Consider the following 144,179-nt stretch of genomic DNA (forward strand, 5'->3'; position numbering starts at 1 on the left):
CCCATCTCATATTTATAGGTTTTTTTTGAGCTAAGTTAGACTTTTTCTTTTGAAAAAAGTAATCATAATATTTTATAGTGAATTTATTTTATTTCTAACCCCTCCTGGTTAAATTTACATTTGAATAAACTTCTGTACAAAGAACTCTCCAACGCAGTACACGAGTAGAAGTTTCAGACACTATAATTTGAGTTAAATAGATATTGTGGTATAGCAGAAACTTCCCAGACACCTCAAATACGTGATGTTGGCATGCATGTGCATTTATAACTGAACTGGGCTGGTCCACTGAGTACTAGCTAAAAGAACAACAACAGTGACAAGAACATACTTCCTTACTTGAAGATTATTTAATCTTTATAATAAATGACTTTAAAATTTGAAGTTTTCATTGATACTTTTAGCCAGGGTTGGATGGGGCCATTGGCTAGAGGAACAGAAGAGAAAACAAGTTTTTTGATTTTATGCCTTTCTTCTACTCTGAAGGTTGACTTCTTGCCTTAAATATCAGATTTCTCTCTACCATATTTCCATTCCACATTTTCAATTGGATATGAAAGTCTAACATAAACTAGAACTTCACTCCTAATGGAGAAGTCTTCCTGTCTTCTTCAATTACTGTCTTCCCATATGTAATAATAATTAGGTCAAGTTTCTTCCATAGACAAATATGTTGCTAAGCTATACAATAGAAAATGGTTACTAGATTTTTTGCCATGATATAATAAATAAGATAAGTTGACCGAATAAAAGAATCAAGTCAGCCATTAATAAGCTTTTGAAAAATTGGTTTAGCTTTTGATTTATTTAATTAGGTCTTAATATCTGATAGTATAAAGGTCTCATCTAGTGGTAGCTTTCCACATTTTCTCTCTCCTAAACCCTAGATTTTCAATCTTGTAATTCCTCTTTCACAAGTCCACTTCTTTGGAATCCTCAATATAGCTCTTTAGGTAGCTCCTAATAATTTATTGAAGTAGCTACATGAAATGAAAACTCTTTGCTATTCCTAATTCAGGAACTCAAGTTCCAAGTGATAAAATTAGTCCTGGAACCGAAAATGACATAAGGGAATATGTGCATTCTTTTTGTGTTTTTAGGCCTGAGAGAAAATCAGTGGTAGGAGTGTGGGGCTATAGAAAACAAGGGAGGTGTTATAAGTAGGGAGGAACCAGGGAAACTGTAGACCTCTTAGTGATCAGAGTAAGTAAGTAGGCATGGTGTGTTAAAGAAGTTATTAATATCTGCATTCTAAACAACAGCTGAATATCATTGGAATAGATAAGATTAGATACCTTTGGAAATGACCTAGGACAACCATAGTTGAGAAAAAAGTAATTAGGCCAATATTTAAAAACAAAAACAGAATTAAAATGGTTAAGTTGATTTAGCTGATTGTACTTAGGGACTTTTTTCTTCCTTTAGCACCTTTTTAAATCACTGTATTTCAAAATTTTAAGTAGAAAATACCTAGTTAGGTCCAATTTTTAAATTTAAAATCATATTTTCAAGAAATAAGTTAAGTAGACTAGTTTAGTGAATTTAGGTGAGAAAATAGAACATTAGAGAAATAAGAAACTTTCTAGAATTGTCCTAAAAAAACAGAGTTCCAAATAATTTCTGTATACAATCCACTCTCAGGCAAGTGGACCATAACAGTCTATACTTTTTATGTCTGAGTGGGTTGTGATTAGAGCCTTCCTTCCAAAGAAGCTATTATAAGGGGCTGGGTCAAGGGGAATAACTTTACTGTGAGGAATCTTGACCAACACTACCCCAGTCAGGTGATGAAGGTCAATATCAACAGTAATAATTCATATTGATAGCATATACCCTTGATACAATGTGATGAGAATAGCACTTTACCGCAGTGGTCTGCCACCCCTAAACCCATAATCCAGTTGTAATCATGAGAAAAACATCAGAGACATTCCAGTTGAGGGACATTCCACTAGATGCCTTAGCAGTACTCCTCAAAACATCAACTCAAGCTCATTGGAATCAAAGAAAGCCTGAGAAACTGTTGTAGACAGGAAGAGCAGAAGATGACAAGACAACTGAATGCAATGTACTAGCCTGAATGGAGTTTGGGGGCAGAGAAAAGAGCATTAGATAAAAACTAAGGAAATCTGAATAAAGTATGGACTTTAGTTAAAAATAATATATCAATATTGGTTCATGAATCAGGAATGTATTATACTACTATAAGATGTTAATAACATGGGAAACCAGGCACTGGGTATATCAGGACATTTTGTACTCTCTTCAAAATGTTTCTGTAAATCTAAAGCTATTTTAAAATAAATGTTTACTTTAAAAAAGAAAAACAAACAGCAGGCCTCTTTTTTGGAGCTGTATACATCAGAGCAGTACACGGGAGTATGATATTGGAGGTATGAATCTCTGGAACAGCTTACTACAGACTTGTGGGTCTTCTCTGGAAATCTTTAAAGGCAAGTTGAGCCATCTTGTCTCTCGGAGTTGTCTAGGTCTACTACAGTTTCTTAAAATTGGTAGATTAGAATCAATAAATTATGGTCCCCTCTGGTTCCATTGTTTTATGAGTCTATTATTTATTTATAACATTGGATATCAGTTACCTATGGGTAAATCTAATTTCCATTTTTATTAGCCTCCTCACAGAGGCTGAATTTCTTTCAGACTTGGGTTGACACTTATGTTTGCATGATAGAAGTATAAAAAAGCATTATTCCTATTTAGGTATATCAAATGCTTTGCTTTCTCCAATAATGCAAGGAGACAGGCTTGTTTGTCATGGGTTTCTTCCAAATAATTTTATAATGACTGTTTGTAGCACTTAGTTATATTCCAGGTGCTGGCAAATTAACACTAAGACTTCTACAAAGTGCTTGTGACTCTTCTCTAAAATATACAGATGCACCAAAATGATGGCAGAATCTTACATGTTTATTTTTCTAAAAATATTCCTCCCCCCATGATTGTATGAGAGTCCTAGTGCTTATCTACACTTATCTCTAATATAACATTCTTTTGTTTAAATCTCTAAACAAAATTAGAAAAGTGGAAGTGAAATCACATATCTCTTTTGAAACCATAAATAAAAGTCTAAACCCAGGCTATAAAAACAACAAGACGGATTTTTTTTTTTTTTTTTTTTTTTTGGTATCTGGGACTATACATTTTCTCCTCAAACCCCTGTACCTATTAATTACTCAAAAACTCTGTGTGTGTGTCCGTCTTTAAACAAAACCATAATTAGGCTGCATTATCTATACTTCATTCAAGCAAAAACCCAAAGTCCTTTCAGGCAAACTGCTGCTGAGGAAGGTCATGTTTCATACGTTCATTATAGTGTAGAATATGCTTTGAATGCTTAATAGCTTTGGTTAATAAGATCAGTATAATTCACACAAGGAGCAAGTAGATGAACCATGTAAAGATTTGGCTAACTGAGGTAGACTGGAGGTCCCCATGGTCCCCATATTTCTTCCACTGTTTTCTCTGTCCACTGTTAAATTTCTTTTCTTAGTAGACTGGCCAGGCTGCATTGCGAGGCCATAAATGAGTCCCTTCCTTGCCCTTGAACTTGTTAAGCTCTCCAGCTTCTACTATGTCTGGCAGGCAGCCCCACATCCTTATGACTTTCTGCAAGAAACAGAACCTCTTGATAACTAACACACTGCCTTGTCATCTACTGTTAAGCAAGCTCACTTCTGAGCTAATGACTTGAGACTTCTCTTTCTATTTCCCTTTTGATAAAGTTTTCAGACCATAGTAAGTAACAAAGAAGAAGATGAGGGGAAAGAGGAAAGTGAGGGGAAGAGAGACAGAGAGAGGGAGAGGAGAAATACTATAAATGCAGACTAGTACCTAATTATAATTCAAGACACCGGCAATTTAATAAAAACAACTCCTCCAGAATGCAGCCATAAGGAAAGAGTTTCCACAATCTGTTCATCTGCATAATTAGTGATTGAGGACCTGGGAACAGTTGGAACATTGCTGAGGAAGGCCCAGGTCACATTATTGATAACATAAATAACAAAGATACAGATTTCCCCAAACTACAAACATCAGAATGTAACTAACAACAACCTAATAGGAGCATAGAAAACAAACAGAAAGCAGATAAACTCTGGAGCCGGGCAGGCAGAAGCCTGGAGTCAGGCACATCATTCATCAGCCTAAATACCCTCAGGTTTCTTAGAGTCACCTAAAAATACAAAAACAGGAAATCCCCCTCAGTGGTGCTATCTGCAAGGATGTGTGACTACGGCTGTGAGTTTGCACATTCTCTGAGTCAGACACATAGTCTTTATGCTGTTACACATGGGGACATAATTCATTTTGAAAAAAAAATTTGCATTGCTAAACTTGGTTATTTAATGACACAGTGGGGACCTGGCAAATGAGTGCTGGGGACATGGTCTGCTTTTCAGAATCATGATGATTTCTATATATGATTCTATATATATTCAATCCCTTTAAAAGTTAGTGAATGTCTCAGCTCCATTATAAAACTCTATGCATTCTTATTGCCAATTTGAGAAGGGCTATACAATCATGAGATTCCTAAGTGTCTTTTTACCTTCTCATTTTGTAGCTCCTGCCACAGGGCTGAGAAGATAGTATGCTGAGTAGGTATTATGGACAAGCTGACTAACACGAATTAAACAAAAATAAGAGGAAGTTAAAAAACACTTAAAATTCTACTGCCCAAATACTGTCACTGTTTTGCAAATCTGGGGTATGAACTTTTATGCAGATGAAGATACAATTACCAAATAATTGTTTTCAAACTTGGTATCAGCTACATCAAAGTTGTGGACCCACAGACTGGGCAAGACCTAAGAGTTTTAGATAAATCAGTCTAAGGTATGTGTACACGTATAAACTGTCAACCCTTGCAAATTTGAACCTTTTGTGTCTTCTCTTGTGTGAGAACTCTTTAACTGTGTGAACAAAGAACTGTATTTGGGGCCAAACAGTGTGGGTGACAGCAAGGGACAAGGAAAGAATCTCTACTGCACATACCTCCGTCACGCACCACTGTAAATATGTGAATAGTTTCAACTTTTCACAATAGAAAGAAAAACAGTAATACTTTCTAAAAGTATATGTGGCTTTGTGCTTTAAGGCTTTAAAACCACACACATACCTGCGGTTTTGAAATATCCTTAAGACAGCAGAGGGGACAATCCTGTCTGACTAGGTGAATGAGATGAAAGGAAAACCCATCCTGAAAGTAGGAAATTAACCTGTTCAGGTAGAGTTGTCATAATTGTACATGGTCTTGGGATCGAAGGCCTCTAAAGCCTAAATCTACCATTACTCAACAGTTGGAAAAGTAGTAAGGGGAACTTGCACTTTTAAAATTAAGTGTATTGGGGCACCTGGGTGTTTCAGTTAGTTAAGCATCCAGCTCTTGATTTCTGCTCAAGTGATGATCTCACAGTCTTGAGATTAAGCCCCATGTGGCGCTCAGTGCTAGGTGCAGAATCTGCTTAAGATTCTCTCTCTCCCTCTGCCATTCCCCTGTTCACTCCCTCTTACTTTCTCTCTCTCTCAAAAAAAAAAAAATAATTAAAATCAAAAACTAAAAATTAAGTGTATCATTCACACATGAAACCCATCAATTTTATTAGTTTATTCAGCAAATATTTACTGAGCACCTCTTAAGTGCCAGATACTCCTCTGAAGTTACCAATAAACAATGGAGGCAAAAATGTCTCTGCCTTGATCAAACTAAAGTCCCTGTCAATAAACACATAGGCAGTTACGCCCTTCACCTTGCATTCCTAAAGAAGCTTTTTGTATCTCCAATATGGCCCCCATGATTTGAAAATCATACCTCCCCTGGAAAGATGCATTAAGTTGCTGACTGGTCTAGCATGGCTGGCAAAACCTATTGAAAAATATTATTGTTGGTGGTAGGAAGTGAAGTGTAGGAAGCCTCAAAAGAACAGGGCATCAAAAAGCTTAGCCTTTTTATAACCATAGACTGTGGGATAAAGCTAGATGCCATGCATAACTGCCAATCACATCTATTATAGAATAATTTGGAATGTCTTTGCACTATGTTCCTAGGTCATGGACGATGACTTAAAGTAGAGGCTCCCTGACTTTTGGACTTCATATATTGGCAAAATTAAAATATAACAACAAAAGCAAAGAATGAGAACTGCCATGGGGGTGCCAACTTTTAATTTCAGGACACTAAAAGACTTTTAAATATTGTATAAAGTAGAAAAAAACAAAATTAAATCGAGTCATTTCGAAGAAAGTACAGGTGGTCTTTATACCAATATCCATTAGCTTTTGTATCGGGTAGGCTAAATTATGCTGTAGTAACAAATAAGTCCCCTACCCCGCCCCCAATGTCAGCCACTAGAAACGAAATGCTCCATATTTTCATGGGTTAGCAGGAGTGGTCGTCCCTTAGAGATCAAGATTGACGAAGCAGCCACCTCCAATGTGGCTGACTGCTGGGACAGAAAGGAAAGATAGCTCCGGGCACTCTAGCATCATGGGCAACAAATGCTCTGGGAGTATCACACAGACAGCACTTCTCTTACAACTCATTGGCCAGAACTAGACACGTGGCCAGGTGAGCTGGCAGTATCTAACAGGCACCCTGTATTTGATGAGCAATGCTGATGAGCACTACAGCTCATCATGATCTTATTTTCTCATTTCAGTATGGATTCATGAAAACTTGGTCACTTAATTTGAGAACAACCGATGGGGGAGATGGATGAGTGAGGGAGCGAAGAAGGGAAGGGATGCAGACGGGAAATGAGAGGAGAGGAGGGAGAAAGAAAGAGAAGCATTTATAGCCCAAATAAAATTATTTCGGGAATTTGGCACTTTCTTGGGGGTATGAGCAAATTATTACCTGCCTTCCCACAATAAAGTGATGGCTAGTGAGCTTAGCTGAGCTCTGCCCCTGTGCCCAAAGGTGAACAACCCTGAGAACCCAGATCCCAGGAGCAACAGTGCAAAGGAAGGGCACTGAAACTCAAAGCCCGTCCCAGTAGCAAAGGCTCTTGTTCTTGAGATGAAAGACAATTTGCTTTAGCTGTCAACAACGTCATGCTTTATAACTCATTCTTAATCCACCCCCTCAAGGATGACTTTTTCAATGTTAACTCTGTGCCCAAACATCTGAACAGGTCTGAGTCAGCCCAGCAAAACCAACAACACCATGTTGACCCTAAAGGTTGCATAAGAAATGAAAAGAAGCTTAGTTTCCTGTGCTGTGTGCTCATTCGGTCACAGTTGTTTTGCTCTAGTTTGTTGCTTTTACCATTGTTAATACATGTGGCAAAACCAACCCTCAAAATGAAGTTAAATCTCTTTGCTCAGCCATTCTATTGAGCTACAAGGCAGGGAAGTCTTATGCTGTTTTATGGAAATTCTGATTTTCAAAGTAATAAACAAATCTCAAAGGAACCAGAAAGGAACGATTGGACCCATGCCACACACTCTGTGTGGGCTCAAGAAACTGTATTTGATGATGGCAAATTTCCTTTTCAAAAACACCCTCAAACAAAGCTTAAGTTCCAGAAATGTTTTCTGGGCCAGACTTGTAGTAAATTTTCCTTGGAGGCCCTACTGCCATATGAAGGACAAATGGAACTAAGATAGACTTGGTACTCAAATGAGGGATGAGGGAATTCAAACAAATATGCACTGCAACTAGATTTAAGCCTTTGATTCTATAATTCAAATAAATAATAGTCAATTTAGTTGGTGGAGAAAGGCCAGTGCTGCCATTTAATAAAACATATATTGTGTAAGATAAATGAACTTTCTTAAAATTCATGATAAAATTCTGTCAGAATGATACAAAATGAAATGCAAGTCTCTCTCTTTCCTCACTTATCCAAACGACTCCTAAGTTCTTCTTCATAAATATAAAGTGAATGGTCTTTAATGTATTCTTCAGAAAAACTGTAATGCCTCTATTAGTGTGTATATTCATGTATGTTTTCCATCTACCCAAATGGGATCTACTATATGTTCAGGCTGTTAGCATCATTCAGGCACAGCTTCTGTAGATTTCTTTTCTGTGTTGGAACTTCAACAATATCAGTCACCTTTCCCTTTGAATTCATTGAGAAAGTGCTCATTTAGATACCCAAGCATTTCATATAGTACTTTGCACTGAAAAACAAACAAACAAACAATCCCCCCAAACCTCCTACATTTATATATTTCAGAATTAAATATTAGCTATGAATAAGTGGGGCTGTCATCTGCTGCTGAAATAAATAACTTATGTACTAAATAAATGTTTTGAATAATAAACTTGGCTTTGTGATTGGCCCAAATGGCTATCTGTCTGATGCCCCACTCTTCACGGAACGGAAATCCCAAAGCATGTTTATCCTATTCATAGCTTCCTTGGATACTTGGCGGAGGAAATTAAATTGAAAGCTTGGAAGTCGGAAGAGGCCTCCTCATCAGATTTTTCTGAACTTCATTCAGAATGAGAAAGAGTATCATGGTCGGAAGAGCCCCTGTGCAGCAGTCCTTTTGGCGAACCTGAGGCAGAGTATGAGAATGCATATAGCCAAAGAGGAATGATTAAACAGAGATGGGTTAATGAGAAATAGTTATTTATTGAGGACCTACTTGTCAGATACTATAGCTTCTTAAACTTTCTCCACTAATAAATGTCCCTGGGAAATAGTCTTCCATCCAAGATAGATGAGAGATAGATGATATATAGATAGGTAGATAGATACAGATGGAAAAATAGATATAGATAGATGATAGATAGATACATACATATGGAAAGATAGACATAGATAGATAGATAGATAGATAGATAGATAGATAGATATAGATAGAAAGATAGATAGATCACTATTTCACAGGAAAGAAAAGTCATTCATGCAAGTCACGCATTCAGCAATAGATTGGGCAGAGATTCAAATGTAAGTCTCTGACTACAAAGACAATCTTCTTCTCACTGTACCGCAAACCCTTTTCAAAAATTATCTATTCACTAAAATATGTGCCAGGCCCAGATGACTTTACAGCTGAATTCTATCTAACTTGCAGTGAACAGATAATCCTTATGTTATTCAAAAAATTTCTGACCATAGCAAAAGATGGAAAGCTTCCCAATTCAATTTACGAAGCTAGCATAACCTTACTTCCCAGTCCTGATGAAGATAAGAATGGAAAGAAAACTATAAAATATTTCACTCCTAAACATGGATGCAATACAATCACTAAATCTGATGTACAGATCATCAAGTTAAATCTAGGTACACATTTAAAAATATAACCCTATGACTAAGCTGACTATATTGCAGGAATTCAGGGATAGTTCAACATTAAAAAATATGGCAACATAACTTACTAAATGTACAGGATAAATTAAAAGCATAATATAAATACATTTATTGGTGCTGAGAAACACCTTTCAAAAATAGTTGCCCTTTTAAATTTAGAAATAAATATTCCAGCTTAAAAACAAAAGAGAGTATAATAGAACTGCAAAGACTTCATTTTAGCAGCATAGCAAACATCACACTAAAAAGGAAACCAGTGATGGTAATTTAAATAATGTTGTTTGAGGGATTCTAAGATAATAAAACAGTAAGATAAGTCATGTGAACAGTGGGAAGAAAGAGACAAGAGTATAGTATGCATGTGATATGATTGGATACCTGGTAACTCAAAATACTGAGAGAAGCTAATAATATTAAGAAGAGATTTAATAATGTTATTGGATAAAAAAGGAACAAATCAAAGGGCATATTGTGTCTCAGTATTTTGGGAAAAACATTTTATTAAAAACTATTCCTTTCATACCAACATAGAAATTTAATGAATTCTGATCAAAAGTTCATTAGGTTATTTATCTCAGAACTAGACAAAGTGATTCAGAGGTTCATTTGGAAAATAAATGTATAATTGCCTAGAAATTTATGAAAAATAAGAATAAGGGGAGCAGGGAAACTTTCTATAACAGGCACTAAAACTTTTTAGAATGTAAGATTCCAGAGCGAAGGCTTCCTGTCTGTTTTTTCCCAGGACCCACACATTGCCAGGAGCATAGTGTACGCAGAATAATTATCAATTTAATATGTAAATGAAGTTAGCGAATGTGATCAAAAGATGAAATTCCAACCCCATGAGTAAGCAGGTAAATCAATGAGAGGGAAGGGAGTAAAAAGTTAATTTAAGTATATTTTATTACATGGTAAATGGCTTTTCAATTCGTGGGGGAAAGACTCAGTTCATGATCAATCACTTTAAGAATGTTGGCTCTCCTAGAAGAAAATAAAGTTAGATCCCTACATCATCCCAAAATAAAAAACAAATGCCCAATAAATAAAGGATTTAAACATAATGTAAATGTTTTAGCCATGCATTCTCTATACTTTAAGTTATATTAGACATCCCTGACTGTCACCTGCTTGGATCTCTCAGTCCCCAGCTTCCCTGGGCCCAGTGGGACTTCCTCATCCAGATTAAACTTGGCTCGCTTCACCCTCTCTTCACCACCCAACACCTGCTCTTTCTGGTGTATGTGACTATTCTCTAGATCCCCACTCCAATGGGATGAAATGTTCTTAGAAGGAATTTGTTTTCCAGATGTGTCTTCATGGCTGTATTATTTGTGTCCTGATTTGGTCAGTGAGATTTGACAGAATAATAAATGCAAACAAATTAGTGGAATTATAACATTAAGTTTCCATTGTATAATTGTGTTCTGAAATCATCTGTGCCTAGCAAGTGATTAGAAGAGGCAAAAAACAAAACAAACCCCAAAACATAACAACACACAATTTCTATTTACAAGATATTGCAAACAATGCAGTTAGGTAAACTTAAAGCGACCAGAGAGTTTGTTAATTAGTCATCAAAAAGGAACAGAAAATAAGATAAAAAGATTTGCCATCCAATTTTAAAAACAAAGAAACAAAAATCATTTAAAAAAAAAGATAAATAAATAAAAGGGCACCTGGTGGCTCAGTTGGCTGAGCACCTGACTCTTGATTTCAACTCAGGTCATAATCATGAGATCAAGCCCCAAGTTAAGTTCCATGCTGAGCATGAAGTCTGCTGATTCTTTCACTCTTTCTCTCTCTCTGTCCCTCTCCCTGGGTCATACTCTCTGTCTCTCTCAAATAAATAAAAATAAATTTTAAAAACCCCAAAAACAAAAATCAAAAGATCAATGTCAAAGGTCCCATGGACTTGCGGGAATATTCTGGTGATTTTTGATACAACTGAGAACCATTCCAGTCTTTTCCTTCTCTGGGTCCAGGGAATGTGAAACAAACCTAAAGACTGAGGTTTTTTATTGTTGTTGTTCTTTTATTGTGAGAAAATTCTTAACTGTAAGACTGAGGGAATGTTTGACCACTCTCTACTTCCCACAATGAAATGTCTTACATGTTAAGAATCTCATGTAAACAGAAAGAGGAAATAAGATATCAGAGTGCCTTCACCAGATCCTGGGCTCCACTCACCTTTCCTGAAAGGTAACTGAATACAGTAAATTGAGCATGGATGTCAATGCCATACAGTCCTGAGTTCAAACACTTGTTTCACCTTTTGTGGAAATGTGTTATTTATGTAGGGCCTCAGTTTTCTTACCTTTCAAACAAAGATACAAAATAACCATCTCACTCCTGAAGAAAGTATTCAAGACAGAACCGCTCATTCCTGTTCCCTTCCCACCCTTCCCAACAGCATTTTTCAAAGGGGAGGGAGCATTTTCAAGACTTCAATCTCTAATAGAGAGAAAATGCATATCCAATTTGCTATTAGATAAGGCTCGTTCAAAATAAATGTCCAAGGCATTTGTAAGCACCAATTTCTTCAGAAGACATGAATCCCAACAATAGCATATTGATTTTATTCTGTATCAGCTCTCTGCAGATTCAAACATTTGTTTTAGTGTGGGACAAGATTTTTGGCATCAGTTTAGTAAAATGTTGGGTTCTTAGTTTGCATAACTGTTGCGCCTGTCATGAGCAGACACAAAGCCTTGGCTCATTTTGCTGTCCTCTCTTCACTTCCGGGCAAGACTGTTTCTCTCATCCATCTGCAGTCCTGGGCAGGCTTCATAAGTCTCACCAAAGCCCAGAGATCTGTGCCACAGACTGCAAAAGAATCCATGGTTAAGTGGTCCTCCCTGCTTGAGCATTTGAGAATTAATTTGAGAATGAAACCATGTTCACCATCCTTATACAAAAAAAGTATTCATCACTTCCACCACAATTGCACCTCTTCCTGGATTAAATGAGTATGGATATTCTGGAGACTTTCCTGGATGTCCCCAGAGATGACTTCTATATGTGGTATTAATGGCGATTACCCACTTGTTTTTCTCTTTTAAAACCAGCTTCTACTTTATTAGGTATGCAAAAATATTTTTCAGATGAAATTCCATTCAGTGAAGTTTTTGTATGAGATAACATCATGTAGCCTTTTACTTAGCAAAGGGTTAGATTGTTTTTTCTTTCTTAGTAGCATTAGAAAAGAAAGAATTAGCAGGAATAGTGTATGTCACAGTCATTAATGCATTTTATATAATGGCCAAGAAATATAATGACTTTTATAATAACCTAACATTTTCACATATACCACTTCATCATTTTAATTTATTCTCCCAGTAGGTATTTGCTGTATAGACTCTTGTGTTTCAAACACCGTGGTAGTTTCTGGGGATAAAATGATAAAACAGAGCCCCTGTTTTCAAAGGAATAACAGCATGGCCAGTAACTGCAATGGCAGTCAGAACAAGGTGCTTTGGCGGCAACCAGAATGGACACTTAACCCAGTCCTGGGAGGGAAAGGGGCTAATTCCTTCCTATTTACTCCTCAAAAATGAATTGGATGGAGTGAATTCTTTCTTGAAGATAACTTTTAAGTGGAAACCACAAAAATAAGTGAGAAGAAGCATTCCACTCAGAAGGCATATTTTTTTCTCCATTTTCAAGAATAGAGTAGCACGCCAGATCAAGAAAACCAGTTAATAGCTGATGAGTTTTTAAGTATTCACCATGGAAAAAGTATTATGTTAAGCACCATGTATGGAACATCTCATGCATTTTATTTTACAACAAATCTATGAGGTAGGTTCTCCTGCCTTTATTTACACATGAGCAAACTGAGACTTAGTTTTTATAACTTGTCCCACCAACTCACGGCCAGAAATAGTGAAGCTGGGAGTCAAATTCAGCCTCTGCTTTGATCCATTAAGCTGTTTCCAAATACTGCTTCCAAATATCCATTTAACCTGAGTAGGCTTTGTTTTTGGAGACTATATCTAAAACTTATACACTATTCCATCTTACTTTATTATTTTTAAAAGTTTTTATCTCACCCAATTTTAAAGGAGAGGCATCATCTTAAAAGGCAAGCTATATATACAGTTTGACCCAAAATGAATACTTTTTCATTGTTGCCCAAAACAGGAACAGTCATCTTGTCATAATCCAAAGCCAGAGGTAGAAAACTGGGCTTTCTGAAGATCATATTCAGGTTTCATTTCCTCCTGTCTCCTTCCCACACCCCCCACCCCCGACAGGAGAGGGGACGGAATGGAGAGTGGTTTAGTGGATATATCCCCATATCCCACATACATGTTCACACAATCCTCTCTCTGCGGCCCTGATTGGTCATTACATGATAAAAACACTATAGTTTATAGCAAATCTGGTATAATTGGCCTGGAAGACATGATTCTGAGCTTTGGAGGGGGAGAAACAAGGGATTAAATCTTTGTTCTATCCCTTAATCACTTTATGGCCGTGGTAATTTATAAAACCCCTCTGAGTCTTGTCTCTCTTGCCTGCAAAGTGAAGCTGAAAGTTCTGAAGGCTGTTAGATGGAACATTTGTGTGATGTATGGCCCTGGCACATAGCAAGTACTGGGCTAAGATAAGAGTTATTATAATTAGGAAGTTTACAGTTCTACCTTTTGGTGAAAAGTAACAATCAAGACACTTTCCACATGCACGTTTTAAAAGCTAACATCTTCATGTCCTCTCTATAACATTCCTGTTTGTACTGATAATTTTCAAATGAAAAATATTTATGGTCTTCTCCTCTTAGCTTTGTTCTTTGAACTGAATCAATTTCCATGTGCTGTTCACAAAGGACACACAATTAATGTGTGATGTTAATATCAGAACTTAAAGTCAGACTCACAGAATGGAGGGCTAACTGAGTCAAGGGCCCAGGAAAGCTCAAAAAATGGTTCATGTAATGGAGGAACAGCTACTCCTTCTTATTTGCCTCATTCAGGGGATGAATTGCTCCTTCTCTTGCTCTTTATCCCCCACATCCTAAACAGATTTCCTGAAAGACCTTCTGGTTAAGTTCTCATCCCCTTGGCAAGGCAACTTGTCTGCTGAGCCAGTCAGCTGTCTCATTGAGATTCACTGCCAGGTGGACAGCTTTGATGGCAAGGAGGTGGCGTTCCGCCCAGTTAAGCAGCTTTCAAGCCTCAAGCCATAAAGATGAGCTCCTGGCCCTCCTTCCGCCAGGAGGATACTGCAGACATATTGCCTGCCCTTGGAAGTATGGCTTTCCTGCGGTGCAAATTATTGAGCTGCGCAGAGCACCTTACTTACTGCTCTCTCCTCAGAGCACTTGAGACACAGACTCTGTCCAGTTTCTGTGTCAGCTTTTCTTCATCAAAGGTGCTGTTCAAGTAATTAGCTGGAGTTTGAAGCAAGCAGTAAGTTAGAGAGATATGTGGTTTTTCTCAGTCCATGCCGATCTTTCTGTTCACCAGGGGGAAAAAATCCTGTGCTTCAGCACAGGAAATGTAGGAAATAAAAGATCCTATGTTTCGGAATGAAACTTTCTCTGTTCGGTAGGCCCTACATAACTCTCAAGTTAAATAATCTCATAGCGATTATACCCTTGAACCACAATGTGATGCTTTCTAGCCCATTTTCTAGGTGTGAACATAGGCTATATATATATATATATTAATGTTATATATATATTTTATATTTTTATGTTGTGTTATATGTTTATAATGTTTATATATAGGCTATAGGTTTATATATATAAACTCTTACAATGGAAACAGGATCTTTTAAGTATGTTTCCTTCCCAATGATTTAGTATGTGTCCATTAGGAAAAACCAGATAAGAGGATACACCCATTAGACCGTCACTCAGGGAAAACCACAAAGGAAGAACCTGTTTCCATGACTTACCACAAAGAACTCACAGTTGGAGATTCTTTAGGACTCGTTTGCAGTCGGCCATGTGGCTGTTCTCACCATCTCCCCGTCACAAGAGAGGTGGAGGCCTCTTACCGTTTGTAAGCGAGGAAAGTTTTCAAGGAAACTTCAGGCCCTGCTGTGTTTATGCAGGAGTTTGGTGAGGGCCGTGTACCAAAGTCTGACATCCACCTGGAAAATCTGAAAGGCAAGGGTGAGTCATCCAGCTGTTCAGCTAGGGAAGCAAAATGAATTGTTGCCACATTGGGGTCAGCTGCACTCCTGGAGTGTGTAAAGCTAAAATGTGCGTGAATATGTTCTGTGAGGGATTAAGCCACACGTGTCCAGGAGGACAACCTAGAAAAGGCATAGGACCCTGATTGAGACCATATATGTGGAGGATCATGGGCAAAGCCAGGGGTGTCAGAGCTGGAGGAAAAGAGGCTGGCTGTATGATGGATGTGTGATCAAAACTGGGCTCTGGAAAGAAACAAGACACACCAGTGCCTGACAGTCAGTGAGTCTGCACCTCCCAGAAATGGGGAGGCCAGCTTATGAAAGCACCAGTCAAATAAGCATGTTTCCGCCCTTCTTTTCCATCTTCCTTGAGCTTTGTACCTTTTGGAAACCTCCTCTGGGTTAGCAAGATGGGGAAGAAAGGGCAGAAGTCAAAAGTGAGGAAAGAAGCAAGACGGGCTTCTTTCCAACACCCGCAATGTTGGTTGTAGGCAGCTTACCTACGGTGGTTCTTAGTAGTCTAGCTACATGAAGATAATGAAGTCTTATGTTTAAGACTGAAGTATTGATTAGCATATATGATGAGATCTTGTTTTTGAGTAAACACTGTATTGCAGTCTAAAGTCACCATAAGATTTTGTCCCCATAGCAACCAACAATATGGTGGCCTTCCATGGGCAAGGAAAGAACTTGAATAAACATTAAAAGACAGTAAGAGACATAAAAATAAAACAGTCACACAATCTCTGTCAAACTACTGAACTCTGCTGCTGTGGCTCAAAAAGGAGCCATTGACAAAACATAAATGAACAGGGCTGGCTGTTCCCACCAAACTTTATTTAAAATATAAGCTGACATAGCCCATAGACTATAGTTTGCCAATCCTTGTTCTGCCTCATCATTTTTAATGGCTGCATAGAGTTCCATTCTGCAATTTTCACCAAATCCAATTTAAGCATTACAGTGTTGTTGGACATCCAGGTTGTTTCTCAATCCTGCTATTAAACATGATACTTGGATGTCTTTGTATATAAAACTTTATGCCCATCTTAATTACTTACATGGTCTGTTCCTAAAGTACAATTCTGGGGTCAGATTTCATTTTAAAGGATTTTGAACAAAACTACCACATGGCCCTCGGGAAAAGTGGTACCTGTTTCCACACTTACCAGGGCGTGTGAGAGTGCCCATTTCCCTACAACAGACATGGCAAATGTGGACCCCTTTGCATCCATGCCCCAGAAATTTAAAACATAAGAAAATGAATACCTGACATGGCTTATGAGTTGCAGTCTTTGGTTCAGAAGACAGCGAGGCCCACCTCTTTTTATTGTATGACGCCACTCTTTTCTTGTTTTTTGTTTTTTATTTAAACATGATGCTACTTCTAAGACATACAGGAGAACAGATTATTACTCACCTCTGAATTCTCTGGCTACTGTGTGGCATCATATTTTCTGGCTTTTGTTTCCATGGGCCGCCATGATTACAAGCAGAGGGAACCAGTGAACCAAACCGAGAGTGGGCACGCACGGTAAATGCTAACCCTACTGTAACCTTGTAGCACAGTGTGACCCTGGGCACGGCCCTGAACCGCAGCTGTGTGACAGCTTCTCTGCAGAATAGTGTGACAGTGCCCTCCAGGAAGGAGGCCTAGGCTAAATGATTACACTCATCCCTACAAATACCCAGTGTTGGCAAACAGAATTCTCTGACCCCATAGCAGGGAAGGAGGGGCACCAACCCTTCTTTTAGAGATCACTGGCTACCGATTTATTTGAAAGAATCAATACAATGGAATCTACAGAGTCAACACAGTTGCTCAATCTGTCCATGAACTAAGCAAACCTTCCCACATCTTGCCAGCCAATCGATATCATGGCTTGTCATTCTTTCCCCTTTAAGGCCCCAGGAAAACATGCACAGGGAACATATGAAAGAGTTGCCACAGGCATTGACACCCTGTCCCCACAATTATCAAACCATCTCTCTTCATTTTGCTTGCTGTTTCTTGCCCTTCCTTTGTTCTCTGAGAGCCATTTGGCTCCTTGCCCGGCTTCTCAAGGGCCCCTCTGGCACCTCTTGTTCTAATATTTCAATACAGCTTTATGGCTTGAATCCTCTTTCCCAAGTTTGATAGTCTCACTTAGGTCCCATCCACTGTAATCTCCCAAGGGCTCTGGGGTGCAGTTATCCTCTTTGCTCCATATCCTCACTGAGAGGCCATCCATGGCTGTGCGTAGCATCAAACAGTCATCTTCAAAGATGACACCATGCCTCAGGGTTAACTCCTTTAAAAACATTTTTTAAGGAAATGTTTATAATGTTTGGAATAAACCGAGGCAGGTTAACTACAAAGTAGTTTAAACCACTACAGTCTATAACCAGTGATGTAATTATTTCTCATTTTTCATGGGGTGTCTTCAGAGCCACTCTAGTCCACAGCTTTGTTCTGCCCTAACCCTAATTCTGGAAGACCACCAGCATGAATTATTTCAATAACTTCTTACCTGAATTGATTTCATCCATACTTCTTCATGTCTCAATCATATCTATATGTATACACATCTATATCTTTATATATTTGATACATCAGATTTATTTTATTAAAGCATGAACTATTATCTCATTTCCTTCCTGTAAAACCCATCACTTACACTTAAAAAAAATTCCACCCCCTGGAGCATAATGTGCAAAACTCCTCAAACATACAGCCCCCCAAAATATTCCTACACTCACACACACAAAATTCACAAATAGGGGCACCTGGATGGCTCAGTCAGTGGAGTGTCCCACTCTTTTTTTTTAATGTTTATTTATTTTTGAGATCGAGAGAGAAAGAGTGTGAGTGGGGGAGATGCAGAGAGAGAGGGAGACAGAGAATCCTAAGCAGACTCCAGGCTCTGAGCTGTCAGCAGTGAGCCTGATGTGGGGCTCGAACCCACAAGCCGTGGGATCATGACCTGAGCCAAAGGCGGGCACTTAACCAGTTGAGCCACCCAGGCACCCCTGGAGTGTCCCACTCTTGATCTTTGGTCTTAATCTCAGGATTGTGAGTTCAAGCCCCACATTGGGCATGATGCCTACTTAAAATTTTTTTTTCACAAATAGCTAATAAGTTCATGACAACTTGTTCAGCACCTTTAGTCATCAAGATATGCAAATTAAAATCCACTGAGATTCAACTACCCAGCTAATAGAATGACTAAAATGAAAACGATTGGGGCACCTGGGTGGTGCGGTGGGTTAAGTGTCTGACTTTGGCTTAGGTCATGATCTTGTGGTTAGTGGGTTGTAGTCCAACGTTGGGCTCTGTGCTGACAGCTTGGAGCCTGAAGCCTGCTTTGGATTCTGTGTCTCCTTCTCTCTCTGTCCATCCCCCAGTCATGCTCTCTCTTGCTCTCAAAAATAAACATTAAACATTTTTAAAATAAATAAACATTTAAAAAATTTAAAAACATATTAAATGAAAAAAATGGAAAGCTATGTGACCACAGGCTGCTGTTCTATCTCTCTCACCTACCACCTCTCCTCATAAATCCTAACTCCAAACTAGACCACTCACACTTCTCTGAAGAGCCCTCACCCTTCTGCTTCTCTATGTTGCCTGTGTTCCCCCTGAAATTCCCTGGTGGTAGGCTGAACAGTCTCCCTGTCACCTCATGACGTCCACATCCTAACCCTCAGAACCTGTGAGTGTTACATTATATGACAAAGGGGAATTAAAGTGGACTTTAAACTAAGGAGATTATACCAGATTATCCAGAGGGGCCTTTAAATGTGGAAGAGAGAAGCAGGAGAGGAGGTCAGAGAGATGTGACAGGAATTCCATACACTATTGCTGCTTTGAAGATGGAAGAAGAGGTCAAGTCAAGAAAATGGGCAGACTCTAGAAGCTGGAGGAGACAAGGAAACCCATGTTCCCCTAGAGACTTTAGAAAGTAGCCCAGCTCACACCTTGATTTTAGCCTTGAGGAACTTCTGATACTCAGAACAGCTAGAAAATGTATTAGTTATTTTAAGCTACAAAGTTTGTGGTAATTCATTATAGCAACAACAGAACATTAATGCAGCCGTCTTAAACATTACTGCTCATTGAAATACTTTTAAGAAAGGTCAATGTAGCCAGATTTGACCCCGCAGCTCTCTGAAACTCCGTGGTGATTATTTATCTCTCTCTCATGGCACGTAACATATTTTGCTTGGCAGTCCTTTTCCTTCCCATTTAATCAATCACTTTATACTGTCCATTTTTACTAGACATATTTATGGTACTCACCCTGCTAGAGTCCTTTGGTCCTGGTGCCCATGCTCTGCACCATCTGACGACCTCCCTTCCCCCAAGCAGCTAGAGACGTCATCTCACATAGAGAGCCATTCTCAAGGCTGGCTGGGGCTGGCCTTGTGTGAAGAGATGAAGTGAACTCATCAGTCAGCTCCCCTGGGGAAATGTGATGGTCAGCATCTATTGAAAAAGTTCATCAGGCCTTAGAGGATTAGGGTTAGGACAGCCATTCTGTATAATGAGGCAGAGTTAATGAGGGAACTGGCCAGGCAGGAGGGGAAACTGTGGTATAAATGAAGGGAGATAGGAAGTCCATGAGATGAAAGAGAAGAGAGGGAGGGATGGGGCAATCAGCGAGGGAGAGAAAGTTCTTGTTTTCTAGTTTTGTGAGGAATAAAGTATTCTCTCTTCTTTACCTCTCTCTCTCTCCTCTCTTCATGCCAGCAAGCATGTCAAATAGCACCTGCCACATGGTTCGCTCTTGCTGGAGAGATTTCCACTCTCTCGTATGAGCCAAACATGGTCCCTCCAGATCCAGCTTTTCACCCTAGTCATCTCTTGCCTGAGCTTTTTCAACAATCTCCCATCTCATTTTTATGGTCTTGCCTTCTTCCAATTTATAGTCACTTCTGCCAAGCTGTGTTTCTAAAGTGTGAATCAAAATGTCTCCTTTTCCTGCCTAAAATCTTCCAGTGTCTGCCTACTGTCTTCAGGGGTAACTCCAACCTCCTTGGCAAAGCCTAAGGGGGCACGTTGCTGTCTGACCTTGATTTCATCTGTCTCCTCACTCGTCTTGCTTATCTTCTTCCTTCCATTCTCTGCACCCTTCACCACCAAAACACACAGTTCCTAACTTCTAGTTTTAGCCTAGAATGTTGAATCCGTGCTGTGTATTAAAGCAACTGGTGGAATGCTTTTAAAATATATAATGTTCAGGGGAGAGAGAGTATATGGAAACTCTCTGTAATATCTGCCCAATTTTACTGTAACCTTAGAATTATTTTGAAACATAAAATATAGTAAATGTAGACAGACACCACCATGGATTTTTAGGGTGGGATGGCTGATGAGTCTGTTGCACATTCAGAGATAGGACCCCCATTTGGTCTTTGCTGACCACTCACCATTCCCTCTGAGACACAGGGCACTTCCATACTTCTATGTTGTTATGTCTGGACTGTTATTTCTGGGCAGCCATTATTCAGCCCTCAAGATTTACTTCAGATGTCACTCTACTGTGAAACTCTCCCCAATTTTCCAGATGGAACAAATCATTTTTTCCACACTGGCCCCATATTTCATTGGACATACCTCTACAGTGGCATTTATCACAGAGTAAAATAACTTTTCTCTGTGCATCTGTCTCATATATACCCCATGCTTTCCACATATTTACATCCTCCACTGTTGAAGCTAAATGCCAGACACACTGTGGACCTTGTAATGTTCAATAGATGAATATACATGATTTATTTTATGAATAATGAAGTTATTGCATGGCTAATAGCTTATATCTATTGAGCATTCACTGTGTTGACCCTGTTCTAAGAGCTCTAAAGGTACTCTCTATTTTAATACTTACAAGTTGAAATAAGAACGTTTATTTATCATTTTGCCCAAAAGTTAAGTAACTTGTGTGCCACACAGATGGTTTCCAACCAGTGTGGCCTAGACCCAGCAACCACTAATTTTTGCAGAATCCTATATAATAGTGAAATCTTTGGAGTCTCTGCTATGAGGATGCCTTTATTCACTCCAAAGTATTTTTTTTCCCATTTTAAATTTGTAGTATTCAAAACTGTCACATATTGTCATATCTGTATGAGAGGTTGTTTTCATCAAAGAATGTAATAAATAACATGCTAAAATTCACCCATAAGCATGAGATGGCTGTGGAAACCAGAGGGCTTAAGTTCAAGTCTTAGTTCTATTATTTAGTGACTATGCAACCCTGAGCAAGTCATTTAACCTCTCTTTGCCTCAGTTCTTCTCCTTAAAGCAAGGAAATTAATAGTACCTACCTGCTATATTATGGATGTCTGTATCCCGCCTCCCTCCAAATTCATGTATTGGAATCCTAAACACCCAATGTGATGGTATTTGGAGACAGAGCCGCCTTTGAGGAGTGATTAGGTGATGAACAGGGAGGCCTCATAAATGAGATGAGTGGTTTTATGCAAAGAGTCCACAGAGCTCCCTAGCCCCTTCCACTCAAGACACAGCAAGAAGGTGCTGACAATGAACAGGAAGAGGGCCTTCACCTGGACCTGACCATGCTGGAACTTTGATCTTGGCCTTCCCAGTCTCCAGAACTGTGAGAAATACATTTTTATTGTTTGTAAGTGACTTAGTCTATAGTTTATTGTTATAAGCAGTCTGAATAGACACTACTTCATTACTATGAAGATTAAATATGTAAAGTAGTCTATGTGCTTGGCATATCGAAAGTGTTATGGAAAAGTACATAAATAGTGTCTGTATGTGCTTTATCTAACCAAATCTAATTGGAGCTGGCTTCAGCCATAACAAGAAAGGCCCAAATCATTCAGAAAGGGGCCTCAGAAACTTGATCTTCAGGAAGTCTTTAGGTTATAACACTTGCGTGAAGAACAAAGTACATGTATTCCATAATTTCTGATGATTCTTGACCATTTTCTTTTATTGAAAATCTACAGCACAAACAATGTCACTTTTTCTGGTCTGCCTCCTGAGAATCAACTTTGAATGTATTGGTCAGAAACTTAAGATTTATGGTAAATTTATATAATTGCTATCATTTGTAGTCTCTTGACTACCTCAGCAGGAGGTAGACTCTACATCAAGGGCAGTTGCAACCAAACCTTCTCCAGGAGACAGGCCAGGTTCCAGCTGTACCCACTCTGGAGTGGCCTCCAAGCTTCTGGCACTTGGTGAGGATCACAGCAGAACTTTTTCAGAAAACTCTTGTCACCCAAGTTTGTGCCAAAAGTGCAGGACCAAGCAGGACCAGGCGTCCACCACAAAGACTGGGAGATGGAAAGGGCCCCAAGAGATCAGTCAGAAAGACTAGGACCCTCTCTTAAGTGCCAAGGTAGATGACTTAATTCAACATAAAGCAAGAACAGAAAGTTGCCAGACATCTCAGAAGATCCATAAAATGCTAGTCAACAAATATTTATTGAGCACCTACACTGAACCCCAAGCTTTCTTCCAGCCTGCCCCTTTATTCTACTCTCCACTACCTACTGATATAATTTAAATAGCTGCATATTCTCAACAGGTGGCCCCTAGTCACATCTCCCAGAAATGTTTGGTTTGGTTTCTAGAGTGTTTCTGAAAAGAAAGAAAGAAAGAAAGAAAGAAAGAAAGAAAGAAAGAAAGAAAGAAAGAAAGAAAGAAAGAAAGAAAGAAAGAAAGAAAGAAAGAAAGAAAGAAAGAAAGAAAGAAGGAGGAGGAGAAGAAGAAGAAGAGGAGGAGGAGGAGGAGAAGGAGGAGGAGGAGAAGGAGGAGAAAGAATTGATTTCAAAATTTTAAAAGGGGATATGTTAAATAAAATTTATATATTTCTGGTTTTTCTTGAAAAATCAGGGGATCTGGTGAACCTGGACCCACCATTCTGTATGACAACAATTAGCATCTGCTGGGTGGAATCTGCCCCTTCACACAGGACAGAAATAGGTTTACTCTGGAACCAACCCCACCCCATGTTCTACTCTGTAGGTATTTGAGATTGCAGCTTCTGAGATTTCACACAAAGCCATTTATAAAATACCAAGTACCCAGTGATTGTTCAATTTTTATCTGAAGTTTTAAGGAAGGAATTTACTATCATGTCAGATTAAGTGATGAATCAGTATGTGATAAAAGGAGTTCTGATTTTGAACAGTACAATAGTAATTTTGTACATGTCTAGTATATATATATGGGTTTACCTTTGTCCCCATTCCATGAACAAGGACACAGATTAATATAGTGGAGAAAGAATGTACTTTGGGGTCAGCCAAAGTGGATTAGAATACTGGCACTCCCTCTCTTAGCAGTATAACTGGAGAACTCTCTCCGAGTCTCTGCTTTCTCTTTTATACAATAGAGATCATTAAATCAGCCTCACAGGAACGTTGTGAGGTTTAAATTAATACTTTTGTGCTTTGCTCATACTGCTGCTTTAGCCTGGAAATTTCTCAGCAGTCCACCCTTTGTCAAGCTGACAAACTTCTCTTATGGATCAAGACCCAGAGAAAAATACCATTTATTCTCCCAAGTTTTCCAACCCTCACTGCCCTCATGTTCTCCCACTTCCCCAGGGAAAAATGAACTCTTAGACTTTTGGGTTCCTATACTTCTTCTGTAACAACATGTTGCAATATGTGTATTTTTTGCTCATATACCTTTTCTACCAAACCGGAAGCATTCTATGTATAACACCTATTCTATATGTGTTTATGATAAATACATAATAAATCTGCCTTTATTTTTTCTTACTGTTTGGTTCACAGTCAATCTTAATAACAACCATAATAATAATAATAATAATAATAATAATAATTTTTATTAGCTCAATTACTTTGAACAGAGGCATACACAATTGTATTTACCCAAACTGTCTATTAAAATATCCAAAATGATCTTATACAGAAGAAATTTTCTACCAAAGCAGTTTTATTAAGATAGAAAAAAGGGCACCTCCGTGGCTCAGTCAGTTGAGCATCCGACTTCAGCGCAGGTCATGATCTCATGGCAAGTGAGGTTGAGCCCCACATCGGGCTCTGTGCTGACAGCTTGGAGTCCGGAGCCTGCTTCAGATTCTGTCTCTGTCTCTCTGTCTCTCTCACAAATATAAAAAAAATTTTTTTTAATTTTTAAAAAGATAGAAAAAAATAGTCCCAGTAACAAACAAATGCCATGGGTATGTTTAATTTTCATGCCCCTCAAAGAAGCTGATCTAGACGGTCAGAGGGAAACATGGTAACCTCTTTCTCTCAGGATTTGTGTATAATTTAGACCCATTTTTTTTGGATTGTAGGTTTTTATCAAAGTCTAGATTGTAAGCTCCCTGAGGGCAAGGCTTTTTATCTATTTTGTTTATTAATATGTTATCAATCCTTGGACCAAAGTCTGCTAAATTAGAGATATTTAACAAATATTTTCTAAGTAAACATATGAATATATCTGGAATGCACTGGAATATTAAGCATTTGGTAGGAAGTTACAACACTCTGCATGCCAGTGTGAGGGTCCATTGACCTCATTTATTTCATAATTCCCTTATGAGGTTGGTATCATCATCGTTATCATTATCATCATCATCATCATCATCACTTGACTCCAAAGTCTTTTTTTAAATTGTTTAGAAGTGTTTATTAATTTTTGAGACAGAGAGAGAGAGAGAGTCAGAGAGAGAGGGAGACACAAAATCTGAAGCAGGCTCTAGGCTCTAAGCTGTCAGCACAGAACCCAGTGTGGGGCTCGAATTCATGAACTATGAAATCATGACCCGAGCCAAAAGTCAGACACTTAACCAACTGATCCACCCAGGTGCCCCTGACTCCCAAGTCTTTGCTCTCTCTCCACTCCACCACCATGCCTATTCTTGTACCCAATAATGAAAGGACAAACATGTATAAATACACTCTTCAGCTACTGAAGGCAAAGGAAGGTCATGGGCATTTTTCCTCTTCTGTGGATGCTTCCTCATATTAGGCAGTATTAGTGGGCATGGTCTACTTACACAAGTGTAGGGGCTGCTGTGATCTTCTTGGCTAATAGGACAAGCACTTCTCAGCTAGTCCTGATCTGGCTCCCTGACAAGTTGAATATAATTCCGTAATAACACTCAGAGTTTTTAAGTTATATCTTAACTTGCAAACTTAATTTTCTTTGGTTCTAAATGCCCCTCACTGGAGTCAGTCATTTTTGAAAAAGGAGTATTCCAGTTTGCCTACAAAAGTCCTGATTTTCATTTCTAGTACTGATGTCACTGTTGCTACGGTTTCCCTTCATTCAAAATCCACAGGGATGTCAGTAGGAAGATTGGAGACCAATCAGATGGGATAGCACTTGGAGCCCTAAACATTGGCCCAATTGCTTCTTTGTAGAGTATTATTTGCAACTGCTGTAGTAACAAAAACAAAAATGATCACCATCTCAACAATTTTATGTATAAACAGAATCTGTTGGTGCAGAAAATAATGTGATTAAGTCCAGGAGAAATTGATCCATTGGGCATGCAACAGAATTCTATCTTTGAATCTCCTTCTTCTCAAATTCCCTTTCTTATTACCATCTTAGAACTGGATAATTTGGACCACGTAGGGGTGATCATTTCACTGTCTTTGCTGGACCCAGGCCCCAGCCTTAGCTAGTTCAGAACAATATTTTCTTTGCCCTAATTATAGATGAATTAGATCTAAAACATTATGTTTCCTTCTTGTATTATAGTTGCAAGGTGATAGTCAACACAATGACCAGGTAACTAGGAAACAGTTTTACTCTTGATGACTGTTGCACTTTTTGTGTTCTTCTGGTTCTCTTATTAGGAATAATGAAGATTCTTTGCAAGTTTTATTGACCTTTTCCTGCCCTTTGAGTCCACAAACAGGAATCAGTTTGAACTAAATTGCAGAGACGGGGATTATATTCTTGGCTATTCCTTTGCACAGCATCTGCATTATAATAACACTGATGTGAAAATATGACTTTGTGCTGTCTCTCACTGGATCAGATTATTTCTGCTGAGATAAACATGGGTATAGTCTGCCATCATATCTTTTTAAGTTTTACCCAAACTATTTGATGTCATTTTGAATGAGTTGAATGCATAATCTATATATGTAAAGAAGGCAAAAAAAAATCTTAGTCTTTCTATCATCTAAGGCTGCATAAAAAGATCTCTTCCAAATCTTGGTGGCACAAGCACCAATCATTTCAGTAATCAGTTCTCAATATCAGTAATGCAGGACACTGCAGGGATGGTTTGTCTCTGAGCCACAATGTCAGAGCCTCAACTGGGGATGATTTAAACACCTAAGGACTGTTACAGTTGCTTCCAAGATGGCTCCTTCATCCTCCTGTGTGGCATGTTGGTGAGTGTGGCTGTATGGCTGAGCTCAGCTAGGACTGTAGGTTCCAGTACCTACAGACACCTTCTGCAGCATGGTGGCTCAGGGAACCCTTCTTCCGTGGCATCCAGTGTTCCAGCATAAAAGGTAAAAGCTGCTAACTAGGTGGTCTTTGTTTGGGTTCCCCTCAGAAGTTGTCTAGTGTCCCTTTGGCTGTCTTCTATTGAGAGAAGCAGTCACATGTCTACCAGCAAGATAGATTGCACTTGTCAATAAGAGGACAGTTAAAGAGTTGGCAACCATGTTTTAAAAACACTACACCCATGTATATTGTGGAATTTAAAAACTTTTTATTTTTATAAACTAGGCCACTGTGAGAAAGAAAATTCCATATCAATTTTTCTAAAACACAGTGAGCATTTTGGTAGAAATTCTTGCATTTAACTATACTGTAGCTCATAATCTGATGCAACATATTACCACATTCAGATGCATAGGAGTAATTTTAAATTAGGTTCTTTTAGATGGCACGCTAGAAGAGTCATATGGATTGAACTAGACATTCTTTTTAAAAAAACATTTAATGTTTATTTTTGAGACAGAGAGATGGGGGGGTTGAGGGCAGAGAGAGAGAGAGGGAGACACAGAATCCTGAGCAGGCTCCAGGCTCTGAGCTGTCAATACAAACCCCAATGAAGGGCTCAAACATAGGAACCATGAAATCATGACCTGAACCAAAATTGTATGCTTAACTAGCTGAGCCACCCAGGGACCCCAAACTAGACATTCTTCAAGTGGCTTATTGGCACTTTTTTAATGGCCATGGTGGACATTTAACTATAGTTGATTGGACATTTTTCTAGAAAATTTAATATATTTATACTGTAACATGTCAACTTCACTTCTAGAAAAAGAAAAGGAAATAAAGGATTTAAGATTTAGCTATAAATATTTTCATCATAGTTATTTGTATAATATTTAAAATTTGGTAAAAACTAATGTATGACAAAAGACTTTAAGATGTTTATAGTATTTCTGTGAAATAGATAGTCACTGTGAACTAGTGACATGGGAAAATATTCATATTATGCTTCTTAGTACTTAAAAGATTATAAAAGGGAAAATACAAAATAATCCTAATTGTATAAAATATATGTTGATCTATATAAAAATAAAAACTTATACCCAAAACATTGACAGAGATGATACCTTAGGTCTGGAGTTTTATGTAATTTCATTTACAATGCTGTGCTTTTTTGTATTTTCAAAAAAAATTTTAAATAATTATGTTTTTATATATTACTCTTTCATTTTATAGAAAATATAAAACTGTTGTACTTTTTAAAATATACAAATTGAATAAATAAGTCAGATCATCTATAATATCACCCTGAATTATTACATAATTTTTAGATTTTTGTCATTTTATGTTTTGGATTATCCATTTTTATAAAAATTATACATAGTGCATAAAATTGGTCATTACTTGACTTTTTATGTTTATAACTGGAAGATATTAACCAAGTTATTTTTTGCTCTCCATGCTTCACTGAATTTCTTTAGATAACCAGTGACCCTTTCCCTAAACCTAGACCTATAAACACAGGGTCCTTATGGATTCCAAAGTAATTTATAACAATGAGACCACAGAAAAGAGACATCAAAATTTTTGACTTTTGTCTCAGGTTAACATTAGGGTTAATATTGAAAATGTTGGGAAAATGCTTGCTACTTGTCCTTACTTTTTCACCCCATCTTCCAGTGTAAATAAAAAAAGTTATTGGATTATTGGACCATGCATCACCTACAGAATTATTTCCAAGGAAGATCAATCCAAACCAAAATAGTTGGGAGAATAGAGTCCTGATGACGGTTCTAGAAGACGACAAACAGTAAAGCTTGGTTCCCAAGCTACCATGGGACAAATGTAATGCTGAGATGACTGAAAGGTGAGCCGATGTCTACAGCTGGCCTGGTGAGTCTGTGGCCACTGCCATTGTGTATGAAAAAGACAAGTGTTTTTGCAGATGTCTGGTAGTGGGTAGATGAGATAACCAAGAGTCATGAACCTGGTGGGGAATTATAGTTGTAATGAGGATATATTATGGTAGAGAGTTGTTTGACACTTGTAGTCTTGTGACCAGAGAGGAACATAGTTGTCCTACTAAATGCCATCATGCTGACATCACTATGCTCAAGAACCATCTAGAATTGTGCCCCATATCACTTTATTGTGGATCAGGAGCAAGCCCAATAGCACCATACAGCTATGAAGACATGTCATGAAGCCACATGGAACCTGGACAGTCTAGATTAAAAAGAGAGAAAGGAGAAGGAAAAGAAGGTTCTGAACTGACTGTATTTACCCCATATGACTAACTTTACCCAAGTTGGATGGTGACATGAGGCTCAAAATTGGAATTAGTTAATCAAAAAATAAAACTATATATTTTTGCATGCCTTAATACATAGACTAATATATTCATACCTGCTATACATCTCATTATGAACATATTACCATGTGAAAAATATACATGTAAGCAGTATGGCCTCAGTCAGTCTCAGTGTCGTAGCATGCCCAGCTCAATATGTTTTGAAAATGTAACTTTATTTGAAAATTTAACTTTCTGAGCAATTTAACTTTATACCCAAAATATCTGTTCATATTATAAAATAATACTATATGTGAACATGAAAACACAAAGTACTAGAAGAAATTTTAAATATGTATGATTGCTAATATCAGAGTAGGGAGGTGGCTTAGTCAGTTGAGTATCTGACTCGACTTCAGTTCAGGTCATGATCCCAGGATCCTGGGATTGAGCCCTGTGTTGGGCTCTGCACTGAGCATGGAGCCTGCTTAAGATTCTTCTCTCTCTTGGGGCACCTGGGTGGCTCAGTTGGTTAAGTGTCCAACTTTGGCTCAAATCATGATCTCGCAAGTTTTGCATCTGAGCCCCTCCTCAAGTTTTGTGCCAACAGCTCAGAGCCTGGAGCCTGCATCCAGTTCTGTGTCTCCCTCTCCCTCTGCCCCTCCCCCACTCACACTCTGTCTCTCTCCGTCTCTCAAAGATAAGTAAACATTAAAAATTTTAAAAAAAGATTTTCTCTTTCTCCCTCTGCACACATTCTCTCTCTAAAAAAAAAAAAATACACCATCCATAGTAATGAAAGAATAATGTTTGACTACATGAAATTAAAATATTTTTCTATGGAAAAAATACACTACATACAAAAACAGAACCAAAAATCAAATGATAATCAGGGGGAAATATTTTCAAATTCTATCACACTAAAAAGCCAATGTGCTTAAAATATAAAAACTATTGCAAATAAATAAGAAAAAGATCAACAACCCAAAAGAAAAACAAAGAGCATAAACAGACAAAGATAAGAATGTACAAATTTTTCTTAAACATATGAAAAATACACAAGTCTATTCATATTTTATTTAAGTTATGATAAAATATTTTTCTTTCAGATTGATGAAAATTAAAATGTTTGATAACATACTGTACTGAAGGAGGTGTGTGAGGAATCAGGCACAATTATATGTTGTAATTCATCGTAGTGCACAGTTTAAGGAGAGCATCTGCAATATTTACAAAAATTTAAAATCCATATATTTTTTGATACAGGAGTTGTACAGTACTTATATGGAATTTATGAGTAATCAATTACATATACAGAAAATAGCCATTGAGTCATTTAATAGAAAAAGAATGGAAATGGCATACATGTTAATCAATAAAGACCTGGTTAAAGGCACTCAAAAACATCATACAAAGAAATTGTTTAAATGAATAAGGCAACTCCAAATGAAGTTGTGGAATAATTCCAGGCATGTATCTTTAAGTGAAAAAAGGCAAGTAACACAGTGCATGTAGCTGCTAATGCATTCCAAAAGCAGAAGACATGCAATATATATCTGTATGTGCACAGAATGTATCTTGAAGGATGTACAAAAAGCTAGTACCTAGTAGTTGTCTGCAGAGGATAAATGAGCAGCTTTGGAATTCTAGGGGACAGATACTACCTTATAGAGGCCTTTGAATTTTGTATCCCAAACCAGATATTCTCTCTTAACAAAAGAAAGAAAAAAAAAAAAGAGAAAGAAAATAATGTAAATGTGAAATATAAAAAGGGGAAGGCACAATATAAATACAAAGAGGCAATTCCTTGAACAGCACATAGCAAAAGAACCCAACACAATCTCTCACTAAGGTTCCTCTGGTAGCGCCCAGAAAATCTCAGCTGTTCCAAAACCCTAGACTGCTTTGTTCTTTTCATTACCGTTGCTTGTTGTTGCTTGAATCATGAACCCCTCATCCCCCCAAAAAAAGACACTTTAGATTTCAGACCTCAGTACCTTGGAAAGTGATCTTATTTGGAAACAGGGCCTTTATAGAGAGAATCAAGTTAAAATGAGGTCACTGGGGACAACTGGGTGGCTCACCCAGTTGTGTGTCACCTAACTCTTGATTTCAGTTCAGGTCATGATCCCAGGGTTGTGGGATCAAACCCCCCACTGGGCTCCCCACTGAGCATGGAGCCTGCTTTGATTTTCTCTCTCTCTCTCTCTCTCTCAAAAAAAGAAAAAAAAAAAGAAAAAGAAAAATGAAGTCTTTGATGTGGGTTCTATTCCTATATGACTGGTGTCCTTATGTGAAGAGAGATTCAGACACAGAGACACAGAGAAAAGATTATGTGGAGAAACATGGAGGAGACAGCCATCCACAGGCCAACACAAGAGACCTAGAACAGATCCTTTCTTTCACCTTTAGAGGAACCACGGCCTTATGGACACCTTGACTTTGGACTTCTGGACTTCAGTCTGTGAGACCACACAATTCTGCTGTTCTAAGCCACCCAGCTTGTGGTGCGTTGTTGCAGAAACACTAGGAAACGCATACCTACCTGTTTACCTCTACCCACTTCACAGCTCCATTCCCTTCCCACCTTCTTCTTCCCAGAGTGGTAGCTCCTTGCCCATAAAATGTAAATCGATTTAACCTTTCTTGCTTTCATGTTATGCCATAGTTTTTTTCTCATCAGCACAATAAAAAGCCCAAGCCTGGTAATTTCCCCCCAAAACAAAGAATTTTTCCTAAGAAGGTGGCAATAGTGCAGATAAGCTGAAAAGACATCTATCGATTTGTGTCCTTGCAGTATACCTAATCATCTTTTTAATGGCTACAGGGGCTTAGCTGCATAATAATATATACCATAATTCATTTAATCATTGTGACTAAATCTATGCTATCTCCCACTTTCTATTTTAATTTGAGATAAGGAGGGGGTGAGAGAGAGAGAGAGAGAGAGAGAATCCCAAGCAGGTTCCATGCTCAGCATAGGACCTGATGTGGGGCTTGATCCCATAACTCTGGGATCATGACCTGAGCCAAATCAAGAATCTGACACTCAACCGACCAAACCATTCAGGCTCCCACTTTCTATGTTTTCTATGGTTGTTTCCCAGTCTCTACTATTGGATAAATTCCTTAGAAGTGGACTTCATGAGTCACAAGGCAAACATGCTTTATGTTGTATGACATGTATTATCAAATAGCCCTAAGGAAAACGTGACCATTTTTTTTACTCTTTTAACTTGGCAACTGGAAAAAAATGTTAACAGTGTCATAGACATGCTCTATTTGTTAATGGTATAGGCCAGAGGTTTCCAAATTTTTCTGCAAAAGGCCAGATAATGAATATTTTAGACTCTGTGAGTCATGCAGTGTCTTGCAACTGTGCCTTTGTAGCAACAAAAACAGCCATAAATAATATGTAAGTGAGTGAACATGGTTGGGTTCCAATAAAACCTTACTTATGGATACTGAATTTGAATATCAGTAATGTCACATGTCACAAATATTCAGTTAAAAAATTTTTTTTTGGTCATAAGAAAAAAAATGTCAAAACAATAATTTACACAGGCCATATAAAAACAGGCAGTATAGACTGTATCTGGGTCCTATAGGCAGTAGACCATGGGCTACAGAGTCCTAGTTTCTGGTATAGACTTTAGTACCTGATAACTCATTTTGTAGTACATTAGAAACTTCATCCTCAAGGAGAAAATTGTACTTTCTTGCAGGGTCTTATTGGTTAAGATCCACATACTATTAGGATGACCTTGGGAATCACTGACTGTCAGAGCACCCAATGGGTAACTTAATGTTACTGCATATTAACTGCTGTCAATATTGATTCAAATCATAGCTAAACATATTACCTAAAGGATTTAGAGAGTATCCATTGGCATGTTTTCTCACAAAGTTATTCTAGTTTAAACCAGACCATTAAAACTGTATTTGGAACCAACATGTATTGATTTCTTCTCCGTAACAACTCAGAGGTACACATCCACACACTCCTCACTCCACAGAGTTGCTCTGTAATAGTTATGCTTTTGCAAAAGTCCATAAGCTTATATTGAGAGATCAAGAGACTCCCGTTCATCTATCAATCTGTTAATGAATATCACTGAGGACACTCTTAATGATGTTATATCCGATGTATGAGGAAGAACTTTGTCTCAGTAAAACAGACAATGAGGCTTCTTTTATCTTTAGCATGTTTTTATACCCTAAATTTGCCAAGTCTCTTTCTCACCTCCTTACACTTTCTCTTTGATTATATTTCTTTATACACATTTTAATTTATTTCATCATGCTGTATTTTATATAGCTTTATAAGATCTATCTTGTCTTCCTCCTCTTCCTCTTTTTTCTTCATTTTGTAACAGAGGCATTTTAATTAAAAAAAATTTTTTTAATGGGGCATTGGAAGCAAGAGTATGTAAAGTCCAGATTTGAGAGGGAATTGGGACGAGGATGACCTTACTGTCTTGTGGTAGCCTTTCTGCTTTCTCATGTAATTATCTTTGAGTCTATTTTCCCTGTATAATACAGCAGAACCATTCAAAATAAAACCCCAAGTTTATTTTGCCCTTCTTTTGTCTTTCATCTGATGGTTCCATACAGGAGCCATGACATCCTGGAAGCCCAGACATGGATCTCCCTGATGGTCTCTGGCCCCTCAGCCTGAAAGTTCTCTGTGCCTCAAGGTCAGAGCCTGGGAACGAGCTTGGGCCAGCAAGCCTGCCCTGGGGGTTTATCTGCCAGGTTGTCAGGAGTGACAGTAAAGAGCCAGGCTGCTTGATGAATCCAACGAGCAGAAAAATCTGTCAAAACACGCAGAACATTCATTGCAGGGATCGTGGAAACATTGCCTATTTGTTTGGAGTGCGTTTAATTATTTTTAAACATATGCAGTCTGTAGTTCAGTGAACATGTCAGGGATAATAGAGGAAGAAAAGCAAATGAGGGGAGCAGCGCTGATCCTGGAGCGACTCCTCTCCGCAGCTGGCTGATGCGGAGAAGCAGTGGATTCCCTCCAAAGTGTGGCTCCCTGTCTGTCATCTAATGAAATGCAGTAGGGGGATTAATGTCATTAGCTCAAGGCCAGCATGCTGTGTAGTAAACAGATATACATCCTTGCTCATTTGGGAGAGTATTTCTCAGCTCCTGCCCACTGGCCTGCAAAGGTCACTCCCAGCCTTGTATTAGTTAAATGAGAAGAAATTAGGTTGGTTGAGAGAATCCTGTTGTCTGTTTAGTGAGAGTGGCCGGCCATGGGGATTCAGGCCCCTAACTCTGCCCTTCTCACTCCTTATACTTTCTAATTGGGACTCACATTTCCTCTTTGGGGGACATCTGAGGGAACCAGGGAAGTTCAAAGTCCTGTGAGTAAACGCCTTACAGAAGAAGAAGAAAAAATTGTTTTATTTTGATAACCAATTTGACTAAGGAGTATGGAAAAAATGGAGATAGCTGTTTCCATATCATGACCATTTCTCTCCATTCTTGAATGACACATTTTCCCACATATTATTAGCACCTGCAAAGTTGACGGCTCAGAAACACGGGTTCTCCCTTGTCCCTAGTCTACAGGAATAGGCACAAAAATAGCTACAAGTGAATAAAAAGTAGATATTTTGGATTCTCAGAAAACACAGAAATCCTGACTTTAATGTCATGGTGAAAAATAGTGGAGGGTGGGGAAAAAACAGAAGAAGAATATCAGGAGGAAGACTGAACACTTTCAGGGGATAGCTCTGACCAACACTCAGATACAAAGAGAAACTTTCCATCCTGAACAGCAGATTACCCCTTACTTTCCAGATATAATCAGGGAGAATCTGGGTAGGAATAGAAACAAAATAAAACAAAGAAATAACCTAGGAGAAGAAGAAGAGTACTGGAGGCAAAGGTGGCAAGGAAGATTGAGAGTTGACTCAGTATTACACAAATACTAAAGTGAAGGCAAACATAAATGCTGCCTTGTAAGAATTTATTTCTTCTCATATCCAGGCAGAATACTCCGTTTTGCACTAATGCATCTGTGTTTGAACTGTGCTCCAATGTTTATGGGCAATATGCATCTTGCAGCAATCGATATTACTATCAAAGAAGCAATACAAATGAAAAGTAAAATAAAGGATATTCAGAGCCATTTTTATTTGTTATGTCTCAAATTCATGTGGGCACTCCTTCCACATCACCACTACTTCCTGAGGGTCACTGAGGATAATATACCTTAAAGGATATCATGGCAGAGTTCATTTTCTCTCCTAATGGCAGGCCAACAAGGGAGAAAAAAAGAGATGGCCAGGAAGAACAAAGAATATGTCACACACGAGGAAAGAAAGAAAGACAGAAAGAAAGAAAGAAAGAAAGAAAGAAAGAAAGAAAGAAAGAAAGAAAGAAAGAAAGAAGGAAAGAAAGAAAGAAGGAAAGAAAGAAAGAAGGAAAGAAAGAAAGAAGGAAAGAAAGAAAGAAGGAAAGAAAGAAAGAAAGAAAGAAAGAAAGAAAGAAAGAAAGGAGAGAAAGGGAGAGAGATAGAGAGAGAAAGAGAAAAAGAAAGAAAGAGAGAGAAGGAAGGAAGGAAGGAAAGAAGGAAGGAAGGAAGGAAGGAAGGAAGGAAGGAAGGAAGGAAGGAAGGAAGGAAGGAAAGAAGGAAGGAAGGAAGGAAGGAAGGAAGGAAGGAAGGAAGGAAGGAAGGAAGGAAGGAAGGAAAGAAGGAAGGAAGGAAAGAAGAGGAAGGGAAGGGAGAAGGGAAGGGAACGGAAAGGAAGGGAAAAAAGAAAAGGCAAGGCAAGACATGCAAACACACACAATGGAAAGAAACAAGGTCAAATTTAGACAATTTTATCTTTTTGAGATTAACCTGAATCTCCAGATCTCCTTAGCTTCCAGGGGAGAATTCAATCTAAAGATTGACCCCTCTTCTAGGTTCTGTCTCACAGATACTCACAAAGGGAGAGTCTACTCTGGTGCTCAGAAGAGTCAGACAGCTGGGATGACACTCCATCCCCTGCAGGCAAGACCCACAGTGTCCCAATGAGCATGGTGACCACAATGCAGATAGATTGTTGCCCTGTCCAGACAGCTGCTCCCTGATCCTCCCAAGCACACTGATTCCCTGCACTCTTCACCAGAGCAGTCTCTGTTCCTCACACCAGTAGAGATGATCCCTACTGTCCTCAGCAGATTTAGGTCAGGGTCAGAGTGAGAGAGCAAGTCTTGTCTGACCTCTCCTTTGCTTGCCTGGGTTTCCTTTCTTATTTAGCGAAGCCCTCTCTCCTATAGACATGCTGGGATAGGAATGGGGGTCAGAGAGACAAGGCAGGTTTCCACTGCCAGAGGATGGACTGAGACCCACCTCTGGAGTTTGATTGCCAACACTTATAAGAAAATATTTGCATCTTTGATGACTTGATATATAGAAGTAAAAATATTTCTTGTGAAGAAGGGAGATCAATGAAACTAGATATTGCCCATGCTTTTCTGTAAATGCAATGGCATCAAATAGAGAAACCATATCCTTTGTGTGTAATTACAGGGAAAAGCTGACTCCCTGCTTCACTATAACTGGACTGGCTACTGAGCATTCTTGCCTTTTATTTTCTTAACTTTTTATCTTTTGTAAAAAAAATATCTTAGGATCATTTTGCCTGGCCAAATCTAGCAAATTCTTAGATATGATAAAATAGAGTCTTCCAGCTGCAGAATGCTGAGACTATTTTTTTTTACCTGTGGTGTCTGGTGACGATCTATACTATAAAAACAAAACTAGAGTGATTTATATGTGTCATTAGAAATTTAAGATTTGTGTGTGTGTGTTCGTAAACATGTACGGTATGGGGTACATGAGATATACTATGTGGATAACAATAGACACTCATAGCAACCTTGCCTAGTTACAGATTTGATCCAGAGAGCAACTGAGTGGTATTTTCCCATCCCCGTCAGAGAACACCCTGTGGTCACATTACCCTGTGGACCACAGTGTCACATTGCCTTCAGTATGAAGAAAGAAAATAGTAGTGGTCTCAGGGCCCTGGTGGGGTTTCACAGCAAGCAATGGGAGCTCATGCTCTCTTATTCAGACCTTAAATTTTACTGTGCATCAGAATCACCTGAAAAATTTGTAAAAAAAAAAAAAAACCAAAAAAAAACCCAGTTTTTAACAAAACTGGGGTGCCTGGGTGGCTCAGTCGGTTAAGCGTCTGACTTCGACTTAGGTCATGATCTCACAGTTTGTGGGTTCGAGCCCCGTGTCGAGCTCTGTGCTAACAGCTTAGAGCCTGGAGCCTGCTTCGGATTCTGTACCTCCCTCTCTCTCTGCCCCTCCCCTGCTCACTCTGTCTCTCTCTGTCTCAAAAATAAATATTAAAAAAATAAAAATTAAAAACATAAAAAAGTTTTTAAAAAGTAAATGGTCAGATTTCACCCCCCAAGACTCTGTCAGTCTGTGTTGAACCCTAAGAATCTGCATTTGAGTAAGAATCTTCCTTCTATGATTATGCAGTATAAAGGGTATGTTTTTGAAACACTGATTAGGTCTTACCATTATGGTAACTCTCTAAACACTACTGCATTTTGGGAAATAGTTTGTTAGGAAGGGGTGAAGCCCCATGCTGAGGATGCATCAGGAGGCCAGGCTCTATTTGTTAACACATATGGTATTACTTTAGGAAAACTATTGTTATCTTGATGATATTGTCTATTATATACTGCAGATGTATTATTTACTCCATCCTTTCCAGCAGTCTGTCTATAGCTGGAATCATGTGACCATAAAATATTGTAGCGTATTTGGAAGTTATTCCATAAACTCCTCATATTGGGGCCCCAGGACTAGAGCAAAATGTGTGGGGCTCATGTGGCTCCACGTGTATGATTACCTTCGTGTGTGTAACTTGTAGACATGGGGTCTTGAGCGAGAAAGGCCATCTTTCTTTCAGAAAGCAACTTAGTGGGTGGCGCTTTATATGTAGCTTAACACAAAACATACAAGAGAACCACACACACACACACACACACTGAGTTACTGTGTTTGGCACTCCTTAGTTTGGATCCATCCCAAAGTCCAACCGCAGGGTAGGGTGGGGAAACCTTGCCATTTCAAGCACTGCATAAGGTGACAAATCTCTATGAAACGTAAACTTCACTTTCTCTGCCCAGCTGGCCAATCATTCCAATCCAGTAAATCGCAGATTTGACAAACACATTTAGGGAAGAGGACATGAGAAATACCAAGCTGTGCTGATAAGAAGGCCGGGACCAGGTCTTTACATTTGTGCACAATGGAATAAATGCCTTCTCTCCATTCACCCCACTAACTAAGCAACACCAGGAGAATCATTTTCCAATTAGGCAGCAGGTTTCAGCATCGTTACCTTTGAGATCAGATTTGCTACCATTCAAAAATGCATCAGAGACAGTGTCAGAAGAGTTAAGCATCGCTCCTGGCATCTGAGGTCTTCAGAGGAGGTGAAATTAGATTAGCTGCAGGAAAATGGGAGGGTTTACATTACCAGAGGGGCTCTACCTGGCTCCAGGCTTAACAGTGAACAGCGCTTTCAGCATATGGCATTACAATGGATTAGTGATCAACTGCGATTAATCCTAATAGATCGTCTTTTGAACCTCAGTGGCTTGTTAGGTGAGAAAAAAATTGTCTGTCCCCAAAGTGTCAGGTGAAACTCTCATTTGAGGTAAGACTACCATGTGGAGATGGGTCTCCATCTGGTGGCTTCCTTTTGTGAAACTCCACCAGAAGGTGTTTTAATGAGGCTTTTATAGCAGGCACCACCTGCCACTAATCTTCCCCTCTAAAAAGGTGTAATTGAGGGTTGGTTTTACAGTATGGTTCATATCCTAACCTTGGGAATTCATCAAGAAATGCAAATCTGGGTGGGATGGTGTAATCATGAAATGCCATTTTGGCTTTTGGTTTAGACTGAGTGGTTATAGAAATTTGTGGTTGGCTAATTGCAACCAGCTATATAGTAGCTTCCTCTTTCAGTTAGATTAATACGTGTGTCATCTTGGAGTTAAATAACCAAGTTGATGGTGACCATATGTCTTCATTCAATTCTTTGCACATGTAAAGAGTTGCAAGGCTGCTAGTGGTTCACACAATTTAAAGGTTTAGTTTCCACTATTAAGGTTTAACTGGTTCAGATTTACTGCACATTTGTCCTCTCTGTTGTTGCTTCAATTCTAAGATGCATTTTTTTTTCAGGGAGACATCAACAAATGACAAAATCATGGAGACATTTCTATCTATGGGACTTCAGGAATAGAGTTATTTTTCTTTCTCTCTTAATTTAAAACACAGATATTTGTCACACTGTTAGTCTGGCAGATCAGTTATCGATTATACTGACATTTCTACCCAGAGCTTCATTTGAAATATACAAGATGCTGCAGAAGGTGGCACAGGAGAGGATAACTTTGATATTTTTAAATTCAACAGCCATGAGTTGAGCCCTTACTGTGCACCTGGAATGCTGCAACAGATGAGGAAATAACAGTTACAGTAACAACAATAATTATATCACAAAGAACGTGCCCCCAAATAGTGTAGGGTCACTGTGCTTTTCTCTCCTGTTTCCCACCTTTTCTTTTTAAAATCTTTTTCCTTTGCTCGTGCCACCTCAGAAGATTATGTTGAGATACATCTTACCGACATATAAATCAAATCAATCAAACAGAAGATATACTTAAATAAATGTTAATGTTTGTGTTTTACCTATACTCCATTTTGGGGTTTTTTTTTGATGTGTATTTATTTATTTTGAGAGAGATCGAACTGGCTCAGGGGAGGGACAGAGAGAGATGGAGACAGAATCCCAAGCAGGTTCTGTGCTGCCAGTGCAGAGTCTGACAAGGAGGTCAAACCCATGAACCATGAGATCATGACTTGAGCCAAAACCAAGATGCTTAACAGATTGAGCCACCCAGGTGCCCCTATCCTTCATGTTTGAAGTAAAAGGAATGCATAGCCCCTGATTGTCTTTGAATTACTGGTTTAATTATAGAATATAGCAAGAAAGGTAGATGACCTAAAATATCCCAAAATCTAAAACTGGCTTGCTGTTTGAGTTTAGAGTGGCATTTATAAATATGCGACATGATTTTAAAGCAGGAATCATAAATTGGAGCCCCAGAAGTTTGGATTTGACAAGTAATTTCTTTTTTTTTTTCTGACAAGCTTCTTTTTTTTAAGTATATTTATTTCTTCTGAGAGAGGGAGAGAGCACAAAAGAGTGAAAGAGAGCACAGGGGAGGGGGTAGAGGCGGAGATAGATAGATAGATAGATAGATAGATAGATAGATAGATAGATAGATAGACAGAGAGAATCCAACCAGGTTCCACGTTGTCAACAAAGAGCCAGATGCAGGGTTTGATGAGATCATGACTTGAGACAAAATCATGACCAACCAACTGAGCCACCCAGGCATGTCCCTGACAAGTAATTTTCTATTTGGGATTTAGTTGTTGGCATTGGTTTTGTCTGTGAGACTGCACAAGGTTTGTGGGGGGTTTTTTTTGTTTTTTGGTTTTTTTTGTTTGTTTTTTACTACAAATTGTATTCCATATGGACATGATATGCTCACTCATGTTTGCCAAAGGCCCCATTACTCCCTAATCTCACACCCAACTGCACTGAAAAAACTCCATCCCAGTTCTGAAATAGAGGCTCATTTTCACATGAGTTTGTGAACATTGGTTATATAACCTCAGAATCAATCCTTCAACATGATTCCATGTATGGTGAAAACCTTGCGGATGTATCAGTGAGGGAAAAGGTAGGCACCCCTCCAATTAGCCAGACCTTAGGAGCCAACTCTCCCTCTCAGTAGAGTCGAATATTTTAGAATCATTTCACTCTCACATCCTCAATGTTCTTGGTACATAGTCATGAATCAGAAGCTCAAGGAACAGAATCAGTGAGACAAAAAAGACAAGAAAACTTCATTTAACCTATTTTCCGTGTAGAGAAATGTTTTATGATCAGAGTTTTAAAAGTTGGGATTGTAACTTCAGCTTTCAGGATGCTCTTCTCCAAGAAATTCAATTGCCATGGACATGAATCATTAGAACTCATCCTGCCAGAGGAAAAGTTTTGTTCTCACATTCACGGTTAGGAGAATGAGGTCAATTACTTTTTCCTGTAGCCTTAGACAAATCAGAGAAATTGGTCCATCCTTTCTCTAAAATAATCCATCAGTGTTAGTTTAATGTGGAGAAAATAATAGTTGGCTAAAGGCTGGACAGCCAGCTGATACATGCTGTGACTCCTGTTGCTGATTATGTCCATGTATTACATTAAAATGTCCCTAGTATCTCCCTACCTCAGCTTCCGCACATATTTTATTTATTCCACTAAAGCCCAATCAGGTCCAGCCCAGGCACTTATCATGAAGCAAGAAAAAATGTGGTTGTTGGTGTCTCCTTTGTCAATGCTGTCTTTCAGCTTCCTTTATTGCTCCATGGTGTCCCTACATCCCCACTGGATAACTCTGGGGTCAGGCCTGTCCTCCCCAAACAATCACTCATACCCTATACCTCTCCACCCCTCTCCAGTTCTACTCTTCTGGCCATGACATTTTCTGGTTGCCAGCTATCTACTTTCATTAAGCAGCTTGTTGTAAAGTGGCATATTGTACTCTGTGATTTTGGGTTTTTATGCATAATGTTCAAGCTAAAGAAATAGTTCTATCAACAAAAATTAATAGAAGCACTGTAGGCTAGAAGGGAATAATAGAAGACAAAGAGAGGCCTTATAGCATCCCCAAATCATATGAGGCTTTGCCAACACTAAGGTAAATTCAGGGCAAAACATTTGGTGTCTTACAGACACATTTAGTCATGTTTAAATGACTTATGAAAAGTGAATTTAACTTTGACCCATACTATGTTAAGGATCTTTGTGAGAATAAGATAGTTACCCAGGTGTGTTTCCTGTTACTTTTAGAAGTCTACTTTTAGGATTTGGAGGTAGGCAGAATGCAGGTATATTGGCTAAAACATTATGTGATGCCATATTTCTGGATACAAGCATGTGAATAATCCCTTCTTTGGCTCAGCTAGAAGTCAAAGAAATTTATGTAAAACTCTTACTGTCCTCACACAACATTCTTCAAGGTAGTTATACCGGGTTGTATTTTGTGTAGAATTAGCGTACTCAGGCATCTTTCGTTCACTAACAGTTGCCCTCCCTCACAAATTAAATCTTTGTTTCCTTCTACAACATTCAGCTTTCCACCTCTCTCCTGCTCTCCCCAAGAGCCTTGCAGTGCGCCATCCTTCCTCTGGAGAACCCACCTGTAAATTAACTTCTCTCTCTCAGACTTTCTATGTGAATACCAAAAATGAGGTTGGCTCACCTTGACATTTTATTGTTGTCTGGCATTTTCCCCTATATCTTTCTCAGTATGTCACATATGTTTGTAACTGAGGCCAGGAAAGTTTTAAGAGAGAAAGTTGGGGAGGTTGGGGAAGAGGAGGAGGGGATCAGAAAGGGAAGCTTTAGGTAAATCATTTAGACAATAATCCATCACTCTAAAATCAGATGAAAGGGAGGCAGCTAAAAATTTGGTGAGTTTTGGTATAAGTATGATAAAAACCCAAGACTGAAATAGGTGGAGCATTTGTCCTGAAAACAAGCTGGTGGCATCTGGCAGAAGTCTACAAAAGTGCTTATCAGACTTCTGTGTATAGAAGATTCCGGAACCAGCACTAGGGATTTTGATTCAGTAGACCTCGGTTGAATTCCAGGAATCTCAATTTTTAACAACCACCCACAGCGACTCTGACACTGCTCTAGAGAAAGAGTATTTCAAAGTTGTAGGCTATTTCATCAAAATCTCCATTACTCTACTTGGCACTTTTGAAAATCCATAGTGAGGAGTTTCAGAGATGAATGTGTCTACAGAAAAAAAGTGCTGCATAGAGAAACAATAAATTTTATTGCAAATTTTTAATTTAAAGACAAGCTATCTTGGATTAGCCATGCTCCAAAATAAAGCACGCTTAAACATCAAATTCAAACAGAAAAGATTCCAACCTCTGAAATAGTTATTGTCCACTCACCAAAGGACAGGAAATGATTATAGGCAGTCTAGACCAGATATGTAAGGTGGGTGTTAAGACTCTCTTTATGCAACCCATGTGGGAAGGTAGGGAATTTCCAAGCTGACAAACATTTTGTGTATAAAATTCCTCAGTTTGCAGTTAGAGAAACCTAAAGTCTGTTTGCTGCAGGTGCAAATCTCACACTGCAGCAAATCTTGTTCATTCCATGGTGCCCAAGCTGGGATGTCACTCTGCCTGCCTTGCACTGCCTTCTTTTTCTGCTCCAGCCACTTCCTTGAAGAACTTGATTCAGATAAACTGTAACTAGTTAAAGCATCACTGGAAGTGTCCCCAATGTGAGAAATTTGTGACAAAAGCCACTTTTTGTTTCTAGAACACCTACTTTCACTTCTCTGAGGGTGGGAGTGATGCGTAAGGCAGTTGGATGGTCTCATGCACAAAGCAATTCAAGCTGGTCAAACAAAAGCATCCAAACACATTGGGCAATGAATGGTAGCATCTCAACCTTTGCCCAGCAGAAAAGCCTGATCCAGTCATTTTGGGCTGGGCTCACCAATACTTGAAGTTGAAGGTTTCCACCCAACATTTATTTGTATCATGTGAGAAAAGGTTGCAGGCAGACGAGAACTACTAGTCTGTAACATAAATTCTATTATTTGTAATCTTCAGATCTATATATACGTTCATTCCAGACATTGTCTTTTATTCCTGAAGCTTGCAAACGTGATGTGATATTAACTTTCAGCAAGGCAACCTGGTGTTTACTTAGGAGAAAGAAGTTCTTTTACCCACAGGACTTTCTATTCTGACAGTGTTTGACTTCATCCCTGATTGATCTTGAACTGGCACGAATTAAAAGGCTTCCCAAAATGAGAAGTGCCATGAAAATAGGCACCTTTCATCTCTGGAGGCAAAGGAACCCTGTGCCACATGGTGGGGTGGCAGTTTCTTTGATCAGTATTTCTTTGTTTGAGCCCAGAAATTAAGTCAGCCTACCAGGCATAGCAATACAATAGGGCAGCCAGTATCCCAATGGATCCAGTGCTAAGTAATGATTGGGAATTTTCATCAGAGCATCTTAATCCACTAGCATGAGTTGTCACCAGGAGCTCCACTAGGCCCATTAAAATGACTTCAGGTCACCTCCACTGAGCCTGCCCATTCACTCCAAAACAATTATCCTAATCCCCTTAGCAGACCCAATCCCTTAACACTTGTGAAGTGCCCTCCTATGTAGGGTGCTGACATTTTCCAACAACACTAGCCTCTTTGAAATGCCAATCAAAAGTCCTTCTTGTTAAAATACATGACCCTCTCTGCAAGTATAAACAGACCTTCATACATCGTCACCACCACCATCATTAAAAAGCACTTACGGAACACCTACCTGTGTGTGATGCTGTGCCGCTGGGCCCAGAACGTGCAAGTGCTGACCTCAGGAAAGAGTGGTTACAGACCTGCCACTTCAAGGTTCTTCTGCTGCTTATTTAGCGCAGACTGTGCCCAGAGGCATGGGGCCTACAGTAGACCATTTCTGGTGACTGGGTAATTGCCCCAAGAGGATTAATTAGCTGCTCGACAGAGCAGATCTTAGAGGAACAGTAGTATGAAAAGTGACAAAACTCACCATTAAAGTTTTACCAAAATGCTATTTTCCCAAACTTTAGTTACCACTTCCTGGACCTCGATAGCTTGGTTCAGTGGGGGCTGATTCGGAGGGAGCCTTTATAATTTTTGTCCTCCTCCTACAAGCTGTCCCTCTTTGACTATTTACCACTAAGGAAAGAAAGGTGAGCAGAGGCAGTGATGGCCCAACACCGTGCTGCTAGCTAGCAAGTGCAGGTCAGAGGATTCAGGTCTCTCTATCCCTCCACTGCTTACCAGCTGGGTAACCTTGGTGAGGTCATTAGATGCTCTGGAGTTTGGTTTCCTCCAATGTAAAATGGGAACCATACCATATATCAAGGGGTCTTTCGAAGGTTAAGTAAAACAATATGTGGTGAAAATATAATGCTGAGGACCCAGTGGTTAAATCTTCAACAAGACTACTTTCTAAGGGGGGGGAGGGCGGGGTGGGAGGTGGGCCTCTGAGAGGTTGGCCTCTGAGACGTGGAGCTTTGGGAAGTCCTTGGCAGAAATTAAGAACCATGGGATGGGTGAGAGCTTGATGAGAAAGGAGTTCAGGCTGGAGGAAATGACTTGGGAAAAGAGCAGTCAGTTAAAGTAACAAAAATCATGCAGGGAGGAAAAAAAATAATAATCAAGATGCCAGGAGCAGAGGCACTTCATTGGAAAGTAAGAAGAAGAGAGGAGGAAAACGTGAGGGAGAGAAAGAAGTGGGGATGGATGAAACCTGTCCCATTATCCTTTCCTTCACTCACCGTTTTGGCGAGGCTCAGACTTCAAGCATCCATTGTTGACCTGACACTCTGCTTGACAAATAACATAATTCTTCACACAAAAAGTGTGGTAAACTCAAAAGAATAACAACTGGAGAGTTAGCATGCATCCTGGCCTCACCTAAAGGATTCTAGGTTTCTCTTTAGTGCCATTTTAGCCCCATTTTAGCTGTGTCCTTCCTCAGGGCCCAAAGAAACATGTGTTTCACATAATTTTCAAGCTGGACACATGTAAGGAGACACCAAGATGCTTCAAATCTAGCTCAACCCAAATATGTTTTGACCAAGATTTATATGATTTAATTTCCTTCTCTCTACTCTGCAATATTTCTTCCCACAGTACAAGTTTAACTTCTCTCCTTTACTTAAACCATATACACATGACAGGCAATAAAGGCATTAACAGGAAACATGAAAATAACAAATCTGAATAGGCCATCTTCTTTACCAATTCAAAGATGTTTGTCTGAAGCAGTTCTACTCAGTGGTCTTGACCTTTTTAGATGAATCTTGCTGTCTTGTGAAATAGATGGCCCAGCTAAGATGCTAGAAATGTCTGCAGAGGTAACGAGGCTTAGTTGTGACCCTGGCTCTCATAGATTTGTTCAGCAATAGCCTAAGTGTCCAAATTGTAAGTGAGTGTAGTTTACTACTGCATGGCTCCATTCATAAACCATGGTACATGGAGGCTCTAGCAAATAATATTTTACCTAAAAAGTGAAGGATATAGACAATGTGGGCTGGAAACATCCCTTGATTTCAGACATCCCCTTACTGAAGAAGTTTCCAGTGTGGTTGCCACAATTCTGATTAAATACCCATGCTTTCAAGCCTGCCCCATCAGAGCTAACACATAGGTCATAGGTTTCTCTGTCAGTAAATGGAAACAGTTGTGCCCTTCTCAGGAGTGCAAGAAAAATTGAATGAGAAAAAGTATGTAAATATCCTAGAATCATTCATTTTAATCATGGATCTTCCCACAACCTGAAAATGTCTTATTTATTTGCGTGTTGCTTTTCTTCACTCACTAGAATATAAGCTCCAAGGGAACAGAGACTTGACTTGTCACGTTTAATACCATTTTTAAGATTTGCCCATTCATAGGAGGTACCTGATAAAAGTTTGTTGATCATTAAGGTGCCAGGGTGGCTCAGTTGGTTAAGCGTCTGACTCTTGGTTTAGGTTCAGCTCATGATCTCACAGTTCATTGGTTCAAGGCCCACATTAGGCTCTGTGCTGGCAGTGTGGAGCCTGCTTGGAATTCTCCCTCTCTCACTCTCTCTCTCTCTGCCCCTCCCCTGGACTCTCTCGTTCTCAAAATAAACAAATATACTTAAAAAAAAGTCTGTTGATCACTGAATGGCAGATACACAGATGTATATATGTAATGTATACATGTATATATGTATATATATATGTAATGTATATATGTGTGTATGTATGTATAGGTATCTATAATTTGTTTACTCAGTATGCCCACATATATTCATAATAAAAACATTTCACATGAGATATCAAAACCTTCATTTTACATAAAGGTTTAGTAACTCACCAGTTGTCACAGCACAAGAGAGTGGTAGTCTTGGGAATTGAACCCACAAACTTGTTTTGTGTTTTTTTCACTACAGCCCAGGTACCTACCCACTAATTTTCTCTTCTTCTCAAGAAACCAATGCCATTCTATTCCTCGCGATACCCTGTTTTAGAGTCTTTACAGTATAGCTTGTAATTTCACCCATTTTCCCCAAGGTTTCCCCAGCCTCCTTCCCAGCCCACAGCAGCCAATTCCGTATGCTGAGCGAGGCGACCACGCATGGGTCTCTAACATTGTTGTCTAGCCATCTGGATACTGGAACTTCTAGGAATGGGTTACTTACTATGCATTCTTAGAGTCCTTCACTTAATTGATTTTTTAAAAAAATCAGATACTGTGCACCTTACTTTCCACAGGGTTAAGTCCCCCAAAGGTACCCTCAGGCTGGCTGATACCACATGACAAAGGGTTTGGGCCCACACATGCGCCAACCGCTGACAAACCCCACACCGCAGCTGTGCGGCTGGAGGGTGACTGTACATGGGCAGACACTTCCAGATCAAGCTGCTGAAATGGGGCCTTGCAAATCTTTGACAGTGTTAATTACTGAATCCTCCTGGCCTGCCAGCCAGGCTTCTCCATGGAAGGCCCTGCCATGTGGAACTTGCTCCCGGTGGCACTCCCTCTGAGCCCACATTTGGCAGCAAGCAGGCGACATTTTTAAAAAGATGTTTTGATTTGCTTCAGCATTTGGTTCGCTTCCCCGCCCCCCCCCTTCCCCTTCACTCTGACACTTTGAGACTGAAATATGTTTTCTGCAGTTGTGGCTGAGTTCCACCAGGTTCCTGGATCCAGTATTTAATGAGATGGTTGCCGGAGGGGAGCTCCCCACCGGACTCACTGACCTGGGTTTTTTATCCAGGGTCCTGACGCAGACCTACCATGTGAGATGGTACCAGGAGCTGCGCCGGATGGTCCTTTACCTCCGAAGGCTCCACCTGCAGTTCTAGAGGCCCAGGACACAGTATATGTGCTGCACATTCACACAGAAGATTCCCCTGTCCTTTATTTAACAGCTCATACAAAAGGGAGTCTCAGTTGGGACAAGAGCACTCTTGTGAACAGCTTTCCGAAAAAAAAGATTCCACATCACTTTTATGCCTGATTTAACTCCATCCTTCAGTAACAGGAATTTAGCCAGCCATGCCACGAAACAATGCAAATCACAATCACAAGGTCTATAATATGCCATTCATTAAGATGACTCTTTTGGCTTCCACCGTGGGTGTCCCCTTGCTCCACCAGTAGACCTAAGGGAATAAAAAAGAGCCAAGCCACTAAAATAGCTGCAATAGAAAGATCTGTGGTCATAGGGCCAATGCCAACACCAAAGGCATGTACCAACCAAAATGCAGATGTGCAATTTGGCAATGTGACATGGCATGTGGGCCTTTCAGAGTCAGTGAACCAAATAGGATGATGAGGGTTTTCATCTTCCAGAGCTTATGCCCATAAATTCTAATTGCTAGATTGAATTCTCTTTCTTTAGAAGATTAGCTGTAACCAGTTACTATGGACTCATGCAGAGAGGACACATTATTCTTTTTCTTCCTTTTGGTGCCATAACATTTTCAGATGGGTAGAAGAGACAGGTACATGTCAGGACACAAATAGAATCTAGTGCTTTTTGCTAATTCATTGGAAATGCAGTGTCTGGGGGTGATCCCCTAAACAGCATGTGGAAAGGAAGCCATTTTTCCTGAGGACAGTGATTTAAGGTTCCCATTAAAAAAATAATCCAGCTAGCTTACTATTTTTATACTTATACTTAATACTTACACTTATACTTAAGTGGCATTTTCTACCACATAATGTCTTAAGAAATACAACCTTTCCCCAAAAGTTCAATATTATGATTTGAGTTGTGTCCACGCAAGAGTTGTATGTTGAAGTCCTAACCCCTAGAATGTGACTTTATTTGGAAAGAGGTTTTTTAGTTGTAATTAAATTAAGTTGAGATCAGACTGGAATAGAATGAGCCCCTAAGCCAGTATGATTGGTGTCCTAACAAAAAGGAGGAATTTAGGCATAGAGACACTCACATAGGGAGAACTTCATGTGAGGGTGAATGCAGAGATCAAGATGATGTACCAGAAGCCAAAGAATGTGAAAGAATGCCGGCAAATTACCAGAAGCTGAGGGCAAAACCCTGAAGCAAATTCTCTCTCTAGCCCTCAAAAGGAACCAACCCTGCCAGCACCTTCATCTTGGACTGTCCTGAAGGTGCGACAATAAATTTCTGTTGTCTAAGTCATTCAGTTGGTGGTGCTCCATTATGGCTGCCATAGTAAACTAATAAATTCAACAACTGTTTTTTTGTTTCTGTTTTGTTTTGTTTTGTTTGGCATATGAGTTCTCCTCATTGTTAAAATTCATAAGCATAATTCTCTTTGCCAGTTTTCCTCGTAAGTTTTAGACAAAGACATCTGTCCTCCTATTACATTTTTCAGGTCAGTAGAATTTTTTGTAAGTTTATCCCTAAGCCCTGCATTTACCACACCTCTGATGTCCTAAGGAAAGGGGAAGTGGAGACATCAAAAAGCAGCTTCTTTGGGAAACAGGCGCTGTGATGAAGATGTGTATGGACACTGGGGCTTGCTCTCAGATACAACACCTGTAAGGAGATGCAGTATGCAGGACCCAGCAGAGCTGTTGAACGATAGGGTGGTTGCAACAAGGAAAGAGATGATGAGTATCAGTCATAGCCTAAGACCAGTTTCATTGGCAGGAGCTATAGTTTCCACTACTTTTTCCACTAATTTCCTCTACATTTTCTCAGGAAAAGAAATCATCTAACCAAAATCCTGACACAGGGGCTGTTTCTGGATGGAGTAAAATTTCTCTATAGGAAATATATATCCAAGAGATGCAAGAAATGGGCTACTGCTGAGGTCATCATTCAAAATCCTCTTTAGGATGGAGCCTCTCACTCCCTCAGCTGCCGATAGTGATGGCTTGGGTCCCAAAGCTGAGTTCTCCCTCAGCATTGCCCCCAATGGAAGAGACCTATCTCACTGTAGGACACACCCCATCTCTAGGGGACAACTCACTTCAGGGAGTACAAAGTAACCATGCGGCAGTCATAACAAAGTTTAAAGATACCTTTCTTGTGTCCTGTGATGGAAACATTCCTTCTCTGAGATTCAGAACTTCTAGACCTACAACACCCAGAGTTTGCAGAGATAGAAAGCTTAAAATCTCTAAGTGGATCTGTGAGAATCATCAGGGCCAAACCTAATACTATGTTTGTTTCCTGAGCTCGGGTGTTCTGTCTACTGGTATGTAATAGCATATAAGGGTCATTGATTTAGAGTTTCTTGTAGGTCTGTCATGGTCCTTTGCTGACTCCTCTCCAAGCTGGAATTTCAGCTGCTTTTTGAAAATGCAGTTCCTCTCACCCATCAGGCCAGTAGCTTCTGAGCAGTGCAGTGAGTGTCATGATTAGCAAATTTATGATCACAATGATCTGTCCTTCCTATAAGAGGGAGGGGTCCCTTGGTCCAATGTATGTGATTCTGTGTTGGTGGTTTGAGTGCCCCTGAAATATGGTATTGACTAAAGCTCTGGGAGCAGGACAATCATATCCATACTCACAGTGTGTTGATTCTAGTCAAGGTAAACTGCTGCTTCCTTTAAGGTTGAAAGAGTACAGTGAAATCCAATTAATATGCACTAGCTGGTTGACCTTCTTAGAGATGTTGCCACACTGGGGACTCAGTGTTGGCCTCTATCCCTAGCAGGTTGGATATTTAGCAGTAGCAGTAGCTACACCAGTTTTGGTGAGTGGGAGCCCGTAATGCTAAGTCTGTGCTGTATATGACTCAAATGTACTAGCACTGGGTTGCCTGATGATCCAGGTTCATTCCCAGATACACAACCTCCATCTTACAGGAGACTGCTATTTGGTTTGTCTCACCTTACAGCTTGGCACATGTGACAAAACTCAAACCACGATGAGAAGTTCCGCTCACAAGATCACTATATGTCCTATCATCTTGTCACCAGGGCAGGAGTATGCCAGACACTATTTTTCAAATGGTCTATAATTTTCTGGTGCTGATGGTATATGTTTGCTCCAGAAACATATGGGCCTACACTGTGGTTCTCTTACAGTGGCTTCCAATAAATTTCATAAAGCATCTGTTTCTGCCACAATATCCCTATTGTCATGCCATATACCTTATAGTACCTTAGAATATGCTAGGTTTTATGGCTCAAGCAACAGGGTTTCCTGCATTGCCCTGGACCTGTGACAGAGCTTCCTGCTAGAGTCCTACTCAAAGCTGTCAGCCTTCCATGTCATTTGTTAAATGTTTTGGAGCAGTTTTTCCCATGTGGAATACATTGCTTCCCAAAATGCAAAGAGGCTGACCGGACACTGTCTCCTTCTAAGCGGTGAGAGATGCAAGAGGCAACAATGTCTCTTTTATTTTCAGGGGAGAATGCTCCTGCATGCTCCACTGATGTTCTAAACCTTTACTGATATGGTTGGCTTCAGAGTCTTTACAGGGTTTGGCTCTTACCCCTTGAGCAAATGTGGCTTACCAAAATGTCGAACACACTTTCCCCTTTCTGCTCATCTGATTCAATTAATATTATGCCTTTGATACAGTGGTCCAATGTGATGTTCTGCAGAACATCCAGAGAGTCTATGTCCCTTTGGACTAATTATGATAGAAGGTGGGAAGAGATTAACACAGCCCTGCGGCAAGACTGCATATGCATACTTTTGTCTGTTCCATGTGCAGGCAAACTGCTGCTCACTCTCATTCCTGATGGGGTTCAAAATAAATGCATTCATCTGCTCAGTGGCTACAGACCATGTCCTAAGTCTGTGTCATTCTGTGCTTGCAAAGATATCTCATCTGACAGAGGAGTTACAACAGGGGTTCCTATTTGATTGAGTGTTCAGGATGCCATAGTCATTCTCCAGGATACATATGAATTTTTCAGTGACAGGGTTGATGAACTAAAAGGGATATGCTATGGACCACATTTTTGCATACTTTAGTTTTTTATGGGTAGCACTGCTTTCTGCCCGATGCAATATTATTGTTTATTCCTATATTTGCTGGAGGGGAGGGACACTTTCAACTTACACCCAGTGTCCCTAGTACTTGAAATATCTGCATATTCCCTTTTTCCTAATGTACAATTATCCAAGGATATGTCTTTGACTCTTTTGAGGGAACTAGGGCCTTTTTACAAACTTTTTGTGGGGTTATAGGGTCCCTCTTCTTGGAAAACTGGTATCTCCTTCAGTATGTGTGTTCTGAGTTTAAAAACTAACTCAATTCAGGAAGCTGGGCAAGGGATAATTATTTTATATTGGGCCATTCCCCATAGCCTTTGATATATTGTTTACATGGATTGAGTGATATCCTTGGCAAATGCCCACGTATCTTTCCCTTATGATCTATTAAACATGGCCATAGTTTTATACAGCTCAAATGCTCTAAGCTTCCACATTGACCATGTTGTTATTATATCTGCACCTGTTTTGGAGTGCCACTTGGTCTCCATCATTTTAGGATTTTACCATCTGCATTGCTATTAGGAAGCCCAGGTCTGCAACAGGATCTCCTATGGATATTCCTTGCCTTCAGAGTTTCAGATGCACCACCCCCCTTACTGGTACATTCCTCATCTTTCGGTAACTGACATGTATCCCCACCTTCCCATGGACTGTTCCACAGAAGATGAAATGTTTGCTCTCTTATCCGGAATTTCCTTAGCATCCCATGTCTGTCAGCCACTTGACCCTTGCCTCCACCATCTGCCATGGAGTCCTGGTATCACTACTTCATTTGATGCAAACCTTCCTTTCTCTGAGTCTTCAGCAGGATCATTGCCAGGATATTAAAAACTGTGTCACTGGAATTTGCTGTCATATTGACACCCTCTCCATTGGCTAACTTTCTGTCCCCACCCCATGATCTGAACCCTGAGGATCCTGTCACTATTACAGCTACATTTTGACTTGGTCTTGCAGTTATTTTGTGATGTCTCTTTCCTCCATCAGGCTCAGCACATTTGTGCTTGGGTTATATGGTGACACAAAAGTATTGTTTTGGTAGCCAGTGGGAAAGTGGGGCTAGATCCTGAACTTATATTGTCTTGCAAGACTCAGGTGTCTGCATCCTTGTTACACAAGGGGAAAAGGAAGCTATTACAGGCAAAGTGGATCATGTTGCAGAAGGTTCAGGGTAGTCTAGGAATTAAAGATTTTTAAATTCACTGATCCAGATTTTCCTCTCAAATTGAAAAATCCTACTCTGTTAATCAGGGACCTGACCTTGAAGTAGCAGCCTTGCTGGGGTTGAGCATTCAACCTTCTCTGAATCTTTGATAGCCTTTTAATAAATTTCCATGCCTGAGTCTCTGCTTGTTCTGCTTCTAGTTGAATGAATGTCTCTTAATATTGAAAATGAGGCCCTTTAACTTTCCTACTTTATCTTAAACTGGTGATTGATTACTGTAATTTTTAAAAATTTTCCTCCAATGTGTCAATGGCTCCTAGAAAAAGCCATCTGATTTCATAGTCCTTATGACTAGTATTTCCCCAAAACTATTCAAACACTTAAAAGTATCACATTGACCATGCATTTCCTTTTACTGGTATCCCATCTGAATTCACCATTGGTAAAAGTTTTAACAATTGTACAGCTATTGCATACTGAGCTTATCAATAATCCATTGCCTTAGTCTGCTCAGCTTAACAAAATACCATTGACTGGGTAGTTTAAACAACAAATAAAAATTTTTATTTTCTTATAGCTCTGGAAGCTAGAAGCCTGGGTGGTTAGGTTCTGGTGAGAGTTCTCTTCCTGGCTTGCATGTGGCCACTTACTTGATGAGTCCTTAAATGGTGAAAAATGAGAGATGTCTCTCTTCTTCTTTTTATAAGGCAATAACTCTTATTGGATTAGGACCCCATCTTTATGACTTGATATGCCTGTAATTATCACCTGAAAGTCCTATCTTCAAATATAGTCACATTAAGGTTATAGCTTCAACACATGGATTTAGGGTAGGGGGGACACAATTCAGTTCATAGCATGTACCTACCACCACTGATGAGACTCTGTTCAAGATGCCAGTTTGAGATTGGCTTCCGAAGACTATTACTGGCATGCATTGTTGGTTTCTCCAGGAAAACAGATTCTGAGATGCTGAGTTTTCATCCAGGTGATTCATCTGGGGACACTACTGGGAGCAATACCTTCAGGAGGATAAGAAGCAGCACTGAAACTCTGATGCAGCTGCGATAGTCACTTTTTGATCTCACAGAGAGCTTTGGAGCTACCATGGTCATTCAGAGAAGTATCAAATTTATGCAAGGGAAATGGGCTTTGGTATCTTTCCATGTCTTTGGATGTGGGCTGCACCCTGAGAAGAGGGGGGGGTAAACTTGGGTGAGGCAGCTTTTTTCAGATAATAGCAATACCCAGAGATGGACCTAGCTGGCAGCAGCCATCACTTCCAGAACTGGGGTAATGAGTATGTGAGTTCTGGGAGATATCTAGGCAGGTGGGTGGCACAATTCAGCATCCACTACACAAGACAAAAGCAATTGGTCAAAGATTACATAATATGGTAAGATTTAAATATGAAAAATAGAGTAGGAAGAAAGGAGCTAATTTTGCTTAGTTAAATTACTGAGTTTTAAGCTGCTTTTTGAAAATATTGTTGCTTGGTGTGTTTATATTACACTCTAAGTTATAAAAAGATACAACTAAATGTAAAACACTTACAAAACATAAGTCACATTAATTTTATATAATATATAATAAATAGAGCTGTTCTTCAAATTCATTTCTAAGAACAGAAGCTGAAAGCATTTGGGGTATTTTGTCATTATTTAATCCTTTGATTTAAAAAAATCTATTAATTTCACTGCTTTTAAACTAATGTCATCTTCTTGGTGAATACAACATTAAAAGTTAAAAAGTAATTCAGTTGTTTTTAAGTTTCATTCCATTCTATTTATAAATATTGTCTGAATTAACACACATTCCTGATTTGTGTAGTCCAAAAGAGTGAAATTTACTAAAGTATAAATTATTGATATGGAAGAGGATTTTGCCATGATAACTTAAAAAATAACTTGAACCTTCAAGAGTGCTTCAGAAATCATTCTCAGAAACTACAAAATATTTTTCCCATTTGAGTGTAACAAGTTGAAGGTATTATATTTAATTCCAAGATGTTTAGAAAAACCTCAGCCATAAGCATGACTTTATACTTGGGTGGAAATATTTATGTACCATAATTCAAACACCTTTTATTACATATGCATATCTATTTAGAATTTATTTATAGACCAGTGGAAGAGACTGAAGAACGAACAATTGTAATATAGAAAATTAACGTAAGAAATAAATAGCAGTTGTTTCTCATTGTGGGGGGCACGGGCCAGGGACATTGTCCATTCTTACTTAGAAAATGCAACAGATTTAGAAATCTCACTCTAAAAACTTTCATCTGGAGTTCCCAGGATATTTAATATGATTTAAAACCTTATTTCTAGAGCTCTACACTTGTCGATGAAAAGAAGAAGTATTTCAACCCTTCTTTTTCTTCACTGTGGCAACCACAAGATGCTCTCTGAGTACAGTCTTCTACTTTTGTCCAAATACGAGTGTGAGAGTTATAAAGTCTACCATAAAAAGACTTACTGCTGACTCATATGACTGGGACTTTTACCAATAACATTTATTATACATATTAATCATTACAAAATGGATCTTTGTGGGAAGAACACTTTTGTTCTATGAGAAATCCCTATTTATATAATAGAATTTTACTGATAATACATTAGAAGAGAATAAGGTATTCAATTAAAAAAATTATGCTGGCAGTTAAAACTCTAGTACCAACATCCATGATAATTCTTTAACCAAAACTAATTTGTCATAATAGTCTCTTGCATATTGTTTTCTAACGCTGTTTCCATTTATTATTCCATCTTCCCACATTGTCCTAATAAAATTAGAAGGACAGGTTCTAGCTTTAGATTCTTTCTCTTTTCACTTCAGACTTTTCTTCTTTACTCACATTCCCATATCTATTCTTGCAGTCCATACTTCTTTACTGAGTTCCTGATCTGTATATCCAACTACTCACTGAGTATGATTTGACTCTTCCTTTTATCCTCCAAATCAGCCTTAGCTTAGCTTCTTAGGATCTCTTGTTTAGGTTATTATGATGGTTTTCTACTTATTCTGCCTGCCTAAAGTTTCATTCCCTGCTCATCTATTCTGTACATTATTTCTATGTGATGTTACTAAAAGGCAAACCTAATCAGGTCATTCTTTTGGTTAAAAACTTTAATCTGACTCCACTGTCTATGAGAAGTAGTATAAGGTCCTTAGCACAGGAGAAAAGACTCACTGTCACTGGTCCTGGTTTTGCTTTGACCCAGAGTGTCTTGTGCCTCTCTGGAGTTGTACCATCATATGAACTACATATCATTCTCCAGATTCACAACATTGCTCAGGTCATGGGCCTATTATCCTTGCCAATAATTACCATCCCTGTCTCATCAAATTGGCAAAGTCCTTCCCATAATTTTGATTTTATTTATTGCATCTTCTTATACCTTGTTTGACCCTCTCATTTTTTTTTTTTTTTTTTTGAGAGACAGAGAGAGTGAGACAGAGTCCCAGTCAGGCTCCACACTTGGCACAGAGCCCAACAAACACACAGAGCTTGATTTCATGACCCCAGGATCATGACCTAAGCCAAAATCAAGAGTCAGACATTCAACTGAGCCACACAGGCAACCCTTGACCCTCCCATTTTAAGTAGGATCATCATATAATTTTTTTTTTTTTTTTGGATGAAACTGGGACACACTGAAGAGTATAAGAAGGTGAAACTAAACTAAACTGCAGTAGATATTCAGGGCAAGAATCATAACCAGAACTTTCCTTGGCAAACCAAAATGTATGACCCCTTATCTACAAGCACAGTTGATTATTGTCTTTTCTTTGCACTTCTTACATTGTGTCAACCGCTGCCCTCATACTTATTACACTCTATTGAAATTTTTTATTTTTATATGTCTCTCACCTACCAGGCCCTTCCAGGTTAAACACAGTACCTTGTTTTTCTTTGTATGCAGGACAATTAACACAGCAAATCTGATCAGGTCAACAGTACAGATATGTAATAGAAGCTCTGTAATTGGATTACACAAAGTAACCAGTTTATTTAGGCTGGTTTTCCAAAGCCATAAATCTTCCTAAACTTTAGATCCCTGTGAAACCAGTCAGAAGGTAAGATGTCCCATGTGCTCACCTTAGGATAATTCTTAGAGCCCAGAGTTTAGAGATCAGGTGAGCAGCCAGGTTCAGGAAGGTGTAGACATATCTGACAAACATCATAAAGGGTTAGGTAGTACCCATAAACCATAGACCAAAGGGAGGGCAGATGCAGATGAAGTAAGAGTTGAGGACTTCCCTGTATGGAAAGAAGGTTAAAGTGAAAGAGACAGTCAAGAATCAGAAAAAGGAGTCAAAACAGCCAAGATGTGGCACTTTTAATGAAGAATCCTAAAACTTGAGCTGATTTAACCTTTGCCAAGCTTGTAGCTGGAGTTTGGTATAGGGGACCAGTAATGAGGGAGCACCTGAAATAAGTAGACTTAATCAGCATCAACTAATTTTATTTTTTTTATTGTTTTGTGTTTTATTTATTTTTGAGAAAGCACAAGCAGTGGCCAACACAGGGGGCAGAGAGAGGGAGATAGAGGATCTGAAGCCGGCTCTGTGCTGACAGCAGAGAGCCCCATGTGGGGCTCAAACTCACAAACTGTGAGATCATGACCAAAGCCCAACTCAGATGTCCAACCAACTGAGCCCCTTAACTAAATTTAAATACAGATAATAGATATTGAAATATATGTATATATAATCTCACAGGTTAATCCTTTAAGAAAGTCCACATATATGCATGTGAGCATGTGTACAAATTCTAGTACTTTTCTGTCTGTATGCTTGTCATACTACATGCTGTATAGAAGCAATAAGTCATTTTCATTTTCATTTTATCACACGCATTTAATTTCTATAGAATTTAGGTTTTCTTAAATATGAAATTTAAAAATTAGCTTGTTATTAGAAATTAGCTAAGCCAAAAGCATTGCATGTTCTTTATGATGAAATAAAAGTTTCTTAATAAGGGACAGAATATTACTTTGATTACTCAAAGTTTTGTTGCTCAACTTAAATATCCCTTCCTCAGAGAGGCCTTCTTAAGCCTTCACTTAAATCATCCCAGCTGGGCACAAAATATGCCCAATATAAAAATATTCTAGTCTGGAACATTTACATTTTATTTCAAATTAGATACATTTCAACTCTATTTCCTCACCCATCTGCAGGGAGGCAGAAAATCGGAAAAGAGCTAGGGCTGGGATGCCCTCGACAATACAGACTCTCTTCAATAAATTATTTCCATTGTATCACGTCCATTTTTTGTTTGTTTCTAGTGATTCATTCTCCAAGAAACATTAGTAACTTTTTCCTGGTGTTTTGCCTCTTTGAAGCTGGGTCTGACTCTCTTTTCTCCAGCAATGTTGTTTTCTTTGTTATCAGCAAAGCCACCATCTGCTTGAGAAGGAGAGTCCTTTAATAAGACTTGAAATGCTAAAATGCTGCCTGAGGCAAAAGTCTGAAGTTAGAATTTGGCCCACAACCATCTTTGCTTTCAGCACCAATGCAATCACTTCCCCTGGGCACCCAGCATCCTCTTGGGTTCTCTGTTTATAGACCTCCTTGGTAGCTCTCTCTTTCCAGACTTCATCCATCCCCTTCTGTCAAGATCTTTCCCATGTTCCATTCCAACTCAGGCAACTGTCTTCTAGAAATCACCCTGGTGAGCAAATCCATGATAAAGTATTGCTAATGTATTCCTTGAATTGACAAAATTTTCCAACCAAGGAAAAGAGTTGAACCTCCATGGTGCAATTTCTGGTCAAAAAATAATACATTCGGTAATTCAACAATTCTATTGCTCCCGCTCTCACTAACCCCCAACCCCCAGAAAAACCATGGTCACATTGGTTGCTGCCAATTTTGCCTGGGTATGACTTGGCCTAGAGTGAGGTCAATATTTGGTTTTAATTTTCATGAGTTGTTGCTTTTTGAATCTATTTTAATCTCACCAGCTCTTTGTCAATAAAACAATAGATATAATAGCTAAAAGTCTAACTTCAAAAAGGCAATTTGGGGATGTGTAACAGTAGAAAATAGGTGGCAACCGCAGAGAAAGGCCTTGAGAGTTATAGAGGAGAGCTCTCTCTGCCTTCAAGATATATGGCTTTCACCCCAATCCAGGTTGGTCTATAAAATCCCTCCCCTGGCAGCTGCAGCAGGTATTTCACAAATGACATTATATAGGAGCCATTTTGTAGAGGGCATTTTGCAGTGCACATTAGCAAAATGTATTTCCGTACTTCCGTGAATTTGTGAATTAGCAGATTGCACTAATGACAGCCATAGCAATAGGACTACAATTAATGAGGAATTCTAAATGAGGGAACAGAGGCTCTATAGTTTTAAGAAATTACAACTACAATACTAAGAACTTTCCTTCATACAAGGAAATAATCAAATGAATCTGGATAAAGATGTAACAAAGTAGAAAATGAATCTGATCAACACACACCGCTAGACCAGCTGAATCAAAGAAAAGTAGTGTTATAATAGATAATGATTTCTTACAGACAGAAAGTAGTGGTTACAAGCCGACCCACACTCTATAATTTTATTTACGTTTGACATCATTTTATGCTCACGTTAATTCATGGTATATCTTATAAAGTTTGCTTCCTTATTCCTGTTCCCATAATTATTTTGTTCTTGTATTATTAGAGTTACAAGTACAATATTTTATTCAAACAAATTAAGAACATGGAACTGGAATTAAAATTAAGATTTTACTGGATTTTACTCTAATATCTCTACTTAAAGCATTTTAGTGGCTTCCAGTTGCCCTTAGAATAAAATCCAGTCTTCTACAACAACCAACCAAGGATATATAACATCTGGCTCCTGTATTCTCCTTAGCCTCAAGCATTCCCTCCTCACCTTGATCAGTACTTTCCAACCATCCTCATCTTTCTTGAATGCCCCAACACCCAAAACTCATTCTTGCTTTTAGAATCCTGCTGTGTGCTATCTATTCTGATAGCTGAGATTTCTCTTGTCTGCTCTTAGCTAGTTGCCTCCTTTTAAAGCTTCATGTCTCAACTGAAATACAACCTCTTTGGAGCAAAACTCCTTATTTAAACTGATTTCATCTTTGTTCTCCCACAACCCTCCCAGGCCCACCATAACCTGTCAGAAGTCAATCCTTTCCTTCCTACCACTTAGCACAAATTCTGCTTTTTTCCTCTATTTTTTTGTTTATGTTGTTACCTGTCTATCCCACTCTGTTGAAGGCTATATTAGAAGGATAACTCTGTCTGCCCTGTTCACCACTTTATGTCCCACACCTAGCACGGTTCTGGTTTTCATGAGCTGTTCGTTTCGGTTGGGGTAGGTTCCAAAGACATACACACAGAGTAGATCATAAGTGCCAATTCTTTACTGGGATGGCCTCTCCCAGGACGGCAGGGCAGAGAGAAAAAGAAAGTGACATAAGAAAAAGGGAGAAACAAATATAAGGTGATAGTCAGAGCTCTCCATTACCAAGCTGGTCGTGTAGTTTCACAAGACAGCTGTTGCACAGCCATGAAGAACATTTCCAAATGAGCTAAACACAACCACTGTACCTTGGAATGGGGTTGGATTGATCAAGTTCTCTAAGGGGCACTTAACTACCCAGTTTCTCACACTGTCCCCTCTGCACTCCAGGGTAGCCATGAGGACTCTGGGCTGCATTCTCTTTGTTGTGGTGAAGAGTGGTAGGAAGAAGAAGAGTCTGTATGGGTCTGGTCAGGTCAAGCCTGGATTCCAGGTCTGTGTGGCTTCTTTCACATGGTATAGCAGAGATGCCAGGGCTCAACGTTACTGTGATAGCTGAGAGAGCAAGTCTTGCCCAGAAATGAGGAACTGTAACTGCAAACATGGCAATATGAGTGGTAGCAAGAACTTCCCATGACCAAGTGGCCAAAGGCCCAAATGAGAGACACATGAGGCCACAAAAATTGGAAGAAGTGCATAAATTGGATCAGATCTGCCACCCAATCTGTTTGTTGAATGCATAATGAAAAAATGGATCAATTTAATGCTGGTAGTAGGCCACTTTCACAAGCAGATCCACTTATAGCATGAGTAGTTTGAATACTCCTTGTTTAGAAATCATTCCTAAATAATACCTTTAAAAACATGCTAGGGGCGCCTGGGTGGCTTAGTCGGTTAAGCGTCCGACTGTCGCTTAGGTCATGATCTAGCAGTTTGTGGGTTCGAGCCCCGCGTCGGGCTCTGTGCTGACTGCCAGCTCAGAGCCTGGAGCCTGTTTCAGTCTGTCATTCCCTCTCTCTCTCTGACCCTCCCCTGCTCACGCTGTCTCTCTCTCTCCTAGAAATAAATAAAAAACATTATAAAAAAAAAAACATGCTATATTACCTACCACCTTTAGACCTTCAAAGAACAGTCTATTCAGTATGTCCCTATTCAGCCTTTTATTTCCCACTCAATGTACCAACACCCTCATCCACCTCCCAATTAACATATAGTCCTTCACCTATTCTCCATTGGTTACATAATCATTTGCTTTGATTTGGTCCATTTTTCTATATCTCAACAGATCAACTAGCATCTATTTCTTTTATGTGTGGTGTGGACAGGCAGCAGAGATGGAGCAGTTGACCAGGAGTTAAGAGAGCCTGAATGGAATCTTATTTCAGCTACAATTTAATGCAAGGAGCCTGAAAGGCAGGCCAATCGGGACCCTGGCATCAGATCAGTGGGAAAGGGAAGGATTCTGGGAATGAGCAGCTTTGAGGATGAGCTACTAATCTGGCTGGTTGCTCAAAGAGGATAGCCACCACCTCAAGTCAGAAGAGCCAAGTAGCATCAAAATTTGGAGTTCAAATCGAGCTACCACTGATATCTAAATGTGGTTTATACAGTGGGTAGAGAACTAAAGCTCATGTCAGGAAAGAACAGTTTTATAGTTGAAACATTTGTTATTTGGTTTGGCTTCCAGAAGGATATAAGCCTTGAAGCTTGAAGTATGTGAAGCTGATACCAGCAGCTGAATAGAAGAGCCTGGCAGAGAGAAGAGTTTATTGGGCACCTATTATGTGCCAGGCTGCATACATACAACTACTTCAATTAAATTGATCCTCACTAAAACTTTATCAATTTTTTCATCATAACAAGTGTACCTTTTAATCTCCATCCCCTATCCCTCCATTCCCCGCACCCACCACCCCTCTAGTAACCAGTTTGTTCTATCTAGTTAAGTGTCTATTTCTTGGTTTGCTTCTCCTTCTTTTCCTTTGCTCATTTGTTTTGTTTCTGAAATTCCACATATGAGTGGGATCATATGGTATTTGTCTTCCTCTGACTGAATTATTTTGCTTAACATTATACTCTGTAGCTCCATCCCTGTTGTTGCAAATGGCAAAACTTCATTCTTTTTTTATGGCCAATTAATATTCTTTGTATATCTCTACCAAATCTTCTTTATCCATTCATCAACCTATAGACACTGGAGCTACTTCCATATCTTGGCTCTTATAAATAATGCTGCCATAAACATAGGGAGGAGTGCATGTACCCCTTTGAATTAGTGTTCTTATATTTTTTGGATACATATCCAATAGTGTGATTACTGGATTGTAGGGTAATTCTATTTTTATTTTTTGAAGAATCTCCATACTGTTTTCCACAGTGGCTGTACCAGTTTGCAATCCCACCAACAGTACAACAGAGTTCCTCTTTCTCCACATCTTCACCCAAACTTTATGTGGATATTTTATCATTTCTATGTTAGAGAAGAGTAAATTGGGGCTCAGAAAGGTTAGACAGTTTCCCCAGTTGAAGGCAGTCAGATCTGTCTGACTTCAAAGTTTATTTTCTCCATTCGTATCAAGCTGACTTTTAGAGAGGCAAGTCGTGGGGATGCAGACTTTGAGACTCCTAATCATGCACTCATGAAAGCAGATCAGGGCTCCAGTCCCAATTGGATTAAGGGGCTGGACTCACTCCAGTGCCCTCATTCTATGCCCTTGCACAAAGCACTTCACCTATAGTGCCTCCACTTCCTCTCTCTAAATGAGAGAAAGTCTCCTTCCAGGTGGGCATAAGATTTATCTTTATTATTCAATTTACTAGTACTTCTATGTGAACTAAAAAATCAACAAACGGAATGAAAAGCAGTATGAGGTCCCTACTCTCAAGGAAGTTACAATCACTGTGGAGAAAAGGAAGAATATTCATGAAATTGTTATTAGCAATCCCACAGAGGATGAGACGACTCTGAGGGTGTATGTCTGCATATGTGTACGCATGAGAGTTAAAAATGAAGGAAGAAGTTTACATAGGGGTCATCATTTTGGAAGGGGAATGCAAAAGCAAGAATCAGGTCCTGGTGTAGAATAACGGATGAAGAGAAAGTGTTTATAGGCAGAGAGGCAGGTGGGACCTGAGACCATTGCTGTTTTTCCTCAAGACCACTGGAATAGCCTCCATGGTCCTGTTAGCACAGACCAAACGTTTGGTTAAAGAACTACCCCCTTCCAAAATAATACACACATGCCCACACTCAAGAAAATAATCTTGGGGGGAATAAACTTTCCCCCAAGAGTCTCTACAGTTGCTTTTAATTTAGCTTTCAGCCCTCTTTGTTAGACTAAAGGAAATGATACCTACTCTTCCTCATCTCACGATTTTGTGCCCCACTCCTTAATAAAATATAGTCACTCTACTTGTTTTTCATGCTGTAGGATGTTCAAGGGGAAAGGAAGGGATAAGGAATACCAGAAGACTAAAATTAGAAAATTTAAGGATTTGGATTGCCTTTGATGTTAAGGAATCAATATTTTAGGATTCCATTTTCTGTTCTATTTATTTGAAATGAAAGCAAAGCAAACCAGAAACTTGTGTCAAGGCAATGGTACACACATGTAGAGACAAACAGCTTAGCCTGAAACAGAGTAACAGATCGTAGCATGTGCAGAGGAGCAGACCATACATTCATGCACCCCATAGAAGCTAGTTTCTCATTCAATCAGAACGTTCTTATGCATTAGCATGTTGGAGTCTGAATGTGTTTATGCTCCATCTTACTCCAAAGGTAGAGTTTTTAGCATTTGAACAAAGCATCCTTATTTCCTGTTGAGCTATGCATGGATAATGAAAACAATCATTCCTCTTTTCACAACAATTAAAGATAACGTTTTGTGTCTGGATCACTCAAACCTAGCCAAATCCTCGAGCTGAAACTCTGCATGTGTCCCACCACCATCAAGAAGCCTAGATCCCTGGGATAATTTTAACCCTTTTCTTTAAAGGTAGCAAAGTTAGGAGTGTAGCCTATATGCACATATATTTTAATGCTGACAAGGAATCCCTACTTTTTTCTACTTTAAAAATATTTAAATACAAAACCTTTCAACTACATTAGAAAGAACAGGAAAAAAAGAACTGTTTGCCTAAGTGTAAGAAGTATTATAGCTGTGCCAGATTTGCTTCAGAAATGTTTCAGGGGAAAAACATCATGGATAGAGTTGAAGCAGAGGTAATCTTCTCAGAGGTAACTAGCATCCCAAAGCAATCTGTATTGCTCTCCATCCATGCCTGAAAAAAAAATGTTTACCATATATATGTATGTGCATCCATAAAAATACATTCCAGTGTTTCATGTATTTTAAACATATATGTAAGTAGCGGCATATTGTACTTATCCTTCTGCAATCTGCTTTTTCCACTCAACATTTTGTTTTTGAGAATTATCCATGTTGATGCAGATAGCAAGTTAAACATTATTTCAGGCAGTGAAAACATCCCAGCTCACTGAGGAAGTCTTGCAAAGTCCGCAGGGTGTTTTGTGGACATACCCGGAAGCAGCTTTGCCTTCCAGTGCCTTGGCCATCCATCCTTCAGCTACTGACTCAAGATTTTTCTGAGATTGGGGCTGGTAAAACTGGGACTTGTAGATCCAGTTGTCCTCACTGCTGCTTCTCACAGGGCCAGCTAAGCAAACATTCTTCTGCTCCAATGGGGCATACCACACCCCTGTCTCCATGCAGCACTGTCCCCTGATACTTACAGTCCTTAACAAACCAATAAGTTGTTGCCAAATGAGAAAGAACTCCCACACTTAAAAAAAAATTAAGTTTATTTATTTATTTACTTGGAGAGATAGTTGGGGAGAGGCAGAGAGAGAAACTCCCAAGTAGGCTCTATGATGTTAGGGTAGAGCCACATGGCTCCATCTAATGAGATCTCACTGTGAGATCATTACCTAAGCCGATATCAAGAGTCAGAAGCTTAACTGACTGAGCCACCCAGGTGCCCCCCTTTTTAATTTTTTTCCACACTTTTTCCTAACTAGTAATAGGTCTGTACTTGGGTATTTTAGGTGTTGACAATTTGAATAAGCTTCTTTCTTGTTTACACAGGGTTATTGACATTCCTAACCCTACCTCATGTAGGTAAGTTCTTGAAGGAGTTCTTGAAGGCATGTAAGTTCTTGAAGGAGTTGGTGTGGGATGCAAGTTCAAGTTCCCATTGTCAAGATGGTCTCTCATTCTCCTCCAGCTCTTTGGCCAGGTTTCTGACTGAGTCTTCTTTCTCTCAAGCACCTGCTTGGGGAGGTCAGATGGGAAGAGAAAGAGTACCACTCAATTTCATTCATCAGGAAAATCAGAACCCTAGATCTGGCTCAGTTAGGGTATCAAACACATCAGAATGTACTTGGGATGAGAAATCCATGCTTTCATGATGACTTCATCCTTTGTAACACAATTCCCTTTGTGGAAGAGATCTATGAGACCAGAGTGACAGGGAGTAACACTCAAAGTTAATCTCTCCAAGTTGCTACTGAAAACATTTTCCTGAAGACAGCAGATTAAATTTATTCAAGACCGTGTCATGCCTTCCATAGAGTATCTTTTTTCTTGGTTGAATATGTCTTTTTTGACAAATGAGCACTATTTTAGAGTTCATACACAAAGCTGTTTTTATATTCACCAGCCACATTTTTCATGCATATTCTCTATTCATTAATACCATAAACATTTATAGAATGCTTACTATGTGCAAAGCTCTAAACTAGGCACTTATTACATAATTAATCTTGGTCTACCTTGGATTGCAATCATTTATTAATATATTTCTCTCCTGGAAGTTTGAATTTTCTGATGGCAGGGCTTGCATCTTACTCATTGGTGTATGAAACTTTACTCATATTACAGTTTTATCAGTCACTGTGTGTCTTGTCTTTGGTGAGTTACTTAATGTCTTAGAAACCTTAGTTATGTGAAATTAATATAGCAATATTTACTATGAAAATTCAGAGTGAGGATTTAATTTAATGTATGTAGAAAAGCAAAGTCAGTATCTAATGAATATCAGTTTCCTTTTTGGTCCAGAGCATATTAATTAAAGCTTTGAAAAACAGTAAAGCGATAATAAATATTTCTTGAATGGATTTAGATAATGAAATGCAAGAAATCTCATAATAACCACATGGAAATATATACAAAGCTTAGAAAATGCTTTTAAAACTTCACATCAGCTCCCAATTTCCTCACTATTGCAACTCTGCCTGCTTGTTTCTGAAAGACAGAGGATACACTGAGACCCTCAACCTTTGTCTCTGTTAATCTGTACATTGTAAGTACTTAACACAGAATTGACTCAGTGTCTGCATGGGGCAGCACAAGCCAGCATGGGGCTGTGGCTGACTTTAATTTGGAATCCTAAGTGAGCCCCCTCAGCAGGACACCTGAGCTCACATCACCTGCCCTTGTCAGTCATTTTGCCTTTCCCTCCACTTCTATTTCAGATGAGACCCCCAAGGAATGACGGGAAATCACAGCATCCTCAGAGGGTGGGAAAGTTCAGCCTAATCTGAAACCCAAATTGGCCTAACAGCTTCTTGTTTTAAAAGTAATTTTTAGGGCTTTGATGGTTTGTCTTTAAAGATGCATTTTACAATGGGATGGCTGTGTAAAAAGCTTACCATAGAAGGGTCTTATTTTTAACAGAATAGATATAATTTAGCTTGCAACCAGGAATGTCCAAAAAAGAAAAAAGCCATAAAGCAACATAGAAAATGGAACATTGACAAGGCCCAGAATCAGTATTTCTTTAGTTGATCTCAGGCACCCACAGTCCTCTGTCTGGCCCATTTGTTCATGACCTTTTTCTTTTTTCTTTTTTTTTCCATTTTAAAGTTTATTTATCTATTTTGAGGGAAGCAGAGACAGTATGAAAAGGATAGGGTTAGAAAGAGAGGGAGAGAGAAAATCCCAAGCAGTCTCTGCACCATCAGCACAGAGCCTGACACAGGACTTGAACTCATGAATCATGAGATAATGACCTGAGCCAAAACCAAGAGTTGTCCATTTAACCAATTCAGCCACCCAGGAGCCCTGTTCATTACCTTTGAAGACTCTTAGAGTCTTATGACTCTCTACAACACAAATATTAATGACTATCAAAATCATGAACCAATATGAAAACATGGCCAGGTAGGCAAGTGGCACTGGGTGTAGAATTGCCCACTTTGCTCATTGACCTCCTTCCACAGGGTCACTGAGAGCCACACTGTGTATTTGCTGTCCATCATTTTTCCCATGCCTCATGTCTTTTCTTCTTTTTCTTGTTCATTTTTCCACACACTACCTTATTTTACTTAAAAACAAAAGCCACCATTTACTAAATGCTCTCAATTTTCCAGGCACTTTGCATATGCTTTAGATGTATCATTGTATTCCCCTCATCTGTCAACCCTCTGAGTAGGCACCATCATCTCCATTTTACAGATATGGTAAGTGAGACATAGTGACATAAATGATTTGGCTAGTTATGAAGCAAGTTAGTGGTGTAAAGATTTCATACTCTACATTTTAACATAGGGATTTTTAAATGTGAGGTTGGTAGAGGGAAGCCTGCCAGATTCAAGTTTTCCTGAAACAATATGTTATTTTCACATTTTGCATAAAATGAATCATATTTAAAGGCACTGAATCCAGAATCAACATAATATTAAGTCTTTAGATCTTCAACATGCAAGGAGACACACTGAGCCCAGAAATTCCTCCATAAGCCCAGCACCCATTGGACTCATTGGTGAAGCATAAAGAGACATGCTCAGCTCTCCAAATGCCCAACATGTGCCAAAAGTTCAGTCTTGGGAAATAATATTCAGAAAGAATTTCCTGACAGATACATGATCCATCATTTTATTGCCAGACTAATCTAGAGCACTGGAGAGTTGAATATGTTGGTCCCTTCCAGAACTATTTTTCCTAAATTTAATTTTATGACCTCAGCCTGATCATCAAGTGTGGCAGCAGGGTACAATTCCAGGGGGCACCCACATACTACATGGAATTGTTCAACAGATGACCTTGTTGGTAGACCAGCTTTATGAGTATCACCCTAGACTTTACCAGAAAGATGTTATAAGCCTGCTGTCTACTTGTCCACTCTGTAACTATGCTTAAAAAACATAGTTTTTAAACACAAAACTCTTTAAGGCTCCAAGGCCTGGAAAAAAAATGCTTTTCCTGATTAATGGCATACATCCAATTCACAATGAAATTTTTCTTTGATATTTTTATATAGTTTTCCAGAATGTCAGAGAAAGATCTATGACCACTTTTAATAATTTCAGGACTTCATGGCATACATTTTTTTACTATGATTTCATTATTCCTTTATCCTAATAATTTCATCTTCATCTTTAAAAAAAGTTAAAGATTGCATACATTTTTAGCCTGCTCAAATCCTTTAGGAAGAAGACCAAGAAAATTCATAAAATACATGTATGTATATATGTATATGTATATATAATATATGTGCATATATAGAGAGACAAATTACTAAAAATAAACTTTAAAAATACATAAAAATAAAATCAATATATGCTAAGAGAGCAGATCTTAAACTTTTCATCACAACAAAACAATTGTGTAACTACATATGGTGATGTTGTTGGCCAGATTTATTGTGGGCAAATATTAAGTTATTACCTGGTGCTGTCATTAAGAATAGAGCTTAAAAATAAATAGAAGTATATAAATTTCTTACATTGCAAAAGCAACACATGATCATCATGGAGGTATTAGGCAATGCATATTACCTAAGGAATATCAAAAGAGAAAATGGACCATCAAAGATGATAGAAAACAACAGAAAATACCACTAGACCTAAACCCAGATATGTACTATTTTGTGGTCTGTTTTTGTGATGTGCCTATATATGAAGCACATTTTCCATGTTCTTTGGGTGTGTGTATATATAGCGCATCTGTTGATTATTTTTTCATGTGTATATTGTGTTCTGTTGCATGTACATACCCAAACTAATGGGCCACTAGTTTAGGGCCTTTAAAATATTTCACAATTTTCCCTGCTATACATAGTGTTACATTGAACATCCTTGTAGACAAATCATTAGAAACATCCTCAATTGTGTTTTTACAATAAACTAGATAAATTTTTGAAGTACTGAGAATCATAATTCTGATAACATAGGTCAACTCAACCAAGGTACTGTATCTCTCTCTCTCTTACATCTTCTCTCTACTTATATTCCTGACCAGTGTTTCCCAAACTTCTTTTTACTTGAAGACAAAAAATATTGGTAATGTCGATGCTTCTAAGTTTTTTTTAATCATACAACTTTTTCATATGTTTACAACTATAAAATTAGGAATGAAATATATGCATAGCTATGATTGAGTTATAGCCATAGTCTCTGAAAGATAGTGTCCATCTCTTCTTAGTTTCCAGAGTAAATGAATGCTCTGCTGAATTTGCTGTTTTATGAATGCAGGTCCCTATTGAGGATTATGATGTATTTTCATACAGAGTATGCTAGTTCTTGTAGCTTTCTTTTTTAAAAAATTATTATTAATCAAAAATAAAAATTTTAACAGACTGCCTTCTAAAACTTGCTGTTGGGGCTGACTCCCAGACACTCCAGTGAACTGAGCACTACAGGCTTCCAAACTGCTCACCCAAAGCTGCTCGCCCTTCTTCCACTAAAGAACTAAAATCGACAAAACAAGTTGAAAGTACGCCTCTGAATTGGAAGTGGCTGCTGGTTATTGTTAAATCACAACACAAAGTAGTTTGGTGCCCTTCTGTGCACAAGATAAAGTAACCCCTTTGGGGAGTGCTCCACCAGTTATGGCTGCCATGGTAACGGTTTTGTTGGTGCTGGTTTGTGGGACAGTTACTTGGATTTAATCTCTTTCTCATGGGTGCATCTGGGGCTTCGAGTTTACATCAGTTGTACTACAATTCAGGCAAAATCACACAAAGTTCTCTACAAGAAGAAACGCTGGTCTCTTTCCTCTTTTGCCTCCTTACCTATCTCCGACCCAAGTGTGGGCAGGAGAGACACACACTCCCACCTCCCAGTCGTGAAAGGGGAGCTTCCTCTGCTGTGTCTGTCTTGGATATTGTCTCCATATGCCGCTGGGAAACCTCTTCTTGAAGTCAAGTGATAAAGTTGCACTTCTGTTTCCAATGGCACCCGTCCAGCCCTGAGTGAGACTGGCAGCTTTGTGAGAACCCTTATCCACTGGGTCGCCGAGTACAGTAATGCAGCTGGAAAGCGTTTTCTCACTGTTGTGCCCCAAGACTGCGGTTAGTCTCAAATTCCTGTGAATGTGACTAAAAACTGTTTGCGTTTTAGCCACAATCACTAACAAATTATGCTCGGCTCTTCGATGCACAGACCAAAAGAGAGCCTGACCCCATTATCAAAACTCAATCCCAGATGGCGAGGAGTCCCAGCCTAATGAGGGCCTCTCAGTCGGTTCAAACACATTTCTTGTCAATCATGCCACATCGCATATGGGGTCTCCTTTCAAAGGCATCAGAGTTTGAGGATTCAGAGGCCTTCCAGAGCAAAGCAATGCCTTCCTCCTAAAATTAGTTACTCATTTCAGAGAGTCGTAAGAGCATTTCCTCCTTCTCTTCCTTCCTCCCCTCGCCAAGAAAAAAGATTCTAGGCTGTCTATGCTGGATGACTGTATCAGACTCGGATCTCAAAATGGAGCAGTGAACTACATTCTTGGCTCACTACTCAGGGGGAAAAAATGAACTCAGAGGAAGACAATATCAAAAAACCTTATCAAATGGCCTATGTTTCTGAGGTCAAAATAATACTTACCAGAAACTATAATTCCAGGGCCCTCTTCTCCTGTTACGATGAAGAGTCAGAAAGAGAACCACAGCATTGTCGGGAACTTGGCAAAGGTACAGAGGGCAGCCCTTGTGTTTCCAGACAGAACTCTGCCCTCTGCCCAAAAGGGTTTGGTCCTGCAGCCAGCCCTGGCTTGATTCTGTATTTGCTCCTACCAGGTTTGGTTACTTCTTTACCCTCAGTGAGTCAAACCCTGTGCTCTCCCTTTGTTTTTTTTCTTTTTGTTGTTGTTGTTGTTGGGTTTTTTTCCCCTCCTCTATCCATATGCCATGCATGCTTCTTTGACTACCAAGTGTCACCCCTGATGTTCTCTCTGGCATCCCTTGCAGGCTGCCACTTTCAGGGGGTGGATTCCCTCCCCCCAGATAGGCAACCACAGCTGTGTGTCCTGTGAAAGCACTGAGCTGCTGGCTGTGCGTGAAGCAGAAGAAAACCAGCATAAATCGCAGTCCTGATTGCCCATATGGGAGATTTGCAAAGAAGGGAGTGGGGAAAATGGAGGAGCAGGGCAAGTTGTGAGCAGGCTGAGACGAGAGTGCGGAGGGAAAAGCAGCCACCACATCAGGAAATTTGGAAAACCGTTGTTCCTGCGACTGCTGCCCCGGATTCAAAGAGGGTTTTAGAGGGAAACAAAAGTCCGATGGTGTTGAGGACTGAACTCCATTTTCTGTGCGAGTCTGAGTAAAGAGAAAGATAAACAGAACCTTTCACCGATAGGCATATTTTAGAGTTCAAGTGTGACATGACGGGTCCAAAATAGATTCCACATGATTGGAGCGGATCCAGAATCCAAGTCCCTGAATAGCAATCAGTGTTGGAAGCTAAAAGCCGGCATCCACTATCATCACATAAAACATGGAAGAAACAGCAAATCCTACCCAGCTGTTAGTGAATAAGGACAATCCATATGTGTAGCTTTTATGCTATGGACACATTTTCTTAAATTACTCAGCTTAGCTTAAATTGAGGGTCTCTTTGACTTCTTACATGTCTTTAATGAATACCCAGAATCTTACAACAACTTTCTTTCATGAATTTTCCTTTCAAAGAAGGAGAGTTATGTTCTTTGCAATACTCAATCCGGGCAGAACTAATAACCTAAGGGCTTCATGCTGGTTTATTTTCATGGAAAGCTCCTCATAATTTGAAACCACAGAGGGTCACAAGCATCTGAGGAGATACAAGCCAAAATGTCCAGGATTCTATGACTTCATCGTGAGGGATGCTGCTAAGGGTGGGGACTTCTTGTTCAGGGCTGTGGCATAACTGCAACTCTAACAATATGCAGATTGGTGGAAGGGAGGGAGGGAGGGAGGAAATGAAGCGGGGCTTCTGGAGAGATGGAATCCACGAGAGCCAGACTTTCCTCTGCCATTTATAGATAACTATTTTTCTTTGAAACCATCACCAGTAGGCCTCATGAAGGCCTCATCAGGTCCTCCCTATTTGGATAACATTAAGCACATTTAAGAATGCTCTAAAACTTTTATAATTCAAGAAGGTCAGCTGTAGGTCATTCTCCACCTCAAACACAATCCAAAGAGCCCCGTTCTAAATGTGTTTTTGTGAGAGAGCATCAATCCATGAGGGTTCCTTCCTTTCTTCTGTTTTTGGGAGCCATACTCCCCAAAGTCAGCTAACAGATGATAAAATGGATAACTGAGCACTTATGGGGGAATGGCTGGTGCAGCATATGTCACAGCCACATTCAGACTGGACAGGAAAATCCACATCTTGCCTCAAACCAAACCAAAATGGCAGAAATGAGACAAGTGGATTTTTCCCTGTGTTGATATCACCATTATCCCCTTCCTTGTTTGGATGTTCTTGTATATATTTGAAATTCTGTGACTCTTGCTTTGACACATAGTGAATTGTTTATGTTTCCACTTCTTTCTCTTTGGTTCTACCAACAGGAGTTGTCCTTTAGTAACTGAGAAACAGATCAAACTACAGATCAGCAGGAGAGAATACCTACAGGTTATCATTCTAATGGAGTGAAAAACGTATGGAGAAAAGTGACCAATTTCTTTCTGTCTTCATGTCATGATATAATGAATGCAAATCTTAACACAAAGAAATACTACTTCCAGAAAAATTTGTGGTCACTTTGGGGATGTGCTTTTGTTCTTTATACTTTGGAGTAAAGCAAGCACTTTAGTGTATTTGTTTAAATGCAGGCCTGGGATGGCCTGCTATATTTTAATTACTAAGGTTACAAACAAATAAAGGTTAGGATGTTGTAAAGCATTCATCCATGGTTTTCCCAAACACCATGAAATTACATAATTATTAAGCTTAGAACCTAAATAAACTTTATGGATCATCTGGTCTGGCCCCCTGCCTTCAGAGAAAGCAGGTATTATTATGTATATTCCACAAATAAAGAACCTAAACTTTAGAGAGGCACAATGTCTTTGTCAATTTCACCCAGCTAATAAAAAGTGTCCTAGGGATTGGAACTCTTGTTTTCTGCTCCTGGAACAATTCTTTGTGTAGAACCAAAATCTGACCAGCTTTAAATCCATGAAGATAAAAATCCCGAGTGGCTTCCAGGAGTGGCAGGGAGGAGGAAAGGAGAGGACTGCTTAATTGGAATAGAGTTTGCTTTTGGGGTAAAAAGTTCTGGCACTACAGAGTGGTGATAGGGGTGCAATACTATGAATGCACTAAACACCGTTGAACTGTGTGCTTTAAAATTATTTAAATGATCAATTTATATGAATTTTATCTAAAAACAATAAAAAGTAACATACTGCCTTTGACCATTAAGAAATCAAGAATGCGGTATTGTTATTAACTGTTCACCTTTCTGTTTCCTCCACAACCTGTGAAGCTCTTTGAGGTCAGGGGATATGCCATATGACTCCTAGTCCTCTGGAACTTAGGCTAATAATTCTGTTGACACCTCCCCACAAAAAATTCCAACCATTTTTTCAGTCATCTCAAATAGCAAATATCATTTTACAGAAGGAGCTTATAACATTACCTCATTTTCTTGTCTAATCTGCTTTACTATACTATTGAGTCAGGTTAAGATTATTTTGTGACCTGAGGCACCTGGGTGACTCAGTTGGTTAAGTGTTTAACTCCTGATCTTGGCTTAGATGATCTCACAGTTCTTGAGATAGAGTCCTATGTCCGTCTCTGCACTGGCAGCACAGAGCTTGCTTGGGATCCTCTCTCTCTCTCTTTCTCTCTCTCTCTCTCTCTCTCTCTCTCTCTCTCTCTCAAACATTAGAAAACAGATTATCTTGAGGCCTGAATGGAGCTGGTTAACCTCTTACAGGGCAAAAAACATATTTCAGTAAATAATATGCCCTAACTGCAGTTAGCATAATGCTGTGCCCAAGTAGATTCTCTTTGAATATTTGTTTTGGGGGTGACAGATGAATCTCCTGGAACTCTCCAGGAGCTTGAAAGAGATGTTCCCATAGAAGAAAAGAAGTTTCAACCTGTCTATAAAGCTGGTAACACATTATGTTTGCAGATCCCAACCCCGCTAATTTATCAAAACCATGTTCAAGCACAGCCCCTAGCCAACCCACTAACCCCTGGTAGCTTAACCCTTACCTTACTCCTTAACCAGAGAAATGGGCCACCAAAGCTCAGTCCTGTATACTAACACCCTCTCAGACAGATGGACAAAACATGAATCGGCTCTTTTCATATATACCTTCCTCTCACCATTCGTCTTTAATCTTCTTATGAAAATCCTGTCTTTACATGGAAAGATATTAACTGAAAAAAAGGACTCATTTCAAAGAAAAAAGATATGATACATTTCATCCCAACTCAAGTCATTCAATTTCACAGAATATATTCTTAAATAATGAAAGTGAGTTTATATAAGTAATACAATTTTTCAAAATTCAGAAGTTGTATATAAAATATAATGATGTGCATTATAGTGATTTTTTTCTTTACCACTTTCTTTACTTGTTCAAGCTTTTAGGAGTTTGTAATGGTAACAGTAACTAGACATTGTGGAACATTTTGTACTGTACATTAATGTAGGGTCACTCTGCTGTTCACTTGAACTAAAATAACATTTTATGTTAACTACATTTCAATTAAAAAAGCAAACAAAAATTTTAAAAAATCAAAAAGAAACTTTGAGGGGTTCGTGATTATGTTGAACTCAACTTAATAAAAAAGACAATAAAAATGTTACAGTAAAAAGTAACATTAGGGCAAAGTAAAATCTAAGAGCTTCAGGATATTTAGAAATAAAGCTTTACAGATAGTAATCTTACAAGAAGTTCTCCATTCTTCTCTCTTGACCTACGTATGCAGTACTGTGCTGGTAAATGTTTACTATCAGTCTGTCCAGAAAAAAAAGTAAGGCATACACAAATTTATTACAAATTTTACATATATAAAGTCTGTGTAGCATACAATTTACACATAACAATAAAATATATCACACTCCTTATTATACTTTCCATGGAATCGATGGTTTCTCAAGGAAGGTATTAATTGAATCTCATCTAACTCCACTGTACCTTACTCATGATTACACTTAATAAATGAATATAGGACCAACATATATGCTCATGGTATTTTCACTTATGTTTATATTAATGAGTAAGGCAAAAGTGAAATGACGGATGCGTGTCAAAACTTTCTATGACCGGCAAAGACAAACTCCTGTGCTGAACTGAACATTAGATTTAAAATTTTTTAATGTTTTATTTCTGAGAGAGAGAGAGAGAGAGAGAGAGAGAGAGAGAGAGACAGCGTGAGCAGGGAAGAGTCAGAGAGAGAGGGAGATACAGAATCCAAAGCAGGCTCCAGGCTCTGAACTGTTAGCACAGATCCTGAGGCGGGGCTCGAACCCACAAACCATGAGATCATGACCTCGGCTGAAGTCAGACACTTAACCGACTGAGCCACCCAGACACTCCAAACATTAGATTTTAAATACTGGAGAAAGATGTCCTCAATCATTCTATACCATACAGGTTGTAACAGCAACTATGTATACAGTAATGTTTCCACTTTACAGATGCAACAGATATAAACAACCACCAGAGCATAAATAATAATAAAATATAGTAAAACAATTGGGAAGTGATAACGTTGGGGTATTTGTTACTTTGTTTTTGGTATGCTTTTAAATTGTGAATTTTAAAAAATTTTTTAAATGTTTTTTAATTTATTTCTGAGAGAGAGAGAGAAGAGAGAGAGAAAGAGAAAGACAGCATGAGCAGGGAAGGGTCAGAGAGAGAGGGAGATACAGAATCTGAAATAGGCTCCAGGCACTGAGCTAGCTGTCAGCACAGAGCCTGATGCGGGGCTCAAACCCATGAACCGTGAGATCATGACCTGAGCCAAAGTTGGACGCCCAACCAACTGAGCCACCCAGGTGCCCCTGTACATTTTAATTTTTAATAAAGGCTGTATTTAATCACTGGCTAGTAAAACTCTTGAAAATCAAATCAGTGAAAAGTGTTCTGAGCTGGCGGTGGCACACCACTGTGTGTATGAAAAGCAAAATGTTTTAGGTTCATCCAAACATGGCGCACAATTTAAATTTTTCTTAGCATAGTCTCTGACTAGACATTAATCATCAACTATACTCGAAAAGAATTTATCAGAATTGAGTAATTGGGTTTCATTTTTTCCTTTCTGAAAATATAATTTTCTAGTACATTTATTGAGTGTGTTTTTGGTTGGGGAAAAGTCACTGCAGCAACAAAAACTAGGTTGTTTAACCAGCAGAATTTTGAAAAGCCAACGTGGCAAAACGTCTTTAACAATTATTTTGCGAGGTAACTCTGCATTATGAATTAGCATATCAAACCCAGTTTGATAAGAGATGATGCTGTAAGATTAAACAAAGAAGGGTTTGCACCTTTTTAAATTAGGTCTCTTACATGTACTTGAACTATCTCTGTAACTCCTAAGAACAGACACTGAGTTGATTAAGAGTTGAAAGGGGGGCGCCTGGGTGGCTTAGTCGGTTAAGCGTCCGACTTTCGCTTAGGTCATGATCTCGCGGTACGTGGGTTCGAGCCCCGCGTCGGGCTCTGTGCTGACTGCCAGCTCGGAGCCTGGAGCCTGTTTCAGTCTGTGACCCCCTCTCTCTCTGATCCTCCCCTGCTCACGCTCTCTCTCTCTCTCTCTCCTAGAAATAAAACAAAACAAAACAAAACAAAACCAGTATGAAAGGGGGGCGCCTGGGTGGCTTAGTCGGTTAAGCGTCCGACTATCGCTTAGGTCATGATCTCGCGGTACGTGGGTTCGAGCCCCGCGTCGGGCTCTGTGCTGACTGCCAGCTCAGAGCCTGGAGCCTGTTTCAGTCTGTGACACCCTATCTCTCTGACCCTCCCCTGCTCACGCTGTCTCTCTCTCTCCTAGAAATAAATTAAAAAAAAAAAAAAGAGTTGAAAGGTGATCATATAAGAGAATCTTATAAAAAAGAAAACAGTGTAAAATATCTCCCTGTGTGGAAAATATTACTACTGTATTTTTATGATCTACTTAGCTGACCAGTTGTAATCCAAGGTTTCTGGTTCTGAAGGTTTTCTTTATTCTCATCGCTCAGAACTAACAACCCTGTTACCTTCACCCCTGAGGCCACAGACCAAAGTTGTGCCAACAGGACACTGGAAATGGTGGCCATCAAACTGATAATAGGGACAAGTCCTTTAACAAATGGGTCAGAACCACACTGGTATGCCTACTCTTATTTTCCCATGAGTGTCAATATGACTAAATTCAAAGAAAAATGTGTAGATAGTATAACTTTTAGAGAATTCCATGGTTTCTCTCAGTAATTGTAATTTCTTTGTAGTTTCTTTTTTGTTGTTGTTATTGGAATAGAGCATTGAAAAAGAAGAGCAGATAAGACATCTTTCTTCTCAATGGAGTGAGGTGCAGGTTTTAGGAGGGGGTGGGTTGTAGGCAAAGAGATAGTATTGCATTCCAACTTAGTTTGGCTTTCCCCAAAAGCCAAAATTGAGAAAAATTCTTTGGTGCAGATAATTGGTAAGAGAAAGTGATCTCAGCAATCAGGGTGAGAAGTGGAAGAGTTAGATGGGAAGGAAAAAAGGTCCAATAAAGAATGTATTGGTGAACTGATTGCCACTGAGGATAATTGGGCCTCGATTCTATCAGGGATCCTTTGCAAAACTATACAGAGCGTGCTTCAGATCTATCTTCCAAAGGCCATGAGTCTGAGGACTTACCCATCTCCATTCCCCACTGGTTGAGGGAACATTAACTTCACCACATATCCATGCTATGCCACTCTCTGGCTGAGTGAGCTGCAGCAGCTTGGGATCTTTGTTCCTGTCTTATCAAGATCACTGCACACAGGACAGCCCCCAGGCCTGGATCTAGCCTTGCAAACACCTATCATGCACCACTCAACCAGAGAAACTAGCTGGCAAAAAGTTTGAGGAGGACAAATAGAGGATTAGCAGAAACACAATGTGAGACACTTTCAGAGCGCATACACACTTCTGCTACAGCTGCACCTGAAATCCCAGTTAGGCTGAGATAATTTAGCACAGGGCAAAAGACACCTGCTATGACACCCAAACTCTCTCCCATTCATTTAACATTTACTGAGCATCAAGTACAGAGGACTAACAGTAATGGGGGCATGGACATAAACACCACTCACCACTCAGTCTCTGCTTTTCTGGGACTCACGTTCTAACCATTTCTGGCACTCAGAAGCTGGTAGATCAGAGTAATCAGAGAGGCCTACACCCTCGCCTTTGCCCAATCTCCGTTGCCTAGCAAGGACTGCGGGGCCTCCTGCACTGGGAGTGGGACCATCTAGTGAATCTCTTCCTTTGTTTGTTAGAGAGTCAAAGGCATTGCAACAAGCAGGTTTGAATGCACTTTGGCATTTGTTCAGCAAAAATTACTGAGTTTCTTATCCATGCTAGGCACAAAGCTAAGAATTAGAAGTATGAACATGAATGAGCTACATATCTTGCTCCAAGAGAAATACCTATGAAATGCCACATCCTCTTCTGAGAACTCAGGTATTATTGGCACAAAATTGGTACATCTTCTCCCACAATGGCATCATGAGGTAGATGAGCTGACCCCATTTCATAGATGGAAATCAGGGTCTCAGACAGTAATATTCACAGAGGCTTGAAATTAGCAAATGGTAAAGATGTTACTCTCCGACTGGCTAGCTAAACAGACTGTACTTTGTATATAATACTTTCTATTTCATGGATTGTATGACAATGCAATTAAAATGTAAGTGGGAATAGATGCCCCTGAATGAGTCAGTCAGTTGAGTGTCCAACTCTTCATTTCAGCTCAGGTCATGATCCCACAGTGGTGAAATGGAGCCCTGAATTGGGCTCCGTGCTGAGCATGGAGCCTGCTTAAGATTCTTCTTTCTCCCTCTCCCCATCTCCTTCACTAATGTGGTTTCTCTCTCTCTCCCTCTCTAAAATAAAATAAAAAAAAAACTGTAATTGGGACTAAACCAATGATTTTTGTTAGTTTTCTCAACCCTTTAGAAACGGAATAAACATACAAATTGTATAAATTCCCATATTAAAAGCCAAAGACTCCATATATGTTATTTAAATCTAATATTATAGATAAGACTCATATCAAAGTAACACAAAGAAAGTTATTAGGTCAAAAATAAAGCCACAGTAAATATCAAAAGGAATAAATATTAAAACCACATCTTCTAAATCTAATTAAACAAATCTATAGAATGAACACCAAGACATTAACCAACCCAAAGCTCTCTTATTCCTCCACTCACCCACCATACCACTTTCTACTCACACAATCCCAATCACTGCAATATTATAAAACATTTATTATACAATTAGAAGAAAGGACAATTAAAATTTCAGAAAATAAAAAAGAACCAAAATGATATTATTTATCAAAACAAATGGAAACAGTCAAACTGTTCAAGGGTCAATGCAAAGCTGTATGTTTTTCAATTTTTAAAGAACAAAGTAACCAAAATTAAGTTAAGCTCTCCATCCATGAGGTTTACAAAAAAATACCGGAAACTAAACCTAAGAAATGTTTTTAAAGGAAATACAAAGAGAAAAGTAGAAATGAATTAGAAAATAGAAAAATAATAGATCAGATTTTCCTTTTAAAGTAACAAAATATTTTTTACAAAGTAGCAAATCTAGTCAAGGAAAAAAAGAAAGATGTCAAATTTATAAAATCAGGAGGACAAAAAATAAAAATAAGAGCAGATTCAGAGGTGTTTAAAAATACTGAAAATCATGATGACGTGGTCAATTATATGAGAGTGTAAGAATGATTCAAAATTAGTCCAAAGAGATATAGTGCGAATAGTAAAACCACTTAGAATAAAATGGAAATATTACAAAGAATTACCTCCCAAATGTTTCTAAACCAGATGTGTCTTCCAATGAGACTTTTCACATTTTCAAGAAACAGGTAATTTCCATACTGGATAAACTCTATCTTAGCTCATAGAAACAGATGGGAGGTTATAAAGTGAATTTTGAAAATTGAGTATAATCTTGAAAATCATATCTTATGAGAAATAAAAAAACAAAAAAGTAACAAGAACAACTCAATTATGACTATGGCAGGAACACCCTAAATAAATAAAATTGAATGTGATCATAAAACTTAAAAAACTATTATGTTTATAGACTATATCAGAAATGAAGACAGTTTTACAAGAGGTATATTAGTAGAAATGTCATATAAATAGATCAGAAGGGGAAAAGATAAATCATTTCAAAAGATAAGAAGCAATAATAAACCCCAACATCAACTTCAAATTAACAACAACGAAAACAGCAAATTAGAAATATAATTTTTAACACATTTTAGAATACCCATCTCATTTTAGAATAGCTGACTTTGCTATTGCCTAAGAGAATACAGATGTGGGTCTCAAAGTGTGGTTCCCAAACTAGCAGCATGTTAGACACAAAAATTCTTGGGGCGCCTCAGCGGCTCAGTCAGTTAAGCCTCCAACTTCAGCTCAGGTCATGATCTCACCATTTGTGAATTCAAGCCCCGTGTCGGGCTCTGTGCTGACAGCTCAGAGCCCGGAGCCCGCTTTGGATTCTGTGTCTCCCTCTCTCTCTGCCCCTCCCCTGCTTGCACTCTGTCTCTCTCTCTCTCAAAATTAAATAAACATTAAAAATAGTTTTTTAAAAAGAATAAACATTCTCAGATCTCTCTCCTTTCCTACTGAATCAGAAATTCTACAGGTGGGGTCTTTTCAATCTGAAGCCAACAATTAAAATGCCAAGAATTTTGTGAGCTGGGTATTGAATACAGCCATGACTAAAAATAAAATGTACAAATATATTACAACTAAAGTATATTAAAGCAAAAGCAGCAAATACTTTGGTATTTCTTCCTCAATATTTTGCTACCAGTTACTGTGATCTACATTCTTGAGGCTGTGGTAGCTATTCCATCAAAATGGTGGAAATACTATACTGGTGTGCCGCTGCACATCTTCCCAATCCCACCTTCAGTCACTCCACATAAGTACCCTGGAACTGGTCATGATTAGAGTAGTTACATCACTGAGCTTGGTAAATACGAAAATTTAGGATTTGATTTGTTGTTTTATTGTCTGTCTGGATCAAGGGCTGGCAGGGTCGCTATTGTATCTGCCATTGCAGTATGAAGACTGCCATAGATAATATATAAACAAATGGGTGTGACTGTGTCCCAATAAAACTTTGTTTATAAAAATAAGGACTGGGTTGGATTTTGCCTCTTTGCCATAGTTTGCTGACTCCTGACCTAGATAGACTTTAAAAAGTGAGGGAGAGGAGCCAAGAACTCATTTAGGAAAAGAGTAAAATGATGGTCTCCAGGGGAGGGGGAATGGAGGGAAGAGACTGATGTTGTTTAAAGGTACAAACTTGCAATTAGTAGCAAATAGGTCACAAAGACTAATACACAGTATAATGAATATAGACAACAATATGGTAGTATAATTATATAATGTGATAAACATTGTTATAATGGCAATTATATTGTAATATATAAATATCATATATAAGTGTATCAGAATAATACATTGCGTACCTAAGTTTACATAATGCTATACATCAAATTTATTCAATAAAAAAGTGATGGAGAAAATGTTGATAACACAGGTTAACCTTAAATGTGTGACAAACTAGTCATTATACTGTGAAAAGCACAAAAAATTGAGAAAAATTTTTCCAGAATTAGAAAATTTTTCTGATTCAGCAAGTCCTTCATTTTTTTTAACAACCAAGTGAAATTTCAAAATATGTCTTCATTTAAACTTTCACCTTTCCCATTAATATATGTAAAAAATGCCAACCAACATTTATATCAGTTGCAACCATAGGTTAACTAAAGATACAAGAGTTTTACAAAAGTCAACAAAAACATTATGTAAAAATCAATTGACTCTTTGGAATTTGCAAGGAAGAATTTTTAGAACAACTGTTTTAGACAATGTAGGAGAACAGAGAGATACAGCTATTGGTAAGAAAAGTATTTCTTTTCTTGTATACACACACACACACTCATCTACACACATGTAGTTACTTATATTGTCTACATAGAAAATCCAACAGAGTCAGCTGAAAACTGTAAGGACTAATTAGAAAATTCAACAAGTGGTTAGATTCAAAATAAATAATGACAAAAACAGTAGGTTCCCCTTCTCTCTTAAAAAGCCAGGTAGAAAAATACAATGAAAAAGAAGATAATATTTACAAAATCAAAAACCAATATAGAATACTTATACATAGGCATCAAGAAATGTGTAAGGCTTACCTTAAAAAATTTACCAAGTCATGAAAGGGGTTTAATTAATATTTTAGATATGATTGTTTCTAAAGTTTACCCCTCTTTGAATCAATATATTAACAGAATTCTTGGGAAACTTGACAGTGACTTTTACAAGCTCTCTAAAAGTTTAGACGAGCAAAACTTTGAGAGATGAATGAGATTGAGGAAAGAGTATAAACACTACCCTGCTGTATTTCTAAATGCACTGAAAACTAATTTAAACAGCATAAAAACCAGGGAAGAAGGGTCTACATGTGAAATTAAATGTGAATTCTAACAGGAAGGTAGCACTCTTTCCTTACTCAATTAGCAAAGAATAATTATGTTTTTGTAGTGAGAATAATACCTCTTTGAGGGAAAAGTAAACTATACTAGGAAGTAAAAAAGAAACAGCGCCCACCACACACCTCGTCTCCCACCCCACCTGCCTGCCTCTAACACTTCCATCCTCCAGGGGAAGTCACTGACAAATGCTCCAAATCAGATGTAATCCACATATTATATGCATACACAATATTTGTATATCCATAGTGTATATTTCTTTATATAAATGGATTCATAGTACATATGCATATACATACACATACACACACATACACATATTCTGTCACCTATTTTTTAAAATTAATGATAAACAGTGGATGTTTGTGCAGACTGATACAATTTACCTTATTTATTTATTTATCCGTTCAATTATTCATTAATTCTCCCTTTGATAAATATTTAGGCAGTTTCTAGTGCATTACTACTGCATTCTATGGTGCAACCAAAGATTTATATTTTAAAGAACAATTATGTTGCTCCAGATGTACATTCTTAGCAGAGAAACCACTGGGCCAAATTATATATGCATTTAAAGTTTTCATATTGTCTAATAGCATCAAAGAAGCTTTATACCAATTTATATTTCTACCACCAGTGTATGAAAATTCCTTTTCTCCCAGAAAGGAATCACCAATATATTTTGTCATTGCTAATCTGCTGATCAGGAAGAATTAATCTTTTATGGTTATTTTAATTTCCAATTCTTTAAGGTTAGGTTGAGTATATTATGTTTATTAACTATTTTTTCTATGAATTTACACATATTTCTAATTCTTTTTGATTTTTTATTGATTTACATCTCTATGTTAAGGAAATTAGCCTCTTATACAATATGTATTATAAATATATTTATTTATGTCTTTATTATGGTAGATATTATCATACTATAAGTCTTAATTTTTTATAATAAAATATAATTTTTCAGAGGGCTTCTCCAAAGATGATGTTTTACAAATTACTCAAGATTTCTTTTGTTGTTTTTGTAATTTCCATCTTATATATAACTCTTTAAGTTTTAATTTATTTGTACATAAATTATAGGTAGAGATTCCTATTTTTAGGAAAATAAGAATTTTCTCTGCTTGTTAGGTAGAGATTCAATTTTTCCCTGTCCAACATTTGTTCAATATTCTGGGAATTGAGACATAGAATCTATACATATTTTTGCTTCAATTTATTTATAAGCTAGTTGGGACAGACTTCCAACAATCAGATATGCCCATTAAAATTGTGATCCAGGCTAGAAATGAAAGGTATATAGTTCTAAGTAAAAACTTACAGATCAAGCAAGTCTTCCTGAAAGAGGTGAGCAGAAGTAATAAAGAATGAGCCACAGTTGGAAGTTTGCTCCTTTTGGTCACCTTCCCCCAAATCTCTCATCCCCTTCCTCTGGCAACCCTAAATCTGATCTCTGTTTCCCGGAGTTTGTTTTTTTATTTTTCCATATATAGGGATGAAATCATACAGTATTGTGTCTTTCTCTATTTGACTTTTTTCACTTAGCATAATACACTCAAATTCCATCCATGTTATAGTAAATGGCAAGATTTCTTTCTTTTTTTATCGCTGAATAGTATTCTTTTGCTATGTCTATACCACATCTTCTTTATTCATTCATCAATAGACACATTGTTACCATGCCTTGGCTACTGTAAATGATGCTGTAGTAAACAAGGGTGTGCAGATATCTCTTTGAGATAGTGAATTCATTTCCTTCATATATATATATATATATATATATATATATATATATATATATATACATACATATATCCATAAGTAGAGTTGCTGGATCAAATGGTAGTTCTATTTTTAAGTTTTCTGAGGAACTACTATATTGTTTTCCAGAGTGGTTGCACCAATCTACATTCCCACCAATAGAGCACAACAGTTACCTTGTCTCTATGTCCTTGCCAACACTTATTATTTCTTCCTTTTTTGATATTAGCCTTTCTGACAGGTGTGAGATGATATCTCATTGTGGTTTTGATGTTCATTTTCCTAATGATTTGTGTAACTTTTTATGTGCCTTTTGGCCATTTGAATATCTTCTTTGGGGAAATACCTATTCAGGTTATCTGTCATTCATTCATTCATTCATTCATTCATTTAGCTATGGAATTATGTGAGTTACTTATATATTTTGGATGGTAACCCCTTATGAGACCAAGTCTGCAAACATTTTCTTTCTTTATGTTGGTTGCCTTTCTATTTTGTTGATCATTTCTTCTGCTGTACAAAAGCTTCTTGGTTTGACATCATCCCACTCATTTACTCGTTTAGTTTTTATTTTGTTGCTTGTGCTTTAGGTATCATAACCAAAAACCAGTGCAAAGACCAGTATCAATAAGTTTTTCCCTATGTTTTCTTCTAGAGGTTTTACGATACTCTATCAATCTTGAAGTATTTAATCCATTACACATTAACTTTTGTGAGCAGTATAAGATAGGAGTCTAGTTTCATTCTCGTGTATATAAATATCCAATTTTCCTGGCAGCATTTACTGAAGAGACTGTCTTTTTTCCATTAAGTATTTCTGGCTCCCTTGCCACATATTAGTTGACCATATATACATGGGTTTATTTCTGGGCTCTTGATTCTGTTCTGTCAGTCTAAGTGTCTGTGTTATGTCAGAACCATACTGTTTTATAAGATAAATAAGTTCTGAAGAAGTAATGTACAACATGATGATTATAGTTAACAATACTGTACTGTATATTTGAAAGTTGGTAAGAGACTAGATCTTAAACCTTCTTATCACAAAGAAAAAAATTGTAACTATGTGAGATGGTAGCTGTTAACAGAACTTATTGTGGTAATAGTTTCACAATACATACATATATTGAATCATTATGTTGTACATGTTAAACTTATACATGTTATATGTAAATTATATTTCAATAAAACTGGGGGTAAATTAATAAGTTAAAAGAAAGCCCTAAAAAAATAATGAGCTATAGTTAAAAAGTTATATTGGGTGTGGCAGGGAGCCTTCCAGACAGAAAGTATGAGGGAGGCTTTTAGGGGAAATTATAGCATATTTATATAACTGCAAGACGAACAGAAAAACTGGGGTGAAAGATCTGAGGAAACGGAGAATGTTACTGAAAATGTCAGCAAGAACCAGATTGTGAAGGGTCTTGAAGGTTATGGCAACGATGCCAACTTTTATCGCAAAGCAGGAAGTGGCCTAAGGATTTTAAGCTGGAGGGTGACATAATCAGCTTTGTATTTTGCAATGATCATTCTCACAACAGAAAGAATGAATACAGGATGCTTAGGTATTAGGCTATTTTATTAGACCTATGACATAAATTTATGTATAACAATTTTCATTACTAAAGAAAAACTAGAAGCAAACTTAGGAGGATGGCTCCATGAATGAGTATATATTCATTCTGCAGCCACTGAGAAAATGTTTAAAAGAATATGTAATGATACGGGAAATCTTTATATTAAATTCAGGAAACCAAACTATATACCATGACTACGTTATACCTATGACATTAATAATATACATCAACATACTACTCTGGGCTTACCCTGGGTAGGGAAGTTATAAATGTTTCTATTCTCATTTCTTTTTTTTAATTTTATGAACTCTCATTTTAATGTATTATTTATATAGTAAAATTTTTCATAAAGATTGTAATATACCATAATTATGCCTTCATCACCAAAGGAAATACATTTCAAAGAAGTTCTTTATTGAAATAAATGTTTTCAGAAGTAGACATAAAGAGGTATAAAACATATTTCTCAGAGAATAACCAAGTGCTTCTCTCTGCCTTCTAAATGCAAAAAACAAAAACAAAATAAAAAACCAGTCCTGAGCGGCGCCTGGGTGGCTTAGTCGGTTAAGCGTCCGACTGTCGCTTAGGTCATGATCTCGCGGTTCGTGGGTTCGAGCCCCGCGTCGGGCTCTGTGCTGACTGCCAGCTCAGAGCCTGGAGTCTGTTTCAGTCTGTGACTCCCTCTCTCTCTGACCCTCCCCTCCTCACGCTGTCTCNAAAAAAAAAAAAAAAAAAAAAAAAAAAAAAAAAAACCAGTCCTGCGTGTACACACACACACAAAGGCACACACACGTATCTGCAAACTCTGGTGGAAGCTTCCTCTCCCTCTCTCTTTCCCCACCTCCAGGTGAAGTGGCCTATATTCTCACCCACATTTGCCCAGCCAGCACATCCACATACCTCCCTACCATGCCCCAACTTGGTGACAGAGAAGATGGGACCTATGTTTGCCAGAAGGCAGCCACCCTCCTGTCCACCAATCAGATCACTTCACACCAAAAGACTGAAACTTCTTAATCAATTTTATTATTGCCCACCTGAATCATAAAAACTACCATTTATTAAATGTCCATTGGAAGCCAATCACTTTACATGAATTATTTTGTATCTTCATGATAATCATGCAAACATATTGTATTGTTTACTGTAGGTGAAGCTGCTGAAGTGAGAAAACACTAAAACAAGTACGTAGCTTGAAGAACAATGCTTATTTTTCTCTCACAAAACAGTCCAGTTAGTGTTTCAATTTCTTGGGCAGCATTGCTCTCAGCAGCCATTAGGGGACCAGGCTCCTCCCCTCTTGTCCTCCAAATCCTCTATTTGATTGTTCTTGTAAGTATGTTAAAGGCTGCACCACCATGTCCAGGTTGCAACCAGCAGAATGAAGAGTGTGGATGAGGTAGGACTAGACCAAAACCAGCACAAATCCCCTGTGCCCATTCTATGGATAAGTCTAACCACAAGGAAGCTCCTCCCTGCAAGGCAGTCTGGGTAATGTAGTCTAGCTGTGAGCACAGGGAAAAAGGGAAGACAGAGGTATGCGCACAGCTAACTGCCCCTGCCCAAGATATTATGATTGTCCTTTTAAGAATGAGGAAAGTACATCTCAGAGAAGTTTGGTAACCTTCCCAAAGTCACACAGGAGCAAGTAGCTAGCCCCAAATTCCCTCACTCACCTGTCTGACTCTAAATCCTTTCTCACCACACTACTGTATGACCCATGTGCCAACATTCCTCCCTTCACATTTGCCTCTCAGCTCTTGAGAAACTATCATCACAAGTAAAAGAACAGAATTGGTCAGTTGACCCACTTTCCTTGGACTCTCTATGCAATGGGTTGGCAAACTATGGTCTGCTAACCCAGTTCAGCCCTCTACCTATTCTGTAAGTAGCGTTTCATTGGAACACAGGCAAGCTCACTCTTTCACATAGTCTGTGGCTCCTTTTACACTGTGATGGCAGAGCTGAGAGTTTGAGACAGGACTAAAAAGCCAAAAATATTTGTTACTTGGCCCTTTGCAGAAAGAGTTTGCTGACCCCTGATTTAGACCATCTTCATGTATCAAAAAGGCTTTCCCCCCATAGAGAATTCATTAACCAATATGCTGTAAGTTTCATAGATGAATAGAAAATCCTAAGGTCTCCACCTACTCAACAAAGAGACTGAATTGCAACTTCTCAAATAAAGTAAGAACTCCACAGTGAAGCCCTTTAAGAAATAAATGTTAAAATCAGCATTTCAAACAGGACCAAAGAGAAGCAATATCAGTGCCATGCTGAATGGCAACAGAGTAACTGTAAGAATAACAGAAACACATTCTGGAGCTGTTCCCTTTATACAGTGTTGATAAAATTTGTTAATACCATATGTTAGTCGTATGGAGAGAGGCATGGTCTGACTATGAATTTTGGAATTTTACCAGCAAACTTGTAAGATCTGAAGTCGCAGATTTGCTGAACTGCTCATCTCCATGCAGGCAGTGGCTGGAGGTTAAAGGAGAAGAACATGAGGGAAGAAGGAAAGCTGTTTTGTGTGCATCTTGACTTGAGTGAGTCTGGACAGGACATCTTCTTGTCAATCTCCATCAGTTCTACATGTCACTGTTTAAATGGAGGAAAACACTGCTGCTTCATTTGTAGATATATTTTTTTTTTTTTATTAAACTGCATTGTAACTGAGGGATCTGATTGGTTGTCAAGCTATCCAGCTGTGAGATTAACAGGGCCACCTCCACTAATTGGGACATGTCAGGTACATCATCATTCATTAAATCAATAGAGGCGTGAGAAGGAAGAGAAGCAGCAGGAAGATGTCTCCATGGACCTCATTTTGTGCCTGCTTTTTGTACATGATACCAAATGGGCTCATTCTATTTAAGTCCTTCTGCTGTGGCTTTTACACAGTTTGTCCTTAGTTCTTCAGGTAAGACTGCAACCTGGAGAATAAAACTCTCTTCACAGCCTTTAGCTCTCACCCCAAAATCTAACTCCACTTGAATGTGGGATATAACAAGGAAAGTGGCATTTTCAAGATGCAGAAGGCTTAGGTAGCTGGAGTCTTATCTCTGGTGACTCATGGCTTCTGATTCTTAGGGCCTTTATTTCCCTAGACTCAGAGGACAGATGATGACATTTCAAAAGTCATAAAGAGATGAACTATTTCCCCCTCAAGTCAAAAAGAATCCACTGCATTTGCTAAATTTCCAAGTGCCCATTCTTCAGGCAAAGCATTTTTTTCAGCATGTTGTACCAATCCCTGAATTCGATGGTGTCTGCTCCAAGCTCTAACTGATCAGAAAAGTCCCAGTGAACTTCTTCCTCTGATTCTTGTCGCAAATGTATCACATTAATGGAAGGCTATATAGTTCTAAACAATGACCCCATTTCATCCTCTCTTGCTTGCGTAACATCAATTTTTGTCCTTGGTTTTCTTTTCTCACTTTCTCCCTCCTGCTTTGTTGGAAAACTCTAGGGCTTGAGTTATTGTGGCATAACTCATGCCTAGATACTGTGGGGGTACTTGGCCTTCAGGTTTTCACCTAACTATGCTGAAGGCATGAGTTATTACACAATAATTCATGTCATGTCATGTCTTATTGCTTAATTAACTTTCCTTTCAGACTAACACATTTTGCATCAGCAAATGTAGTGCCCTCGTATGACTTAAAAGCATTCCTTTATTTTATACCGGGGGTCAGGAATACCGTGAAACAATTTATTAAAGGTGAGTTGAATCTCAGAGCTGGAATAAAACCCATCATCTTTTATGTAAATAAAATGTCAAAACTGCCCTCTAGATTAGAGGAAACAGAAAGAGTCATGACTGCTAGTCTTTGTATCACAGAAAAAAAAAAAAAAAAGGAGTTACTCTCTGGCATTTCTACTGATAAAGGACTAGTAGAGGAGATCTTTTTTTCCCTCTGTCCAATCATATAACTATTCCAATTCCAAAACATCTGCTATCCCATTGGCTTTTTTTTAAAAGCTGGTTTTAGGTCTGCAGGTGTGATCTCAAGGGATAAAACATCTGTGGTTTGCCTTCAAAAATGAAGAGGAATATATGCAAAACTGGCAGATGATATCAGCTGCCACTAAGTAACAACCGTCACAGCATTTATGATAAAGCCTCACAAATTCACAAATTGGGAATCTGTGGTTCAGGGACGAGCACATTTTCCCAGCTGTGCATCTATGCTTATGTTCTATCCATGGGCCAGACACAAACTGTACATTTACTTTGAACTTCTCAAGCTTAGCTCCCTCTCTGCTTATCAGATAAATATTAGTCCCTTGCAACAAAGACAAGTATAAGCTGCCTCTTCAATTCTGTGCAAAATGTAGACGTAATAATAATTATGGTGGATAAGGCAGGTTTGTCTCACTTATTGGCGAACAGTAGAAAAAAGTTGAGGGCTGAGGTGAGCCAGCTGGTCTGTTATAATGAGGTCATGTCAGCCTCCAGGGTCCTTAGTTTATAATCTGTGCGGAATGCTGTGAATGAGGAACAAAGTTCCCATTAGTCACTAAGATGGCCTTCAATTTTCAGGGGAGAAAAACATCAAGATTTATTCATCACAGCACATCGTTCCTGGCCAGAGTTGTTTAGTTGAAAAAATGCAGGATTTGGTGTCAGGCCGGCTTTGAATCCTAAAACAGCCATGTGCTGGCTTGATGACTTTAGGCAAATTATTTAATATGACTAAACCTCTGTTTCTTCAACTATAATATAGGACAAATAATTATCATCTTAGGGGGTAAAGGGGACCATTAAATGAGATATGTATGAAGTATATAGCAAGACATTATATCTAGGTCTCCAATAAAGGAGCATAAACAATGGTTCCTTAGATACTTTATTTATGAGCTTCTGGAAGGAAAAGTGGCCTACGACAGGTGTTTCCTATGAACACTGATAATTTTCAGGAATGGCCTTGCTCCATGAACAAAAACTGTATGAATCAGGCAGAGAGTGCTGGAGAAAAAGAGGGTCCACCTTATTACATTTTCCAACGAGCTAATATAGTGATAAGTTAAGGATATCAAAGGGCAGGCTAGTGAGGGAGACTGTATTCTTGGTTTGGGTCCCAAGGAAAAGATACAGGCCATTCTCTGAAGAAGAGGCCATGGAATCTAGTTATCCAAAATAAGTGTTCTGTGGATGAAGCAAAGGAAAGGTCTTATTTCTCAAAAAAATCAGAAGGAAGTCCCCTTCCTCCAAAATACTTCTTTCTGAAAGTAATAAATTGGATTAACCACTTAGGAGCCATTCATACTTCAGTATGAATTCTTAGGTTCACATGGTGTCCTTCCAATGTCACATTGAGAGAAGAATTTTGATAGGAGCCACTGAAGAAGAGGAATAATTTTTCAATCCAAATATTAATTTTTTTTATTTTTTTTTTTACCAAATATTAATTTTTAAGATCTATTGCTTAGTTCCTGCCCAAGAAAGGGAATTGCATTGTGGAGGCCTAGCAGCAGATGCATTTGGTTTATGGATTTATCCACAGTGAATATGGAGACTGAAGTCAAGCCCAGAAAACAGCTGTTACTGAGGAGATGGCCAAGGAGGAGAGAACTCCAAGACCTCTCCAACCCCAGTAGCTGAATAAAAAAGGGGAGCGGGTCAGCTGGAACACAGGATAGAATAACAGAAAGGGTCCTAAGGGGCTCAAACTTTGGGAGATATGTGCCAGAGACAAATGAATGCCCAGAGTTTGGATTTTAATTACTCATTAATCCTGGGTTTTTCTGCAGTCACAACATTGCTACTGGTGCTGACCATCTGGGATTCTGCAAGGGAAAGATTATTCTGTGTAGACTAGCTTAACAGGGGCCTTTCCACTTAGCTACAGAAGAACATGGGTCATGTAGGTAAGAGAGGAACTAAAACACTGAAAAGCTAGAATGGGAAGCGTGAAAGTGATAGAAACCAACAATTAACTCAGTATTTCAAACATAATCTCCATGAGCTTTTGCATTTAAGATTATAGCCCTGGGGCTTAGGATAGAAGTTGGTGTTTAAATAGTAGGCTGGATTTTGCTATAGCCCTACTTAGCGGCTCCCAAATATAAAATGTTCCCCAAAAAGTTTGGCAGTCCATGGCTCACTCTGACCCTTTGGCCTGGAATAAGTAATCTTGGGCAAGAAGACAATGTTGGGTGTAGACTGGAGGAGGATGTCTCACTCACTGAGGGGTCCTGCTTCTCAGTGACAGTGAAAGCATTAGCTTCCCAGCCAACGCAGGTCTGCATATGAGAATCTTGGGCATTTAGCTGACCCCTGCTAACCTCAGCTTCTCCTACTGCTCAGAAATCTTTACAATCATCCCCAAGAACAGTTGTCTCTATGTGCATGAGTAAACACATGAGTGTGCATGAGAAATTTTATACTCTGATATGTGTGATCACAAACTGGCACTCAAATACAAAGAAACCCAATGAACTTTGCCAAATCTGTCTGACCAAAGGCCTTACCAAAGAGGCAGGAGAGCCAACCACACACTGCCATTACACAGGAGTGTTGGAGCAAGGCCCACACTCTGGTGATGGCCTAGTGGTGGCCTCCAGACCACAGCAGGTGCTGCATCTGAAGCCAAGCTCCTCATCTCATTTTCCCTGCATCAGCAGCACACAGCTGCCTTTGGTCATCTCCCTGGGAAGGCAGTGGCTCTGCCCACCTTCTTCTTGAAGTGGCATCAGCTGAGCCCCTTCTCTTCCTCGGGCTCCACCCACATTCCACAGCTATCCTCGATGGCTGCTAGCTCAGACACTCCCAATCTTCTCTTGGCAGAGAGTCTAGGCCACGTTTCTGACCACGGCCGTTCCACCTAGAGTATAGCTGGTGGGGCAGAGAATGGCCCAGAACAGCTGCATGATTCAGGATAGGCTGGAGGGAGAAGACAAAGGTATGTAGAATCTCAGGCTTTGATGAAGATGTAAGCATCTGTGTACACATGTGCCTCAGTGTATGCAGGTACAGATTAGCGAGTGGGGTGTGGTCGCATGAGGGCAGGTGTGCACATATCTGATGGGGAAGGGTATGGGTGTGGGAGGTGGCTGAAAGTATATATAGCTGGTATTGTGCAGTGGGTAAAGCATGTACCTTATTAGATCTGACTTTTGAAAATATGGCAAGCCAAATTAAATTTAGGTGTGTCAAGATGATCTTCCAGATATATTTGGAGCACCACACAGCTACACTAGTCTCATTGTTTATAGGGTTTGGGCATGTGGAGCAGGCTGTTTAAAGAACATCTAAGCCATTTTTTTTTTTGTTCATATATATCAGTGCTTTTTTTTAGTCTAGCCGAAGTCTTCAAGTGTTGCTCAGAGGTTCTTGAGCCCTGTCTGAAGCCCTCTGCCTAGGGCTTGAAGATCAAGTTTATTCAGAATCTCTGCTTTGTCACAGCCCAGATACTCAGGTGCCTGATGACATCATCCATGTGGCTGTAGTAAGCAGGATGTGCAAACAGCCAATTGATATTCATGAGGGTTTCATTCCCCTACTAAAATTTGGCTCTGACCACCTCATTTTCTACCTCCTCACCATTGTGCAGACAAAACTGGTGATCACCCAGCCTAATGCGAGCCCTGGATCCCAGCATGATGCTAATTTCTGGACACAGGATGATTTCTGGGGAAAATCACTTCATCTTTCAGAGTCCCATGTCCCTACTTGTTGATTGTGTTTTATACCCAAGAGCATGGTTTTAGTTTGTCCTCCAGATTCTGACAGGCACAGTGTCCCTTATCAGTCATAATTTGTGAGTCCGGTGTCTTATTGTAGCTTGTGGTTTGCTTTGGTGTATATTTTCTTACCCTATTGCAATGGGAACATTTTTTACCAATTGCAAAAAAGCAAAAACAAACCCCAAACCAAATCCTGAGATACATGTGCCTCTTTCTCCAAGTCCGTAGTAGATATCAACTGAACTAATATTTAAGGTCATTTAAGCCTCCTCTTATGATCTGACTCCACGTTTTGTCCCATCTCAGTCTACCTGAGCTGCTCGACACTTGCTATGTTTGGCACCTTGCTGGGCTTGTAGTGGCAATGTGATAAGGTATAAGTTCACTTTACAGTTTCTACAATCTCTCAGCATAATAAGGAAGAACTAGGTAAGGAAATGCATGCTGCAGGTGACATGGAGGGGATCAATCCCTTGGGAGCACCTGATGGCTCAGTCTGATGACCAACTCTTGATTTCCACTCAGGACATAATCTCATGATTCCTGAGATGGAGCCCCACATCGAGCTCCCCACTGACAGTGCAAACTGCTTCGGATTCTCTCTCTGCCACTTCCCCACTCTCATATGTGTGCACTCTCTCTCAAACATTTAAAAAGCTTAATTCCTATTAAAGGGATGGGTAGGAAATTATGGAGAACATGACATGTAAGGCTGAGCTAAAGAATGAATAGTTCTTTCAACCAAAATTAAAGAAAGGACATTGCAAAGAAGGCATGACGTGAGGAACACCATGGAGATGTGATAAAATAACATAACAGGACAAGACCTGTTGATTAATGCCTATTTTATTTAGGTACCAGTTGAGACTGAAAAGGTAGACAGGGTTAGATTTTTAAAAGACTTTAGAGACCAGTCTGAGGAGATTTGTCTTGACCTGGGGAGATACTCATGTTAACAATATTGAGGGATGTAGGAGAGAGATAAGAAATTGTATCATAGGTACCAATTAAGATTAGTAACATGAAGTTATGATATGCACCGAGACCCCTTCTTATTGTGGTTATCAACCAGAAACAATTTACAGCTGAAAAACAAGGATGTGACACATCCCTGTCCAAGGACTTGTTAACAAGGGGCCTTTCAGAAGAATCAGTAAAGCAACTCCATGAAGTGCAGACAGGAGGAGAATCATCTTTTGGAAAAAGTTGAGATTCTGAATCAGTATTTACTCTCTTCATCTTCTCTCCAAGTGGTGTGCGTGGGGAGGCATTTTAGCATCTCCCCTTGTCCAAGCAAGCCAGGTGTCCCCTACAGAGTCACTCAAGGAATCTGAAAACACTATGAGGAAGGGGAGACTGTTAGTAATCTTTGCTGTGCCTGAATGCCAACCGAACACCTTGGATGTTAGATCCTAGAAGAGAGTAAGGTAGTGAGTTGGAAAATATTAGTTACTCCCCACTCTTTGCTAGTTTCATGCAGATTGAGGCATATGTAGCAGGGATCCCAAGTTTCCTAGACCTAGCCAAGGTCATCAGAAGAGGAGGAGGCTGGCAACTAGCTGGCCATACTAATAAATGATTGGCTTAGTGTGAGACTAGAGAGAGCCACCCACCAAGAGTGAAAGAAAGAAGCTGCCCTGGTGCTAATGAGATTCCTAATGAGCATCCAGACCACCTAAGTCACTATGCTATATAAGTGGTTACTAATACCCAGAGGTTAGACCAGGTAAGGCATCAGCTGACTGAGGGGCAAGGATGGCTAGCTTGCCACCTGCAATATACTGGTCACAAGAGTCAATTCCCATTATTTCACTTTATCCCAATGCCCCCAACAGCAGCACAGCTGCCTGAGATATGAAGGAAAGAGATAGCACTTTACTACCCTGCCTTCAGATTTCAGTAGAGCTTATTATGTCTAATGTACAGACAAGGTGCTTTGAACCAAAGTGACTGAGATTTTGACAATTGGAATTGTAAAGATCAATAAACTAAGCTAATGATTCTTAGGAGGGGCATATATGAATACAGTTTTCTTCTATTCATGGGGATCAGAGCTCACTTAGTATAAAAGGCAGCAATTTAGCAGGGAAAATGCATCTCTTTTCAGTGTTGGGAAGTTAAGGCATCCCAGTAAAAAGATAAAATTGTAAGTGACAAGGATCTCAACTAGGAGACTAGCAATGAGAAAAGGTAAGGGATACAAATATTAGTTCATAGCTATAACTGAACAACTTGACCTGATTAAATATAAAGAAAAGGGTTGAAGAGATTCTAACTCACTGATTCTTAATCTTTCTGTGTCTACTTTGGGGGAAAGGAGTCAAGAAACCTTTTGAAAAACTGATAATTATATATAAGATATATATTATACCATAATATATATATTTTATGTATATATATAAGTTAATCTATGTCCAGGAAAATTCACATATTCAAACATACCCAAAATGTTACATACAATTGCAGGGAAGTTCATGAATCCCCTGAAGTCAATCCAATCACTTAGGAAAATATGCTTTTAGTCTGGGCCATCTGATGGATGTAGATACCATTAAACAAAGTAGGATGACAAGAAAGTAAGGAGTTTATAGAAGCCCTAAATCTCTTTCACCACCCTCAAAACTCTCTTCTAACTTCCAGGCTAATCGATTCAACATCTCCACTCAAATATCCCCAGAATTCTGAAGCTGATTATGTCCAAAACTGAATAACTATATTTTCTCCAATCTTGTTCTTCTGCCCATATTATTTGATTAAAATATCATCCCCCACACTACTTGCTTAAACTACATTCTCCAGTATTATCCTTGATCTCACATTCTTCTCACAAAACAATAAAGCAAAAATTTACATTGTTCTTCATTTCACTTCTCTCCATTTCCACCATCATTTACTATGAGTATAACTTAGCCTAATGTGTCCATCAGCTTCCTGTCTGGTCTCTTCCAATTTATTCAAAAGCAGCTAAAGCACTATTTTAAAAGAAAAATATGATCATGTCGTTTTAATACTTAAGTCAATCAATGGCCATTGATCCTTAAGATAAAGTCCATACTCCTCTGCTTGGTCACATGGCAGTACATGATCTGGCATTTTTCTGTCCATCCTCCATCTCTTTATGTTCCACACACATCAGTCACACTGCACCCACTCATCTTTCCTCATGACACCACGCTTTCATTTATCTCTAGAATTTTTTCCGTCCTTCACCTAGCCAGTTAACCATACTTCTAACTTTAAATTAGAAGTACTATCAGTCTCAAGTTAGAGATCACCTCCTCCAGAAGCCTTTTTCTGACTGTCCCCCAAGTCTGGATGATATGCCCCTCCTTTGTTTTTTTATAGCACCCTGAATCATATAGTACCTTAACAATCTTCTATTATTGCCTGCTTACCAATCGACATCAATTTGGAAAGTGTTCATTTCTTGAGAGCTAAGGTCGGTTGATTATCATATCCCTAAGACATATTACAGTTGTGGAACAGAGTAGACACTAAATGAATATTTGGTGAATGAATAGGCAGACGAGTGAGTAGTTGGTGGAAATTAGAAAGTGGGATCATAGTGTGAAGAGGAAATAAACTCAGGGAAACTTAGTTGCCTAATTTTCTTTATCCTAGAAAACACTGGCACCTCATTACCGTCTCCACACCTTTGTTCTTACCACTTCTTCCACTTGGAATGGCTCTTTCCTGTTGCCCCACCCAACCCCCCACATTCCTCTAAGATTTGCCTAACTCTTAACTGCCCACATTGTTTCTTAGTTCTTCAAACTCCTTTGGAATTTATTACTTATAAACTAGATGTTAATTTGTGATTACATACCGTCTTGTAATTTCTCTAATTGTTTCATGTGAATAAGTTCTGTCTCCACATTGAGATATAAGATTTAGTTCACTTCTAAGATAAAAGGCACATTTTTCCCCCATCAAACCTACCACATACCCAGATACTTAGTGATCTACTGTGAAGAGTTGGTGCTTAATAATCCATGTTGAAGAATTAATATCATTATTAATGATCATCAACTTCTATATAGTGACAACCCTTATGAAATTTTCCTAGATATTCTGCTTCCAACCCAGGTAAATCAGGGAGCCTGGCCTTGATTGAGAAATAGATCTTCTGGTGAAAGCTATACTATTCTCAATCCAAGTATCAAGCCTGGAAAATCCACTTGTTTAGTAAACAAACACTTATTAGGGTAAATTATGTGTTAAGCCCTTTCCCATCTCACTATCATCTCCTACCTACCTACCATAACTGTTTACAATGGTAACTGTCAGGTCCCTTCAATGCAGAGCCTGAAATAGGGATTTTTGTGTTAGTGGTCTCAGGGATATAGGAGTAAAGGCAGCAGAATAAGTCAGGAGAAGAAAGCTAAGCGTGCATGTAGTCCCAGCTGGAGTCTGACTTCAGCCTAGTCCCATGCGGACACTGGAGCATGGATTTCGCTTCAGAATTAGACCTACCTTGAGACAAGGGCTACCCTTCTACTCTCTTAGTCATTGACTATAGGCTGGTGATGGGGTATATTTTCCAGGGCGCATAGGTTCCCGTTCTGCCAAGGATGATTCTATAGCAAAGGAACAGCTATAAGCAAGCAGTGAACATTTTTAGCAGCTGGTAAAAAGGGTCTGGGTGGGACAGCAAGAGCATCCATAACAGATGAGGATTATGATAAGATTATATGTTAAGAACTATTCTTATCAAGATTATGCTCTAACTGGTAAATCTAAAGAAGAATTAAGAATAATCTTTAAAAAAAAAAACAGTAATGGACTGGTTTTATCAGAAGAGAATGGGGATCTGCTTGAGATGATAAACAATATAGTTAGAAAGGTCACACATTGCTAGGGAACTAGTCCTCCCTGTTTAGGGGATAATTGTAGATAAACCAGTTCTCTTGGGAATCTATTCTGCCTTTAATCAAAATAGAAAAGAGTGGTGATCTGGGGAGATGATTTAAGATATGATCGATGCCAAGCTAGCTAAAACTATTCCAGATTTATAAAGGATCTAACCATATGCTGTCTTTTCACCAGTGCTAGCCCAGTTAACTTCAGCCTTCTCTGAGAATCTATATGGAATAATAGGAACTTCTGAAGCCAAAGTTTCTTTTCTATCATTCTATCCATCACACAGTTGCAGTTATCAGGCCCAAAAAAGCCAAGGTCATTAAAAAAAAAATCTTTGAGCTTTTGCTTTAGAGAATGAACTGTTTATCTCTGATACAGAAAAATCTTGAACTCAAAACAGATATTTTATAGGCAGAGAACGGTTAACTTGCTGTCATATCTACTTTGCTTCAGTCTCTACTTTTAGTGTACAGTATAAACTTTGACAGAAGGAAAACATGATTTTCATGGCAATTCCAATATTTGCCTTTGGCAGGTGGCTTTCTCCTTTGGCAGAACTGACTGGCTGTGTCGTAGCACCTTTCACAATTCTGGCTGACAAGCCTTCCACTCACCAGCCCCTGTGTGCACACTAGCATGATATCGCCATCTATCCATTTCAGGGTGTGGCAGGATTATGTTTTATGGGACCAGTTTTCTGCTAAGCTTCCTCAGGCCCCTGCATGTCAGCCAAACACTTTGCAAGCTCAGGAATAAATGTCCCAAAGTACAAAGAGATAGACAGCAGTCACTGCCCCTAAATTACAACAAAGAACCATTAAAAATGTTCATAACGGCTTATGGGCAATGCGGATCAATTAGCAATCAATTGACATCTTAATGGCACAGGATACCAAGGGAACTCCAAGAGTGGACTTCATTTTCTGGTTTAAAAAAAAAAAGTTTTTTTAAAAGTTTCTCTCTATAAAGCTGAGGTCTTTCACTGGGCTTTGTGTGAAAGATCTAACAACCACATACATTTGCATCCACCTACTTGGCAACGTAAAAGGAAGCTGCAAGAATTAAGTAAATGCCAGGGCCTATCGATAAGCAGAGACATGTCTTTTTATCTCTGTGAATGTAATGTGTGTGTAGCCCCAAACCTGATGTAAAGAAGGCACTCAATAAATGCTTCTTAAATAAATAATTCTTTAAGGAGAACCTTTCTCTAATTTTCTGGGGATATAATGAATTATGTCAGCCCAGTTCTGGATTATTAGATCTATAAAAACTGGGGTAAATGCCCAGTTTAATTAAACTTTATAAATGTCCAAATAATTCTTTATCTCAAACTTTCTAAACACTGATGCTTTTTAAAAATATTAGAAACAAGAACCTCTCACTTTAGGAGTCGTGAGGACTTAATATTAGTCTGTTAGTTGGGTCACCATTATGATCTGGTTTACTAAGAGACATTGGGTGCTCCCAGACTTCTGAGACTTACAAGCCCTGATATTCCTTAATATACAAATGGTAGTTTTTCCAATATATTTCTCCTTGATCTGTCCGCAACTATGCCAAGACTTCTTTTTATATATCAAATATAAAGGAAGATAGTTATAAAAAAAAGTCCCTGGAAAGAAAGGTAATTATTTAGATGACTTTCTTAATATCATTCAAGGTTATCTTAAAGGGGGAAGTTTGTTACTTCCACTAGATATGCTGACCATGTCATTTTGAAGCTGAAGATATTTTTAAATTTTTGCCTTTGCTTTGCCAGTGATGACTATGAGTACGTACAAGAGAAAAATGCTCACAACTGTCTTAGAGATTAACAAAAAATAAACCTATTAGCTTAATTCATAATTAATCATAACCAACACAAAACTAAAATCACAAGGGCCAAAACTGCGCTTAGTAAAATTTATTGAAGATTTGAAAGCCATAAAACCTGACCTGAAAAAGAGATTTATATATGAGGGTAGGGGGGAAAGAGTAAAATGTAAAACTGAAATTTTACATGGTAAATTTTTATTTGACTAAAAATTAAATAAGTAGAAGAATCAATTTTTTGGCTCAAGTGTTATATTTGAATTGGTAATGCATGAATGTGTATACATATAAAACTAAGAAAACAAATGTATAGAAAAAAATTATCTCACTCTCTTGCCCCTAGCCACCCATACTTCTTCAGTGGAAATAACAACTATACACAAATTTTTCTATTACCTCCCAAACATACAGTTCGACTATGAATCCAGAAATAGAATTGCTATATCAAAGCATGTGTTTGTCTTAAATTTTGATCAATTTGGAGAAGTTGCCAATTGAAGTTGGGCCAATTTACTTTTCTACCACTGTACTATAGGGTATTTTCATCTTTGCTAGGTATACAGGTGAAAAATGATATTACAGTTGTTTCTTTTCTTTCTTTTCTTTACTTTTTCTTTCCTTCCTTCCTTCCTTCCTTCCTTCCTTCCTTCCTTCCTTCCTTCCTTCCTTCCTTCCTTCCTTTCTTTCTTCCCTTCTTTCTTACAGGAGAAAACACACAAGTCAGGGAGAGGTAGAGAGAGAGAGAGAGAGAGAGAGAGAATTCCAAGCAGGCTCCATGCTCAGTGCAGAGCCCAACATGGGACTCGATCTCACTCATGACCTGAACTGAAATCAAGTCAGACATTCAACCCATTGACCCACCCAGGTGGCCTCTTTTTATAGTTTTAATATGTATTTAATTTTATTATAAGTGAGGTTAGTTACTTTTTCTTATGTTTAAGAGCCATATGAATTTCCCTTTTTTGTAAGTTAGCTGCCTTTTGTCTCAACACTATTTGTCAGTTACTCCACTATTTTATTTTTATTTTTTTAAGATTTTATTTTTAAGTAATCTCTGCACCCAACATGGGGCTCAAACTTAACAACCCCAAGATCAAGAGTTGCATGCTTTACCAACTGAGTCAGCCAGATGCCCCAGTTAACCCACCAATTTAAATGCTACCTTCAATATATACTAAATTATTTTATTTATTTGAGTTTGCAGATTTTGTGTTTCCTATTGATTAATCTATATTAATATTCCAGGACTATGTTATTTTTCAAATGTTTATTTATTTATTTTGAGAGAGAGAGAAATACAGAATGAGTGGGGGAGGAGCAGAGAGAGAGGGAGACATAAAATCCCAAGCAGGCTCCACATTATCAGCACAGAGCTGATGGAGGCTCTAACTCTGAAACTCAGATCATGATCTGAGCCAAAACTAAAGTCAGACACTTAATCGACTGAGCCACCCAGGTACACTGCTATGTTATTTTAATTATAGATTCATAATAGCTTTTAACATCTAATAGAGCTGGTATTTTCTCATAACTTGTCATTTTCAGCATTTTTTTACTATTATTGTTCAATTTTCCCAAATGAAACTTTAGAATCAGTTTGTCTAATTTAAGAAATATATATATATATATATATATTAGTATATCTAGCAGGACAAAAAAATTCTTGATGAAGTTGAGACCTATAATATTAAATTAGGTAAAGGTAATTGTTAAAACAAACAAACAAACAAACAAACAAACAAACAAACAGGGGTATGTGGGTGGGTCAGTCAGATGAGTGTCCTACTCTTGATTTAGGCTCAGATCACAATCTCACGGTTTGTGGTATTGAACTTTGAGTTGGGCTCTGTGCTAACCTCATAGAGCCTTGCTGGGATTTGCTCTGTCTCTACCCCTCTCCCATTTGTACGTGTTCTTTCTCTCTCTCTCTCCTTTCTCAAAAATAAATAAACTTTAAAAATATGAGAAAATAATCTTTCACATTTCAAGGGATATAGTTTTAATCTCTTCTCATAAATTGAGGAATATATTTTGGTGAAAATTTAGAGAATACACTGGAATACCACCCTATTAGCAATTATCTGGAGAGTTTAGATCATTCTTGTTGATATATAGAGGATTTCTAAAAATCCTAACTTTGGTAAAAAGAACAAAAATCAGTCAATAACAATAACCAGTGACTTTTAACTTGTATTTTCTGAATTATAACCTCCTATAAAATAAGTAAGCTCTGTTGGTGGCAATCTCCCACTGACTGCCACAGTACAGGGGAAAGAATACTAAAGGAATAGTCAGAAGACCTGGGTTTGAATTGTGACTTGACCTTTTATCAGAATCAGGATGTAGGATTTTCTTCATCTGCTCTCACCCTGAAAAAGGAGATAATGAGTTTGTTGTGAAAGTTATATGCTATCTCAAGAGGAACTAAACAATATAAACAAGCAAGAGGTTCAATGTATGTTTAATAAATAAATCAATGAATGAGTCAACAAAGGAATAACTAACACCTCTCATATGCAACCAGCAAGGGATGAGTAAGTTTGCTGCATTGGCCCTGACTGATTATGCCCCTTTCCCCTTACCACAGCTGGTGTATAATTGTAAAAAACTCAGTCAGGCTGGCCATTTCCAGAACTTATATCTAAGATCTTAGAAGCAGAAAAATTAATTGACCCACACAACTATGAAACCCCTGACTTTTCCTTCATTAACATAATTTTCTCATCAGTTAGGTTAATCTTGATTGAGAAACTTTTTATTGAAGTATAAATAATTCTCAGTGGTAAACTGACATCATTCACCTCTGGTGCTGAACTCAATTGCTTTCAGGCTGACACTGAATTTCACAACTACGGACTGGCTCTATAAAGGTTATGAAATATTAATAAGGTGGTTTTTTAAAAGAAATTAATAAAAGTTTTCATTTTATAGATTTGGGGATAAGGTTTACTTTAACCAGTTTTAGAGGTCTTTTTGGATTTTGCTTTCTAGTGCGTTAAATGCTGCTGTATGGCCCTCAGTTTGGCAATAATACAGTTCGAACTTGAAAATCACTGCATTTTCTTGGTAAACTTTAGCCCCAAACAGAAGATAACTTTCAACTGCAGCCAACAAATGAATCATGTGTATACACTAGAAGACAGTCCAGAAGCTCAGCTTTGGGCCAAAGGGGAAGAAGACCAACCAAGAAGGCAAGACTGAGAGTACAAGGTCTAACTCCAGCAGAGTGGCTTCTCAAGGAGGCTGGCCAGAGGTTGAAATGCACTACTGACAGCAGATTCAGGCTTCAGGGGAGGCCGTCACTACTCTTGCCGGGAATTGAGGAGCCAAAGCAGATGGATGCCTCTAAGCAGTGTTGAAAAGACCTTAGAGACAGAGATACCTAGGTTTAATTTCCTAGTTTCCCACCTACTTATAGCCCTGAGCATGTTACCTTGCCTCCATGAGCCTCAATTTCTCCAACTCCAAATTATAATATCTATCTTCCAGCATTGGTGTGACAGATCAGAAATCATGTGCAGAGGATGTGGGACATGGCTTGGCCCTTTATTGCTACTACAGAAATGACCAATTGGGCTGTGCTCTTGTGATTGAAGTTAAGTAGGTCATAACATCTTGATTACACGATAACCTATCCCAAAGAAAGCCAGTCAGAGCCTGGGGAAGAAGAGACAGGAGCAGGCTTCTAGAGGAGAGGACAATCAGGGCTAGCCAGGTTTGAGGAAGGTTTCTTCTCAAAAGACAAATGGGACTCAAACCATGACCTGCAAGAGCAGTTACATATATTGGGGTGTCTTGGAATTGACTGTGGGAAGAATGCACCTCTATGAACACAGATTTGTTTGGGGTCTCACTGCACACATAGCACCCCCTCCTAATGTGTATGGGACCCAGAGTAAATGTAAAACATGAGGTCCACATACAATAAAATTAAAACTTGAAATTCAACTCAGAGCTATGCATTTCATAAAATATATTCTATCCTCCTACCTTGAAAATAGATTCAGAAGGACCTAGAAGGTCAGACTTGAATGAGGATTTCTTAGACTCTTTAGGATTCCATACTGGGACAAGGTGGCATATCCCTTGGCTTCTGGGCCCCAGCCCATCTCTTCTCACTCCAGTTCTGTCTGGCACAACAAAGGCATTCATGTGGTCATATGTTTGTACCTGGCCCCTATATCCACCTGCCAATCATACCTTCTACAGTGACCTGTCCTTTGGTTACCTCTCCATCCAAACTTAGCAGTGGAGTACACTCTCAGTAGATTGTCTCCAGGGAAGAGAACCATGTGGCCCCAGGACACAGACTTGGGGCTACTTGGACTGAAAATCCCACTGTGTGGTCTGAGACTTCAGCTAGGGATGGAGACATGGCCTTAACCTTGAAGACATAGTCAGAGAAGGACCATAGTGAAGCCTGAAGTGTAGGCCAAAGGCAGGGAACTCTCTTGCTAGAGTCTAAGGTTGGCACTACCCACATATATCAGGATTGAAAAAACCAAATTCATTCTAGACTGTACCACCTACAGGGGATGGAGCATGTGGAGCACTTCCAGGCCTGGCCAGGTTTAGACCAGAGCCTATGACTGAGCACTAACTGAAAAGACAGGGACATTGAGGACTTTTTTCATCCAAAGACTTCATCCCTGAACCTTTACTAATCCAGTGGTTACCTTCTCTCACATTACTCTCTACAGGATGTATACTTTTAAGTCAGGAATAAAAACCAATGATTATATGCATCTCAGTCTGGTCCATCTGAAACCCCACTAAACTTCACTAAAGGGATTTTATAAAGACAAACCTTGAAGAACAGGGAGGAAAAGAGAGCAAATGTAACAACCAAGTTTTAGACCTGGAAATCAGGTGACTGGCTTAGCTGACACAAGCCAGTCAAACCGTGAACCAGCAGTGGAGAGAGCAGAGCCAATGCAACTTGTAGCCAACTAGCTTCACAAGGCACAGGAACTGAGAGAGGGGTCTCTCAATCCAGAAATGAACAGTCAAGGATTTCAAATAAGGAGAAACTTCGTTGGGAACTAGGGAGAAATAGGATGCTAGCAGAACTAGATAGGCGAGAACTTAGCCTTTGTGGAAATTCTCTAAAAGACACCTCCTTCAGGCAGATAAACTGCATGAAAAAAATGAACCACTTCTAGGCAGAGAGGATTAGAAAGGCAAACACAATTACAAAATAGTTGTGTAGAAGTAAGCATCCCTTCCAGGGTCTACTTCTTGAGAAAGAATGCACGGGCTTAGTTTCTGCACCACTCGCCAACCTCCATCTTGCTGCCATGTTAACAGTTAGGTTTGTGCGGTACAAAAACTGCATAGCCTATGCAAGAAAGTTGAATTTCTGCCACCTGTCCCCAAATCACATGGTCACTCAACCCAAGTGACTGCCCCCTCTATCCTGGCAAGGACACACTCATCACTCCATTGACTTCCCCAAAATAGGATCTTGGAAACTCCCAGAAAAGAGATGCCAATGAATAACTATTCAACTTATCTTCTCTTGGGAGCCTTCATCTTATGGAAGCAATTTGTGCTGTGCTTTGTCTTATCAGTTTGTACTTTGTACTCCATATATTTAATTTTTTTACCTGTAAATACCCAAGTGTGTGTTTTTTTTCTAAAATCAAAACCTTCTATTACTTAATCACAGCACATTTAATAAAATGAGAAAACTTATCATTGTTAATATGACACTATTATCTAATACCAATTCCAAATACAATATTTGCATGTTATCACAAAAATGCTCTTCAAAAGTTTCTTTTTGTCTGGATAATGATCCAATCCAGGATTAGGCATTACATAAGTTTCTAAAAATAAATAATGTTTTGTTTAGGATCTCTCCATTGGTGGTAAAACCATAAAGAAGTTAAAGAGACTATTCAGGTATCTTCTAAATTACCAAGAATAATTTATTTCATAATCTGTATGGTGGTTTCTCAAATGTTTATCACTATTCTTTAAATGGTACATATTCATTTCTATACTTTCTAAACAAATAGTACATTTCCCATTTTGTTTCAATTAAGAGTCTGCTTTAGGTACAGAATAGCTAAGCTACTTATTAAATCAGCTCCTATTCTTATTTTGATCTGTCTTAGAAAATATTTCTACTTTAAGAGTCAACTTGGTTTCAGGAAAGAAGCTTGGTCTTTCTGTGAAATAGCCAAGGGCTAAGGTAATTCTGGTTCCATGATATACTAGTTTGGGACCCTGAGCTTCCTTTCCCTAATCTGAAAAATTAATACTTACTTCAGAGCTGTATCACTTAAAAAGATAAACACATGTGGTGCTGAGTTAAGATACCTGTTTCATAGTACATTATCCAAAAAGATACATTTTCTCTTCCCACTAGCTATCCTGCCTTAATTCATTGGTAAACTATGTAGGATGATTTTTTTTTTTTACCTTTATTGTAGTTTTTGCATATTTCTCAAGTCAAAAACTAACCCTCCTCCCTTTTGGTTGCTTGAGATTTTTTGATACTGAAGTATAGTTCTGATTTCTTTTGTTTTATCTTTTCCTATATTTCATATTCCATCCACATTCAGAGACTGCAAAGTTGTCTCCATCTAAACCGTGATCAGCTGAATAAAAGAATCTCCTGGTCTGGACGCAATAGATATTTAATATTGACTCCAGAGTCACCTTCAAGATTTTAAAAGTCATACTAGACTTAAATATAGTGACTTCGGAAGATTTCCATTTTTCTACTTCTGGAAATATTTGTAGAAGACTGTAATTATCTGTTCCTTGAAAATCCTGTGGAACTTACTCCTAAAATGAGACAATTTATATATGTTTGCATACCTGTCGATGTGTATATTTAAGTTTTATAGATTTTCTTAAAATGTTTATTTTGAGAGAGAAACAGTACATACACACACATATGTTGGAGGGGCAGGGAGAAGGAGAGACATAATCTTGATTTTAGTTGTGGTGTCTTTATTATCTAATTAATTTCTACATTTAATATTCCCTTCATTCTTCTTTGTACAAAATATTATATTATTCATTTTTTAATGTTTATTTTGAGAGAAAGAGAAAGTGAGAGCACTAGCAGAGGAGAAGCAGAGAGAGAGAGAGAGAATTCTAAGCAGGCTTTCCACTGTAGCACAAAGGCCAAGGTGGAGCTCAAACCATGAGATCATGACCTGAGCCAAAATCTAGAGTTGGATGCTTAACCAACTGAACCACTCAGGTACCCCATATGTTATTATTCATCCAACTTATTAAGTGGTGTCCATAGATCATTAATTTTTGGCATTTATTTTTTCCTAAGTGGGCTATTTGATATCTTTAGTGGAATAATTTAGAGGTATCCTCCAAGTTGGATATGCATTTTTTCCATCACTATTCTATTCTAAGAGTATTCCAATTTTCATTTTTATTTGTTCTTTTCTCCCTCAAGTTTTCTTTTTGAGATGGACTTTTACATTTCTAAATAGGGGAGCCTGGGTGGCTCAGTCTGTTAAGCGTCTGACTTTGGCTCAGGTCATAATCTCATGGTTTGTGAGTTTAAGCTTTGCATGGGCTCTGTGCTGACAACTCAGAGCCTGGATTCTGCTTCAGATTCCGTGTCTCTATCTCTTTCTGACCTTCTCCCACTCACACTCTGTCTCTCTCTCCCTCTCAGAAATAAACATTAAAAATTTTAAAATAATAATAATAAAATTCTGAATATGTAGGGCTTTTTGAGTAGTCTTCTAACAACTAATTTTTAACTTAATGTTGTCAGAAAATAACAATCTGTATGATAACATCTTCTGAAATTTGTTGAGACTTGCTTTATGGCCTAGTGCTTGATCAAATTTTACAAATATTTCCTACATGATTGAGAAAAGTGTTTATTCCTCAGTGTTACATGTTTATAAAATCAAACTTAATTATATCCTTTCATACATTCTATGTTTTTGCCAAGTTTTTTTCATTTCACCTACCAGTTGTTAAGATATGTGTCACAAATTCTCTCAATATGATTGTGGAATTACAATTATATTGTGTGATTCTCCAAATTTTGCTTTAGATACTTGAGCATACATAATTTATGCATTTTTTGAGTACCATAAAAATCTGTCTCATTACATTGTGTATGATTAGGACATTTGGATTTAATTTTCCCATCTTATTTTGCACTTACTCAACCTGTTTGTATTTTTTTTACATTTTATACCTCATTTTTATTTGATTGAAATTTTCCTTATACATTTATCTCTACTGCTTTATAAGTATTGCCAAGTATTTGTATTATTCTAGGGTTTACTTTAAATCCTCATGCTCTTAGATAACACAATGTAAAACTAATCAATATATCTTCCTCTTCTTTTTTAAAAAATTTTTAATGTTTATTTAATTTTGAGAGAGGGAGAGAAAGATTGACAGAGTGCAAGCAGGGGAGGGACAGAGAGAGAAAGAGACACAGAATCCAAAGCAGACTCCAGGCTCTGAGCTATCAGCACAGAGCCTGACATGGGGCTAGAACTCACAAACCGTGATCATGACATGAGCCAAAGTCCGATGCTTAACTGACTGAGCCACCCAGGCACCCCAATAGATCTTCCTCTTCTTAATCAAACACTTGAGAATACTTCCACTCAGATGGCTCCCTTTTTCATTGTACATTTTAATACAGATTTTTAGTTCTAATTTTTTTTTTAACTTTAGAGAAAGGGAGAGTGAGGAAAGGAGAGGGGCAGAGGAGCATGGCGCCTGATAGGGGGCTCAGTCCCATGACCCTGGGATCATGATCTGAGCCAAAATCAAGAGTTGGATGCTAGGCCAACTGAGCCATCTAGGTGTCTCTTTACCTTATTTTCTAATATCACATTTAATAGTGGTATTTGGTCACTAATATAAGAACAGTTAGTTTTTTCCAGCCAATGTTTGATTACATTTATTCATATGCTTTACCAATTTATTTGTTCATTATTCCATTTGAATCTCTGTCCTTCCTTGTGGACTCAGATTTCTTCTCCCTGTAGTTTCCTATGTATCCTACAAATGATTCTCTGGTAAAATTCTGTTGATAGCAAACACTCCTTTTTTTCTTGTCCATAAATGTCTTTATTTCAACTTGTTTGTGAGTGATAGCTAAGGTTTGACTAAATCTTATTTGACAGATCTTTGAAAATGTACTCTTTTCTGGCTACTGTTTTTGTTACACAAAAGTCCATTTTCAGTCTAATTTTTATTTCTTTATATGTGATTTATTCTTTCTATCTAAATTATTTCAAGTATTTCTTTACCTCTGGTGTTTGTTGTGCAGTTGTATTTATCCTACTTGGAGTTTATTCATTCACCTTCCTGAATTTGAGGATTTGTGTCTTTCATTGATTCTAAAGTACTTTCAACCATTATTCATTGATTATTATTCCTCCTCCATTCTCTACTCTTTCAAATCTAAATTTTGATAGGGTATAAGTTAGATTTCATTCTTTTTCTCCATCTCATATCCTTTCTGTCATTTTCCTAGCCCTTTGTTTCTCTGTGTGCATCATTAAAGGTAATTTATTCAGAACCTATTTCAGGTTCACTAATTCCCTCTTTAGCTTTAACTAATTCACTGCTAAAGTTTTCCATTGAAATTTTTATTGTGGGGATTATATTTTTCTTTACTTTCATAAGTGCTTCTTCTTCCAAATAAGCCTGTTATTATTTGATAATATTTGCTTATCATTTTTGTAAAACTTTGTTTCTTTTCCATTTATTAATTCTAGTTTCCATTTCTGTCAACAATTTGTGCCTACATATGCATATATGCTATACTTTAATAGTTGTGGTATCTGAAATCTTAGATGTGTATTACTGATATTTATTGATTCTGCTGACTCTTGCTCGTGATAGCTTGTTTCCATTTTTGTTTCTTAGTTTCTGTTTGTCAATCCTGTTGAAAGGGTTTTATCCAAGGTAGTCTTTGCCATCTTGAGTTGAGGGCTCATATCTCCAGCCAGAAAGGATTTCTGTTTGCTTTCCCCAGATGCCTAAGGGCTACTGAAATTGAGAACCTCTTTATATTAATGTCTTGGCGTGACTTTTCCCAGATGATGGCAGGTCAATAATGAATTTTCTACTCTACTTGGTCAGATGGCTTGATCATGATCTACTTGGTCAGATCCATGACCAACACAGGACTAATTTCTTTGTTGCCTGTCTTTGCCAGCAGAGATTCTTAAGCCTACCACTTCCACTGAATGAGAATGAGCTCTTCAAGGATCTCCATGTTACACCAAAGGGTCTTAATTCTAGCTCTTCATTGCTCAGCCAAGTCTTATTTTGTCATTTATTTCCAGCTATTTTCAGATGACTTCATTTGCCATACTGCAGGAAACAGAAACTTTTTACTGATTTTCTTACCTTTCCATTCTATACCCATGCTCTGGTTGTCTTCTCTCCCCCTCCCCCCACCTTTTTTTTTTTTTTTTGGTCTTACCAACCATCCCAGCTACAGTAGTAGCCACCCCAGCAGTAACGTCTCTCAACCTCTCATCAAAGATCAAATTCCTTTTAGGGTCAAATTATCTAGGCCCTTATCTGAAAGGTATTCTTTATTCAGGCAACAAAAGTCTTGACAATAGCACAGCTAAAAGTCATCTGCATTTCATTTAGTGTCCATGATTCTCGTCATCCTAAGGTTGTTCTCAAATTTACAGATGAGTATGGGAGAGGAAGGAGGAGGCAGTGGTGTCAACAAGTTTTTAGTACAGAATTTAATAAAAAGTTTGCTTTTTTCAATCTTGCTTAAACTCAGCTAGGTTACATGGAGTTGGAGAAATGTAATAAATGCTGTAAATTTGGCTGAAATAGGTGCCATATGTAATCAAACACAGAGTTCAAGAAAAAGGTGCTTGAGTTATAATCAGATAGCATATCAAGTGGGAATTGAAAAAAAAACAGATATGCATTCTAAAACCTTACCTCAGACTCCTAAGAGCTCTTGAAGGGAAACAATATATATACATATATATATTTATGGGGGAAAATTAATGTTACCATATGTTTTCCTGATAGCTTGTCTCAAAATTCACAGTAGTCAATCAATATCCTCTCAAAGTCTTTATTTTGAAAAGCTGGGTAAGATCTGATGAATTTCCAGTGTATCATTAGTTTTAAAATTTATACAACCATACAAGGAAGTATCCCTCTTAATGCACACAAACATATATGAATGTCACCAACTTAGAGTAGATGCTCACAGAGGTACATAGTTGTTCAATGAATAAAATTAATATGCATCCTTTTAGATGCATCTTTTCATATAAACTTACTCCAAATTATCAAATCTATGCCATACATTAACAATGAATGACTAGCTAGTGAATTTTCAACAAAAGGACTGAAAAGTATTCATATCTATTATTGCAAACATAGGAAAAATAAACTTTCACACCTCTTGTCAAGAAGCACAGGTCTTCCCCCACCAAAAATGCCCTGTTTCCTACTCAAATAAGAGGAAAGGAGTACTTTACCTCAAAGCTTCTAGAAAGATAACCTGTTTGTTCTCTGTTTCCTTAATTTCCAGTTAGTCCTCAACTCATAGCTATAGTCTTTGCTGTCAATATTCAACATATTGTGCCCTAAGGCCAACAATCTTTGGCTGAATTTAGTGAGAATACTGCCATGCCCACTTGTGACTATTTGCCTGCCTTCATCTATCTGATTTCCATTATACTCTCTTCTCATTCTCCTTCCATCCAGGTCCCCTTTCTGTCTCTCCCTTCAGTGGCACTGCATTCCTAGGCTCTAACTTATTTTATTCTCAATTAAATGACCTGTTTAATACAGACCTAGAGTTTTAACCAAAACTTTCATATTGACACTTTTTCAATATCATCAGTTAAGGTTTTTCTCTTGAGCTCAAGACTTGGATAATTCTCTATATAAGTCCTATATCTCAGGCTACACAAATCTCTAAGAGAGCTCATTATTTTTCCTGAACTCCATGCCTGCAAAAGAATAGTAACATTGTCCTACTACCCAGCAAGCTAGACATTTAAAGACGGATCCTCCTCTCTTACTCTGTAGAGGCAATTATTCATTGAAGTATATCCATCCCAGCTCCTTAACATCCTTTCTGCTCACTCACTATTGCTGCTATTCTGGTGTAGGAACTCATTATGTCTCCCGTGGACTCTTGCAGGAGCCATGTGATTCATCTTTCTGACTAGCTTTGTGCACCTACTTTGCACCTGTCTAACCTCTACACAGCTGCCGGTGTGGTCTTTCTAACATGTAAATGTGATCACGTTGCTCCTTTGCTTTAAGTTCCTCAGTAGCTCCAATAATCATGTTTCCCAAACTTACCTCTCCCCTAGAGATTCTGAGTCATTAGATCAGAGCTAGGACATAAGCTTCTATGTTTTAATGAGAGTCAGAGGTAATTCTTAGTAATTAGGCAAGGTAACAATGATCCACAAAATTAAATCTCAACTTTTTTGCATAGCATGTTAGTACAGACTCATCTCTCCTTCATTCTCTCTCCAGAATCCTTCAATGCCTGCACAAACACACACACACACACACACACAAACACACACATACACACACACACATGCACGCATGCACATGTACCGTAGTTAGCCTTTAACCACACTGACATGTAATTCCCCCAAAGTGTCATAATGCCATGCCCCTGACATCCCACCACCTTTGCACATGTTGAAGCTGCTGCCTAGCATGGAGTCTCTCTAGTTTATCCAACTATTGCTACAAGTCTCAGTTGAAACCCCACCTCATCTATGAAGACTTCGCTGATTTCCTCAGACAGATTTAGGTACACTTTCTCCAATATCCCCATGCATTTTGTCTGCACCTTAGCATCATTATAACTATATTCTGTTTAAGTGTACAGTGACCCACTAGACAGGAGGATTTAAGAGAAACCTTTATCCATTATCTACAACATTTTATACAGAGCCTAGTACTATATAAATATGTAGGGAATTACCAAGTAAATGACTGAAAGCCACAATGAGGAGAAAGGATTGGCTTGGATCCTAGCCTCATTCTGCCAACCACTAGTTGTCTCATCATGGAACAAACAACACACCCCCTCACAACATTAGTCTCCTCATGCATGAAAGGGACAAGTTTAATATATATGACTTCTTTTAACCTATTTTTAAATGCTTTATTAAGGGAAAAGTACAAACATACACAAAAGTAGAAAGAATAGTATAATGAACCCTCTAGCACCTATACCCAGTTTCAATCATTATTAACTCAGAGCCAATATTTTTCCTCTATGCCTTCAATATGCTTCTCCCTCTTAAGATTATAAGCAAATTCAAGATATCATATAATGTAATCCATAAATATTCAATATATATCTTCAAAGTAAAGCCTCTTTGAAAATCTTCAACACCATACCATAATCATATGATACCACCTCGGTAGGCTGAACTCAGGGTCATAATTCTTCATACACATTTTGTTATTGGAATTATTAATTCATACCCTTGCCTTGGCCTCATGTATTTTCCCATCCTTGGGAGGTGGGTTTGGCTATATGACCTGCTTTTACCGAAGAGATGCTAGTGGACATAACCCATGAAAATCTTGAACTGTACTTGCATATTTGGGCTTACCCTCATGTGTTCTTACTTATTGGAAAATGCCTCCAGTAATCACCAGTTTAAAGAGTATAAGAAAAATGTGGAGAAACCCTGGACTCAACCCGAGGCTCGAAGCCACCCCAACAAATTCATAAATCTGTAGCCTGAAGCAGAACTACCTCAGACAAGTCACAGACAAGTAAGCAGTAAATAAATGTCTACTGCTGTGTGCCACTGATTGATTGTTGATTGTTTTCAACATTGTGGTTGATTGTTATTCAGAAAAAGCTGAGACAACAGAAAGATTAATAGTAATTCCTTCAAATACACAGTATGTTAACCAAATAATTTTGTGTACAGTTCTTTGTATCTTTAGAGGTAAAATTTACATACAACAAAAAGCATAGATCTTAAGTATGTTAATGTGATAGATTTTGACAAATAGTATACAACTGTGCATCTATAACCCTGTCAAAATAGAGAATATTTCATCACTGAAGAAAGTTCTCTAATACCCCATCCCAGTCTGTTCCCACCCACCCCTGCAGGTAACCACTGTCCTTGTTTTCTTCCACATCACAAGTTAGTTGTGCCTATTCTAGAACTTCATATAAGTGTAATTCTACAATGTGTACTGTTTTGTGCAATGGACTAAACATTCCAATTATTCTAGCAACTTTCCTGGAAGAAACTGAGAAGGTGATTCTAAACTATATATGGAATGACAAAAGATATAGAATGGAAAAAATCATTTTCAAAAGAACAAAATTGTTTTCATTATACTATCTAATTGCTGAACTTATTATAAAGCTACACCAATAAAGGCAGTACAATATTGGCCTAAGGATAAATCTATAGGTCAATACGACAGAATTCAAAAGTCAACTCAGGAAATAAAAAGAACAAACTACTAGAGTGCCTGGGGGGTCTCAGTCAGTTAAGCATCTGATTCTTGATATTGACTCAGGTCATGTTCTCATGGTTCATGGGATCAAGACCCATTTCATGCTCCACACTAATAGCATGGACCTTACTTGGAATTCTCTCTCTCCCTCTCTCTTCCTGCTCTCTCTCTCTCTCTCTGTCAAATAAATAAACATTTTTTTAAAGAAAGAAATGAACTACCAATACATGCACCAACATGGATGAATCACAAAAGCATTAAACTAAGTGAAAGAAGCCAGAGCTGATCAGTGCGGCTGCCTGCAGCCAGGGTTGAGGTGGCAAGAGAGAACACTATGAAGTAATGGAAGATACATGAGTATGACATTGGTTGCACTGTATACAATGGCCAACATCATCAGACTTTGCATTGAAAGATGGGCAATTCATTAAACACAAATTATACCTCAAAAAAACATACACAGAAAATACATATGAGAAAAATGTGTTACAACAGACAATATCCACATGAAAATCCTCTAATCCAGAAACCATTTTGTTCTTGTGTTGTAAGAGAGAAAAAATCATGAATGCATGAATAAGCAGGAGCCCCACCCATTCCTCTTCCACTAGAAATAAATGAATCAGTCTGGATGAGGCATTCATCAAAAATGATTCCATGCTAAAATGGAGCATAAGTAGAGAACAAATTAAAGTGATTTATGCCTAAAAAGTTCCTTTCAAAGTTTCAAATGATTCAGAGAGAAAGAGAAAGTTGACATGATCATGTGAAATTCAAGAGGTTTTTAGTTCTGATCTCTCCACTTTCATTCCCTTTTATTTTGGGACTCTGTGAGGCAGTTTGTCATCAACTCAGCCATCTTCACACATACCACACAGTTCTTTCCCCAAGTACCACCTTTACTTGTTTTAAAAAGGAAAGTCATCAATGGCAAGTGTCAATATAACTATTTCATCATTATTATGTTTTTGTCTCACTCTTATGAAAAAAAAATTAGTGCCTGAGTGTCAGGGACAACATGAGGAAGGGTGAGGCTGCTGGGAAATACCCTTGTGAGCAGACAAATGTGAACTTATGTGTGTCTGTGGGAGGGTGTACATATACTTACCATATATAAGTACTACCAATATATATATGTTTATTGCACACTATCTGTGAGGCACCATTGTATCTGCTTCACAGAAATTTCACTTAATGCTCTAAACAACCCTAGAACATAGATCTATATTATTATCCCCTTCTTACAGATGAGTAAATGAAGGTTCAAGGAAAGCAAGAAACTTTTTGAAGCCATGCATAAATTCCAAAGCCTTCTGCTATGCCATGTGTTATCTACTCTGTTGTATTATGGAAATAGCAAAAATAATTAATAAATTAAAATAAGAGGTATTGTCCATGCCTTTCAGCAGCTCATGTTCTTACAGTCTAAGAACACAAACCATGCATTATGACAAGTTTCGAGAATAAACCCCACACTGAATATATGTGTATGAGTATATGCATGGATTTGTAACAAGTAGGTATAATGACAGACTTGTCTAAAGACACAGAAATAGCACCATTTAAAAAAACAATGGTCACAATTCAAAACTAGAAGTTTGGAGACCCTAAGTGGCTCAGTTGGTTGAGCCTCAGACTCTTGATTTTGGCTCACGGCATGATCTCGCAGTTTGTGGGTTCAAGCCCCATGTTGGGCTCCATGCTGACAGTGCAGGGCCTGCTTGGGATTCTCTCTTTCCCTCTTTCTCTCCGCAGCATATGCATGCATTCTCTCTCTCTCAATAAAAATAAACTAAAATAAAAAAATAAGCTGGAGGATCAAATTAAACCGCTTTCCCTCTCTAGGAATCCTTCTGAGTTGCCAAGTATTTAGCAAAATTCTGATTGGAAATAGCTTTGCTTTATTTACAAATTTTTTTCATATTACTTCTTCTATTAGAAACTCCTTAAGGATCAGTACGGCACAACGTAACGACTTTGAAGTCCCCACAATGTCTCATTAAAGCTAATGTGGAAATATTTTTTAAATGCTAATTGAGTACACAGGCACATTTTTAAGACACAAATTACATGACCGTTTGGGTTCTGATTCTTAGTAACCCTTTGTTCATTTTACTCTAATTTTAGTGTCCCCTGTTCCCTAACACCTATATTCTAATTAGATTCATGCTAAAGTTTCAAATTCATAAGACAGAGTATAGAAAACATATGGTTTGCTTGTTACACAAGTGGCTTCAGGGAGAATCACTGCAATCTAAACACCAAGAGATTGGTCTGGGGCCCAGAAGGAGAGAAAAAAATGAAGTATTCCACTTTTCCAGACTCTGCTGTTTTTAGGGCGGCACCTCCAACCAGAGGTTTGTTTCCCAACCATCCATCACATCTGTACGTTGTCTTGACAGTGAACTCTTAGTCAAGTCATTAACCTGTCCCGGTCAAGTCATTAACCCCTCAATTGCAAATTGTAGATAATTGCAATAATCCTAATTCTTTCTGGGTTGTTGCAGGATTTATCTGTGACGAATGTGTGAAAGCAATTGAAACCTCTGAAACATCTTACAAATATTCACCTATTAGGAGAACATGTGCTTAAATAGCATTGCTACCCTGGAGTTCATGGGGAAAGAGGGGGGATTTTTTTTTATCTTAGGTGAAACTTACCTTTCCCTAATCCCCCTTCTAAGAAGACAGAAAGTGGGGTGATCTAGCGGGAAAGGAAAGTGACCCTCAGAATGAGGATCAAATGAGATGGCAGCGGTGGGAGGCGAGTGGGAACAGGGGCATCCTGGGAGAGAGACTGTTTAATGTTAGAAACCAATGCCAAGCTAAATTAGAAACATGAGTCTGCATACCTGTACCTTACCTCATCGGTATATAATCTGTAACCTGAGAGCTCCTCACAGAGAAGTAAAAATAGCAAGGCTCTCCAGCAGCCTGGGGTTCTGCTGAGGGGGTGGGGGGGGGGACCAACCTGCAGAAGGAGAAAGGGACCAGACAAGAATGCCAATCATGGGGTCCCTCCAAGAACTTCTCCCCCTAACCCCGGGGTGATAGTGGGGGAATGTAGCCTAGAGAGGTGGCATCAAGGGCATAACAAGAAAACATTCCTGGGGGAAGGAGAACGAGCTGCCCTAGAGTCACCTGATTTTGTCACAGATACTGTGACATTTCCTCCCAGGGAGGCATCATTGGCGTGCTCCTGCTGCAATCAAGGCGGTAAACCAGTCTATGAGAGGCAAGTGCTCTTTCAGGTGCTCAGCAGATGAGGCTGCTTTTCCAGGCAGGTAGCTGGCGCCTAGAAGGGTAGAAACAATGATTTGCTAACTGGTTGCCCCACTCATGGTGAAAACATTTTCCCTGAGTGAGTGAGCTGGTGGATACACCACACCAAAAACAGTGTGTTCCATTCCTTCAGCGTGGATTCCAGTACTTCCTACATAGTTCCATGCTTGTCATGGATGCCTCACCAGGTATACAAATGATGAAAGAAGGCTTCACTATGGTTGGCTCCTGTTATAGGGAGAAAGTGATGAAGCAGAAAGGGGATGTAGTTGATTTTCAAATAATCACCTCAAAAATTAGTGCCTAGCAATGCCTTTTTACATTCTTTGAGGCGATCATATATTGGATGCTGTTAATATAATGAACCCAACTTTGAGACTTCCTAATGTTGAATCAACCCTGTGTCTAATAAATAAGCCTTATTTGCATAAAAATAATAATAAATTAGTATCAAAGAAGATGTTAGATTTTGGGATGGTCCCCAAAATTTCAAATCCCCTTAAAAAATAAAATAAAATAAATAATCCAGGCCCTCGGCTAAGCAAATTTCACTCTGATATTTCAAGTCGGTTTTAAACTTCCTTTATAACACTCCATTTGTTCATGTAAATGGGCTTTGCTCATTCACTCTGCAAGAACTCAAATATTCTTCCTGTTGTCATTTGAAAAGAAGGTAGGATTTTTGTTTCCATCTGCCTCTTGTCCACAAATAGGGTTATGGATGTTTTATTTACTATGAAAAATCAAGTGAGAAAGGCTGCGAGCTCTCCCTGGCTTCCCTAGAAGAAATAATGGGAATAGCTCAACAGAGTAGAGGCAGGAAAAGAGGGAGCAATAGAGACCCGGACTGGAATTCTGGCTCTTCCTTGCAAGCTCTGTAACCCCCAGGACATTAAAGCATGTCTCAGCTTCATTCAACTGCCTTTCCTATAAAAGTTGGAAGGGTAGTGCCTACCTCATTGGGTGATTTTAACAATTTAGTAAAATGGCATATGAAGAAGTTCCTAGAGTTGTACTATCTAACAGAAATATAATACAAGCCACCGATGTGAGTTTAAATTTTCTAGTAGCCCTCATTAACAAAATGGAAACTTTATCACAATAACATATTTCATTTTCCACTATGTTAAAATTTTATCTCAAGACCTAATCAGTAGAAAAACTTATGCCAAGATATTTTATTCTTTTTTTTTTCCTAGTAAGTCTTCAAACATCAGTTTGTATTTGACACTTCTGACATATCTCGATTTAGATGCAAAATTCTCATAGAAAATGCTTGATCTATATTTAGATTTCTTAAAATTTACATTTGAAAAATAGATTCATATACCCAAGTTGTCCCAAAAGTACTTAAAAGTTTTCCCAAGTTGAATCAAGTATCCGTCTTTTAACTTTAAAATAATTAACATTTGGGGCACCTGTGTGGCTCAGTCAGTTAAGCTCCGACTTCAGCTCAGATCATGATCTCACAGTTCAGTCGGTTCAAGCCGCATGTTGGACTCTGTGCTGACAGCTCAGATCCTAGAGCCTGCTTTGGATTCTGTGTCTCCCTCTCTCTCTGTCCCTCCTCCATTCACGTGCACTCTCTCTCAAAATTAACAAAGTCAATTCCTCAGTCATACTAGCCTCCTTCCAGTGCTTACCACCCACACATGGCCAGTAGCTACTGCCTTGGACCGTATAGTCTTAGAGCAATCCTGGGCACGTAGTAGGTACTCACTGAATGAAATACATTCTTCTATCACCACTATCTTATCTGAATCTCAAAGTTGTATTGAACACTGAAGTTTAAACTTTGAGAGCAGTTTAAATAACATCTACAATATGTGTACCCTAAGTTGAGAAGCAAGGATTGAGACATTTTTTCTATTTGCCATTACACATATTACTCAAAATTGTCTTCTGGAACTGTAGCCATCAAGCTGCTCTAGTTTTGGAGTGCATTTCAATTAGTCTTACTCCTCACACTACATCCTCCTGGCTTCCCCTGTCTCAACTGGTAAATAGTAACACAACGTCTCCATTGCATGGAAAGTATAAACTTACAAGAGAGAGAATCAGCTTCACCAATCAAAAATCACTGCTTTGGAAATTCATGAACTCCAGGATAAACAAAATATCCATGTGCCACTGAAATCCATAACTCATCTTTTAAAAAATCCCATGTTAGAACTTTACAAAGAACTTTTGAACCACAGTTGCTAGTCTGAAGCTGTCCAGCCCATGAATATATGAGCTGCTTTTAAGAATGCATGGTCCCAGGGCACCTGGGCAGCTCAGTTGGTTAAGAAACAGACTCTTGGTGTCAGCTCAGGTCATGATCTCACACTTCCTGAGATCAAGCCCTGCATCTGGCTCTGCGCTCACAGCATGGAGACTGCTTGGGATTCTCTCCCTGTCTCTCTGCCCCTCCCCTGCTAGTGTGTGTGTGTGTGTGCGCGCACACACACACACACACACGTTTTTCTCTCTCTCTCTCAAAATAAATAAATAAATAAATAAACATTAAAAAAAAGAATACAGGGTGCTAACAGAACTTAAGTCCATCTGCTTTTGTATTCCTCAAGGATGTAGACATCTGAGACACAGAAGAAATAGAATATTCAACAATTTGGCCAGGTCACTGTAATTGGTTTGTAGTCTTGGCAAGAGCTTTGTATTTCAAGTCTTGAGGACCATGGAACTTTTCCTGGATCTCCTGTAAAGACACAGAACTATCAGATGTTCTGAATGCATGGTACCATGGTTAAAATGTTCCTAGATATAATGAGTATCTATTGATGATTGCCCAGCATCCTTTCCCCACACCTCTGGTAACTTCCCTGACAGCCCCTTGGAGGAACAAACTTCCCAGTGGATGAAACCCTGTGGGACTCTCAAATTGTTCTGTCCTATATGCCAACAACTACATCTTTGATCCAAATGAAACCAATCAGGTTCTTTCTCCTCAAAATTTTAATCTTGAGCAAAGTGTTTATAAGGATTCTAAACGACAAGAGCTCTTTCATTCTCACAGCTTGACACCCTGAGTTTTTGAAGAGACTGTCTATAAGTTCTGCCACCAGCTCCTAAGAGCTTCTCTGCTTCTCCTTTCCAAGGACTGGTCTTAGTCTAGGCCTTTTTCTTTAATCTCACAGTTCTAGAGCCTTCAATAAATGTCTTTCCTTTTTAATTCTATTCTATTCTTCTTCTTCTTCTTCTTCCTCCTCCTCCTCCTCCTCTTCTTCCTCTTCTCCTTCTTCTCCTTCTCCTTCTTCTTCTTCTTCTGTCTCTGAAATTGCCCAGAATCTGTCTGTTGCTTGAACCCAATCAGTCCTAACTGCAATAATAGGTAATGTTCTGTTATCAAATATTAAGTCTCTCAGGCCCGGGCCTGTTTGGCCAAAATGAACTTGCTGCTCTTTCTCCAATCATGCAGACAAAGATGCCCATTAATGAGCTCATGAAGTTGAGTAACAGTCTCAGACAATTGCTTTTCAGTCTCCCCAGAGCCCTAATTAGAATCCTTTATTTATCTCCATCTCAAGCAAACTTTGCTGTTGGAGGTGAGGATCCTTGAAGGACATGGGAGAGAATCTTCAGATTATTTTGGTCTGAGAAATTCAGAGCGATTCTAACTGACAACACTGTCAAACACAGCCAACTGCAAAGTCAGGTAACACTGAGCTAGACACCCAAGCAAATATATCTCCATTTTCAGGGCAGACAGTCCTTATATGGAACTTTTCACTCATGTTTCACGTTTTTTTTTTTTTTTGCTACTCTTCATTTTCTCATCATATCAAGTGTATGGACTTTTGTATTTGTACCTTAATGGTTACTTTGGCAAGTCATAGAAGGTTTGTGCTGTCTCTAGTACCAGAAATAAAGAAAATGTACAATGAAATAAAAATATTGTTGGCAGGAAAAATATTGACAAGTACTAGCTTTTCCACACAGAATTCAGAGTGACTGTTAACGATGGAAAGACATTTGTGTACTCAGAGAGATACAGGCCTAATTGTTCTGCACGGCATGGAGGATAAACTGCTGCCAACAGTCACACACAGTGCAGGGCGCAAGCTAATTTTTTGGCAGTCTGGTTACCAAAGATCATTTTTTAAATTAAGCCTCCTAATCCTATAGCTATCTCCTGCTTCCATTCTCATTTCTTGAGGAATGTTTTCTTTTCCTCTGCGGCATTATTACCAACTCCCATATTTCAAGTACCTGTGTTGATCTTGAGATAGAGCCACAGATCCACCTCTTTCCTCATTAGCAGAAACAGTTGCTGGGGATAAACTACATTGCGCCACCTTCTCCTAGTATGTTATCTATGCCTTGATGGTAAGAAATATACACTTGAAAGTTCCATAAATTCTTTCAGGTTGTTTAAGTCCCATTTGAAATCCTAATGCGACAGTTTGCAGAGCTGAAGCCCAGGAACCTGTAAAAGTGAGTACAGCCTTCCGGAGTCTTCCCTGGGGATTAACAGCTATACAGAGCCAACTTAGGCAAGGGGACTTAGGTCTCCCATTACCTTTGTGCATTAGTCCCATCCATGGGGACTAATGTGGAATGGCAATTTTATATTGGAAAGAAAAACTATTATGGAATAGTCTATCTAAAGCACTTTGAAAAAGAATAAGATAGGGGCGCCTGGGTGGCTCAATTGGTTAAGCGTCTGACTTGAGCTCAGGTCATGATCTCACTGTTTGAGTTTGAGCCCTACATCTGGCTCTGTGCTGACAGCTAGCTCAGAGCCTAGAGCCTGCTCTGGATTCTGTCTGTCTCTCTTTCTCTTCTTCCCCACTCATGCCTTGTCTTTCTGTGTCTCTCAAAAATAAATAAATGTTAAAAAAAAAAAGATACTTAGGTGATCACCTTGAGAAAAGGAGAAATTGCTTTATTATTACCTGTCAAACACTGAAGAGTCTGAGATTTTACTCTTCTCGCAAACTAACAAATCAGCCTGCCACAGTTATGGATGCTGGCAGAAGACATGAGACTCCTGAGTCAGAAACAAAGGGGTTTATTATTAGTAGTAGAGATCAAGCAGCAAGAACATCACAGAGTGACACAAATGGGCTCAGTGGACCACTGTTACAGTAGGAGGACACTGAGCTTACAGAAACCACACCTTTTACAATGGGCAATAGGCCTGTCCCCCTCCCAGGCATGCTCTGGAAGGAATACCATCTTTATTATACTCAACTGTAAGGAAACATGCCCTTCACTCAGACAGGAGATACCGTATTTTCCAAGGCTGTGCACTATACATAACATCTTTGAAAAGAGAGTTCAGAAGAAAAACAATCAGTGCTTCTGCATGCAAGACATGCAGAAACACCAGGTTACACAGAAGAGAACAGTCTCCTAACATCATGGCCCTGTGCCCTATCTTGTATAAAATTGTAGACATTATTTTTACATAAATTGTGACTAAAAGTAGGCAATAACTACTTAAGCTCAGGTCTTAAAGAGAGACCCATTACTTAGTCTTCTCACTCTGAACATCATGATCTGAGAGGTAATTGTCAGTAGGATCAACCTGGCTCAGAAATTTCTCCTTTAGGATAATGGCATGGACTTTTGATTTTTTAAGGCAAGACATTAAATATATTCTTATGAATGACTAGGATATGAAAAACTATCTATGTCTATATATCATATATGATTTACTAAAATTGTAGGTGTATTTGCTATTTATTGTGGGCAAAGCATGGCGTTCGTTGTGATGAGTACTTTGTATACCTTATTTCATTAAGTCTTCATGAAAATGTCTCAGCATAAATTATCCCCATTGTTGATATGTTAAAAAAAAAAAGGTTCACTGACTAAATTAGCCAATATTACTAACTAGTAAAAGGCAAGATTTGGATTTTAACAAAGATATAGCCAACCCCAGATTCAGGTGCTTTTCTGCTACACTGCCTCTCAAAATAGCTACTTCATGATTAAATGTATGTGGACATATAAAAATAAGAAATCATAAAGGCATCAATACAGTGACAGTCTACTCTTAACTATCAATCCCATCTTTCTAAGGCACTGGTAAAACCCTTAACTGGAACCAACCAATGTCCTATTTTAGTTTTTCGACTCAGGACTAAGCTTTAATTAAAGATCCTCACCTTAACCCCATTTCTATACCCTTAGGGGTGCAATGAGGTAAAGATTTGCCCAAATAAAAGTGCTGTATTATATCTTATATCTCAGAGAGTAAGCATTAGGTTCCCACAGATATTGGCCAAAAATAAACTTACTGATTTTTCTTATCAGTACAGATATAATAGTCCAGTGGTAGAAGTAAATTATCTGGGTTCTATGTCATATGTTAATCACCTTTGACCTACAAATCTACACCCCTTTCTGATCTACACTGGCCCCTTGGAACGAACCAACTTTTTGTCTAAGAGGTTATATGTCCAAGGTGAAATGTAACATTGTATTGGAAATTGAGGGTGGGGTGGGATCAAACATCACAGGACAGTTGTCATCAAAAGAGCTTAACAGCAACTGGTCCCATACCTTGGTTAACAAGAAGAGTGGCCATTAAGCTATATTATTATAACACTAAGCCACTCAAGGTCAACAGGGACAAATACCTCTTCAGGCAAAAAAATATTGAGGAATGCTGTTTCAAAGAACAGGACTCATGCTTGGGTAAGATAAGAAATATTCTTTTAGCAACATGGTTAGATGCTCTTGTCTTTAAGAAAAAATGTTTAATAATGTTTACCTTTGATAAAATATCTAATATATAACTAGTAAAGGAATCAGCATGTCACTGTTGGAAATGTTGAAAAAACACTTCAGTTTGTATCCATTTTTCCCTTCACTCATAGGACTGAAGTCCATCCTTCTCTGACTTGCTCCCACTTTGGAGGCAGCAAAATCTAGTGCCTTCCTGGATAAATTTGAGGGCATTCAGAAAGGAGCAAGACTGTGCAATGGAAGAGGCGGTGATATATCCAGGGAATTGTTAGAGTTGTCAGAGAGAAAGAAGGACCTGATAAAGGAGACTCATGGAGTTTGAGTGCAAACCTCAAGCCCAGATGGCCTGTTTGGGAATGTAGGGAACCCTACAGAGGGCCATCTTCTACCAAAGTCCTAAGGCATAGGGAGTCTTTCCTTTGAGATAGAAGAGACAATGGAGTTAGCTAGAGTTATAATCTTTGCTTCTCCTATATTAGAACACTTCTCTGAAATTATCCTATCCCTTTGGTAAATGTCTTTGCATGTGAATTCTGACAGGTAAGATTTTTGAAGATTGATATAATAGGGCTCTACCCCATTCCTCCCTGATAGAAGTAGAAGGAGATCCTACCCCTCAGATGGTGCAGAGCACAACCCTAAATCCTACAGTTGTATACTGCAGGGAACATGCTGTGATCCTTCCCAAGCCTGGCAAAGGCTGCTTTTGCAAGAGGGCTTCACTGACCTTTAGATTACATTTCCAAATGCCACGAATCCAGCTTTGAAACTACATAGTGTATTCTTATTGCTGTAAACCTTTCTGTTTGCCATTGCATTCGTTTATGCCAATAATGGACTTTCAAATTGGAGAAAACCAGAAATGATGGAGAATGAATGCCCCTTTTTCCAATAGAAGATATTCTATATACCCAATTACCCTTTTCCAGGAAGAAAATGGCCTCCTGAAAGAGTTCTTGGTTCTCTGAAGAATTTTATTTAATTGCCTCTTGTTAACTTGTTTGTGTCTGTGTGTCTGTGTGTGTGTGTGCATGCAAGCCCATTTTCCAAAACTAGTATGAATGAAGAAAGGAAATCATTACGGAAAAGATGACAAGGAGCTAATATTTAATGTTTGGATGCCTTATTTATATTAAATAATTTAATAGTTCAACCACACATTAGTACATCAATTGGAAACAAGACAACTAAGGCTCAGAAATATCAGATAATGTACTCGAGTTCATGTAACTACTTAGGGCAGACCTAAGATTTAAACTGAGGCCTGAATCCAAAGCCCCATGGTATTTCCACAACTGCATAAGTGCATTTTGTAAACATAGACATAAAATATCCCATGAAGGTGGGGTCTCATGAATATGTCTTTGGAGAGTATTCCAGGAAACAGAGAAGAGAGATTTGGAATTGGCTGGGAGAATAAAATGATTTCTGACAGATATATAGCTATCCCAGCCTTCCCACAGATGAGGGTATTCACTACAGAGTTCAAGTATGCCCTTAACAAAAACATTCCACATCATGGCCAGCTTTTCCCTCAAGCAACTACCCTTAACTGAAAGAACTCCAAGGGCTTGTCCAATGATCTGACATCTCTAACACAGGACAGATAAAGTTGGTAAAATCTATGGCCAGAGACAGGTGTGACTGTCTGGAACAGCACTGTTCCCAGATCTTTCCGTCGGACACAGAAGGTGTTGCATAGCCCTACAGTTCACAATATTTAATTACTATCTACCAGAATTCTGGGGATCATTAACATATGAATAATTTGTTCAGATGCTGGGGTCAAGACCAAAGTGGAAAACCAGAAATGATGGGAAACAAGAAGACAATGGGGGAGGTTTCTAAATAAAAGCATTGCAGGGACACTAGGTGGAATGGGCGGCCAGCAGTTGAGGGGAGAAGCCACACCATTATTTTCTCTTTTTCCCAGTGTGCAACTTAAGATGTCAGTGGAACCCTGCCCATTATCCCCAGGACCTCTGCTCTATTCACTGTGAGTTTGCCACAGGTCCTCAGTGAATAACCTCAAGGAGGTTATTAAGGAAAGCAATGGTTACCAGCCACGGCTCCAGGCCAAACTAGAAAATAATTTGGGAGATTTTCTTTATTGTCTCCAATAGTAACACCAAAAAAACTATGGATCCCTAATACATAACTTTCTCAAAAAAACAATTGGTGATGGGATCATGAAATGGTTCACCTGATCTCAAGGCTCTAATTAATTGTGCTATTTATTAAGTGCTTACCATGTGCCAGGCATCCTGCTGGGTGATGCTTTTGCTGCATAAAAATAGCTTATCTTCACCAAAAACAAGCAAGCAAAAAACTCAAGGTGTTACTTTTGTTATTTTCTACATAAGGAAACGGAATCTGAGATTAAACTGGAAAAGGAACCAGTCAGTAGTGTGACTAGATTTCAGATCCAAGTTAGTTTCATCCCAAAGCCAGTACATTTCCATTAAACCAACAATTTCTTGCTGGTTGAAGGTGGGGGGCAGGGTGCAAGGATGCTGGGGATTATCTTTAATTTTAGTTTTAAAACTCTTTAAATCAAAGAGATTAATAACTGCATCTGTATTTATGCAATTTCAAGCATCAATGGTCAGATCAGAGAGTATTTTCTAAGAAGAGCAAGGAATCTTCTTAACAACTCTGGATGTGAAGCCAGCCAGGTCTGGGGGCTGAAACTCTTGATATGTATTTGCTGCATGCAAAAGGCAAAGAGCTATGGGCCAAGCATTTGCACACAGAGCAAGACACATCTTTCCCTTTAAGAGGCACTGTCTAGACACCGATCAGAAAATGGACAACAGCTCTCCCCTCAAGGAAGGCGGCAAGGACTCACTCCAAGGATCTTTAAGGCTCCTCCACCCTGTTGCTTGGGGCTTCCCATATGGGAGTGGTCCCCCTACCCAACCTGTTTTCTCTCAGGAGCCAATGGAGTTCGTGGTAATTGTTGAGCTCAGTGGACGCAGCCACTGCACTTCTTATCCTGGATGTAACTGCATTCCAAGCCCATCCCAGAAGTGACCTGAGGAGCATTAGTCTCTGTCTCCTTTGTGTTGCTGATGTCACACAAGTTGTCAGACATCTCTTCAGAAATGATCTTCGCCTTATCTTCCATTTGTTCCAGTCACACCAGACTTACTTCCCAGTCCCAAATGTACCTTAGTTTTAAATCCTTCAGCCTTTGTACACTGTTTCTTTCTATTGAGTGCCCAGAGTCTCTGTCCCTATTGAATGGAATGCAAACACACACATCTTCTTTTCTTTTTATTTTAAAGTTTATTTATTTTGAGACAGAGTGAGTGAGAGCAGGGGAAGGAAAGAAGGAAAGGGAGAGGGAGAGGGAAGGAGAGAGAGAGAGGGAAGGAGAGGGAGAGAGGGAAGGAGAGGGAGAGAGGGAAGGAGAGGGAGAGAATCTCAAGCAGGCCTTGTGCTGTCTGCTGTTGAACTCACAAAACTGTGAGCTCACAACCTGAACTGAAATCGAGAGTCAGACACTCAACTGACTGAGCCTCCCAGGCACCCCTAACACACGCATTTGCCTTTTAAGCATCAAACCATCAGCCTTATTATTGCAGACACACTCGATTGGAAAACTTTGTTTTGAAACTGTGACTCAAGCCTAGCCCTTGGGATCCACTCAAGGGGAGACTCAGATAAAGCTCCAGAAGACTATAATCAAACTGGATGGAAAATTGCAAAAAAAATGACTATTTATCATTATCCTCTGTAGTAGGGAAAAATAAGATGATTTAATTTTGGAATTGAATTTTCTCTGATAACTAGAGACTGGGAATCATGTCCAAGCTGGCCACATGAATGTATAACAAACCTAGAAATGTGGCAGTTTTAGCTCTGCTCATTAATTTATATTTAAGTTTTTACAGGAAATTCATTACTTTGACCTATTGCTTTATAGCCTTAAAAATTTTAGGCATAATATCTGGAAAAATGTATAAGTGTTATGGGTAAATATTATACAGGATGCCATACTCAAAAGTTTAAAATAACAATAACATTTCTTTAGCACTTACTATATGCCAGACACCATTTTATGCACTTCAAAGTAAGTGATTCATTTATTCCTCCCAACAACCTGTGAGGTTGCACTATAGTTAGTCCCGCATTATAGCTCAGGAAACTGAGGCACAGAGAGGTCAAATGCATTGCCCAAGGACACGCACAGCAGGGATTCAGAGTCTGACATCCAGGCCTTGGGAGTTCTTATTCTCAAAACACATCACTCAAGGCTGCATTTTTCACATCTTCCAGCACTGAACTATGATGAATTTATTTATTTATTTTTTAAGTAGGCTTCGTGCCCAGCAGAGTCTTACAGGAGGCTTGAATTCATACCCTGAGATAAAGACCTGAGCTGAGATCAAGAGTTGAATGCTGAACTACCTGAGTTACCCAGGTGCCCCTAATTTTACTTCTCTTCATATGACATGAAACCCGAAGACATCCAAGTATTAGTCACAAGAGGTGCATATGAAATGAGGTTTGTTTGTTCATTCTGTTAATCAGTTAACATTTACCCACTCTCTGTTAAGTGTCGGCAGTTTTGTGTCAGTTATATGACAGACAAAAAAAATGAGTAAACCACAACTCTGGCTTCAAGTGGTGAAGCTAGATGAAGTAGGGAGTTTATTTATTTATTTTTTTAAGAGACAGAGAGAGAGCATGCGTGGAGGAGGGGCAAAGAGAGGGGGACAGAGGATTTGAAGTGGGCTCTGTGCTGACAGTGGCAAGTCCGATGTGGGGCTCAAACTCACAAACTGTGAAATCATGACCTGCGGCAAAGTCAGACACTCAATTAACTGAGCCACCCAGGCACCCCAAGAAATCAGAAGATTGAAACCAATCGCTTCCTTCCACTGGCTCACTTCTTAAATCTTCTGGCCACTCATCTTCTTGAGCCCTTCTGACATTAACATCTTTCCAATAACTTAATATTGTTAGCAATGCTGGAGAAACATAATAGAAAAGGGATCCAATTGCAATTACACTCTCAACTTTAATGTGAATTGTCATCCAAGCACACGGTCAGTCACATGCCACGCTCATCAGTACCAGATTTGTGCAGATTATTCCATTCATGATTCCTTGTAAGAGAGGTACCATGTTACCACTTTTCATAGGTGGAAACCTGGTGAAGCTCAGAGAAGTTAGGTGGCCTACCCGAGGCCAGTTATTTGTGGGGCAGGAATTACCTGACTGTAGACCATATGCTCTTTCCACTAGGGTGTCATGCATCTTCTTTACATAATCTATAAGTAACTAGTCTTTTCTTCTGAATATGGCTTTGAATTTCTGCTTCCTTTCCTCCCTTGGTAAGCCTGCACACACTCCCGTGATACAGTATATATAACACTGGACTCCATTGACTTGGAAGAAACTGGAAAGTTTCTTCTGCCGGTCTTCTCATTGAGACTGGAGCCAACCTGAGGCAGCCCACATCCCTGCTTCTCTCATCTGAGTCCCACACTGGCCCCCTTGGAGATTTCCAGAGCCAAACACACCTCCCAAGCAGCAGGCAGCCTAAGCCAAAACCTGAGTCTGTGTGTGTGAGAAGGGGGAACAGTCCTCTGCCCCCAACACAGGGTTTGGCCCCATATCCCCTCAAGCCTTGAGTTCAGGACCATTTACACAGCATGGGCTGGCTCTCTGAGCATCCTGTCCTCCCTCTTCACAGGATGTACTTGTGGCCATCAGACCCCTCCTTGAGGAGGCTGAGGCACAGGAAAATGGTGTGGGGCCAATCCACCACACCCACTTCCTCTCTCAGGTACAGTAATATAGTCTGGTTTTCCTTTTCTGGCTGCTCACTGCAAATTTCCATGTCATTTCCTATTTCAACAGCTTTTATCCAACCCTGGAATGCAGTCAGAAAATGTTATCCTTGTTCAAACTTCCCACTTCAATATGAAAGGATTGGGCTGTAACCTTCTTTGGCCTGAAATTCTGTCTTTCAGTTACATTCTTAACAGCATTTAGATGAAATCATCAGTCTAGCTCTGGGTATTCCAAATGAATGACTGCCTCTATGAAGGAAAAAGGGAGAGGCCCCTCATTGCAAAGTGAGGAATGACCCTTTTATGCCATATCTTGAACTTAGATCTTAAAGACTGAGTTCTCCTTTTCACCATGCAGTCATGTACTGAAGTACCATTTGTCTTTGTGAGCTTGTGCTTTCTCACACACACACACACACACACACACACACACACACTACAAATACACACCCTAATTTCTCTAAGAGTTAGCAAACACATGTAATAATGAGTCCTGACGTTTCTTAAGTGCGTGTGATTTTGTTAGGTTCTTTAAATACATGATCTCAAATTCTCAGAGTGACCCTAATTATCCCCATATTAAAAGTGAAGAATCTGCACCTCAGCGAGGTCATATAACCTGACAGTGTAACAAACACAGGAGCCCAAAACAAGTCAGGACTGGGGGGCTCAAATAATAGCCGGTGGTTTTGACCATTTCAGTGTACTGCCAGCCAGCAAAGAGAATTACTTGCTCGAAGTGGAAAGTGGAGTGGAAAATTACAAGGGAGTTGAACTTGTTGAAGACTTACCCTGCACCTGGCTCTCTCTCCAACATTTTATATGCTTCAAATCATTTAAGCTTGCAGGATAAGGTGTTACGGTATCCAGGTGGCTGGTGCCTATAAGGTTTTTGGTTCCCCAGCAAGGAAAAGATGGAGGTTCAAACCAGGTCTGTCTGATTCCCAGGTCAGTGCCTCATGATGAACAATGCTGTGACTAATTTCAGAGTTGACTTTGGGCTGAGGCAGTTGATTAAGTGAACAGCTCTATCTGTTCTTGTATGTCTTCCAAAGTGACCTCTGGGATCCAATCAGAGGAGATAGGCCATGCCTTATTATTTCCATGACAAATAACTAAATCATGAATTTCTTGAGAGTATGTACCATCTTATCAACAATTCTCAGTATAGTCTGAAACTAAAATGAGCTCAAGTAAGCATTTGAATGAATGAATGAATGAATGAATATGTTTCTGGAGTTATTAACATCTTTAATTCCCATACCTGTATGCAAGTTTTGATTAAGTGACTCTCTTGATTACCTCTTGCAAGTTCATCTCACATATTTGTTAAAAATCAATTCATCAGGAAATCTCAGTCCCCTGAATCAGATCTCTGAAGTGAATCTGCTGGATGTATGCATTTTAAGAAGGTGGGGATTCTAAGGTATATATAGTTTGTGACCTCTGCTGGGGCCTCCACACCTTGGATGGATCTTACAAAAGGGTAGAAGAGAAAAGGGTAACTTCAAAAAAAATTTTTTAATGTTTTATTTATTTCTGAGAGAGAGAAAGAGAGACAGAGAGACAGAGAGAGATAGACAGTGTGAGCAGGGGAGGGTCAGAGACAGAGATACAGAATCTGAAGTAGGCTCCAGGCTCTGAGCTAGCCGTCAGCACAGAGCCCAAACAGGGCTCAAACCCACAAACCGTGAGATCATGACCTGAGCCAAAGCCAGACGCTTAGGTGATTGAGCCACCCAAGCTCCCCGAGAAGGATAACTTCTATGGCAACACCTAACCTGTGCCTACCTGATGGTTAGATTGGAAATCAATAAATCGCCTTTATCTCTTTTTAAATCCTTTTCAACCCTAATTGATATTTGCTTTTTAAATTGTAATCTTTTTTATGAAAAGAATACATATAATTTAAAAAGTCAGATTATGTAGTAGGCTTGTAAGAAAGAAAGAAAAAAGTCCCCTCTACTTCCTTTCTTCCTCCCCAGAGGTAACCATTTTTAACTTTTAAAAATTCTTTAAAAATGATCTCAATTTTCCTAGAACCACATGCATGTACTCACATATCTTGGATCATCATATTTAGACTTTATTAGCCATATTTTAATAAATGAGAATTTTAGCTTTCTTATACCCTCCCCTCCCCACCCCATATAACTGATCACATTTTTTCCCCATTATTAGATATTGAGATTATTGTTCAGTGCTCAGTCAAGTAGTAGACTCTACATCTTTTCTTGTATAAGCTCTTTGTTTTTCCTGGGGTTAACAAGTACTTCATTTTTTAAAAAATTCTATTTATCCCTCATTAAGTCTCCCCTTACCTACCACAATCAAGAATATGTTCCTGAATTTTACACGTGATCAAGTCCATTAGATAATTTATCATTTTTATCTATTTTTTTAATATACACAGTCCTACTTGGATTCTCCATCTCTCTGCTCCAGTCTCTTTAGATTTCTACTTCATTTATTTTGAAACTCTCCTTTGCCAATTTCCTTTCCTTATGATCTGTACTGGATCCTAGTTATCTTTTTCTTTCTTTACTTCTTTTCTCTTAGTGGAAAATGCCCTAGGGTAACTTACTGAGAAAGAGTATATTAAAGTGAAAATTTTGAAGCTATCTGAGTTTGAAAATATCATTCATCTTCCATTACCTTTGTTTTGTAGTTTTTATGGATAGAAAATTATAGATTGAATATTACTTACTTTAAAATTTTGAAGGCATCATTTTCCTCTATCTCCCAAAAGAGATATTGGGAAGTCTCCCAGTGTTCTATTATTCTGATATCTGATCCATTTTATATGTGAATCTGTTTTTATTCTCTATTTGGAAATTTTTAGGTGTATTTTTTTTTGTTTCAAATACATTTTGGCAGAGGTATTCCATCAGCCCTTGGTATTTGAAGATATTTGCCCTTTGGTTTTGATTTTGTTTCTTGATCATTTTTTCTTACATTTTTTTGTTCTTTTTTTATATTTTCTATTAGATTTATTCTATAATTTCCCTTCGCTTTTTATTCTTATTGTCCACATGTTGGTTTTCTTTTGTTTATGGATAACATTATCTAAATATTTTACTGGGTTTTTTAATTGAAGCTATTATATTTTATTTTAATGTCAACATAGTTATTAATGTACTATTTTATTTTTAATTCCCAAGAGCTCCATATAATTCTCAGATTATCTTTTTTAAAACACCTAGTTCCATATTGCATATATTGCCTGTCTAGTTTTCTCTAAAATAAACTATGTATTTCTTTTCCTTACTATTTTTTTTTTTTTTTGGTGTGTTGGGATATTTTTAAGGAGCAGATAGAAACATCTTCAAAACTTGGAAACTAATCTCTTAATTCTATAGGTAGAAGAGGAGTTAAAAAGTTACATTTTCACATGACTAATTTTTCACATCTATGATACATGGAGCTTTACAAAATGCCCTAAAAGGAAAAGAACCCATTTTGTTATTACCATGAAGAGATGAATTGATTCTAATTGGGCAAATCTGGCAGTAGACGCCAGGTGTCCTGAGTCCCAATTTTAGAGACTTCACCTTAATTAGAAAATTGATTCTCAAAGATTATTTATTATTACAGTCAGTTAAATAGCTTAATGAAATCATGGGCCCCACATCAGATCTATCAAATCACGAATCCCTTAGTGTGAGACCAAGTAATTATATAGGTATATGTATAAATTTTTTTGAAGAAGTTTCCCAGATGACTACAAAGACTAAGTTGGGAAATTATTGCATGGATATGTTTGTGCCCTTAACCCTTCTCAGGTGATGGTGACTAAACCTTTTTATCTGTTTCTAATATTCTCTCAAGACTAACTCATTTGCAATTTGGAACAGAAGGGAAAGATTGCAGCTATGTCAAAAGTCTATTGCATCATTTTGTTATTGGATGTACCCATGAAACTACACCAGTCTCCTTTGCCTTATATTGTGTTTGTCACAGGCCAAGAATAAAGGTCTTTATCTGCCACAACTATATTTTATTTTTCCTTCCCAGCCTCATCTGATGCCACTAGTTTCAATTTTTTTTTTCCCATAAGGCCCTTCCCAACACAAATGAAGAGTATAATATGTATTCTCTACTCTGGCACACTGGTCTTAGTGCCTCCACCTTCTTGCCTTGGTATCACATCTCCATGTCTCATCACATGTTGCAGTAATAAACAGCACTAGTATCCTATTGCTTGTCCTCTAACTTTCTAAAAACATTCAGAGTAATATGTGGGATAGATCTGTATAAGGAGATCCAATGCAATATATGATTTGATCTCAAGCATCCCATTTTCTGCTGTTATATCCCCTTACCTCACATGCAAAGATCCCCAACTGTTTCTGGAGAGCTCTAGCCTAACCCTCACGGAAGAATGTCTCTGCCTCCTTTATTCCTATCACAGTTGCTTGGAGTCACAGCCTTAAAACAAACACCCTCCAAATTTGTATTTGTTAACGGAGACTAATGCTAACACAACTGCCGAACACTGATTCCATTCCCTTAGCCTTGCAGATGCTAAAAGAAATTAAGACCTTACAGTCACTAGCCTAATCTTGAACTTCCATTATAAATAAAATGTGACAACAGATTTAATTGTTGAGAATCAGATCCTTAGTTACCTAGAACAATACTCGACTGGGGAATTTGCTGGGAAAAAAAAAAAAAAAGAAGTACTTTTATGGAGCAGATCTATCCTGCCTTTCTTCCCATTGTGGAGTCCAGTGTACATGTAACCTAATGTCAGCCCCTCACTAGGCAACATTCCAAGGATGGGGAGTCAAAGTTGTCATCATATGATACACAACAGAATTACACTTTCCTCTGCCATACACAAAAGGGGGCAAAGGTGGAAAATAGGTGGGGCTTAGGAATAAAAAGGGACATTGTCACATTGCGGGGAGTTTGAATTAGAATAGGGTCATCATAAAACAGCACTTTCAATGACTAATTTAGAGTCAGTGAAAATACCAGATAGTATTTGTACCATGGCCTCTCAAAAAGCATTCTAAAAAATTACCTCTTCTAAAGAAATTGTCTATATGTGTGCATAATTTTTAGTCTCAGAAATGGCAGGCCAATGCTTTCTACACACACTCAGGTGTCACTGTGCACAGTAACATGCAGGCTTAGGGGTAGCTAAAAACAACACGTGTGGTTCTCTTTGTAGGTCAGATTCCAAAGTTAAGAAGCTTCAGGAACATGTCTCAATGTTCTTACCCCTGAGAATAGAGGCTTTAGGAGGAATGGACTTATGTGGAGATCACATGCAGAAACACCCTATGAGCCTAGAGGACTAACAGACACTTGCCTATAAGTGCTTTTAGAGATCAAAGTCCCCATGAATGAACTATTCATTATTTTGGAAGACATTAGAATGCTAAGAGATGAGTCAACCTTTGGGCCACAAGCATGAGTAAGGGGATGAAGAATTATAAGGAAGTGACCACCAGACATGGCTTGTCTTCGTGATTTCCCCACCTCTGGTACACCCAAAATTACTAAAGCCTAGCTCCGGCATGTGTAACTGTCAACACCTGGTTCTGTCCAGGACAACTGTGAATTCCTGATGCACTGAATTCGTACTGGCCGAGAACCAGAAGTCATATAGGAATATGAGTGGGAACTGTCACTGAGAACCTCAAAAAGGGCATAGGGGATCCAACCACTGTTAAGCATCTGCATATCTAACCCCTCAAATAACATTAGTTTATATTTGCATTGCACTTTATAACAATATCACACTTGATCCGCACTTCCATGTAGTCTGGGCAGGTGTTGTTCCATTTTATAGATGGGCAAACTGAGGCCCAGGAAAGCTACAGGAATTGTCCCAGATCATGCAGCTGCGATTCCAACTTTAGTTTTCTGACCTCAAAATCAGAGGGTTGGTTTTTTTCCAATCAATAAAGAAAATTCTGATTTGAACCAATTCTAAATTTTTCCATGCCTTCTCTCATGAACATCTCCACTCCATGGCCCTTCAATAATGTTTCACATAACCAATTAATAATCTAAATACTGAAGGCTAGAGGAAGCCAACCATTCACCTGAATGCCAGCACCGCTAACACTGCGTTAGAGTCATCTGTAAAAATGGCCAGCCTTGTGGACTGGCTGAGGCCTCCCTTCTTACTGTGTGGATGTTAAACTCTAGGAGACAGGACCTCTGCATTCTGCAGAGGGATTGGAAGTCCTACTCTCATGAGTTCCAAGCCCCACCCTCTGGCTACACTATACAAAAGGCAAACACAGGGCTGACCTCCTTTAATGTGAAATCCCCAGTCCAACTATCTCCGACAGAAAGTGGCCTTTGGGTGCCCTGTCTGAAATAAATAGGGTTGGATCAAGCCACTGGCCTTTTCTGGCACCCCAGAAACCAGAGACATTCCTCCCCAGTGATTCGTGTGCGGCAGTGAGAGCATGAATCTTGGATGCCGTTTCAGAAGGAACCACGAGCCATTTATTCTTAGTCTAAAATTGGCAGCCTTGACGTTTTGGGGAATTTTTAATAGGACTAGCAGAGGAACCAACATTAGGGATTATTTTCTCAGTGTGGGGTTAGATGTGTAATGCATATGTTTGCCCTGAGGACCCTAAACCACATACTATAAAACTTTGTTAAAATGCCTTTCTCCTCCTCGACTATTAACATTTTCCTGTGCGTATTGTTCATTTGTAACAGTCCCGGCCAAAAGTTTATAAAGCTATGTTCCCCCACAGACCGTTATTTTTGTGCTAATTAATTAGCGAAACCAATATCTCAGATATGAAATTCCAAGCTCCGGTGACTCAGTTTGGCTGAAAATCTGTTTTTCTAATTATTGACTACTTTCTGCTACTTTAAGTCCACCACCTAAGTTCTTGGACAGAGCCAGCTTCTGGGAGCTCGGGAGGTCTCCAATGGCCACACAGTTCCACATACAACGGCGGGGGGGTGTGGGGGGTGGGAGTGGAAGGAAGGGATTGCAGCTGTTGGAGTCACTGAGGATTTGGGAGGAAGGAAGAGGAACAGAAAGAGGAGATTTGCAGGAGAAACTTACAAAGGAATAAGAACTTTTGACAAAATTTCAATGATGTGTAAGCCTCTAAAATTACTAATACTCTTACACTCTTAGAGACAACACGGTCCTCGAAAGGTTCAGGTCAAGGGAATAATGATTTGGACTTGTCTGGAACAGAATCTACATATATATTGTTGTGTTCTTCTGCCCTTGATTGCTTCGTTTGGTGTTATTTCTGAAATCCTGGAGCTGATGAACTTTTTGTTTCTCAATGGATAGGAATTTAGGCCGACTGTTTTCTCATTACTCTTTGTGTTTCCCATGTACCTGGCATACCTGGTTGTGTGCATTTGGGGATGCCTACACCCACACATATACAAATACACACGTGTGCATGCATACACACACACAACACACACACACACACACACACGAGATTTTGAAATCTGCCTAAAATATGATTCAGTAATCTGAAGGATTGGGAGATTTGACAGAACACAAGAAACAGTGATTTGTGAAAAATAAAATCCTGTGGGACATAGATTTACCCCATTGAGCTGAAACATTTCAGTAAGTCACTTAGCTATCACCTAAAAATCAGACAAATGCAATGGATATATTAGTAAAAAACAGGAGTTGATATAAAAAACAAACATGGGAGAAAAACATACATGTTTACTATAAATACATAGTTAATGGTTATAGCTATAGTGGTGATGTCAGATATATAGATTTTTCCTCCTGTATTTCTTTTCTAATTTTAATGGTTTTTATAAAGGTAACAGGGAAGGTGATTAATGTTCCTGGAGCAAAAAGCATGCTTCAGGCACCAGGCGGGCTGTTCTGTATCCTGTGTTGCTCTGTAACCCGTAACTCCCCAAGAGACAGCATTATCCCTAGGTGGCAGGTGAGTACGCTGAAGCTCAGAGGTTACATACTGCAAGCAAGGCCAGCTTGCCAGCACGTGATGCAGGTAAGATTTGAACTCAGCTCTGTCTGGAAGGAAACCCAGGCTCTCTCTCCAAACATGTTTCTTGGAAAAACAGTTACATAGCCTACCTCCTCATGCAGAGGAGGTTTTTTTATTATTATTATTAAAATTAAAAATGTACTCTTAATGCTTGTGTCTATTGCCTTCTAACTCCCCAAGACCAGTCTCTGAGTACACACAAAAACATCATTGCCGCAGTTGGGGCCATCTGACACCAGTCAGATGGAGGAGGCCCTTGCTGAGCCAGCTAGAAGTCAGGGCTTAACAAGGAAACAAGAAGGACTTTCTAGCAGTGTGAGGGGCAATAAAGAAGGGGAAGGAAGGGCAGAAATGACAGTCTAGCCAGAGTGGTCAGAGACAAAAGCCTTGAACTGTTTTGGTAAGGGCATTTATTTTCTCCAGAGTCTACCTCAATATCTAGGGCCCGCGCTGGCACACCATAACTCCCTACTTGCCAGGAAGGGTCTCCAGCTCCAGAGATTTCCTAAACTCACACTGCAGCTCTATGACAACCAATTCTCCAACGCTCTGATGCCTGCATCCATTAGGGAAAATAACTAGCAAGGAGTTAAGGGCAAACTCCTCTTCCCTCACTCCCAGATAATGTCTCTTCTTTCAGTAGAACTTTGAAAGTGTTAGTTAAAGAAAATAACTCAAGTGGCATGTTAGGCATCATGGGAGAAATTCTCTTATTATTTGAATTTTAAGTGTTTCCCAAATATTAAGTATCCTTGTACTGCCAGTATAATTTTGTCATATTCTACTATGAGCTCAGTATTTGTATTTCTTTAATATTTAAAAATTTTTTTAATGCTTTATTTATTTCTGAGAGAGGGAGAGACAGCATGAGCAGGGGAGGGTCAGAAAGAGAGACACACACACAGAATCTGAAGCAGGTTCCAGGCTCTGAGCCAGCTGTCAGCCCAGAGCCCAACATTGGGCTCAAACCCATGAACTGTGAGATCATGAACCAGCCGAAGTGGGATGCTCAATGGACTGAGCCACCCAGACGCCCCTCGGTATTTGTATTTCTATGGGCCCCTATTTTTTACCGATGGGTATTTCATTGTGTTTGTTTTTAGGTGATAACTAATTGGTTTATTAAAAGGTCTCAGTCTGGTGGAGTAAAAACACGCCCCAGTTTTGTTTTCCACCCATCACTTTCTTCTCCACTGGTGGCATTGAAAAGGTAATATCACAGAATTTTATTTACGACCTGGTATCTGGTCAAAGAAAAAGGGGTTAGGAAGAGAAGTCAGATGGCAATGTTTCTGTTGTCAAGACTAATGGACAAATTAAGTGTTATACAAATTAAGCAACATTGTCCTTCATCTTTAATAATGTCCATTACTTCTTTATTGGATCTATATAGCAAGCACAACTACATGCAGTAATCCTCACAACAATGGGATTATCATCTTCATTTTACAGATAGGAAACTGAGGCTTGGAGAGGGTAAGAAAACCTGCATGAACCTGCAAAGCTGATAAATTGAAAAGCCAGCATGCATACCCAGCCATTCTGATTCCAGAATGGCTTTCAGAATATAGTGTTCCCACATAAAATAGAAGAATGAATTTATAAACACCTAAAAGATCACAAGATTCTACATAAAATATTACTTCGTGAAGAAAATGAATTCCTCTTTTCTAATTTATTTCCTTCAGATGAGTCTAGTTCTCTTCCACAGCATTCTGACAGTTTTGTGGATGTAGTAAAATTAAAGATTATTGAGTTTTGTCTGTGGTAACATCAGTTCTGAGATGCTTAACACTCTACCAGTAGGTTAGTAGCATTTCCCTTTAATTATATACTTATCGTAACTGTGCATTACCCTGCTTAGAATGTGTGTTATTCATAAGAGGCCATGTGGGCGACACACGGAGCTGCAGGGCCCAGTTCTCTGCCTGACACTTTTCATCATTTTTTTAAAAGGAGAGATGTAAATGATAGAACATTCTCCTTGTATTTCCAGTGATACTAATTGGGCTACAGAAAACGTATTTGACTCTTAAAATGGCAAAGACGGAAGAATGAACAATCATAAGGCAAAAGCTTAGGAACTGAGCTATTGAAGTAAATGCATTTGCTCAACCATAGCCCACCTCAGAGGAAAGGGCTATGGCTACAATTGCTGGGAAAATGTTTACCAGTGATTCAGGGGAAGAGACACAGCCTTGGTGTCTTTTCTCATTAGGGGGAAGGAGATCACCTTGAAGTGGAAATTTCTTTTCCCATCAAAGGAACGAAGTACACATCTCCTTTCTTTGCTAGAGCGTGGGGCGGGACTTTCCTTCCGCAAGAACCACAAAAGGAGAACAGAGCACTTGCATTAGAGAGAGACAAATAACTGCAGGCTTTGCAGATAGAAAAGGTAGCCACTCATTGTACAGAGTGATACAGCTGAATATTCATAGCCAATGTCATTACAGAGAGACATCTATGGTCATGCACAGTTCTGAGTGCTTGAAACCTACTAACCCATTCAACCTTCTCAACAACGGTAGGTGTTAAGGAGACTCTTTATCCCCATATTGCAGAAATTTAACTAAATAGCCCAAAATCACAGAACCAAGATTTGGATTTAGACAACCCATGCTCATAACCACAATATTATGCTGCTTGTCAAGATTTAAAAAAAAAAAAAGTTTCTATTTTAAGTGAAATTTGAACTACATATGAATGTGCAGTGGACATAAGCAGAGAACATGAACCAGATGAAACACTTCGAAGATCAGCATATCCTAAAGGAAGGAGTGAGATTTGGACAAAGAGGGAACAAAGCTATCCTCTTACCTTGTGCAAAAGTTTTGAAAAACAAACTCCTAGTTCAGAGGTGATAAAGTAGCAGGGGGCAAAGAGAGAAGGATGTTTTCAGGGGGAAACATTAGAAATAAAAATCAAAAGTTCACAGAATAGAATTTGCAATGCACTGTGTAGAATTACATTTCAGTAAACCACATTTTGTGTCATCCATAATTCTATTCTTGGGGATAAATGCTTTTGTTTTCTGAATGAAATGTTGAGCTATATGATTCCATTATTTCAGGAGGTAGATATTTATGCTGGGCAGACCCATATGACTATTGGCAGTGGTAATTGGAGTGCTTATGCAGCACCCATCAGGGAATGTGGCCTTGACAGGACCATTTCTCTCTGGTTGTACTCTGTGCTTTAGAAAGTGACTCAAAGATCTCATGTCATAATAGCTAAAGCTTATTACAAGCTAACAACCAAAGCCCAGGGGTTGAGGCAGGATAATCGTTTTATTCATTGTAAGGCTAGATATGATAATTAATTTATAAAGAACTTGGGGGTGCCAGGAGAGAACTATCAAAACCATAAACAATGATTAAAAAGAATCAAAAACAATCAGGCTTTCTAAACAGAACAGTAGACTACAGAGAAACAGTCTTCAAACGCTGGAACCTTTAGGTGTTGACTGGGGACATTCAACTTCAGGGTGAATTCCTGACTCCAGATTTTGTAAAACACTCAAACGCGTTCCAGAAATAGGTAACAGAATCTCCAAGTCCGTGACTTTTTATTTGTAATCTTTTGAAGCAAAGAATACTCTGGCCTGGGGTGATTTCAACACAGCCTTTCTTTGCAGCCGGGAGCTTGGCTGACGTTGCAGGGTCTGGGGAAGGCGGACCACGGTGGGGGACTAACTCCCACAGAAGCCCCACAAATGTCGGGGTGCCCCCTGACCGCGACCCTGCTCGGGACTCCGAAGCGGTGCCAAGAGTAAATTTTTATTTTCTGTTGCTGTCAGTGGAGCGGAGTCCCACATGCCATAAATGTAAACTAGGTTTAATTAGGACTTTTATTTAGAAAAGAAAAAGACAGATTATTCCGGGGAAAGATGTCTAAAGACCTCCTTCAATACTGTATAGCAAAAACACAGAACATGCCATATGAACCCCGCTTGGGAAATTCAAATAAGGAGCTTTGGAAACATAACGTGATTTGGCAAGAGCGTGATTTGAATGTGGTTGTGAGGTCCCACTAGCAACATATGCTTTTACTAAGCTGCGCTATTCCTTTCTTTCACAGCCGGAGCTTTTAAAACGTTACTTTATATATTTTTCTCCGATTATCATTCTGAACCCAAAGTAGTTAACTCTGAATAAAACTCCCCTATTATGAAATGAGAGCCCGTCCTGAAAAAGAGAAGGGGGAAAAAGATGTTTGAATGTGACCCCTCTCGCCTCTCTCCACCCCCTCGAAGCACACTCGCAAAAACTAAAGCGTGGGGGGGGGGGGGGCGAGGAGCAGAGGGGGAGAAGTCTGCTTATGATTATGACTTGAACTTTGAACTGTTCCTATTGTTCCTGCCAAGGAGTTTTGAATGCTAATGTAAAAAGATATATATAAAGTTAGATCTGCTAAGGTATTTTAAGAGTCTACTGTAATGCACCGACCTTTTTTTCCCCTTTGCTTCATTGTTACAGATAATATGCCTATCTAACAAAAATGCTTTCAAGATGTAACCATATTTTGAAATGAGTATCATAGTACATCCTTTGCAAGCCTGGAATTTGGAAACAAAGAACTTGCTTTAATCTGTTTTTCTTTCCTACCTGATGAGCAAGGAGACAATGTTGCTGG

The sequence above is a fragment of the Hyaena hyaena genome, unplaced genomic scaffold, assembly GCF_003009895.1.
Source record: "Hyaena hyaena isolate Hyena2069 unplaced genomic scaffold, ASM300989v1 scaffold_458, whole genome shotgun sequence".
Taxonomy (NCBI): domain Eukaryota; kingdom Metazoa; phylum Chordata; class Mammalia; order Carnivora; family Hyaenidae; genus Hyaena; species Hyaena hyaena.